General features: G+C 43.3%; 2 protein-coding genes and 1 long non-coding RNA gene across 7 annotated transcripts; 1 reads left to right on the top strand and 2 right to left on the bottom strand.

The window, feature by feature from the left end:
* The first annotated feature begins 10,823 nt into the window (after positions 1–10,823).
* On the top strand, positions 10,824–82,936 carry Cntrl (centriolin). 5 transcript variants are annotated; one of them, XM_051166943.1, is made up of 43 exons: positions 10,824–11,049; positions 12,941–13,071; positions 16,288–16,418; positions 17,693–17,834; positions 19,653–19,839; positions 21,613–21,806; positions 26,875–26,994; positions 28,137–28,362; positions 31,046–31,155; positions 32,545–32,739; positions 36,796–36,949; positions 37,794–38,014; positions 40,353–40,529; positions 43,106–43,240; positions 46,454–46,599; positions 47,180–47,387; positions 47,986–48,165; positions 50,235–50,414; positions 51,517–51,633; positions 51,896–52,040; positions 52,491–52,642; positions 54,655–54,829; positions 56,415–56,731; positions 58,871–59,079; positions 61,314–61,506; positions 64,183–64,313; positions 64,437–64,577; positions 64,692–64,818; positions 64,974–65,138; positions 65,729–65,888; positions 67,717–67,832; positions 67,913–68,130; positions 71,538–71,695; positions 73,095–73,168; positions 74,088–74,276; positions 74,655–74,880; positions 75,399–75,604; positions 76,659–76,799; positions 79,145–79,408; positions 79,579–79,641; positions 80,167–80,373; positions 81,536–81,604; positions 81,913–82,936. In XM_051166943.1, exons 1-42 carry the CDS (start codon positions 10,851–10,853, stop codon positions 81,587–81,589), a joined length of 6,984 nt encoding a protein of 2,327 aa, XP_051022900.1. In that variant the 5' UTR covers positions 10,824–10,850; the 3' UTR covers positions 81,590–81,604; positions 81,913–82,936. The 5 variants fall into 5 exon arrangements, with proteins under 5 accessions (XP_051022900.1, XP_051022896.1, XP_051022897.1 ...); XM_051166939.1 differs by lacking the exons at positions 58,871–59,079; positions 61,314–61,506; positions 64,183–64,313; ... (15 more) ...; positions 81,536–81,604; positions 81,913–82,936 and having other exon boundaries at positions 32,620–32,739; positions 56,415–56,777; XM_051166940.1 differs by lacking the exons at positions 43,106–43,240; positions 58,871–59,079; positions 61,314–61,506; ... (16 more) ...; positions 81,536–81,604; positions 81,913–82,936 and having other exon boundaries at positions 56,415–56,777.
* Positions 82,937–83,800: 864 nt separating this feature from the next.
* On the bottom strand, positions 83,801–105,629 carry Rab14 (RAB14, member RAS oncogene family). Its single transcript, XM_051167054.1, has 8 exons — positions 105,340–105,629; positions 96,191–96,249; positions 95,028–95,081; positions 94,000–94,177; positions 90,897–90,963; positions 87,506–87,593; positions 86,969–86,999; positions 83,801–86,060 (listed from the first exon to the last, which is right to left on the bottom strand). Exons 2-8 carry the CDS (start codon positions 96,240–96,242, stop codon positions 85,883–85,885), a joined length of 648 nt encoding a protein of 215 aa, XP_051023011.1. The 5' UTR covers positions 96,243–96,249; positions 105,340–105,629; the 3' UTR covers positions 83,801–85,882.
* Positions 105,630–117,948: 12,319 nt separating this feature from the next.
* Positions 117,949–118,316, bottom strand: LOC127207544 (uncharacterized). Its single transcript, XR_007832927.1, has 2 exons — positions 118,215–118,316; positions 117,949–118,049 (listed from the first exon to the last, which is right to left on the bottom strand). It is a non-coding gene; the product is annotated as an uncharacterized LOC127207544 (long non-coding RNA).
* Positions 118,317–120,280: the final 1,964 nt, after the last annotated feature.

Raw genomic sequence — 120,280 nt, 5'->3', positions numbered from 1 at the left:
GAGGGGGACCGAGGTTGAGAGGGGACCAGGTGGAAGTGGGACCAGGTAGAGGGGGGACCAGGTGGAGGGGGGCCTGGTAGAGAGGGGACCAAGTGGAGAGGGGACCAGGTGGAGGGGGGACCAAGTGGAGGGAGGACCATGTGGAGAGGGGACCATATGGAGAGGGAACCAGGTGGAAGGGGGACCAGGTGGAGGGGGACCAGGTGGAGGGGGACCAGGTGGAGAGGAGATCACGTGGTGAGGGGACAAGGTGGAGGGGAACCAGGTAGAGAGGGGACCAGGTGGAGAGGGGACCAGGTAGAGAGGGGACCAGGTGGAGGGGGGACCAGGTGGAAGGGAGACCATGTGAAGGGGGACCAGGTGGAGAGGGGACCAGGTAGAGGGGGTACCAAGTGGAGAGAGGACCATGTGAAAGGGGGGCCAGGTGGAGAGGAGACCAGGTGGAGAGGGGACCAGGTGGAGGGGCACCAGATGGAGGGGGGACCAGGTGGAGGGGGACCAGGTGGAGGGGGACCAGGCTGTTCTTCCCCTGCCCTCTCTGTTGGCTCAGTGTTTGACAGTGTCTACATTTTCCTACCAAAGGCCACCATTTATCTCAGACGGTCCCTGTCACAGACACAACTGTCACAGAGTTCTAGTATCAGCTCTCCTCTTTCCTTCTTTGTCCAAGAGATAATTATGCCCCTTGATCTAGTTTCTTGCCTGGGAGTAATTTGTCATCATTTTAATTCCTTAACCTTGACTTCATCTCTGTGGTTTTTTCCTTTACTAAGCCATCTGTGGTAAATTTGAACCATTTAGTATAAATGTCCAGTAAAGCTAAGTCTATAGAGACCAAAAGTAGTAATTACCTAAACCGAGGGCTGAGAATGGAGGGCCAAATACAAATACGCATAAGGAAACCACCTGCAAGTGATGGTTGTTTAATCCAGTAGGTTAACTTTAAAATTATTGAACTTCATAAATGTGCTTTCTAAATGTTGAGAAGGTACTTGGCATGCACTAACACTAACTATTCGGTGTTAGCGGGATAAATATAAAACATCCATTCTTGCCGTGGCCTCTTCAGGTTCTCTCGTGTGAGCACCTTTGTCGTAAGGGCAGAGTGTTCAAACTGTCAGCTCCCCAGTTTACTCTAGCTGTAGGAAGGAGCTTTCACGGGATAAAGACGCTTTGCATACCTCTGTGGAATTGAGTTCTTCAGAGACTGGCTAAGAAGTTACTTTAGACAGGTTGACCTTGAGGTATTGCATTACATATCATTACACTGGGAGTCAGGAAGGCTATAACACCAAGAAGAGCAAATAAGAGTGATTTGGAGAGCCAGGCGTGGTGGCGCATGTTTGTAATCCCAGCACTCGGGAGGCAGAGACAGGCAGATCTCTGTGAGTTCGAGGCCAGCCTGGTCTACAAAGCAAGTCCAGGACAGCCAAGGCTACACACATAGAAACTCTGTCTCGAAAAACAAAACAAACAAACAAGAGTGATTTGGCTCCGCTTGCCCCTACCCTACTGTTGAGTCTGTCTCGCTGCAATTCACAGATAGTCTATAGAATGGTATTTTGAGGCCAAGTAGATATTTTTTCATCAATAATATTTCATGCACTATTATTTATTCCTTTACCCACTGCCCGTTGTTTCTCTGAAGACTTATCTAATTGTATGAGCCAGCCTGTTCCAGAACTTAAGATTCTTCCGTGTCAGCCTCTTGAATGCTGGGATACACCACCATGCATATACCACCATGCCCAAACTCATGCAATGCTTTCACCATTTGCAAATGATCTTTCTCTGAAATAAAAATATTATACTGAGTGCTGAAAAAAAATGACTAATTTGGTCATTTTAATCTATATGTATTTTTTGGGTGGTGGGGGTCTCGAGACATGGTTTCTCTGTGTTGCCTTGGCTGTCCTGGCCTCACTTTGTAGACCAGGCTGGCCTGGAACTCATAGCAATCCACCTGCCTCTGCCTCCCAAGTGCTGGGATCAAAGGCATCACCTGGCTCATTTTATCTACATTAACTAGCTAGCATTCTTTAAAAAAAAAAAAAAAAAAAAGCCTCGGGGCACTTTCTTTTTCCAGCATTTCACATGCTCCACTGATGAAGGCTTTAAATTACAAAGTTACAGGGGTGCCAAGCTGGATGTCTTTGCCAGCGCTGCATAAGCAAACATCTCTTGCCCTCTGCTCTGGTCTTCCGTGTTTGGGGATATGCCCTTTCACTAACATGAGAGAATCACTTTGACCTTAGGGCAGTGAATGGTGAATCCAGCTTTAGGGGAGGGTACAGTTTGGAGACAGCGGAGTTCCAGATGTGCAGGATTGGCTCTGGCTGGACCTGAGCATTTAAGCCCAGCCCCAGCCTTCTTTAGAGTGGAGGCAGATTACAGATATCACAAACTTCAGCTCCACAGAAAGCCTAGGGCTAATCCAGGTACAGGTGGGTTTTGTTTGCTTGTTTGTTGTTTATGACACACTGGACATCAAAGGTCTTCACATTCTGAAACCAAATCCATAGTTGGGTTCACACTGTATTAAAGAGGAAGCCAGCACTGGGGAGGCAGAGACAGGTGGATCTGTGTGAGTTCGAGGCCAGCCTGGTCTGCAGAGCTAGTTCCAGGACAGCCAATGTTTCATAGAGAAACCCTGTCTGAAACAACATCAACAAAGCAAAAGCCCATAAAACCTCCAACACAAATAGATAGACAGATGGATAGATGATAGGTAAAAATACACTTCATGAGCCCAGCATGGTGGCACATGCCTTTAATGCCAGCCCTCGGGAGGCAGAGGCAGGCGGATCCCTGTGAGTTCAGGCCAGCCTGGTCTACAAAGCGAGTCCAGGACAGCCAGGGCTACCCAGAGAAACCCTGTCTCAAAAAACCAAAACCGAACCAAAACAAACAAACAAAACCACTCCATGCATGTATGAAAAATTCAAACAACAGAAAAGTTTCATTTTAAAACATGGCTGTAATTTGGTTAATTTTTAAAGTCACGCTAGGAAGTCACAGAAATGGCAATAGTGGAAGCTGTTATCTCTGCCTGCCACGTTCCTCTGATTCTCTTTTAACGGTGATGGACACAGTGGCTAGTGTGGACTGCAAAAGGAACATCGAGTAACAACTATCTCAATAGCTTTGCTCAGGTTTGGGCAAAATAATCTAAAGAGAACTAAGTCACTGTGCCCTGGCTCCTACTTCAATGCTGGAGACAAGTCACATTCTCTGTCTGCGAATCTTAGGTTCATATAGCTCCCTAAACCCCAAGTGGACAGCAGCTGGAGCCCAAGCAGTCCTGAGGTGCAGCCAAGTCTGGATCGAGAGGTTTCCAAGCAAGACAATTTCTATCTGAAATAGTCGCGTGAGGGATCCGGTGCTTCGCGGCGATGAAGGTCAAGGCCTGCCTTCTTCCATCACTCCAAGTCCGAAATGCTGTGGACACCTCCCTACTGGCCCCTCAGGTTGTTGCGACAGGGAGAGGAGCCGCCTTCAGTGGGAAACGTCTCCTTGTAGACTCGGCGCCCAGAAGGCTGAGCACAGCCCGCCAGCTTCGTACCCGGAAGCCTCGCACCGAGTGGTGAACCCGCCGGGAGGCGGTAAGTGTGGCGGGAAGCGGCTCCGCCCCGCCCACCAGCTCCGTGAGGAGGCGTGGCGAACACAAGCCCCGCCCACACTCAAGCTGGTCCTCTCGGCAACTGGCACAACATAACAAAATGGCTGCGGTGCCGCCGGTCGCCTGAGGAGAAGTATTCCAGCGTCTCCGAAACGCCTCTCCCGCGAGGCTGTTCCTCCCAATGCTGAGGCGGTGAGTGTCCTTCGGCGTCCGGACCGAGCTGGGGAGGCGGGCGGCAATGGCCGGAAGGCTCCGGCCCAGCGTGGGGTGGGCCGGCTCCGGATGGATTCGGGGCGGGGGTGGGGGGGCGTGTGCTTGGAAAGGGGATTGGACGGGAAGGAGTAAGGCCGGGGCCGGCGTGGGCAGGGGAGGGGAGGGGAGGCGTGCATGGCCGGAGGACTGGACGCTGCTGTGTTGCGGAGTTGGGGTGAGGTGCTGTGAAAGACGAGGTTCCCGCTGAGAGGAAGAGGTGCCGGATGTGCTACTGCCTGCGGAATGACCGAGGCGGAGACGGGCTGGCGGCACTGAAGGTAGCACGGGAGGGTGTATCGGCTGAGAGATGTAGGGACCGGTGACTGTGGAAGCTAAATACACTTTATAAACACTTCGCCGGGCACTCAGGAGGCAGAGGCAGGCGGATCTCCGAGTTCGAGGCCAGCCTGGTCTACAAAGCAGCCCAGGGCAGCCAAGGCTAAAAACAGCTTGATTCTACCACTCTGCTTAACTTAACCTTGGCTCTGTGACTCTGGGCATCTTAATTAAAAAAAAAAAAAAGTATATGTGGACGGAGGTGGGGGCCCTACCGTGGTGCTCATGTGGAGGTCAAAGCTTTGCGGAGACAATTCTTTCCTTCCACCTTTACATAGGTTCCAGATATAGAACTTAAGTCATCAAATTAACAGAGAAAATGCCTTTACCCACTGTGGCATCTCAATGGTGCCCTTGGCATTTTTCCTAACTACTTCATTGATGTCGAAGTTAAGGTTTCTATTGCAGTGGTTCTGACCAAAAGCAACTTGTGGAGGAAAAGGTTTATTTGGCTTGCATGTCCCTGGTAGCAGTGCTTTGAGGAAAACCAAGGAAGGAATTGAAACAGACGCAGCAGCAGTGGAGGAATTCTCCATTACTGGCTTGCCCCTCTTGGCTTGCTCAGCCTGCTCTCATATACCACCCAGGACCACTTGCCCCTGGGTGACACAGTCCTTAGTGATCTGGGCCCCCGCCCATCAATTACGAATCAAGAAAATGCCCTACAGACTCGCCTACAGGCCAGTCTCATGGATGCATTTTTCTCAATGAAAATTCCTTCTTCACAGATACGTCTTGGTTTGTATGAAGTTGACCAAAACCAATTAGAACACTTGATCATGTTTCTTCATGTGTAAAAGTAGTGGCTAATCACTTCCGAGTGTTCGCCATGGGTCGGATGCAGTTCTAAGTACTACAGAAGTACAAAGTCATTTAGAATTTAATGAAACTGGAAGCTACATTCACATTTAAAAACTGAGCAAGTAAAGCTGGGCGTGATGGCGCACACCTGTAATCCCAACACTTAGGGAGGCAGAGGCAGGTGGATCTCTGAGTTCGAGCCCAGCCTGGTCTACAGAGTGAATCGAGGACAACCAAAGCTACACAGAAAAACACCTGTCTTGAAAAAACTTTTAAAAATTAATTTGACAGTGTCTTTGGAGTGTTTCTCCTGGCCCTTTCAGCCAAGCCCTCTCTACTCTTACAGCATTTAGTCTGATTGGAGAAACAAACAGGTACTTTCACAAATCCAATTGAGTGAATTTTCATAAGTCACTTGGTGCAGAGTTTATGTAGGTACAGAGACCATTCTGAACATGGAAATCTTACCTTCTTAGCCCGGTGTTTTCTTAGAATCTAACACATTCTACAATTCACAAAAATGGCTCAATAAAGTTGGATAAATAAGCTAATAGAAAGGGGTGGGAAGTTTGGAGTTTGTGTGTCTTTTGTTTTGTTTTGAGACAGGGTTTCTCTCTGTAGCCCTGGCTGTCCTGGAACTTGCTCTGCTGACCAGGCTGGCTTTGCACTCGAGAGATCTGCCTGTCTCTGCCTCCCTCTGAATCCCTCTGGATTCAAACTTTGACCCATTGCAAACAACAACCCAGGATCAAACTTCCTCCCCTGTTTCCCCTCAAGAAATGAGTGGTGCTGGATGTGGTGGGACACACCTGTAATCCCAGCATTTGGGCGGCAGAGGCCGGTGGATCCATGTGAAATCAAGACCAGCCTGGTCTACAAAGCAAGTCCAGGACAGCCAGGGCTGCTCAGAGAAACCCTGTCTCGAAAAACAAAACAGGAAAGAAAAGGAAAAAAATGAGGGCTACTACCCAAGTTAACTTAACTCTAAAGAATATAATGGTAATGGCCAGTATTTACAGACGCTTTACCAAGTGCCAAGTACTGGGATTAACGGCATGTGCCGCCACCACCAAGCAGGTTTGTGTGTCTTAACAGAGCAGTGAGATCGGAGGGAAGAGGTAAGGTTGTAAATACAGGAAGGCATAGTAACCATGGTGTTACATGAATGGCATGCTCTTAATTAGGTTTAACTAACGATGAACAGGCGGTTGGAGCACGTTGCTTAAGTAAGGCAATGCTGTCAGAGTGCTAGAATGGATTAGCATGTGCGACAGGTTGAGTTGAAGAGAGATAAGCAGTGAGGGAAGATGGGATAGATACTGAAATGTTAAGGTAGAGGATTAGAATTGTAGAGAAATGGGGGAAGGGTACTACGGTGTTTAGAAACTGGGACAGAATTTGTTGGGGAAAACGTTACAGTTCAAATGATAGAGAAAAAATTAAAAGCAGAAGTAGGCTGCACAGAATGGGCCATTGGCTTCAATAAGCCAGAGGCTGTGAAATGAAGAGAATCAGGAAGAGTTATTAAAGGGCTAAGGAAAAGGTGTTAATGGCTGTCAGGTCAGGGCAAGTGTCTGGGTTTGTGGGTGGCAAGATGAGCAGTGTTTCACAGCTTAGTCATATGAGGCTAATTGTTTCTCTTGTTCTGTTGAACATCTGCTGGACCTTTAAACATGAGTCTCCAGCTATGAGTATATTTTCTTGTCTTGTTTTGTTCCTTGACAGCTGACTCTGGTCCTACTTTGCCCTCTTTTCTTTTCCATTGTTTCCATTTGTTCATTCTGGATTTACAATTTGACCCATTGCAAACAGCAGCCCAGGGCCAAACTTCCTCCCTTAAGAAATGAGTGGCTACCACCCAAGTTAACTAACTCTAAAGAATATCATAGTAGTGGTCAGTGTTTACAGAGGGTTTACCAAGTGCCAGAAACTGGGATAAACTTGCTATGTGTATTGTCATATTGGAAGAACTGAATGCATAGTTTCGTGTTTTATAGATGAGTTCATTTGCCCAAAGGTCCACAATTGGATAAACCAAGATTTTAATCCTTTTATGGTCCTAAAATCTACAGCTGAATGAGTTTTCTGGGGTCCAGATCATGTCTTTCTTTATGTCCTAGAGGGCCCCATACTGTCTGACACAAAACAAACCATAAGTGAATTTTGCCTTACTTCAATATAGTTAGTTCACCACACACACACACACACACACACACACACACACCCACACACCCACACACACACACCGCCCCTTAATACCTCTAACTTACATATGTCTATACTTTTTCTTTTCTTTTCTCATATGCAACTAACTATACGATTCAGAAAAGCTTTTCCTAACTACTGTTTATACCATCATCCCAAAGCTTTTGCTCTTAATTTAAAAAGTGCGGCTAAAATAACTAGAATAATCAAAACCCTTTTGTGTCTAATATACTATTCTTTCATGGAAAAAGATCTCTTGGTCATACTAATTCAATGCTAAGGTGGACTAGCATTCTCCTTCAAATATGAATGATACACCAAGCTTGAGGAAAACCAAGATGTAAACACTTAGGTAAATTATAGGTCGTCCTTGTTGTGGTTTGAATGAGAATGGCCCCCATAGGCTCATACCTTTTAATACTTGGGCCCCAGCTGGTGGAACTGTTTGGGAAGGATTAGGAGCTATGGCTTTTGGAGGGGAGGAGTCTCAGTAGGAGTGGGCCGGTTAGTTTTTCTTCTGCTTGTGGATGAAGGTATAAGTTCCCAGCTACTGCCAGTACTGTGCCTACCTGCCTGCTCTCAGCTACTGCCTGCCTGCCTGCTGCCATGCTCCCTGCCATGACAGTCACCAGCTTTAACCCTCTGAAGCTGTAAGCCCTTGAAAAGGTCTGCCTTTTTTTATAAGTTGCCTTTTTATAGTGTCTTACCATATCAATAGAAAAGTAACTACACTATTCCTGAATAAAATTAGTTAATGGGTGGCAAACACTGTATGTTATAGTTTTCATAAAGGCAAGAAACTAAAACAAAACACAAAACAAAACAGGAAGGTACAGGTCCAACCTCATATCTTTTTTTCCATCTGTTAGCATTTTTCATGATTATAAAAACAGAATAATGTGTGTCACATCCTACAGATACATAGATATATTTTTATATTTTTATTTTTATTTAAAAAAGCATTATATAGCTTTAGGCTACTCAACTATTTTGTATCCTATATCTTAGTCTTCTCTTCAAAACTTTGATATTATAAACTATCTAGAATTATTCTTGTCAAATCCTAATACTCACCTCACTAAATTATCATGAAGCCCTATGTTACCTGCCCTGGTAAGTGAAACTTAGGCATACTCAATTATAGATTTAGAAAAATATCCAGTGGATTCCAGAAACCTGAATCATTTAAAGATTAGTGATGCCCAACAGCCCAGGCCTTAAGGTCAACAATTAATAAATGGGACCTCATGAGGCTGAGAAGCTTCTGTAAGGCAGGTGACACTGTCAAGAGAACAAAGCGACAGCCTACAGACTGGGAAAAGATCTTCACCAACCCTACATCTGACAAAGGTCTAATATCCAAAATATATAAAGAACTCAAGAAATTAAACACCACCAAACCAAATAACCCAATAGAGAAATGGGGCTCAGAACTAAACAGAGAATTCTCAACAGAGGAATATCAAATGGCTGAGAAACACTTAAAGAAATGCTCGACCTCATTAGTCATCAGAAAAATGCAAATCAAAACGACACTGAGATTCCATCTTACACCCATCAGAATGGCTAAGATCAATAACTCAACTGACACCACATGCTGGCGAGGATGTGGAGAAAGAGGAACACTCCTTCATTGCTGGTGGGAATGCAAACTAGTACAACCACTTTGGAAATCTATCTGGCGCTTTCTCAGAAAAATGGGAATAGGGCTTCTTCAAGACCCAGCTATTCCACTCCTTGGAATATACCCAGAAGATGCACTACCACACAACAGGGACATATACTCTACCATGTTCATAGCTGCCTTATTCATAATAGCCAGAACATGGAAACAGCCTACGTGTCCCTCAGTAGAAGAATTGATAAAAAAAACTGTGGTACATTTACACTATGGAATACTACTCAGCTATTAAAAACAAGGAATTTCCGAAGTTTGTGGACAAATGGATTGAACTAGAAATTATCATGAGTGAGTTCACCCAGAAACAAAAAGAGTTACATGGTATATACTCACTTATATCGAGACACTAGTCCAAGGGGTACGTCCTCATGAAAAATTTTACCTACCAAAAAAGTGGGTCAGAGGGGAGGACATCCTATTGAGACTTTAGGTGTGAGAAGCCTGGGAGAATGAGGAAATAGAAGGATCCAGAGGGTCCTGGAAAACTACAGGCGGGTCTGGGCCCTGGGGTCCTCCTCAAACTATGGCACCAGCCAAGGAAAATATAGGCAGTAAACTTCAAACCCCTACCCAGACTAGCCAATGGACAGGACATTCTCCACCGTTTAAGTGGAGAAGGAGATCTGACTTTCACACAAACTCTGGTGCCCCATGTCCCTTGGATGGGGATGCCTGGTGGCACTCAGAGGAAGGATAATAGGTCATCAAGAAGAGACTCGATGCCCTATGAGCATATACAAGGGGAGGAGGTCCCCGTCAGTCACAGACATAGGGGAGGGGAATGGGGGGGAAGTGGGAGGGAGGGAGGAATGGGAGGATACAAGGGCTGGGCTAACAACTGAGATGTAATTTGAATAAATTAATAATAAAAAAGGAAAGAAAAAAATTAAAAAAATAAAGATTAGTGATGCTTCCAAACCACCAGGTTCTTTGCCTGAGTTGCCATAGTTCCTGTAAAGTCTGCATTTTGAAACACACACTATCTCATAGGGTAACCATCCCAGTGAATGGGGTTTGGGACTACAGTTTCAGAATGGAGACTGTGGCAGTACTTAGGGACCAAAATGGAATCTGCAGGAATAACTTCATTGATTGCAGATCAACATTTGCCTTATTTGAAGATGGTCTGATACCATAGCGCCGCTGTGATTAAGTAAAGCTGGACAGAGACTCAGCATTTGTTTCAAAAGGACATTGTTAAATTGAGCTTTTGGTTTAGTTTGTACAAGAAGGTTGTATTTGACTCTATAGGAGCTCAAGACCGAAAGAAGGCAACCTCAGGCCAAATCCAACTAATGTAAAGATGTGTATGCATCATCCTATCACAGCGCCCTCTTCTGACACCAGCTTATTGTTGGGTTGGAAACTACTTTAACTTAGTGTACTTTATCACTAAACATTTTTTCCTAAAACTTATTGTACGTTTGAGAGCCAAGGGTATGCATTAGGTCGCCCAAGGTTGTATTTAAAGGGAACAAAAAAGAAACTTAGAGGAGCACTGACATTTAGGGGAAGTAAAGGGACGTGAGCCACAGAGGAGGCCATGCAGTAGCCAGAAAGACAAGAGACTCTCAATAGAACATGCTTCTGGGAGGAAGAGTGCTTACAAGTAGCGGTTGTCACATATTCCTGTGTGTGACCCTATATGGAAAGGCTTGTGAGAAGTTCAAGCTGATAAGCCGAGAAATAACAAGTAGCACTCTGAGCTGAGCATGTGTCAGTGACAGACCTGCCAGGGCCTCTTCTCTGTGGAGGGGTGGTCAGCGTTTAGGAGAGCACCTGCTCCATAAGCTTGGAGAAATACAGGCCCAGTCTCCATAGCCTTTGTGTTCACAGCCTTACGATCTTAAAGCTCTAGAGATAATATAACACTCTTAATAGCTGTAGAGACGTAGCCTTGTTAAATATGTTGGAAACTCTTGCAGGTTTTGATGGCCACCTGGTTTTGCTCTTGCAATGAAGAAAGGTTCTGAACACAAGCTCCCGAAAGCAAAGATGCTGCAGTCGTCCCATTTCCCTGGGTCATCATCTCTTACGTCCAATATGCGATCTAGGTCACTTTCACCTTTAATTGGATCTGAGACTCCACCTTTTGGTGCCCCGGCTTTGCTTACAGATGAAAACACCATGCTTTTGGAGTCCCAGCCCCATAAAGGTACTGCTAAAATTGTATCTGGTTTCACACGTAAGTAGAGATGTGAAATACTGAGTGTAGATAAGGGGTCAGATCTAACATCTCTCCTGAACTAACTTGAATTGCTGTCATAATTGGTAGAAATTGGGTAAGAACTGGGAGAGGACTGAGGCTTTGGATGAGGGTGGAGGTGTCTGTGAAGGTTGGGGTGGAGAGTTTCCAGGAGAGGAAGTTGGATTTCTTCTAGAGCATTCTTTCAAGCTCTTTACTAGAAATATTCCTCCCTCATTAGTTGGGGTTTGACATCTCTCCTCACCCTAGTGGGGTGCGTCACGGTAAAAGCTGGATATAAACAGCCAGCCGTGCTTGGGCTCTTCACTCTGCTTATTTCCAACCTGTGAGGAAACCTATTTTTATCTGTGAAAGCATTGACTTCCACTTAGGGAACATATACATGTCCCACCAGCATTTTTAAATTTCTTTTAAAAACAAAAAACAAAAAACTGGCTGCTGCTCTAGTTTCTGTTTCATAAATGCTTTATTCTTTACGATCTTGAAATTCCACCAACCCTGCTGCCGTGAGCACCTGATGGCTTTGCATTAAAACACTTTCAGCCTTGAGTGTATACTCTGTGCTGCCTTGCTGCCCATCGGTCCCTGATTATTTCTGAACTGATTGTTATTCTGGAATGTTGGTTTTGTCAAGAGACTATTTTCTCTTTATAAAATGCAATGTACCTTTAGCAGTCTTTGACAGTACTTTCTACAAAAAGCCGTAAAGGAAGGTGTTTTACCTACTAAGCTGATACCCTCTGTCCATAAAATATGTTACTACACTTTCTATTTCATAAAGCAACAAGTGAAAAAAATTAGAGCTTTGAAACAAATCTCAGTGCTGCATATGGTTGAAAGTGCAAATAGAGGGCTGGAGAGATGGCTCAGTGGTTAAGAGCACTGTCTGCTCTTCCAGAGGTCCTGAGTTCAATTCCCAGCACTGACATGGTGGTTCACAACCATCTATAATGAGAACTGTGGTTCACAACCATCTATACTGGGATCTGATGCCCTCTTCTGGCATGCAGGCATATATGGCAGATAGAATACTCTAATATATAAAATAAATAATTCTTGAAGAAAGAAACGAAGAAAGAAAGTACAAATAGAAACACTGGCCACATAGGCCTGAGGACCTGTGTTTGATCTCCAAGACCCATGGTGGAAGGGCAGGAACTGACTCACAGAAGTTATGTTCTGATCTCCACACACGTACTGTGGTACTAGGGCACCTGCATGCACGTGGATATCTGCACTTGTGGGTGTATACACAGAGAGTACAAGGTTTAAATGTATCTGCTTGAGTTAAAGTTTTGAATTTGTGCTGTATTAATTACAGGGTATTGAGCAAATAATGTAAAATATTTATTTTTATTTATGTGGGTGCTTTGCCTGCATGTATATCTGGGCACTGCTGTGTGCCAGGTGCCCGTGGAGACCAGAAGAGGGCCTTGGGTTCCTTAGCACTCCGATGTTTGTGAGCTGCCGTGTTAGTGCTGGGACCAAACCCAGGACCTCTGCAAGAACAGCCAGTGCTCTTAACCACTGAGCCATCTCTTATGATCAGTTTTTTTTTTTTTTATAAATGTGAACATTAATACTTTTTCTTCTAAGGTTTATACAAACTACATTTTTAAATGCAGAGCATTTCTCACAAAGCCCAAACAGGTAGACTGTAACTGTTTTTATTGTGGTGATGAAGTGATAGAAAGTGACATACTGCGATGCTGTGATTACAGCTAGCCACTGCATCGTGCATATGCATGGATTAAAGTGGATTTATATATAGTGTAAAAATGATTTGTATTTCCTGATAGTCATACCTTCCTACTGATAATGACCTGTGTCTGGATTTCAGGAGCTGATTCATATGTAGGAGTTCGGTATATTACAGAGGCCCTCATCAAGAAACTCACTAAACACGACAATTTGGCCTTGGTAAAATCTCTGAACCTTTCACTTTCTAAAGATGGCGGCAAGAAGTTTAGGGTAGGTTTCCAGTGATTTCAAAACATAAACATAGATTTCAATTTTTTGTCTTAAGCCTATCAGATTTTTTTTAGGAGTGCCCTTATTTTCCTTTAATGATATTTTAAAAAATTTTATTTTTAGGTGTGTGTGTGTGTGTGTGTGTGTGTGTGTGTGTGTGTGTATACACACGTGTATGTCTGCACATGAATGCAGACATTGAAGGCCAGTGTGTGTGTGTGTGTGTGTGTGTGTGTGTGTATACACACGTGTATGTCTGCACATGAATGCAGACATTGAAGGCCAGAGGCACTGGATCTCTTAGCATTGGCGCTATGGGTATTTGTGAACTACTTGACTTGGGTGCTACGAATTGAACTCAGGTCCTCAGCAACAACAGTGCAGGCTCTTAACTGCTGAGCCATCTCTGCAGCACCCATTTAACAAGTGTCACTTTTGGCAACATCAAGTTTTCATTACAGATTTGTAGTCTTTGTATCTAGGAAATGTCTGTTCGCTTCTGGGACTTTTAAACACATTGTGGCAGCATTATGCCAACTTCTCAGCTGAAACAGTTTGTTCATATTGTGTGTTGGGGTATTATTTTGGCTCATTTTATTTTTATTTTGGTTTTAGAGATCTCAGTCCATGGTTGTTTGGCTCTGGTGTTGGGGAGCCTGTGGTGAGGCAGAACACAGCTGCCACCTCCTTCCTGTCAGCCAGAAAAGAGAGGAGAGGCAGGAGCCAGGGTTCCGTGTCCCTCTTGTTTTTAGTGGTCGTCTTGTTACCTTGCTGGCAGAAGAACTTGAACTCTGTTGTTTCCAGTGGAAGTTCTCTATCAGAAGTACATCTCCATATCTATAGGTGCCTGTTACATTACTGACTAGAATTGACCAGCTACGATTCTAGTCCTGATTTGGCCTTTTCACTGTCTTGTAAATAATTGTATTGGGACACAGCCGTGCTAAGTTATCTATAGCTAGTTACACATTATAGTAAGAGAGTGTATACTCACTGAGTTTATTCTCAGTAGCCTAGCAGTTCTACTATTCTGTTATACTTACTCTAGGAACATTAGTTGAACATGTACAGCAATGCTTATTAAACATTATTTAAATAGAAAACTTAGAAATGCCTAAAAGTTTCACTGGAGATTGGCAAAATAAATTATAATGCAGTACACCATGAAATAATGTGACATTAAAAAAAAAGCGATGTAGAATCTTAGATGTTAACATGTCTTAGTGCTCTATTGCCATGATGAGACACCATGACCAAAAGCATCTCTTATAATGAAAGCAATTAACTGGGGACTTGCTTTAAAATTTTCAGATAATCTGTTATCATCAAGGCTGGGAGGGTGGCAGCCAGTAGGCTGCCAGGCAGGCAGGTGTGGTGCTGAGAGCTTTACATCCTGATCCATAGTCAGCAGGCAAGGTATATATGACTTGAAACATCAAAGCACCCCACCCCAGTGACATACCTCCTCCAGAAGGCCACATCTCCGGGTTCTTCCCTGATAACTCAATAATTGGGAGCTAAGCTTGCCCACACATGAGTCTATGGGGGCTCGTCTCGTTCAAACCACCACAACATGGCAGACTTTTTTTTATATATTAGTTTCAGTGAAAACCCAACTTTAAAGTGTTTTATTTAATATCATCTCAAAAAAATTTGAAAGAAACTTTGTCTGGAAATGTAGAGTTTGCTGTAAAATTGTCTAGGACAAAGTGTAGGAAAAGAGAGAATCAAAGACTATGTGTTGTGGAGCCAAACCAGTGCGCAGGTCTAAAGGATCTGTTGTGCTAGAAACCATCGAGAGCCTAATGCTCTAAGTAGACGCCTCAGACAGAAAAGGATGGTTAGAGTGACAGAGAATAGCCAAAAAGGTGAAAGCAGGGGTCTCAGGGTTTGGCCATTTAAAAGCCTTTCCTTCTGTTTCTCAACCCACCAAGTCTATTCTTTCAAGGCTTGTAGGAAGTGGTGTTGTTGGTTTTGGTTTTTGTTTTTTAAAGATTTTTAGAGTGTGCGTGTGTGTGTGTGTTGCCTGTATTGTATGTTTGTCTGTGTACCTTGTGCACTGCCTTGTGCCTCACGAGGCCCGAGGAGGGCACTAGATCTTCGGGAACTAGAGTTACAGATTGTAAGCACCCATGTAGATGTTGGGAATCAAGCAGGAGTCCTCTTCTAGAACAGCAAATGTTTCGTATGTGCTGAGCCATCTCTCCAGGCCCTTGTTTGTGGTTTTGTGTGTAAGAGTCAGCCTGGTATTCTCTGTTCTTGGGGGTACACACAACTGTCCGGCTGACATCGTGTTATTAAGGCCTCTGCTGGATATCCTTCCTCTGTGAGGCCTTCTCTTGTCACCCAGGTGTAGACAGGCACCCTTTCCTCGTCATTCAACAGGTATTTATTTAGCACCCAGTATGTGTGAGCAATAGTGCTTTGCAGTGGACACAACAGGCAGATTCTGTCCTCTTGGAGCCTTGCATACTATCACAAGATGTTTTCCTTATTGTCTTCTTTGAATATTTACTGTTTAAATCTTACTTGATGTTTGTGTATGCCAGTAAAGCCAAGAAACTGCATTTTCTTTATTTGCCACTGTATTTCATGTACCTAGAACAGCCCCTGGTGCATAGTGCATGTTTGATAAATATTTGCTGAATGGATAATGATGGAGAGGCAGTGAGTGGTGTGCAGAAAGAAGCACTGCCTTACCAGGACAGCGGCAGAAATTGGGGAAGGCAAGAAAAGCAAATGTGGACAATTCTTGTGAGTGTGTTCGTGACAGACGAGGGCGATAAGAGGAAAGCTCAATGGAAACACGTTATAGTGCAGCGCGGCTTAGTGAGTGCAGAAGGAGCCTGGACATAGGAAATGCGCTCTGTGATGCAGGCAGCACGTCCTAGGTCACTGCACAGCCTCCCTGCAAACACACCAGCCAGGCAGTGCTCATCTGCTTTAAACTGAGGTGAGGGGACAGTGGAAGGAAGAGGGAGACGCATAGACAAGTTAAAGTTGAGGGAGCAATGCTGGGAGAATTCTTGGCGAATACTTTGAGCTTCTCAGTATATAAGAATTGCTGAGGACCAGGGAGACTGCAGAATGTTACTGCTTGTGGTCAGGAAAGCTGCCGGGGATCCCTGCTCAAAATAGCCTCTAACCCGCATACCCCAGTGTGTTTTATGTCAAGAAGTCTGTTGTATAAAGTATTTACCATTTATTCCCAATTAGTACATTGAAAATTTGGAAAAGTGTGTTAAACTTGAAGTACTAAATCTCAGCTACAATCTAATAGCAAAGATTGAGAAAGTGGACAAGCTGTTACGATTACGTGAACTCAACCTATCGTATAACAAAATCAGGTGAGTAACTGCTCCTTTAGGTAGTGTGCAGGGTCTTCCTTGTCAGAGATAGACTAAGGGTATCTGTGTTAGTGAAAGAGTCCGTTGAGTAGCAGGAGTTTTGATTGTTGTTCATTGTATTCTGGAATTTACTGTTGTCTTTGTTTCAGTATCACATAAGTGTAGGGTAACTTTTTACTTGGCATTATTTAAGCAGATACTTTTTTTGGGTACCAACTTAATTCTATTTTAGTAGCAACTTCGTCTGGATGTTATCTGTGATTCCTTGCCATATTACGGAAAGTAATACTTATGTGAAGAAAATGCTATTTTGATCCTGAAGATTTTCCAAATAATTTGATCCCATATACTTGTCCCTATGTTCTTTGCTCATTGCTACAAGAAATACACTATACATTTCATTTCTAATTCAGATACACATACAAATGTACAACTACTGGGAGAAATAAATTAGTAAAACCCAATGATGACGGAAGCTATGTATAGAAAACTAATGGAGAAAATGAAGCAAGAATCAAATCTTGAAAATCTTTAGGCACCTTTTCCCCAACTTAGACTTCTTAAATGCAATGGTCAACAAATACAAAGAAAACAACCGTGGGCCTGGAAAAGTTCTGATTAACACAAAAATGATTTTTAAAAAACCTGACAAATCAAGTTCATAGTATGAAAACTTTAAAAAAAAGTTGATTTAATGAAAACAATTTCATAATAAAACCAAAGAAAGAGAAGCTCAGGAATATCTTTTGAGTATAGCAAATTGACTAGGGAGGTGGAGTGCCAGCTAGATTGCAGGAAATGTGAAGACTGTGCCATCAGTGAGAGCTTTGTGGATGTGGGCGTCATGGCAGTGCTTGTATTCATAAACATGGTATCATTTTAGAATGTGCCACATTTGCTGCCAGCATAGTTCATCTGTGATGATAACAGTGTAATTATTGTCGACGTTTGGGTAGTACCGTGGCACATAGTGTGGTTGAGTCTTGCTCTCTCAGTGGTATGGCCACGGGCACCCCTCTTCTTTCCTGCGTTATGTATAGCATGGTATACTGAGTGTAGTCAGAGGGGCGGGGCTGCCAGGCATACTCAAAGAGTTGGCAGTTCAGCTCTTTGGGGAAATCTGACTTTGGCTGTATGGTTGTCATTCGGGAAAAGAGTTTATGAATTATAATTATGAAAAGTAGGCTCATGCAGTGAGGTTGTTTACTATAAACCACATTGAAAGAACTTTATCATTTTACTTACCAAGTTTGATTTTGTTCTCTGGTTTCCAGTAAAATTGAAGGGCTTGAAAACATGTGTAACCTGCAAAAGCTAAACCTAGCAGGGAATGAAATCGAGCATATTCCAGTGTGGTTTGCAAAGAAGTTGAAATCTTTGCGAGTTCTCAATCTGAAAGGCAATAAGATATCATCGGTAAGTTATTCAAAGTAGCAAGATTTTTTTTTTAATTTAAATTATTTGGATTGTAAAGTCTTTGACCATGTATATATTTTACATTGAACTTGATCCCTCTTGTGCCCAGTCCCCTCTCTTTCATGCCCCCCCTCCTCCAGTTAGTCCCTTTAGCCTCCCAAGAACTTCAGAGGATGAGATTTCTCTTAACACCCTTGTTCCATTGACCATGTGCCAACTTCAGATGTAGCCTAGGGTTCTTTAGTGTAATTAAACATAGACTGACCTCATTTTGCACGGGTTCAATAGTAACCCTGAATTGCTCTCCTAAGTATTCTCTCTTCCGTCATGTCATTGCACCGTCCTGTACCCCTGCTGCCGTCCTTTGTACTGCTCCTCCCATAAGTAGCTTCCCTTTCCTCTCTTATCCTGAGACTTGGGCGTATCCTCTTCTCTCAAATTTTTCTCTGATTCGTCACTTTTTTTGCCACTCAATTAAACATCACTTTCAAACATGGGTGCTTTCTCCTACAAACTAACTTTACCTTCATTGTTTGGACCTAAGCCTGGACCTAAGCTTTTCTTTACCTGAAACTTGCTCTATACCAGGCTGGTCCTGAACTCAGAGATCTGCTTGCCTCTCTCCTGGGTTTAAAGGTGTGTCTATATTCTAGCCAGATCACACAGACCTAGAAGGTCTTTGGATGTGACCCCTTGTCAGAGCAGCCATGTTCTGAATTTAAATTCCTCTACATAAGGGTAATATATATTTATTTGAGGGAAATATATGCTTGTACCAGATATTTAAAATAGTGTTTCCCAACCTACGTAAGCTTTTAGAATAAACAAAGGAGTTTTCAGAGAACATGGATATCTATACATATTTTTTGTGGTTTTTTTTTTTTTGGTTTTGTTTTTTCTCGAGACAGGGTTTCTCTGTGTAGCCTAGGCTGTCCTGGACTCGCTTTATAGTCCAGGCTGACTTCAAACTCACAAGAGATTCCCCCTGCCTCTGCCTCCCAAGTGCTAGGATTAAAGGGGTGTGCCAATCACACCCAGCTGCATTTTTGTGTTTTAAAACCATTAATTATAACTCTGTTTTCTCAAAATTCATGAAAATCCTCCATAGCTGTTCATTTTATGCCTATTTGATCAATACAAAATAAAACATTATTGTAATTCAGACTGAGATTTCAACCACCAGTTTATTCACTTTCAGGCTCTGAGCTAAGGCAAGTCACATCTCTGAATCTTGAAAATGCATAATACTAGCCAGGTGTGATGGTGCACTCCTTTAATCCCAGCACTCAGGAGGCAGAGGCAGGCAGATTGTTGTGAATTGGAGGCCAGCCTGGTCTGCAAAACCAAGGCTACACAGAGAAACCCTGTCTTGAAAAACCAAAAAAAAAAAAAAAAAAAAAAAAAAAAGAAGAAGAAGAAGAAGAAGAAGAAAAAAAGAACCAAGAAGAAAAAGAAAAGAAAGAAAATTTATAGTACTGTCACCAGTGCTCATATACTCCTTTTTTGTACCTTTCTCACATTCCTAATTTGGGGCAATTAGTTTCATAAATAGGTGTTTTTGTTTTTGTTTTTTCAAGTCGGGCTTTCTCTGTGTAGCCTTGGCTGTCCTAGACTCATTCTGTAGACCAGGCTGGCCTCGAACTCTTAAAGATCCGCCTGCCTCTGCCTCCCAAGTGCTGGGATTAAAGGCGTGCGCCCCCACCTGCTCATAGATACCCTTTTTGACATGTTAAAAGCAATCTTCTTGATTTGTTACTTCCTCTGTTAGTTTATGATTTTAAAGTAAGTTCTTCCAATGTTGCTGTTGTGTCATTTCAGCTCCAGGATGTCAGCAAGTTGAAGCCGCTTCAGGATTTGACTTCTCTAATCCTCAGTGAAAATCCACTTGTGGCCCTTCCTCATTACCTCCAGTTTACCGTTTTCCATCTCCGGTCCCTGGAAAGTTTGGAAGGTCAGCCAGTAACCACTCAGGATAGACAGGAGGCTTTCGAGAGATTCAGTTTAGGTAAGATGATACTTACAAAGCAAGCAAACAAGCAAAACCCACTAAACTTGAACGCAAAAGGGGCTTTTCTGTAGAAGTTCTCTAAAAGGATAGGGTCTGCTCAGAGGATAAAGGCGTTTGTAGCCAGACCTGAGGTCCTGAGTTCAACTCCCAAAAGTCGTCCTATTACCTGTGCACTAATGCCTTCATTCAATAAATAAACAAACACATTTAATTTTAAAAGGTTCATATTATAATACTTAACATTTTAAAAAAAGGATAAATTATAAACCTCTTACTAAAATTTACATGAAAATGACATCATAAATTGATTAGTCAAGCAAGTATCTATTGAGCATATACTGTATACCAAAAGTTCCTTGCCTCAAAAATAATCTCTTGAATGTGTAAATGTGCGTGTAAGGTGTGTACATTGGAAGAATGGTGAGCAGCCAGCCAAGAAAACAGTAAATGATAGCTAACAAGGTCAGAGTGCAGGAAATTGAGAGTTTTAAATGCCCAGGAAAGATTTCAAGGAAGCAAGTGGACACCATGGTGAATGGGCTGGCACATGAATAAGATCAACACAGAGATGGCTTTAGAATGGCTTAGGTCAGGCAGCGATGCTGCACACCTTTAATCCTAGTACACCGGAGGCAGCGGCAAGCGGATCTCTGAGTTCGAGGCCAGTCTGGTCCAGGCTGGCCAGGGCTACACAAAGAAACCCTGTCTCACAACTCCCACCCCCCAAAAAAGTGGGGATTTGGATTGGTGTTCTTGCCTGGAGCAGCTGGAGAGAGACAGGAACGAATGGCAGATTCCAACAGATTAAAGAATGGGGAGGAGATGCTTGCCAAAGACTTGAAGTTCCTATAACAGCGTCAGTCTTCTAATATCTAATAATTGTGGTTTTGAAGTTTAAAGGTGAAGAAAAGATCTAAGATTAAACATTCACCAATGGCTTCAAAGCCAGGAAATGGAAAGAAATGAAGTGCTAAAATTAAACTCAAGTTTATAATAATGAAGTAGCATTCCTAAGACCAGAAGGGAGAGAGAAACCATGCTCCTATTCTTTTGGTTCATGAAAATGAGGACCAAGAGATTAGATTTGGAGAGAGAGAGAGATCATTGACACTTTCTTCATCAAAAAAGAGAGAAAATAATACGTAGGCATCAGTACTTCTGTTGTCTTGGTGGTAGGAAAATGCGGGCACTCCCTTAATGAAATGTGAAGCTCTCAGTTGAGAGAGCCTGGATGGAGCGTGGGAGGTCTGAGGAGACAGGAAGCTATGAAATGACCATTTCAGGGTGCTGAGGAATCAGCCTCTATTCAATCTGTCTTTGAAATTGGTGTCAGTCTACTTCTGACCTATAGCGGTGGCAGTTTCACACCAGTGAGAGGACTCAGTGAGGAAAGCTGCTTTCTGTGCAAGCCTGGTAAGTTGAGTCCCATCCTGGAACCCACAAAAAGGTAGGAGAGAGCCAGCTCTGCAGTTGTTCTATGACCTCTGTGCACACACTATGGCTTCTATGCAAGTGTGTGTATGGGGACACACATATCCACACACATAATAATTAGTAAATATCCCCTCCAATTGCTACTACCTTCTTAGCTCTTAATATAGGTCAGATTCAAATTCAAGGTGGTCATATTTTCCCAAAAACACCATGGCAGATGAGTTTCAAATTGTGTCACACTGTTCTTAGACTTCTGTTGCTGTTGTTCTGAGTATACTTATTGTTTTCCAAGTAGAGAAGATAATGGTAAATTAACTGTTTCATTTTTATTGACAGATGAGGTAGAAAGACTGGAAAAAGACCTGGAAAAGAAGATGGTAGAAACAGAAGAGCTTAAGAACAAACAAAAAAAGTTTCTTGAGGAAATAAAAAATCAAGACAAACTAAACAAGTCATTAAAAGAAGAGGCCATGTTACAAAAACAGAGCTGTGAGGAGCTGGAAATCGACCTCAACACAAAAACGGAATTGGTGAGTCTGTTAACATTGCGTTGGCTGTATTCTGTTAGGGTAGAGAAAATTTTGCTCTTGCATTTAAAAATAATATCCTGAATGTAGCATTGGGAAGATGGGGTAGTAGAAACCCGAACAAAAGGCTTTGCAAGTTGTAGTTGACTGTGATGTGTTGCCCAAAGCCAAGGTGTGAAGTATGGTACCCAGCACGAGGGGACACATGAAGCCTCACACTGCAGGGAGGAGCTGGTCACACTGCTGAGGATATGTTTAAATAGCAGCTCAGATAAGACTGTGTATTGACAAAAATTTAGAGCCTGGCAAAGATACTCAGAATTTAAACATACACTCTGTGTCATGGAGGTTTCTTTTTAATAGAAATGGTAGCAGTGATGTGTAAAGGTAAATGCGCGTGTGTGCACAGAAAGGGGGGGCAGGGAGGGAGGGAGAGAGAGAGAAAGGGAGAGGTAGAGGGAGGGGAGAGAGCGAGTGAGCATGCTATATATTAGCAACATTTCAGATAACTAACTAAATTGGCCATCATTGGACATCCATATGGCCACATAGTTTATAAGTGCTAATAAAATGAGGTAAGTCCGTATGTACATGGAAGGATGCTGGGCACATTTTGCTATGTGAAAAATACTTAGTGTTGAAAACAGTGAATCCAGTGTGATCCTGCATGGTCCAGTTGGGGAAAATGGCAAAACAGCAACAAGAGTTGTTTCTGGGGAGTAAATATCTAGGATATTTCCACAGTGAAATGTCTCTTTCTCTGTAAAGTCTAAATCGTATATAACTTGACTTTATGATTCAAATATGGAGAAAAGCAATAAATTTAAACGAACAGAAAGCATAATTTGAGAAGTTGATTAACTGAAAAGCTACAGAGCTCTTAAGACTGTTTGGAGAGGGGAAGGGGGCCAGTTGTCCAGGCTGGAGGCTGCTCAGGGAGCTGGACCAGCTGCAGCTGTCTCACATGAGAAGAGTTAGATCTATAATCACATAAATCAGGCCTTGAGAGATATAAGACCTAGCAGCTGCAAGCTCAGGAGACACGCTCTCATTTAGTAGTGAATCTGATGGCTGTCTTGAACTACACTGACAATTAGAATATGCCTCTGTCCTGAAACAAGCAGACACTAGCTGCGCGCTTGGTGCTTTTTCAACACAGGCAATATGATTGTAAATTTATACACACAGAGATGTTTGATATATGCACATATGGAGGTCAGAGGACAACTTATAGTTTTCAGTTCTCTCTCGCACCATGTGGACCCCAGGGATTAAACTCAGATCATAAGGTTTGAGGTCAAGTGCCTTTACCCACTGAGCCATCTTGCCAGCCTCATGCTTTCCTTTCATTTGTTATACAATACTTCTTTCTTTCTAACATTCATTCATTCACTCATTTTGGTTTTTCAAGACAGAGTATCTCTGTGTAGCATTGGCTGTCTTGGACTTGCTTTGTAGACCAGGCTGGCCTCGAGCTCACAGAGATCTGCCTGCCTCTGTCTCCTGAGTGCTGGGATTACAGTTGTGTGCTACCACACTTGGCTTACAATGTTACATTTTAGACAAATGTTTTTTAAACTATCAACAGTTTTGCTTTTTTTTCCTCTGTATTTTTTGTTAGTCATACTGTGCTTGTCTACATTTATATTATTTTTATTGTTAACATTTTTAAAACCTTTTTATTTATAAATAACATATACTTAAAATAAATTCAGATCACAAAAATATATGCAGTAGAAATGAAGGCTCATTTTTCTATCTCACTCCCCTAAATATTAATATGTAGCCTTTTTATTTTCCATGCTTCTGTAGAATATATGTAATTAAATATATTATACATTGGAATATTTTGTGAATGTTTTTAAAAGGAACTTTTATACATATACGTATCTATAGACAAGATAGATAGATAGATACTGCATAGTATTTAACATAGTTAACACTTTCCAAGTTTAAGATGTATATATAAATTTTCAGTGTTTTAAAAGTCTGTTGTGTTTTTTTGTTTTTTGTTTTTGTTTTTTTGGTTCCATTAAATGGCTCCTCCATAGTTTAGCCAATTCCTGCAGGTAAATATTTAGCTGGTTTTTGGTATTGGAGATAGTACCACAGAGAAAATATGTGTGTGCATATCTTACACACTCATACAGTATTTCTTTAGCATAAATCACATCAAGTAGAATTACTGTACACATTTCTTTTAAAATTTTGATAAATGGGACCAGCAAGATATCTCTGCAGGTAAAGGCACTTGCTGCCAAGTGGGAGGAGCTGAGTTCAGTCTCTGGAACCCACATGGTGGAAGAAAACAACCAGCTCCTGCAAGTTGTGTACACACACACACACACACACACACACACACACACACACACATGCATACACAGATATTTGTAATGAATTCTGATAAATACCAATATCCACTTCAAAAAGCTTATTACCAACTTATGCTTTCCACAGTGGTGAGTAAAAGGGTCAAACTGGGTTTATTATTGTGAATGTATGGGAGAGAAAAAATGGAATCTTGTTACAGTTTTATTTTTATGTTTTTGTAATTGTGGGTGACTATTATATATGTATTTGTTGATCATTTTGTCTTTCTTTTTTAAATGACCTGTTTCATCATTTTGTCTCATTTTTTGTTATCCCCACATTTCTACTATATACTTTAAAGGGGAATTCTAGGTCTTATTTTGAGAGCTTAACATTTCCCTTTGTCTCTTGCAGACTATGTGATGACAATGTCACCTCCAATTACATAATGATTTGCAGTTTTATTAACTAATTGTGTGTGCATTAAACTAGTTTCTTTATAAAAGAAAAGTCATGTTGAATGAAGTCTTTGGAGAGCTATTTGGACAGTAGCTAACCCGTCTCCACCATCAGCAAACACTAATCCAACTTCCTCTTTGTTGTTATTTTTTGCAAGCCATTTAACTCTTACCGTTCAGTGTTCTTGTTTTTTAAATGGAAATGTTCGCCTGTCCTGCCACCCTCATGGTCCTGTGAGGGCTTAATAAGGCTCTGTACGTGAAAATAACTTGAAGTGATGCAAGCTGAATAGTAAAAGGTGGTAAATTTATACTCATTGATGCCATGTGTTAGGGTAAGAATGACAGCAGTGCTGGTAACTGCTGCGTTCAGTCATCATTAGACAGGTAGATGCTAGGAGCACCAGAGCCTAGCTCTCTCCAGTGTTCTAGGTGACATGTCTGTTTGCTTCTTTCTTCTCTCAGCCCACATCTTGGTTTCTTGCAGGCCTTTTTCTGCTGAGTCTGTATCCTTTTTAAGGTAGCTCCTCCAGGACTGAACTGCACACTGGTTTCTGTGGTGTTGCATGTATTGATATGCTTGCTTACAGTTTTAAGTTTTGAAACTGGTTTGCATCTTTGGGAATGTGCTTGTGTTTGTGTGCTACGTCGTAAATGACTTTGTATACAGGAGAGCAGATGTGAATGTGAGAGGAAGTTAGCATTCTTGTTCCTGTTTGTGATATGTTAGCTGCAGTCACCTCTTGATTATCCACAATCAATACACAGCTAGCCTGCTTCCTTTGACTCCTGGTTTTCGCTGTCATATATGCCTTCTGTCAACAGATATTTCCTGAGGCCTTATTATCTCCTAAGTCTAGAGTTATGGAAAAAACAAAGGTACTTTGAAAACAAAGATTACTATAGAAAGTAATGCAGGCATGTTCTGTGCTTCCAGTCATGTTTGCCTTTGTTTGGGCCCTGTTGTCAGTTTGCTTTGGGGAAAAATCCTGAACATAAGTTGATGCTGTTGATTGTAAATTTTATCTTTGAGACTGAGGGCCTGGAAACATCACTGTGCGCAATGTGCTAGACAGCAGGAGGACATTGAAGGCAACATGGGAGGGACACTGGGGAGTGTTAGACATGAACCTCACGTCACTTGAATTTGAATACTGCCTTTTAGCCAGCTGCTCAGTTGGGCAAGTTGCTTACCCTCTCTGAGTAGCTTTGCTCGCCTCATAGTGGCTCTGTGAAGCCTGTGTAAGGTGGCACATGTGATTTACACAGCAGTGGCTTCCGAGAGAGCCCACCAGGATCAGTGCTACCCAATGCGATGGGTACTCAGGGGGAGACTGCAAGCTAATTCATGCACGAGTTTGATTTCCTGGCCTTGTAAAATGTTCATGCGTTTGCTTCCTTTCTTCTCAGCTTGCATCTTGATATTCATGAAATATTTCTGCATGCTTTTCTATCTGAAATCAATTCTCAAATTGCCAAAGGGGGGAAAAAAAAAAGAAAGAAAAAGTAAAAATCACCTAGTGGCCCTTTGAAATGAACTCAGAGGGTCCGTTTGGTAGTCAGGTCACCTGTGGCAAGGCAGTTCACCAATCGGAGCCTCAATTTCTGCATTTGCAAGTTTAGAAATTAGATTACATTTTCCTTCTAGCACCCAAGTCTCCAAGAGCAGCCACAAAGCTGTAGTTGGGGTAAAGTTACTGTAGTATTAAGAGTTACTAATACTACATATTTGCATCTGATGGAGCTCATTTACTTTACTTTACTTTCTCCTACAAGGACTAACTTCGAGGCAGAGACAGGAAGATCACACTCTACCTGCCTAGGCTGCAGAACAAATTCCTGGCAGACAGTAGCGCCCGCCCCCCACACACACAAATGCACTAACACTCACAGCTAAGATTCATCAACTAAAGCTAGTCTTTCTCCTCTGTAAAATGTCTCGCCATGAATTGAAGCACTCATTAAAAGTAAAGAGTAAGTTCAATACATTACTGCTAGTAATTGGGAAACAAGGAAGCAAATATTACAAAATGGCTGACATTTATTTTCATGTTGAGATGAAGCAACCTAACTTGCTTTTTAAAACCTGACTCGCTATATTCTGAAATGACATAAAAACTTCAAAGGTCTTTTATGTCATCTTTCTGAAATGGTAATTCTGTGTTTCATTTTTTTGTAACATAGGGTTGAGATAGAATATTCTCAGTGTTGTACTATTTGATGTAATGACGGTGAGAACTACTCACGTCATTTGAGGATCATGCTAACTCACTGATCCTTGTTCACCTCATGTTGGCCAATAGCTAAAGCAGAAAACGATGGCACTAACGCGAGCATGTCAGAAGCAGTATGAGCTGGAGCAGGAGCTGGCCTTCTACAAGATTGATGCTAAGTTTGAGCCGTTAAATTATTACCCATCAGAGGTAAGTTTGTATTTTTTTGGTAATCTAAGATTAAAGCAGCACTGGGGGAGGTGGGAGGAAGGAAGACAAATGGCAGAACAGTAAAGAGTTTACCATGAATCTCCGTCTTCTTTGTAAATACATGTGTATTTGTGGGGGGGGAGGGGCGGGCGGGCATGCATGTGGAGGTTAGACAGCTTTCAGAAGTCAGTTTTTTGCTTCCACTGTGTGGTTCCCAGAGATTGAACTCAGGTTGTCAGTCTTGGCTACAGGTGCCTTTGCCACAAGTGCCTCTGAGTCATCTTACCAGTCACACTCCACTTTCCTACTTTAAGGGTATCATCAAAGTAGCCTGTACTTTGTGTGAGTTATTTAGCTCATGGAATTAAGAGTATTCTAAAGAGAGAAAAACTCCAAGGATCCTTGCTTACAGCCACTTCTGTAGTCTAAGGCCGTCATCTCAGCCGTCTGCGGGCTTGCTCTAGATGCAGATCAATGCAATGCAGACTTCAGGCGGAAGTGCTTCAGCACCTCTGAGTGGTGGCCCCTGGCACTTCTGAGTGGTGGCCCCTGGCACTTCTGAGTGGTGGCCCCTGGCACTTCTGAGTGGTGGCCCCTGGCACCTCTGAGTGGTGGCCCCTGGCACCTCTGAGTGGTGGCCCCTGGCACGTGTGTTCACTGCTCTCTAGCATCAGTAACATGTGCCGTTATTAGTAACAACACCGTAGAAACAAGGCGCTTCCCAGTGTTCAAGACCAATGACTCCAGCAGTGCCGTGTGTGGTTTAGTTTCTAAAACTTTAACATTAACGTTAGTAGATTGAGATCTTCCTTACGTCAGTCAGGAAGCAACAAAGTACACCCAGGTTTCTCATGTAAAGACTAAACAAAAGTAATTACAAAGCTGTGGATGGTCTCTAGTCAGTTAACCCCAGCTTTACTTGGGGTAGACGGAAGAATCGGTTTGAGACCATTTTTAGTTCTAATTCCTTTTTCTATATGAAAAAGATGATAAAGAAGAGCATTACCTCTTTTAGCTTCTAGGTATGTAAGATTAATATAACTAAGTATTCCTGTGATCGTTTAGCACTAATACGACGGAAAAATGTCATTTGACTGGAAGTTGCTTCTTAATCCATAATCTATTAATATGCTTGCTTTTAGTATGCTGAAATTGACAAATCCCCAGATGAAAGCCCTTACATTGGCAAATCCAGATACAAGAGAAATATGTTTGCCACCAAGACTTACATTGTCAGCGATGCCCAGGTAGTTGAGATCAAGAGGATGATGCCAGAAGACGGACAGCTTAGACATGAGTGCACGCCCCTGAGAGACCATGCGCCACCGGATGTACAACTAGAAGACACAGAAAAAAAAATAAGTGCAGGTTAAGCAGAGTGATTCTTAAGTTTTTAAAGAATCTAAGACTGGGGATATGTCTCCACAGCAGGACATTTGCCTACCATGTGCAAGGCTCTTGTTTCAGGGCTGAGCACTACAAAAAGTTATGCATGCATGGGTGGGTACGTACATACATACATATATTCATACATACAATAACTGGATATGCAGGTTGATTTTCTTTTATAATTTATAAGTAAACACATATTTTACATGAAAAGTCTAGAGCCTAAGTAGTGAGTGATGAGCCTGCTTTTTTAATGATTCCTTTTGTGTGTGGTTGAGAATCAGGTTTCTGACAGTAATCGATAGCATCTTATTCAGGGAATCAGTCTAATAAGAGAATGTCAATCTCGTCCTGCCTACAGGCACTGAAGCTACTCATGGAGAGGCACAGGTAATAATCAGTGAAGCAAGTAAAGAACCTTTTCGTTACCTGTGAGGACAGAACTTCCACTTACCTGCAGTAGAGCGTGCTCCTCAGCCCTGCACCTGAGGCTGGCCTCTGCAGTCTACTTCATCAGCCGTAGTGTATTGCCCCAGTCTAGTTCAAGCGGTCTTAACCACCCCTGGCAAATCACGTAGAGGAAGAAGTGAAGCAGAGAGGCACTAAAGACGCTCTGCCAGTGTTAGCTCTGAATCCACTTAGTCACTGGCTGTGTGATGCGGAAGAAGGGGCACCCTGACTGAAGCCCACGCACCCTGCCAGCTCCCGTACTCGTGGTCTATGTGGGGACCTGCTGATGAGATTATCAGCACGCCTTGCTTAGCTAGCAGTTACAGAGGAAGCCAAGGTGGAGACTGACGTCATTTTTACCTGTATCGTATGGACAGCTTTGGCAGACGTAAAGATGTGTGTACACTGCCTTGTAGGGGGTCATGAAGTGAGAGCAAGGGAAAAGGCAAACTGAAGTCTGTGCGAGAAACTAACTGATTTGAGGTCCCCTCTGGAGGAGAGCTTATGTTTATCTTTCCTTCTTTCTGTTCCTTCCCTTTTCTCTACTTTCTTTCCTTGATCTTCCTTCCTCAGTGCTGGGACACAGGTCCTTCTACAGGTCCAGCTCTAGCCTTCTCATATCCAACGAGTTTTGTTTCTGTTTGCCACTGTGGTTTTGGTTGTGGTTGTTGTTCCTGAGACAGGGCTCTCTACAGTCCTGCATGCCTCAAACTCACAGAGCTCTGCCCTCTGCCCTCTGCCCTCTGCCCTCTGCCTCTCTGCCCTCTGCCTCTCTGCCCTTCTGCCCTCTGCCTCTCTGCCCTTCTGCCCTCTGCCCTCTGCCCTCTGCCCTTCTATCCCTCTGCCCTCTGCCCTTCTATCCCTCTGCCCTCTGCCCTCTGCCTCTCTGCCCTTCTGCCCTCTGCCCTCTGCCCTTCTATCCCTCTGCCCTCTGTCCTTCTATCCCTCTGCCCTCTGCCCTCTGCCCCTCTGCCTCTCTGCCCTCTGCCCTTCTGTCCCTCTGCCCCTCTGCCCTCTGCCCTCTGCCTCTGCCCTCTGTCTCTCTGCCCCTCTGCCCTCTGCCCCTCTGCCTCTCTGCCCCTCTGCCCATCTGCCCCTCTGCCCCTCTGCCTCTCTGCCCCTCTGCCCTCTGCCCCTCTGCCCCTCTGCCCCTCTGCCCTGCCCTCTGCCCCTCTGCCCTCTGCCTCTCTGCCCCTCTGCCCCTTCTGCCTCTCTGCCCTTCTATCCCTCTCCCCTGCCCTCTGCCCTCTGCCTCTCTGCCCCTCTGCCCCTCTGCCCCTCTGCCCTTCTATCCCTCTGCCCCTCTGCCCTCTGCCTCTCTGCCCCTCTGCCCTCTGCCTCTCTGCCCCTCTGCCCTCTGCCTCTCTGCCCCTCTGCCCTCTGCCCCTGCCCCTGCCTCTGCCCCTCTGCCCCTCTGCCCCTCTGCCCTCTGCCTCTCTGCCCCTCTGCCCTCTGCCCCTCTGCCCTCTGCCCTTCTGCCCCTCTGCCCCTCTGCCCCTCTGCCCCTCTGCCCTCTGCCCCTCTGCCTCTCTGTCTGTCTGTCTGTCTGTCTGTCTGTCTGTCTGCCCCTCTGCCTCTTGCCCCTCTGCCTCTTGCTCCTCTGCCTCTGCATGTAGGATTAAAGGGATGCAACACCATGACAAGCTCCAAATAGTGAACTTTTTGATACTGAGCTTGTCATTAAGTAGTAACCTATAACAAAGGTATGGTAGTGGTGTGATTGTTAGTCCTACTTTGCAATATAGTCCTATTATCATAAAACAGTTCGCAATGGTAAGAGAAATCAAATAGAATTCTTCTCATGTTAAGAATTATACAAAAAATTATAGTTTTGTAGAATAGAGATGACTGGAGATTGAAGCCATCATAAGTAATAAATTTTGTTGTTCTTCAGTGGACCAACTTAACTGGCTGGAGTTCATTATAAAGAAAGAAAGTGTAGTAATGGGCTGGAGAGATGGTTCAGTGGTGAAGAGCACTGCCTGTTTTTCCAGAGGACCAGGGTTCAATTCCTAGCACCACATGGCAGCCTACAATTGTCTGTGATTCCAGTTCCAGGGCATCTGACACCCTCACACAGACATACATTCAGGCAGAACACCAATGTACATATAATAAAAGTAATAATATATTATTTAAAAAGAAAATGTAGTAAAAATTTTAGAAGTCAGTTTTTCTTGTGTATATGTGAGAATTGTTTTTAAATTTGCAGCACAAATTCGACTGTCAGAACTACATCGTGAAATAGAAACAGCAGAACAGAAAATATTACAGGCTACTCAAGAGTTTAAGCAACTGGAAGAAGCTATACAACAAAAAAAGGTATGTGAAAGCATAGTTAATTTTTTTTATTTTATTTTCTACCTGTAAAATTGAAGTAGTGGTGATGCAGGCCTATAATCCCAGCACTCAAGGAGATAGAGGCACGCTCTGTGAGTTCAGGGCCAGCCTGCTCTACAAAGTGAGTCTAGAACAGCCACTGCCACACAGAGAGACCCTGTCTCTAAAAAGAAAAACAAACCAAAATTTTAATGTAGTTAGGATTTTCTTTTTGGACACAGGGTCTCTTACAGCCCAGGATGTCCTAGAAGTTGCCATGTAGCTGAGGATAACCTTGAACTACTTACTACTCCCCCTGCATCCATTTCCCATCATCCTCAGTCCTATACTTTGAAACACATTGTTACATTTGTATAAATCTCTACATTAGCAGATGAAAATAAAGTTTCACTGTGTCAGTCCTCAGAACTCAGCGACAGATTATCTCCATATTTGAACTGTAGTACAATAGTAAAGTGTCTAAAGTTACACGGTCTTGGTTCTATAACCTCCTAATAGGACATTGAGCAAGGTACCTGTTTTTTCCATGATGATATTTTCCTGCGTGTAGAATTGACAATAGTGGTGGTGCATACCATTAATCCCAGCACACAAGAGGCAGAGTCAGGAGGATCTCTGTGAGTCTGAGGCCAGCCTGGTCTACATAGGGAGCTCCAGGCCATCCAAGGATATATAACCGAACTCTTCTCTCAAAAATAAATATAATAAATAAATACAATAATTGCAATATTATCTTTCTACCTTACATGTTTTGAGGATTACAGGGTGTGAAATTAGAATAGTACCTGATATGTAATAAGTGTATTGTCAGCCATTGTTACTGCTGTGATTATGACAACTTCATTTGTACTTGCCACTACATTACTAATTTTCATAAACTTTTGGGAGTTAAGATTTTCTACATATAATTAGCATAAAAGTATAAACTGAATGCAGAGTAGCTAGTTGTCTTAGCTACTCCACAGTGGCTGTGACAAAACACCATGGCCAAGGCAATTCATAAAAGAAGTGTTAATTTGGGGGGTCACAGTTGCAGAATGCATAGCAGCAGGGATGGGCACTGGAGCAGTAGCTGCGAGATCACAAGACAGAGAGAGCTTACTGGGAATGGCTTAGGCTCCTGAGACTTCAGAGCCTGGACACTTTCCCCAACAATGCCAGACCTCTTCATTCTTCCCAAACAAAGACCTGGTATTCACATGCACGAGCCTATAGGAGCCATTCTGATTCAAACCACCATGCTAGACAATCCCACATCTCTTGTTTTAAAGTCTTCTATAACATCGAATATTTTTTAAATTATAGATGCTATTTATATACTGTTGTTTGCTCTCCTTTGTTAACTACATGCTGGGGGTTGGGGAGAATTAGATTTCAGAAGCAGAGAAAGACCTTCTTCTCAAGCAGTTGAGTGGTAGAATACAACTTCTAAACAAATTACGCCAGGAAGCTCTGGATCTAGAAATGCAGATGGAAAAGCAAAGAAAAGGAATTGCTGAAAAGCATGAGGAGATCAACAGCCTGCAGCTAGCCACAGACAGCCTGGATTCCAAAGAGCCAACACATGTAAGTAACAGGACATCTTGGCGTTTTCTATGGCGACGGAATACGACTGTGTATAGATAGTTCATGCCTCACCATTTTATTTATATATATATACACACACACACATTGTTTGTATATGTGTAAACATATATGATTAGATAAAAACATAAGCTTTGTATTCAGAGGAAACATTTATGTCCAAAATGAAGCAGCCTAACCTTGAAAAAGTTGGCTTTCAATAAACAAAGGCCTTATGGTACTGTTTGGGGCCAGTGGTTGAATTCTGTTGTATTATAGAACAAAAGAAACTTGCTTCAAGGTGCCTTGTAGCTCCGCTCTCCTTAAAGGCACAAAGTGCTAAAGCAGGGCAGAGTCAGAAGCCTTTTGTATCTTTTTAATTTTTCACGTAAATATTTCATAAAAGCTGCTTGTGTTTCTGTTGATTTTGTCCTTAAAAATAAAACATTTCTCTATAGAGTTTTTATCCTATGTTGTGCAGTCAGCTGGCTGAATGATAGTCAGACTCTGGTCTCTCTCTGTCAGTCAGTACCCTAGTAAATCTTACTAACATACTGATATTTTAGCCACTATTCTGAAAGAGGTAAAACTATTTCCTTCATAGTTTACTCCAGCAGTTTGAATTGTAAAGTTATACCTTAGGAAAAATTTAAGATCTCTGGACTAACAGGAATCAGAATTTAATGTGATAGGACAGTGTACATGACAAATCCTCTTTCAGCACGTCGGTTTTGTATGTGTGTAAGTATATACATACCTACAAATAGAGGCCAAGTAATTTTGACAAAGATAGCTTTATTGTCATAGGTGTAAAATATTTTCTAAAACAAAGCCTAAGACAGTATTCTTACTGGAAGTATTATTATTTGTGTGTGTGCATGCATATGTAGTGTACATTTGTGTTTGTACACAACATTGTATGTGTGTGGAGGCCAGAGATCACTGTAGTTGTCATCTTCACCTGTTTTCTCTCTTACTCATGTATTAATTAATTAACCAGTTTTTGAAACAGTATCTTTTACTGAATCTGGAGCTAATTAATTTAGCTAGACTGGCCAGCCAGTGAGCTTCAGAGACTGGCCCCTGGGTCATGCCTGTGTGCGGGCCTGTTTACGTTCGTGCTTGGTATCCGAATTCAGCCATCTTCCCAGCCCCAAAAGTCTTAACTATTTTCAAGAATTTTTGTTAGATGAAAACCATGATGTATAACAGTCAGTAGTATCTTACTTTATTATAATTATGCATTAAGTCTTCCATCTGTGAAGGGGTTGCCCTACAGTAGTAAACTGTATCCCCCTAGAAGACAGAACGATGCAGCCTGATGGGCCTGAGTCTGAGTAAAGCCTGAACTGTGTGTTTGCTATAGCCAATAACCATGGCACTCTAGAAATAAAGGGAATTTAACTTTTTGCTGTGCTTTTGTGTAGTGTCACACAGAGGAAAGGGCCAAAGAGACCCATGGGGGTGGGAATTTAAGGGGGTAGTTCAAGAAAAGCTTTTAAGGGTAGCCTTGGCTGTCCTGGAGCTCACAGAGATCCTCCTGCCTCCGCCTCCCGGGTACTGGGATTAAAGGTGTGCACTAGCATCACCTGGCTTTTTTTCGGAGGGGAGGGGTTAGGGTTAAGGGCACTTCAAGACCGGGTCTCTCTGTGTAAGTCTTGAGAGTAGCTAGACTCTATTTACTCAGGTGGGTAAGGTACACCAACCAAGCTTTAGTCCTGCTGCCAGAGTGCAGCTTCTCTGTTCTCATCCTTGGTTTCCTATTTGCCTAGGGTAGAAATGTGACTTAGAGAAACTAAATTACTCTCCTCAGAGGACAAGAGATGGAGCCCTTGCTTAAGCTACTACAACAACCCTCTCCTCACAAAAGAATTTCAAAAATCCAAAACTTAAAAGTGAAAAATAAAATCTTAGCTCTGAACCAAGCCTACTTAGATAAAAACAAACAACAACAAAACCACGTAAACATTTTATTAGGTTTCGAATGGGAAAATGGCATTTAAAAATTGGATCCCACTTAGTTACCGAATTTTCCCAACCAGAGGAACAATTATCACCAGGCAAAGACAATGAAGAACTGTGCTGCTTTCCTAGAGGGAATTAGCCTAGTGATCGTTCAGCCTTTGGGTGTGATTGGCCCTCGGGAGCTTCCTGTGTTTTGATTTAAAGTTGGGGGCAGGGCCTGTGTCAGAGACTGCTGGTGACTGGACCAGCTCAACTGTCACTCACGCTTGACTAGGGACATGGTTTGAGTCACTGGGAAGTTACTTAGGCAGAAGCGCTGGCCAAGATGTGGCTGTCAGAAAGGAAAGAGCAAGTGAATTTGAGTACGAACTTAGAAAGCTTTCCGTCCACTGTTTTCGGCTCTGTTGTAACAGCACAGATTCGGAGTTAAGGTACGGCCTTTCCTCTGTATGTAAAGAAAGGGCTTGGAAGGAGGAGGAGTCAGGTCTGTAAGTTCCTGTTTTTACAGTAACTCTTTTGTGCTCTGCTGCTGCGAAAAACCCCAGGGTCTGCTGTGGCTCCGCGTGTGCCCAGCATTGACATCTTGAACCACATGCTTGCCCTGCATGTAGAAGTTGTAGTGCACGTTGAACGGTGAGTTTTAACCTGTTGGTTAAGAGTACAGTAGCATTTGTGTCCATTCTTGAGCCATCCGTGGTGTGCTATTAGGAAATAACTCTTATCTACAGTAACCAAGTGGCAAAGGAAAGAGTTAGGATGAGTAATTGGGGAGTGGGAGAAAGGTGATTGGAACATCCCATCAAATCTGCCAGTAGTAATAAAAAAAAATTAAAAGTAAAAAAAAAAAAGTGATGGTGACACTGCTATTCATTTGCTCTCAAACTGGGTGCTTGCTTGTATAATCCAACAGGTCTCAGGCTCTAAAACAGTAGCGGCTGTTGCTCAGGCACTAACTGTCCTCCTAATGACTCGCCCTTATTGCTCTATTCTGATCCTGTTGGGGAAGGGTGGAGTGAGTGGAGAGGCAAAATTCCTCTTGGGAATTATTGTGTCTCCAAATGAGCTGTTGCCTAAAGAGACAATCAAGACTTTTGATTGGTCTGAAACCCAGGCTTATGTCTGTGAAATGAAAGGTTAGACTGGATCGTTGCTGCTGTTTCCCAGCACACCTGAGGGAGATAATCCGTTCCTTTCTGTGAGCGGTGGTTTGGTAATGCCATAACTGTCAGGGAGCAGGAACAAGAGGGCGTGCAGATTGGTGAGGGAGGCCTGTTTTCACCCAGACCATGGTAGTTTGAGGGAATGCTCCCAAAGCCCTGCAATTGAGTACTAGCTGGGATACATGGTCCTTGGGCTCCCTCTCGCAGTTTATCTATCTTTTTCAAATGAGATAGGAAATAATGTCACAAGTCTCCATTTTCTACGAGCCTCCGGAAAGCCAGTAAACCTTTTGAAAGTACATTTAAATGTATTTTTCAGTGCCGGGTTTGATAGCTCATGCCTTTAGTCCCAGCACTTCAGAGGCAGAGGCGGGTGGAGCTCTGTGAGTTCAATGACAGGCTGGCCTACAAGGAAGTCCAGGACATCCAGGGCTACATGGAGAAACCCTGTCTCAAAACAAAACTATATATATATTTCAAATTAAAAAGACTTTAGTTATTTCCTATAAAACTCCCAATGAAAAATTTCGTGAGTATAAAAACCCATAAGGAAACTCTCTTAGAGTCCTTGTACACAGATATAAAGCTTATTTATATTTGGGAATATACTTTTGGATTGTCTCTGTAAAATACTGTCTTTCAGTATAACCGGTGTTCTGGAAGCCTTTTTTAAAAGCCTATTTTAGTGGTAATCATATAACACTGACATTTTCTATATGACCTACCAGCTAAATGGCTTACCCTCCCTGATCAGCTGTCTTATCTCAAGTCATCCTGGGGTTCTAACAAGAACCACATACATGAAAATACTACAGGACCGAACTCAGAGCAGATGCAATTGTCACATTTTCTATATTTACAAAATGGTGCTAAGGATTATTATTTTCAAGAGTTTTTAAAACTTGGGTTGTATTGACTTTCCCACGAAATCCAGTCCCATATGAAAGCCCAGACGAGGGGTAAAGAACAACAGCTAGACATTATGAACAAGCAGTACACACAGCTGGAAAGCCGCCTGGATGAGATACTCTCTAGAATTGCTAAAGAGACCGAGGACATCAAAGACCTTGAACAGCAGCTTACCGATGGTGAGAATCTAAGTGTGCTTTACACTTGGGGAGTAGTCTCCGTGTTAGCAGGAGGTACCCAGATGGACAGTCTAGGACTTGGCTGCATACAGTTCAACTCAGTACTAGTATTTGATAGAGAAATCTTGCTGAATTTATCCAAAATGTTTAATAAAACAAAGTATTTTGTATTATTATGGTTTGTTATATTGGTGACCAGTGAATCAGGCTTCAGTAGGCAAGAAGTCAGCATGATCAGGAACAGCTTGGTCGGGGATTGTCTTCTGGGGCATGCAATCCTTTCAGGAGCCCATTGCCCTTAGGAAACTCATTGTCTAGTTAGAGATACTGGGTACAAAGAAGCCTGCGGTCTGTATTTGCAAATATAAATGGGAGCATTCTCAGAAGAGTGGGGGAAGGAGACAGTAAATAGGATGTGGTAATTAGAGCCTAGCTTGGTGTAAAGATGCCATTCTGTGAGTCACCTTAAACTTGTTTCTGTCTTGATAATTAGTTGTTGAGAGAAGTTTTTGTAAGTTTTCATAAAAGTATCCTGCAAAATAACATATATCAGCATATACTATTATATCCTTTTTATTATTTTAATAGAAATTACATTTTTATAGAATTATTCAGGCATCCTGGAAATATTTTTCATAAATATGCTTGTCCTATTTATGTATACTTGCAAAAATATTCCTGTGTTATAAGAAATAAATTATCTATCTTGAAAAATAAGGTATAACAAGAAACCAGTAAGTTATATTCTTTTTACTTTAGTTTCTTATGTATTGGCTAATAACCAACCACTAAAGAGACAGCACCTCTAACATACATACTGCCCCTCTGATTTCATCTTGCATAGGCCAGATAGCAGCGAACGAAGCTCTGAAGAAGGATTTGGAAGGTGTCATCAGTGGACTGCAAGAGTACCTGGGGACCATCAAAGGCCAGGCAGCTCAGGCCCAGAGTGAGTGCAGGAAACTGCAGGATGAGAAAGAGACATTGCTGCAGAGACTGACAGAAGTCAAGCAGGAGAGGGATGAACTTGAAATAGTTGCCATAGATGCAGAAAATATGAGGAAGGTATGATTTGTTTTTCTGCTTGTTTAGTACATGATGTCCAGATTTAGTTAGAAATAGTGCCACTGTAAGTCACAAAAGGATTAGTGGCTATTTAGCGTATGTTTTTAAAGTTGAGAACAGCGACAACTATAACTACTTCTTATTCTATATACTCGTGGAAGCACGATTTTCCCTTTACCTGAAGGATTATTTCTGTTCTGTTCCTGTCCATCAGAAGCCACTCTGAGATGGCTCAGAGGTCGAGAGCACTGTCTGCTCTTCCAGAGGTCCTGAGTTGGGTGCCCGGCAACACATGGAGGCTCACAATCATCTGTAGTGTGATCTGGTGTCCTCTTCTGGCATGCAGGTTTACATGCAGGCAGAACACTGTATACATACATACATACATACGTACATACATACATATGTACATACGTACATCTAAAGAATGTTTTTGAAAGTCACCAAATAGTGGAATAATAAAGTGTATTACTTAAAATGATGTATGAAGTGTTCATGTTGGGTTTATGCAGACGATTACAGGGGTAACCTAGTTTATCTTACTCTCATTACTTGATAACTGATGTCATTTCGCAGCTAACAGACATGAGGTTATAAGTTACACCTTGCATTGTTGCTCATCCTTTGAGGATTTCCCTATGCTATCAGATAAAATCTTACTATGTAGCTCAGACTGGGCCTTGAATTTGTGACTCTCCTGCCTCTCCTGCCTGAATTCCGAGATAATAGGTGCACATTACCACACCAGCAGGAAATGAATGTCAGATTTCATGTTGGTCAATTTGCTGAATTTTAAAAGGTATCTTCATCCCAACTTTGTATTATGAAAATTTTCACATTTGCAGGAATATTGAAAGAAAGTCTGAATATCTCTGAGCCTCCTTAGATGAATAAATATTTTAGTTTGGATCTTATAAATACAAACTTTTTTTGTTCCTGCTCAGAAAGTTTCAAACCTCATCCTTTCATCACTGTTCTTTTAGTCTCCAACATTGCTTCAATGAATGCCATCATCACACCTAGAGAAGCTAACAACACTTCCCTAGGTTCATCCAATAGTTAAGCCGCCTTCAGATTTTTACAACTGTCCCCAAAGTGATGATTTTATAGTTTTGTGTGTGTGTGTGTGTGTGTGTGTGTGTGTGTGTGTGTGTGTGTGTGTGTAGTCTAGGCTGGTATACTTTGGATTTCTTTTCCTTTTGTATTTGACTAATAGTTCCTCTATGTTTCATATAAAATAGTATCTTATTTTAACTTCATTTTCTTCAAATACTGGAGAGATTACACACCTTTCATTTATTCTTCGCAGTTCAGATTTCCTCAGCCTAGTAGATTTCTATTGGGTCACCTTTCTTTTGGTAATGATTTGCAAGAATTCTTTATATTTTGAATGTTAATCCTTTGTTGAATACATATAGTATTTTCATTCCATAAAGAAGTAGTAGTCTTTGAAAAACCAAATAGAAGTTATCCAGGATCTTCCTGTTTATTTAGTGTAGTTTGAGTTAATTCTTTCATATCTAAAAAAAAAAAATAGGTGGAACCAGGTGTGGTGGAACATGCCTTTTAATCCCAGCACTCGGGAGGCAGAGGCTGGTGGATCGCTGAGTTCAAGGTCAGCCTGGTTTATAAAGTGAGTTTAGGACAGCCAGAGCTACATAGAAACAAACAAAGTGGAAATTGTATACTAACGCATGAAGGTGTGCCACCATAGGAGCTGAGCTTTGAAAGTGTTCGCCTTTCTTAGTGGCTAACACTGAGGATGTTGTTAGTCCTCAGTCCAGTTACTGCCATCTTTAGAATGCTAGTCCTTTCTTGTTCTTTTGGTTTAATCAGAAAAATGTGGGCTTCGCAGTCAGAGATGGAAGTCCACAGCCCACCTCCTTTTTCTAACTCCACAGTGCTGTGATCACTGAGGTGGCTCTTCTGTTGCTTACCGATACACTGTAAGTTGCCTTCCAGGCCTACTCTGAAGATATGATGAAACAGAATGTAAAAACACAAAGTCCGGGGAAGAACAGGCCTTGTTACACTTAATTACTCTCTTTTTTGTAATTGTTTCCCACTCCTGTCTCTCTCATATGCTTTAAGACTAGAGTGGCACACAAAATTGGAAAGCAACATGTTGGAACCTTAAATTTTCAGGTGACATTTAGTAGGCAAGTCTGTATTTCAACTTGGATATGCCAGCATGACACCACATCCTGTTGTTTATAAAGTCTGTCTGTGCTGGGCAGTAGCAGTTGGCCAGCATTTGATGCTTGGGTTAGTTATAGCGGCTTGCAGATGCTTATGCAGCACTCAGCATGCTGCATTTAAACATGCTAAACTTTTGCAGGAGCTTGCAGAGCTAGAAAGTGCCCTCCAGGAACAGCATGAGGTAAATGCATCCCTGCAGCAAGCCCAGGGAGATCTCAGCGCCTATGAAGCTGAGCTAGAGACTCAGCTAAAACTAAAAGATGCTGAAACCAGCCAGCTCAAGCAGGAGTTGGAGAAACTCCGCAGGCTTACTCAGGTAAGTAAGAACACATGCCAGGTACTGTGTCATCTGTCCTCTCTTGAGAGAGCATCTCACTATGTAGTGTAGCCCAGGCTGGCCTGGGATTCACGGAAGTTGTCCTGCCTTAGCTTCATAGTGCTGGGTTACAGGCATGAGCCACTGTACCTGGCACAGGCTTAATATTAGATATTTTTAGTATAATGGATACGAATTGATGGAACACATGGAAGTGCATATTTTGAGAGTCTGATGTCCTGAGTTCAGACAGTATCCCTGTATAAAATGTAGGCAGATCCTGTCAGGGCTGCAAGCACCACAGCCTGTTCCTCTATTAGATAGTAGATGGTGAGATGGAGGAGATAATGGGCAGTAAAGCCTTGGTAGTTAGTATTTGCTAAATCCTAGTTGTCTCAGAATACTTTTAAAGAGTGTCTATTTAAGTTGATACTAAATTTTAGTTTGCTATTTCCTTTTATGATTGGTTGAAAGATCTACTGGTTTGTTATACTTGCAAGTCAGAGAAAATACTATCCATCCAATGAGTATTATCCTTTAGGGCTGGAGAAGTGGCTCAGAGGTTAAGAGCTTTGGCTGTTCTTCCAGAGCTCCTGAGTTCACTTCCTAGCAACCAGTTGGTGCCTCACAGCCATCTAAAATGAGATCTGGTACCCTCTTCTGGCCTGCAGGCGAACACTGCAGGTGAATGTTGTGCACATAATACATAAATAAATCTTTAAAAATAAAGAAATAAGTAAATAAATATTGGCCTTTGAGGATCTGTCCTGAGGAGTTGTAGTCCAGCAAGTGAAACAGGTGAGAGAGATAGAAAGGAAGAGATTCTGAAAGGCAGATAGTCGTGGGTAACCACCCGTTAGGCGTCCTGCCTCAGCTGTGGCTTGGGGGTAAGTAGGAGTGAAAGAAACGGGGAGGGGAGAGGGCTGTGACCTTGACAAAGCCTAGGGAGAAGTGAAGTGCTCAGGTATCTTCAGACCTAAGGACAAAAGAAGAGTGAAGAAAGAAGGTAAACATTAAAAGCAGAAAGGTAGAGGGAGGCCAGATATAGCATATTCTTTCTTAGAGTGAGAATACAGTTTGGGGAGCTGAAGAGATGGCTCAGCAGTTAAGATCTTCTAGAGGACCCAGCACCCACATGGTGGCTCACAGCCTTCCGTAACTCCTGTTCCAGGGCATTGGCTGGCCTCCTCTGGCCTCTGCAGGCACCAGGCATGCACGTGGTATACAGACATCGATGCCAGCAAATACAAACACATAAAACATAAGAGCACATGCTGCAGTGTCTGTGTGATTAGGAAAGGAATAAAAAATAGGACTTGTATTGTAATGACTAATGTTGTGTTATTTACTTACCAGAGATCAGTATCTTGCCAAGTATAAGGATTGTATTTTTCAAGAGCACTAAGTTTTATAAAACCCTTGGCAGGATCAGATTAACAGAAAACAGCAGGTGGGGGGAAAACGACATGAGTAAATGTTTGTTTGTTTTAATAACAGTAAATAAAATTTCTAAATTCTATCTCTTTAGAATGAATTCCTTTCCCCCCACCCCCAAGTCTGCCCTACCTAGTTTGAGTGATGTTATCTTTTATACTTGACTTTATTTTTGGTAAGTCTTGACCAAAATGTTATAAGAACCTTAACGTTCACTTGGTATTGGTCACCCGGATTGGGCTTCAGGCCACATAGAAAGTACAGGGTCTGGTCTCTTGGATTGGTGCGCTTTAGTTCAATGAAGCCATTGTGCAGCATGTTAGATGCAGATTCCATAGATACTCTGACCTGTCAAATCTGAGATGGGGCTGGTCATCTGCTGTTTTGTTTTATTTTGTTGTTTCTTCCTTCTTCCCTCTCTCCCTCCTTTGTTCTTTCCTTCTTTTTCTTTCCTTCCTTCTCCCTTTCTTTCCTCTTTTCTTCCCTCCCTACCCTTATTTTCTCTCTTCCTTTGTCTTTTTCTCTCTTTCTTTCTTTTTCTTTGAGACCAGGTCTCATTTTGTAGCCCAGACCAGCCTCTCACTCCTCCCGCCTCAGCCTCCCAAGTGCTGGGATTATAAATAAGTACCACCAGGCCAAGCTTCATCTGCATTTTCAAAAACTATGTGTATGAGCATTGCCTGCATGTATGTCTGTGTATCACATGCATTCTTGGTAAGCTGCAAAAAAACTAATCCCCTGGATCTGAAGTTAGACAGTTGTGAGCCACCATGTGGGAGCGTGGAATTGATGCCAGGACCTCAGGAAGAGCAACCAGTGCTCTTAACCACTGAGCCATCTCTTCAGCTCCCTCATTTTTAATAGGTAAATGAAATTATTTTGATACAGGTATTTGAGGACCACGGGGACTGCCTTGAAGATTCTGATGGGCTATCCAGGCTGAGCTAATTCTGATATGCATTCCTTATTAAATATTAAAGTCCAAGAGATGTGTGGAAAAATGATGTTGGGTTTTTCAAGTTTCAGAGTATAAATTTAGAACTGTTGCAGTGTACTTTACACGTGTATGTATACCTCTGCTGTTTTCCACCATAAACTACCACTGTTTTGCATTTTGATATCTTTGCTTCTTCTGACAATAGCTAGAGCAATCGGCACTTCACACAGAACTGGAGAAAGAAAGACAGTCCCTCAGGGATGCCCTGGGCAAAGCCCAGTCCTCAGAAGAGAAGCAACAGGAGAACAGTGAGCTCCGTGCACAGCTTAAGCAGCTGCAGGTAAAAACCTGTGCTTGTGGCCAGCAGTGGTAACACATCTTTAATCCCAGCACTTGGGAGGCAGAAGCAGGTAGATCTCTGAGTCTGAGGCCAGCTTGAACAGCCAGGCCACACAGAGAAACCCTATCTCGAAAAACCAAACCAAACCAATCAAACAAACAAAAATCTATGCTCGTACGTCTTTACTCAGTCATTTAGCAGCCTGCTCTGACATGTACTAAGCAGCTTGAATTATTAGGTAAAAAAAACCACCATAGCCTCTCTTTCTTTGGAACACTGCTTGCTGAGTACTGGGATTAAAACTGTGTGCCACCCTGCCTGACCTTTTCCCTTTCCTTCCTTCTTTCTTTCTTTCTTTCTTTCTTTCTTTCTTTCAAGATTTCTTAACTATAAACAGTTCTCACAATCTTCTCAGTAAAGATACTATTAAAAATGTTTCAGTTTTTCATCTTTGTCTGGGATCATACAGATCCCTCTGTGTTTGGAGTGTTTCCTGGATTGTTTTTATTTTTAATATGAAAATTTTAAATGATCACAAAAACAGAATAATTCCTTTGATCCACTGCCTGATTTATTCTATTATTAACATTGTCTCAGTTTAATATACCTTTTTCTTTGAAATATTTTAAAGAATAATTCAAATTGGGAGTAGTGGCTTCTGTCTTTAATTCAGCACTCTGAAGACAGAGGCAGGTGAATCTTTGTGATTTCAAGGTCAGCCTGGTCTACATAGTGAGTTCCAGGACTATAGCGCTACATAGAGAGACCCTGTCTCAAAAAAGAAAAGACAAGCCCAATATATTTTCACATAGAAATACTTAATATGCAACTCTTACTGAAAAGAACTAAAATCAAGTCTTCAAGAACCTTACTCTAAGATATAAACAGAAGTTAACTTCCCAAGCCTGGTGCTTACCGTGGTCTGCCTTAGTTAGAACTAGATCCTACTTGGCCTTCCGGCCTGATGTAGATAGAGTACAGCTTATACCACTCTTGTCTTTTTCAAAACTCAGTTCGCCAAAACAAACTCATGGTAGCCCTAGAAGAAGATAGCTGGCTATTGTTTGACAAACTTATCCTGGGAAGACACAACACACACGTCTGCTCACCCCAGATAGGGTTAAGTAGACAGACCAAAGGCCAGATACCACCGAAGTCCAACTTGGTGAACCAATGAATTTTGTTGAGGTTAGTTACAGGAATATGGGTAAGGGGTTACTTAACCGGAGTAGAGATGTCTTAAAGACAGCTGCATCACCAAGGCCCACCCCAGCATAGGTGACCGCTCACAGAAACTGGGGACCTGGAGCACACTGCACAGCGTGCAGGCATCTCTTTCCAGGTGACTCAGTTATTCTAAGCCTCTTTAGGCAGCTGGTGTGATGAAGAGTCGTTTTGCAGCTTAGCTCTGCTCTCTCTGACTAGGGAAGGGCCTAGGGAATCTGTCAGATTCAGGAACTTCCTGCGGCTGTTTTGAATTCTTTACTTTCCTGCTTAAGGAGCTTCCCTGAAGGATGGAGTGTTTCAATCTAGGAGGAAACTATTATCAAAACACTTGCTAAGAGTCAAAGTCATTTGATCAGTCTTTTAGAGACTCAGTGGCTCTCTCTTTTTCCCTACTTCTCTGTGTATCATAGTTGGCACAGCCTGAACCCCCAGTTCTGAGTTGATGTGTTGTTTGAGATCCAACTCTTGCACAGACTTTACATGTACTGTATCTTGCTTCAATTATGAAGACAGCAAGAACCCATTTTCTGGGTCATCGGTGGACTGACTGGCCTTGAGTCAGATCACCTGTGGCCAGGATTAGGCAGTACAGTTGTCCTTTGGTTTATAATGGGGTTATGTCCTGACAAATCTACTGCAAGTTGAAAATAACATGTCTCAAATGCATTTACTATACCTAACCTGAAAATCACACTTCAGCCTCATTATCCTCAATGTGCTTATAATAGTGCAATCTTGAAGCTTGAACTCAGGCCAGCTCAGGTGTGACAACCATGGTTCTGGTAGGCTCTACCCTTCTCTCCCATTCCCTGGCCTTCCAAACCATTAGATTACATTCCTGAAGCTAGCCCCAAGGTCAGTTCCCTTACTAGGGCACTTCCTCTTCCTGGGACTGACTCTCAAGGTCCAGCTATCAAAGTATTAAAATCCAACAATCAGAAGCCTTCTTTGGCTCACCTAATTAACATACCCAATCAAAATATACCACTGCATTGTAGCCCATTCTAGTATAGACCTTCCCTTTTTCTCTTCTTAAAAATTACCCCTGCGGGCTGGAGAGATGGCTCAGAGGTTAAGAATACTAGCTGTTCTTCTAACGGTCTTGAGTTCAATTCCCAGCAACCACATGGAGGCTCACAACCATCTATAATGAGATCTGGTGCCCTCTTCTGGCCTGCTGGCACACATGCACGCAGAATACTGTATAAATCTATCTTTTTAGAAAATTACACCTGCAAGGTCAGAAAGCAGCTGCTTTAACTTTTCTGTGATCTCTCTGTGAAAATAGGTATTTGGATGTGGTTTGTGCCTAATCCAGGGTCTGAAAGGGAACCCCACTGTGCAGAGGTTCTCTTCACATTTAGTATAGTAAGAAAAAGCTACCCTAACACAAAGCTAATTTATAATAAAATATTGAGTCTCTCATGTGATTTACCAGAAACATAACGATATATATAAAAACAAGACAGAATGTAAAGAATACGGCGACCGGGTGCACTGCCGTGTTACTGCTACCCTGAGGGCCCGGCTTGTCCAGGAGCTGGGGCTACTTGCCTCCACACAGTAGGGGAGAGAACTGCAAAGTCTGGTTTCTTCTGAAAGTTGAAAAACTGTAAAGTAGGGGAGGACAGTCTGTTGTCCAGAGAAGGCTGTCTTAGGGTAAGGAGAGGGACAGATGAGACCTAGATGTCACAGGCACTTAAAAGTGTATTTGCCATTTTAGCTCCTCTGTTGTCATTAACAGTGCTACAGTGGATTTGAAGTGGAGCAATCCCGAGGGGATTACAGGCGGTCAAGGAATAACATTCATCATTCAGAACATAGAAACATTTTTCTTCATACCGTGGGAACGTTTTAGCAATTCTTTTCATTTGAAAGATACATCATATGAATTTCATTGTGTGGTCAAGATCTGTTCAAGTATTTGTTAATAATAAATATTTGATGGCAGATAACACCTCCTCTCCGTTTCACTCCTACACACAGGATGACAATGACCTATTAAAGCAGCAGCTGAAGGATTTCCAGAATCACCTCAACCATGTGGTTGATGGTCTGATTCATCCAGAGGAAGTAGCAGCTCGTGTAGACGAGCTGAGGAGAAAGTTGAAACTAGGAGCTGGGGAAATGAGGTAAGGAGAAGCAGGAACGAGTTAGAAGGGGCCTTCCTACCTGAGAGCTAGCCAGCCGTGAGCTCCCTCCTCAGGCTGTGTATGGCTGACTGATGCTTCTGAAAGACTATGATGCAAGATTGCCTAATTCTAATAATAGCGTTAAGGTATTTAAGACTCTCTTTCGAAGGTTCGTTGTGTCAGCAGAGCCATAGTATGCAGCTTTGGCAGGGAATAAGTACAAAACCAGCACACTGCTGAGTTTGCGGACACTTACCCATAGCCTGTGTCTTCAGAGCAGCAGCTGAGAAAAATGCTGCAACTCATACCAGTCCCTTCACATAGTGCATTCTATTCTTTTTTGTTGTTGTTGTTGTTTGTTTTTTGAGACAGGGTCTCTCTGTGTCTTCCTTGGCTGTCCTGGACTCACTTTGTAGACCAGGCTGGCTTCGAACTCACAGCGATGATCCACCTGCCTCTGCTTCCCGAGTGCTGGGATTACAGGCGCCACCACACCCGGCAGTGCTTTCTATTCTTAATGTTAACATGTTTTCATCAAATTAAATGTCAAATGTATACCATCTTGTTTTTTCCCCCTTAGAATCCATAGTCCTTCAGACATCTTAGGGAAAAGTCTTGCTGATCTGCAGAAACAGTTCAGTGAAATCCTTGCACGATCCCAGTGGGAAAAAGAGGAAGCACAAGGCAGAGAGAGGAAGCTCCATGAAGAAATGGCTCTCCAGCAAGAGACACTGGCAAGTGGACAAGAGGAGTTCAAGCAGGCCTGTGAAAGAGCACTTGAAGCCAGAGTAAGAAAGGGCAGAGGCAGCCAGAGGGCAGCCTTGAGCAAATGTTTTCAGCATGGAAAGTCAGCAAACCCATTGTTATTTTCACTCATAATAACTTTAGTGTGACTAAAATCCAGTTCTGAGTATGGTTATTGATGTCAAAGTCAAGCCTGTTTGTAACAGTGGTTTCCTTGTTTCGAATGCAAGTGAGAGATATTTTATAATGAGCAGATAACTAATACCACACTTGCTAAAATGTAGTGTTATGCCAGAGTCTGTTTTGAACCTACTGATGTTCACATTAAGGCAAACATTCAAATCCTGGAGAATAAGATCAAACCATCTTTGGTCGCTGTTTAGTACAAACCTTGTTATGTTCCCTGGTAAGGAAATGATAGCTTCATGACATTCTTATTTTGCTTAAAACATTATACACACACCCACATACACACATATGTATGTGTGTATGTGTTTCCATATGTGTGTGTATGTATATATAAGCACGCAGGAGATGCAGGTGGGAATGTCACATGTTTAAGGCTAGCTTGGGCTGTATACCAACAGCCTGTCTCAAAAAAAAAAAAAAAAAAAAAGAATTCTTAATTTTATTTCCTCACAGATTAAGTTTGATAAAAGGCAGCATAATGCAAGAATCCAGCAATTAGAAAATGAAATTCACTATTTGCAAGAGAACCTAAAAAGTATGGAAGAAATCCAAGGCCTTACAGACCTCCAGCTTCAGGAAGCAGACGAAGAGAAGGAAAGAATTCTGGCTCAACTCCAGGAGTTAGAGAAGAAGGTGGGAAATCTAGAAAAGTAAGGGACCTGCTTGCCAGGTCCTGTCCCTGGTGACAGGATCAGTGGCAGGGAGCACACTCAGCTCTGTGTTGCTGGCACAGTGCTGAACGGGACCTCATACCAGGTACTTGTTGCTCGGTCATGGTCCTGAGTGTGTCTCGATGGAGGGAAACGCGGCTTGGAGAAGGGCGAGCCAGCGCTAGGCCGTTTAGGTGATCCTTAACAAATGATAAGAATGAGATGAGCTCTGCACCTTAGACACTGTGCCCACCTGGGTGTATCCGTGGGAATCACTTTAAAGTCCTCATTTCCCTTTCTAATACCCTGGCTTCTCTTGTAGCGTTTTCACCCCAGTGTCATCTCCTGAGTCACAGTCAGAAACTTCACTCAGCACTTCTGAAACCACAGACTGCCGTGTCTGCCTCTAATCACAGCCTCTTTGTGCGAATAACCCGTTTCCAGCCTCCTCAAGCTCCTGGCTCTTCAGCCTCTAGCTTCTCAGCCTCTGCTTTCCTTCTAGTCCAGCCTAAAATCCACAGCCAATTAAACTGAGTCTCTTCACCCATAAATAGCTTCAAGTTCCTTGTCTTTTTTTTTTTTTCTTCCATTTCACTTTTCCTTCGGGTCTGCATGTCCTGGGGAAAGTGGAGCATCATCCTCCAACACAGTGGCGTCATTACAGCCTCACTGTCACATTTCACATGGCATCAGTCTTCACCAGTAAAGCACCCCACCCCCATCTCGCTGTGTGATGGATGCCTCCTTTCTTTCATCTGCCGTGTCTGTCTCCATCTCAGCAAGCGATGTATCCCATAGCAACCCCTTAGTCTGCAAGTCCTGTTGACTTCACCACGCTTGTCTAACCATAACCCTCCTTCTGGACAGCTGCTCTGGCTACCTAGCCGACTCCCTGATTCTACACTGTTCCACAGAGCAACCAGCTGCCCTTTGTAAAATGGGGAAATGGCTATATTCAGTCCCATCTCCTCTCCTAATCGCCACTGTTAAAGGCCAAACTTGTTAAGCCTGAGACCCTGTGTGATGTGTCCATTTCAGTGCCCTCACAAATGTCAAGGTCTTCACCAACATATATAAGCCTTGTACAGTTATTTTGAAGGTTGTGCCAAGAAATAAGATTGGGGATTGGGAAGTTGCTGGTTTAAATAGTATTTATTTTATGTGTGGGATGTTTGTCTGTGTGTATGTCTATGCACCACATGCATTCCTGGTGCCTCCTGAGGCCACAGAGGCTGTTGGATTCCCAGGAACTGGAGTTACAGATGGTTGTGAGCTGCCAGGTGGGTGCTGGGAATCTAACCCAGGTCATCTGGAGCAGGATCCAATGCCCTTAACTTCTGAGCCATGTTTCTAGCCCAAGAATCTTTGCCTTTGTTTTTGTTTTTAAAAAGATGTATTTATTTTATGTATATGACTTCTCTGCCTGCATGTACACCTGCAGGCCAGAAGAGGGCGTCAGATCACATTATAGATGGCTGTGAGCCACCATGTGGTTGCTGGGAATTGAACTCACGACCTTTGGAAGAGCAGTCAGTGCTTTTAACTGCTGAGCCATCTCTCCAGGGCCCCTAGCCCAAGAATCTTAACTAAGAGAAACAGTATTTTAAAATTTTTATGTGTGTTGGGAGCAGTGCTGACAATCATGAGGATGAGAGTTCTGAGTCTAACAACCCACACAACAAACAGGTGTCTTGCATCCACCTGCAGGAGCTGTGAGGAAAGCGGAAACAAGATGCTAGGCCTTGATGGCTCCAGTCTAGCCAAGAAAACACAGGCCCCAAGAAAAATTCTGTCTCAAAGGACTCAGTGGGAAGTGATAGGGAAGGACATATGATGCCTCTTCTGGCCTCTACATCTACACACATGTGTATACTCACTCACACACACACACACAGTTTTTCTCTCTTTTGAAGTGAATATTCGGTGACTATTTATGAAGCGTCTAGTATGCGTCAGGTGCTGTTCTAGACATGGGCCTATATCCAGGTACAGCCTGGCTCTCTTGGAGCTGGCGTCTCAGTGCATTGCCTCTGAACGATTCTTCTATTGCAGAAGAAGCATGAAGATGCTAAGTCTCAGGAGCAGTTTCTTGGTTTGGATAAAGAACTGAAGAGTCTGAAGAAAGCTGTGGCTGCTTCTGATAAACTAGCTGCAGCTGAGCTCACCATTGCTAAAGACCAGCTCAAGTCCCTGCATGGGACAGTTATGAGAATTAATCAGGAGCGAGCAGAGGTTAGTCCATACAGTTGGTCAGTTGGGACGTCTTCATCACACTGTCTCAAAAATACAGCAGCGTGCCATTACTGATCATTGGCACAAACTTCGGTCATCTTACAAACTGCCGTGACACTGTCTGCTTTTCCTGCAACCCAGTGCTTATATTCCATCACAACCCTCAGGAATTTATTTGGAACCATCAAATGAATATCAAAGGATAGCAGTCTCCTTAGAGCAGTCACTGCGAGTATGTGCTTGGATTCAAGTATGGAAGGCTCACCATTCAGTCCCTCTGAGCCTCAAATTTTGTTTTCCTTTCTATTTTCTTCTTGTTTGTTTGCTTTATTTTTGTATGTGTGTGTATATATACACACACACATACATATACATACATGCATGCATGCATACATACATAGTGTTTTGCTTACATGTACACCTGCAGGACAGAAGAGGACACCAGATCTCATTATAGATGGTTGTGAGCACGGTGTGGTTGCTGGGAATTGAACTCAGGACCTTTGGAAGAACAGCTAGTACTCTCAACCTCTGAGCCTTTTCTCCAGCCCCTGTTTTTGTTTTTTGAGATAGGATCTCTCTATGTAGCCCTGTTGTCCTAGAACTGGCTATGGAGCCCATGTTGGCCTAAAACTTGGCTATGTCGGCCAGGTTGGCCTGCACCTCAGGGGGATCCATTAGCTCTGCCTTTCACGTGCTGGGGTTAAAGGTGTGTGCCACTATGCTCATCTTGAGCCTTAAATGTTTATTTTGTGTATGTACATGAGAATCTTGTACCATGCAGGCTGTTAGTGCTCTGCATGGAGTGTTGGTTATCGTGCTCCTGGGACACAGATTTTAATGAGCTGAGATAGTAGATCCTAGGAGGAAGACACAACAAATGAGAACCCAGAAAGACAGCCATGGGAAAGTAGCATAATGGAGAGGAAGTCCTTATTCCTCATGCTGAACCCTCTGCTTGCCCGGGCTAGGTCAGGCTTCGTGCCACATGTGCAGGAGTAAGCCAGGCTGGTAATAGGGTGGGAGCAGGGGCTCACTCTGAGAGGAAGAGACTGGAGAGGAGGATTCACGACAGCAGCGTCTTGTCCCTTTCTGTCCATAGGAGCTACAGGAGGCAGAGAAGTTGAGCAGAAAGGCCACGCAAGCAGCCAGGGACCTGACCCGAGCTGAGGCGGAGATCGAGCTGCTACAACACCTTCTCAGGGGGAGAGAGGGGCAGGTCAGTGCTGCTGCCTGCAGCTGCCCTCTTGCTAGCTCCTAGGTTGCTAAGGTGATGGCTGAAAGCACACTGAAGTACACTCAGTAGGCAGCACTTCAGCCTCGCCTATGCAGTGCCGTGAAAATGAAAAAGGTGTGATGGCTTCCTCACTGGCAAAATGTACACAAAAACAAGGTTAAATGTGTCTAGGTGTGCTCACTGACAACTTTGTGTCGTCGCTTGGTGAGCTCACTGGCAACTTTGTGTGTGTGGTTTTTAATAGTTCCGAATGGAGATGGAGAATGCAGACCTAGGCTCTAAAGGAGCAAACTCACAGCTGCTAGAGATCGAGGCCCTGAACGAGGCCATGGCGAAGCAAAGGGCTGAAATCACAAGGCTTCGGGATGTGCTGAGCCTCAAAGGGACTGGTAAAGTAATATCGCGCTTTGACTCGGGCTGGTTCTGAAGTTGGAAAACTGAACTGCCTTCTCCTGCCTTTAGAGAAAAGCACTTAGTGAATTCAGGAGGTCAGTGTCATGTCTGATCTAGAGTCACATATCACTGATAAGTTAAACAATCTAAAAAGCAGTTTAAAGTGTGGTGTTTGGGGAATTTGATTATGGAAAGAAAAGGTGAAGACTATAATTTTTAAAAATGTTTATAAATCTGTTTGCTTCTTGTAAATTACCTTATAATCAGTGCACAGCAGGATGTTCTCTTAGTGTTCAGAAAGAATTAATTACCCAGGGGCGAGCTGAGAGTCAGCTTTGGGGACATGGTGGGTTCTGCTGGCGCTCATGGAGTCTTCTTTTCTGTGTTGGGAGAGAAAGCATGCCTGTGAGTGCATGGTAGCCTCATGCAGTGGTTTTCCTCTGCAGATAAAAAAGGAGGCATTGACAGCGTCCTAGAGGAGATTGCTGAGCTCCGGCATGAAGTTTCTGCTCAGAACGAGTACATCAGCAGCATGGCAGATCCCTTCAGAGGACAAGGCTGTTGGTATTTTATGCCACCACCACCATCATCATCAAAAGTAGGAATTCTGCGTTGCTAGTAGTATACTGAATTTTCTTGAAAGTGACAATTTCTCCTTCCCCAAATTTGTTATCGGATGCTGAAAACACTTCTCTGCTGAGACATACAGTTTGCTTCTTCAGTGTTTGTGTTATTTGAGATCTGAAAATAGAGCTATCCCACAGAAAATCATACTTGCCTTTTCATGGCCAGTGCCAGGAAGTAGATAAAAGGATAGGATGACTTAAGCCCACAGAGCTGAAGGACAATGAGTGTAGAATTGTGCAGAGGTATGGGCAGAGTGATGGAGGCCTAGGTTTCATTTCCTTTTTAGAACAGTCCTTGAGTGATTACCAGCCTAGGCTGTATTAGTACACTGTGATGGAGGATATATCCCTGCACTCAGAACTCATGGGCCGCGCCAGAGGCATTAGAGAGCAGTGATATGCGGTGACAACAGATTGGCAGTAAGCAAGCATACAGTGCAGGGCTTTAAGAGGGAGGAGACAGCTTGTGTAAAGAGGAGGGCCGGTGTGGCCACTGCAAGGAACCTTGTAGGGCTAGACAGTTGGCTAGGAGTGTTGAAGCTAGAGCTGAGGGGCAGATTGGGGCTGTGTTGCATAAGTCTGCCGCTGTGATTAAAGCATGACCAAAGCAGCTTAGGAAGAGACCGTTCGCTGGGCTTGAAATTCCAAAGAGCCTGCCATGGTGGGGAAGCGGCCAACAGGGACAGAGAGGTGAACGTGCACATTTTGAACCACAAGCACAAGGCAGAGGGAGAGAGTGCACTGGGAGTCCAAAAGGCTTCAAAGTCTCCTCACACAGCGCCACCAACTAGGGATGGACCAGGTGTTCAGACAGGAGCCTACGGGACCTTCTCATTCACACAGTGGCCATCCATTTTAAAAAGGGCCCATTGTATGTGTCATGGGAAAATGAGACTATGGTTAATAGAATCAAGACTTCAGAAGTGTATTCTAGCCAAGCATGGGGCTGGAGTTACAGCTAGGTGAGCTTTCTGTGCGCTGTCTGAATCGCTCAAGTGAAAGATAGAGAGACCAGAGCTAGATGAGTGGAGCTGGGGAGAAGAGATAATATTAAGGAATGAGCTTGGTAGTGAGGAGGAATGGATCCAAGCAGGACATAGCCAAAGCCAAGGCGAGAGTCGGCTGGGAGCAGCAGCAGGGAGCAGCAGCTCAGACAGTAGGGTCCCAGGGCTCTGACCGTAGTCTCAACCAGAACCTACAAGCAGAATCCTCCTCCCAGAAATCTGAAGGAAACCAACACCCGAGTGTAACCAAGGCTGGAGGCCAGAAACAGAAGCAGGAAACACTGTCCGCCTGCGCCAAGTGTGCACTCGGAAACTGGACTCACAGACTGGGGAACAGGGAGAGCAGAAGCACGTGCTCCCAGGGCAGCAGAGCACTGACCTCTAGGTTCCTGGAAGGTGTTTGCTTTCCTTCACCTTAGCTGCTGGGCCCTTGAGGACAAAGCAGAAGAAGAAAAACCACTAGCGGTGGTGAGTGCAGGTAGAAGGAAGACACTTACAACTGATCACTTACAGAGAATTTGCTTTTATTTCTCTCATTGAAAATTGTGGCATAAAATAACCTCAGTCAGACAGCCAGCTAGCATACCTTTACCACTGCAGTACTGTGAGGGAGGACCCCTATTCCCAGAGAAATGCCAGAACAACAGGGTGGGAAATGGACGCTATTCCCTGAGTTTGTAAAGAGAGCCCTTCCCTTTTCACAGAGCAGTCTGACATGGCTGCAGCCATTGCTTACATCGTCCTCCCTGCTCAGCCACACTGCCATGTTAAACAGATGTCAGTAAGCTGAGCCATATGTGTGGACTGTAGATTATAACTGTGTGATCATTTTTTTTGCTTCTGTCTGTGAGAAATGCGAATCATGATAAGCAAATAACATCCTTTCTCACTTTTCATGTATCTCACCTTGGCTGTACACTTGGACACATCAGCCTTTCCATTGGTTAATAGGCAGTGTTCTCCCCTGTCACTTATCTTAGGTTTCCAGCCATAGTTCCCAGGCCACCAAGGACTCTGGTTTGGGTCTAAAGTATACAGCCTCTACTCCTCTTAGAAAACAGCATCCTGAACATCAAGAAAAGAAGGACAGCAGTGGACCTCTGCCTTCTTCGGGATACTGGGTCTATTCACCCATCAGACATAGGCTGCTTAGAGGTAGGTCACACCATACAAGGAGAGTTGCGTTTCTCTTACCCATTCAATAGCCTTTTACTGTTTGCTTGAAATCCACAGGTGCCGTCCACAACTTTTTACCTTACTCTGAGATCCTGTGTGACCGTGTATCAACTAGTAACCTATCTTCCTATAGGTTTTCTGTCTAAAGCAGTGGTTCTCAACCTGTGGGTCACAGGTACTTTGAGGTACCTGCATATTTATTATTCAGAACTAGCAAAACTACAGCTATGAAGTAGTAATGAAAATAACTTCATGGTTGGGGGTCACCACAACACAGGGACCTATAGTAAAGGTCCCACAGCATTAGGAAGGCTAGGAACCACTGATCTAAAGATACTGGCAGCATGCCATGTTCCTCAGGTCTCTACCTTTACATGTGTTTGTTTGCTTTCAGTGCTGTGGGATGAACACAGGCCTGGCTCATGCTAGATCAGCACTCTGCTGCTGAGTTGCACCCTCACCCCTGACCCTCCACATTTAAACCATGTTTCTGTAGTGTCTGCCTTCCTCTTTTCTTTCCCAAACCAGTTTGTCCTCATGGTTTTGTAAGACTGTCCTCTGTGTGGTGCTTGTCTCACTGTCCTTCCTCCATTCCACCTGAGCATGAGCTTGCTTGTGCTTCTGAGTCCTGGGGTATTGGACCATTTATTTTATCAAGGCTTTACATAGTAGCTCTACAGAAATTGTCAGAGTGAGGCTGGAGAGATGGCTCAGCAGTAAAGAGCACTGACTGACTGCTCTTCCAGAGGTCCTGAGTTCACTTTCCAGCAACTAACTACATGGTGGCTCACAACCATCTATAATGTGATCTGATGCCCTCTTCTGGCCTGCAGGGGTACAAGCAGGCAGAACACTGTATACATAATAATATATACATGTATATACATGTAATAATAATACATAATAATAGGTAAATAAATCTTTTTAAAAAATTGTCAGAGTGTAGTCTTCCAGCCTCTGTGCAATGAGGAAGACTTTGATACATCTAAACTCTGTGGCCATGGTCAATTTATTTTGATGCTCTGAGCCTGTTGATCTGTATGACATAATGCTACACTTTGGTGATCTGTTAATTAAGGAAGTATGTGTTGGGATGGGGAGGTAGCGCATTGTTAGTACAAGTCCTGGCGATACAAAGGCAAACAGACAGGAACTGTTTTCTGGGAGAATACTTGGTGTGTGCTTTCTTTATTGCCAGGTTAGCAAACACAGTGCCTGCCTTTAGGGGAAATAAGTAAGAAGTAAGCCATCAAATTAGAGCGCTACATGTCATGGCAATAATTGATTTTGAGCTCTTGTCTCAAAATCTCATAACGCATCTCTGCTGATATTTTAAGTAGCATGAAGCAGATACTCGTGATTGCTATTACTGATAAATAAATAATTAATGGTGGCGAAACATGAAATGTTGGCTGCAGAAAATGCTGCGTATTGATCTGTTTCTCACAACTACAGTTGACTGTTTTTACGGTTCTGTTTTACATCTGTAGTGTCTTGGTAGAAGTGCTGTTGTTTCTTCCTAAGTCTGTTTACCTAGTACCATACTTTGCTGTTTATTTCTTAGAAGATGCAGACAGTGGAGGAGATAGCCAGGAAGAGAGTAGACTGGATGACCAAGAAGAACCCTTATTTGTGCCTCCTCCTGGATATGTAATGTATACTGTGCTTCCTGATGGTTCTCCTGTACCCCAGGGAATGGCCCTATATGCACCATCGCCTCCTTTGCCCAACAACAGCCAACCTCTGGCTCCTGGCACTGTGGTTTATGGCCCACCTCCTGCTGGGGCTCCCATCATATATGGACCTCCTCCCGCCAACTTTGCTGTTCCCTATATCCATGTGGGTGTGCAGCATTGTAGCATCCCAGAGCACCATAACCTGGTAAGTGGGAAATACAACTCTGTCCTCACTGCTCCCAGGACCTGAGATGTACGCACACATGAGTTGACGGATACATGGGTAGACCCCAGAAGTGAGATTATAGGGATGATATTTAAGAACCAAACATTTACTTATTAATATACGATTTTGAAGACGGTAATAAGTTCTTAAGGCCAAAGCCTGGTTTAGCTGTGTTCTAAAATGCTTTCAGTATTAAAACCAACACATTTTTATATGGTTTTTCTATTGTTAGCTGTATGTTAGTGTTTATGTAAAGCTGTCAGATATATGTGAGCATGCTCTACATGTGCATGTTTGCCTGCATATGCAGATACGTATAAACAACATGCAGTGAGTTTGGGTGTGAATGTTATCTGGGTTAGCTGATGATTATTATGATTTTTCAGTTACTTTTATGTGCACATTTGAATTCTGTTTTCCTATTTAACATTAGAAGTAATTAATACCCAGGACTTTATAATTTTAAGATTTTATTAGTTTTAATTACATGTATATGTGTGTCAAGAGGGTGTGAATATGAATGTGGTACCCTCAGAGGTAGAAGTGGGTGTCAGATCCCCTGGAACTGGAGTTATCAGCTTTTGTGAGAAGCCTGGTGTGGGTTCTGAGAGTCCTCTGAAAGAACTGTTGTGTGACAAAACTTTCTGGGAGACACAGCAAAGACATCTACTCACCTGGGTAGAGAGCCTACAGCAGACTGAAAGTATAGATACCACCAAAGTTCAACATAGTGAACCAATGAGTTTTATTGGGGTTACCTACAGGAATAGGGGTGAGGGCATTACATACAGGAGCAGAGATAACTCACAGACAGCTTCATCACCGAGGCCCACTCCAGCACAGCACACAGAGGCCGGGAACCTAGGGCACACAGCCTACAGGCAGCTCGGCCCTTCCCAGGTGCCTCAGCCGGTCTAAACCTCTTCCACACAGCTTAGCTGGTTTCCACCTCTTCCAGGCAGCTGCTCTGAGCTCCAAAGTCTCTTTGCTGCTCTCTGCTTATTTTGGCAGGAAGGGGCCCTGCGAACCCGGTCAGTTTCAGAGACTTCCTGAAGCTACTCTGAGTTCCTGCTTAAGGAGCGTTCCTATAGGATAGACTGTTTCAATATGGGAGGAAACTGTTAAGTAACAGAACAGTATAACTGAGCTCTCTCTCCAGTCCCTACAAATAATTTTTAAACAGCATTTTAATGTCTATATACCATTTTTTATTTGTAGATGTTATAGGTGACTGTGTGGATTTTTTTTTAAACTATGTTTTATTGTTTTTAAAAGGGTTCAGGGTTTGGTTTTAGATCAGGCTGCACGCCTTCCATCAGTCCAGCATCTCTGACTGTGTGCTTCTTATTCTTTCCTTAGGCTAGGTTCCAAGAAGTGAGTACTTCCTAATCCAGTTGCCTTCTGACTTTTTGGTTCTAACATAATAAACTGCATTCCAAGCTCCTCGTTTGAGCTCTGAGCACTTGGAGCTTTCTTCTTTCCTCCCTCCTCAGTCCACTGAGGGAATAACGAGGCGAGGGCTCCTGGTCCCAGGCCATAGTCCCTCCTAGCAGCTCACACTTGGTCCACCGGGTCCCCGTGCATTCCTATGGCTACTGTGGTAATCACTCACGTTCTCTGTGGCTTTTTGATGTTCAGTTTGTAACAACAGTGCTGTCTGTTAAGCATTTATGGATACTTGTTCAAATTGCTTCTTTTACTCTCCAGAAGTATGTGATTCATACAGCTTCTCAAATGTGCTTTCATTCCCCTCATGCTTTAGCTTCTTATTTCTTGAAACTGGGTCTCATTTATTCTGCAAAATGCAGGCAAAAATACCTCTTCTTCTGGGAACCTATTTAAGCAGTTCTCTGTGTTCAGAGAAGAGGGAGACTTACATGTGTCTCTTCTGATGTGGAACTCTGGAGACAGGGAGGCATGGTGTTTCTAATGCGTAGTGAGGCTGATGGAAGAGTTAGTGAAGCTGCCAGTTCCTTCTATGCCACGCTGAAGTCTCAGAATTCCCACTATTTTTCAGGCCATAGACAACCACTTTAACCAATTAATTTCAACTTTTGCCAACAGCGCGGGAGAGGTGCCCTCTGGGGTCTCTATAATGCATGCACTTTGTCTGTTCAGGAGAAGGAGGTGTCTAGACTGGAAGACATACTGCAGCACTTAAAACTGAGGCCAAGGGAAGACCGGTGGCTGAAAGCATCCAGGCAGCAGTCTGAGGAAGAAGCGGAGGAGCTGCAGCACAACATAGGTGATCTTCTGCAAGAGAAGAAAGAATTAGAACATGAAGTACAAGAATTGCACAGAACCATCCAGAAACATCAACAACGAAAGTAAGCACTCGCAATTGTAGTCTTATAATTCAAAGCATATGATATCAGCTCTGAAGGACACCAGTCAGCGCTGCCTCATAAACCGTCCTGTCATTTTAGAAATGTCCTGGATCAAAACTGCAGAACAGTAAACAGCCACATGTGGGTGGAGCTCTTTAAATGTGGCAGTGAGAACGCAGAGGCAGAATTTAGTTCCAGTCAATTTAGTGCCCACCTGGTAAATACCATTTAGGACAGTGTATATCTAAGGTCTCCTGGTTAATAATTCAGATCAGCTCTTTTGTAGCTGTCTTTGGTGAGCAGCAGGATCACTTTCCTTCCCTCCTACCATAACAAAACATATGACAGGATTTTCAAACCCTCATTCTTCATGGCATCCATTTGGTGTCCTTGTCCTCCTGGCTTTGCATACAAAGAGCTAACTGACCCCTTTCTGTTATTTCTGCTGTTGTAGCTTTTAATTAGTGGCATCCTAGACCACCATAGTAGATACCATACTGTGGCCACCATGTCTAGAATCTTCCTCTCCAGTCTGAGAGAAAAACACTGTGTCTCAGTCTCAGTGCACAAGCAGCCGGAGCTCTGCCTGTCTTTGTTATCCTTCAGCCTTCCACAGTTCTGGCCGGAACCACTTCCTGTGGTCTCCCCGAGCACCACTATCCTCTGCCTCCACACCTCACCATGCGCTTCCTGAAGTGCCTTCCCCAAGCCCTGTCTTATCTGTCTTGCCTTTCAAAACTAAAGTGGTGATGGGAGGCTGGGGAGATGGTTCAGCAGTTTAAAGCACTTGTTGCTTTTGCAGGTTCAATTCCCAACACCCACCTAGTAGCTCATAAACATAGCTCCAGTGCTAGGAGATGTCATACCCTCTTCTGACCTCTAGGGCACCAGGCATTCCATACATACACAGAAGCAAAACATTCATACACATAAAAATTTTTTTTTAAAGTTTAAACAAAGGTCAGGGATCCCTTTTATAGTAAGCCTTTCCCCGCCTCAGGGTTAGCAGCCTTTGATACAGCCCTGCTCGTGCAGTGCTGTGAACAAGCAGAGAGTCACTGAGGGCAATAGCTGGGCCTCCGTCTCTGGGTGCCTGTGCCGAGCATAGGGTCAGTTAGTTCACACAGCCTGCACTGTCTGCTCAGTTATAAAATGCTGTCTTCTCTGGTAGTCCATGAATTGTGCAGTTCCCTAGTTTTTGTGATTTAATCTAGACTAGCCTTGGCCCCAGGGTTGGAGGGAGGCCTGTGAAGCAGGCAGAGTGAATGAGACATGACCACTGCTGTCTAGGAGTGGACAGCTGAGTGACCAAAGCTGGCTGAGGAGAGGAGAGCCGTGCTGAGAAGAATGGGACTTGACGCTTGCAGGGTGAGGGTGGCTCTAGCTTCTTTTCATGTAGATGGACTTGTTAAGGAGAGGACTATGGCAGGGCAGTAAGATACACTTCTCCCATTGTAGCAGTAATAAAATGATCATTCTAGGAAATTTGGGTAATAGTGTTCAGAGAAAAAGACAAAACTCGTCTACTTGCTTTTGTTTAAAGACAGAAGAAAAGCATCAATGTGCTGAGTTTTCATTTTTTCTGGCAGGCAGCCCATTTTCAGATAATTTTGTCATGTTAGCCTTAGGTTACTGAATTTTGTCTCACCATTTTTATCAAATCTTTTATTTTTGGCCTAACCAAAGAAGTAAGTCATACAGCCATGCAGTGTTTGGGGCCGACTGACCTGGGGACTGCCCTTGAGGACGGTTGAAGGGACTACATAGTATTGTATGGTTACTTCCTTTATTTCTTTTCTTCAGAAAAACAATGTGACAATGCTGGCCTGTCCAGGTGCTGACAGGACAGGTCCATCAGGCATTGTTACATAGTGTGCATTTACTGCCAGGAATATCCCATGTTTATAATAAGCACATATTTTGAAGTTCAGTTGAACATAACCAGTTGTAGCTACCTCTCTTAGAAAATTAGTAAATTCCTTAGTTGAGTGGTGGTGGGGCACGCCTGTAATCCCAGCACTCAGGAGACGGAGGCAGGCAGATCACTGAGTTTGAGGCTAGCTTGGTGTACAGAGTGAGTTCTAGGACGGCCAAGACTACACACAGAAATTCTATCTTGAATATAAAAAAAAAAAGAAGAAAGAAAGTAAGTAAAATTTTGAGCATTCTTCCTAGGCTATGAATGTCCATATTGTCTGTGTTTAAAAGTCTCTTGATATTTATGTAATTTTTAGGGACTTCATTGATGGAAATGTTGAGACTCTTATGACTGAACTGGAAATGGAGAAATCTCTCAAACATCATGAGGATATTGTAGATGAGATTGAATGCATAGAGAAGACTCTCCTGAGACGCCGCTCGGAGCTCAGGGAAGCCGACCGACTTCTGGCAGAAGCCGAGAGTGAACTTGAGTGCACTAAGGAGAAGGTGTGTCTGGTGTGGTTCAGGCTGGGGCTCCTGGTGGAGACACGGGCAGCCTGCTGCTGCTGTCCATGTGAGGCTGCAGAGAAAGCAGTGGTGAGAAAGAACAGGCTGTAGTGGATATATCTGAGGCCAGGTCCAAGGCTGCGCTGCCTTCAGTAGCATGCATTAGGTCACTAATACCTAATCCCCGGTTTCCTGCCCTGCTAGTTAGGACTAGACATCTGGGCAAGTCATTTAGGTCCTCAGACTTTGCTCACCTTGTTTGTAAATTCAAGCTAAGAACAAGCAGGCTGTTGAGTGTGACTAGATAGCATGCTTTAAGTTTTTGAAGCTGTTTTTTGCATGTCCTGCTTCCCCATCTGACGTTGGAGGGGATGAGGTTGGTATTTGTTTCAAATTTAGACTCTTCAGTCTGTGTCTTTTTAAATGACCAGTCAGATTGTGTTAGAAGTCTTCCTTATCAAGTTGAAGTAATGATATCTTTCAATTCCTGGGTCATAGATTCCCATTCATTTGAGTACAGCCAAGTTGAAGTTGAAAGAAGGAAAGGTTCTGAGATGTTCTTTGCCGGTAACTTATCTCTGTGGACTGCTGAGTGATAATAGGTTCTTTAGGCAGTGATGCAGAAGAAAGAGAGGGAAGTGAAGCTGGGTGGGCGTGGTGGCGCACGCCTGTAATCCCAGCACTCAGGAGGCAGAGGCAGGTAGATCGCTGTGAGTTCGAGGCCAGCCTGGTCTACAAAGTGAGTCCAGGACAGCCAGGGCTACACAGAGAAACCCTGTCAAAAGAGGAGGGTTGGGAGGGGGAGGGAGAAAGTGACATCCTAAGCCTGTACATTTATAAATGCCATTTTCTTTAGCAGTCCTAGCGGCCCTGTGAAGTGGTGTTGGCTTGGTTTACACACAGGCAGCCCAGAGTCACATAGCTGAAGCTCTGCCTTCCTGAGAGCTCTGAATCCCAAAAAAAAAAAAAAAAAAAAAAGAAAGGCCCTCAGGCACATGAGCCACCTCAGGAAGTGTGTTTACTTTGTTAGTCCATGTTGAGTCTGTTGGAGCTAATAGAAGCCTATGCATTGAGCTGAGTGAATGGTTTCACCTATTAAATTCTGTGGGTATGGCTGTTGCAGAAACACAGCTCTCAACCTCAAAGAGGGCGGGTACAAGACCATGGCCCAGAACATAGATTTAGGTTACCTGATATCACGTGGTCTAATGTACTAATAGTTTCATAAGGTTTTTGTAGTAATGGAACAAAATAATTCATAAACCAAGACATCTTTCAGATGCATTGGTAGAAACATTAGAGAGGCAGGTACAGCCAGGCAGAGAGCCCGCAGCTGTGGGCTTCAGGTGCTGTCCACTAGCATTCTGTTAAGTTAATACAACCCAAAAGGTCTTTGTTTCTGTTTTCTAATCTGTGTTTCAGGGTGCTAGATCAGCTCTCCCTGTTAGTCAGCAGGGTGTTGGGTTCCACACAGAAGCGGGCAAGGAGTAGCTCCTTAGGAGGTTGAAACTAACCCAATATAAATTGTAGTGAGTCTCTGGACCTCCAACATTCCAGCCCCTCCACATCATTAAAGTCCGTCTGACTGTCCAAGCGTTCTTCACAAGATCCTAAGTGAGAACAAGGAGGGTCTCATTTCTTTCCTTATGAGCAGTTGCTGTGTGAAGCAGGTGTCATGGAACAGAGAATGCATATCACTTCTATTTGTTTTAATCCATGGCATTGGCCGTGGGCACATAGAGGAAGGGTGACCGCAGCGCAGACTCTTTCTCCTCCCAGGGACTCAGGGGTGCGCCCCTTCAGCCTGTTAAAGCCGCACACTAGACATGCTCCTCTGTGGTAGGTGATGAGCTCTGCCCATGGCTTTGCTGGGGAGCCAGCAGAAAGCAGCTGTCTGAAGAGATCCAGTGACATGTCTAGCGCGTGGACCTTGCCAGCGGTTGACACGCAGGAGGAAGTTAACAGATTCACACACAGACACGTCTGACTTTGGAGGCTGTTTGTGAGTCAGTGCTCAACCAAGTGCAAACTAAAACCCCTTCCTAGATCTGTTAAGCCTCTGGCTCTAGACCTATCAGGAAACCAAGCTGATTTTTTGAAAGTGATTTTTGCCAAATATAGCACAGGAATATTTCCAAAGACTGCAATGTAAATCAGCATCACAAAATGAAAGTTCGTCCCAGCTGATAACATCTGAAGTAAGACGAATCTGTGCGGATGGAAGCTTGGTAAAATGATTGCCGTTTAGTTGGCTAGGTTTGATATGACGAAATTTTTGAAGTAAAAAGATACCTCATTCTCATCAACGTCACTTGAACTGTTCGGAAGTGCTCTGTCTCAGCTGACACAATGCAGTTCTGGTAGTCCCTCTCACAGTGCTTACCCAGCCCAGAGACTCCCAACACCTGCACGCTGCTCCGGTGTCATCTTAAAGGCTAGACAGCATTCTGTCTTAATACACCAACACTTTTTATTTGTCAAGATTTATCTTATCTCATTACAGTTTTACATAGTATTTATTTGCTTCTGGATAATTCCGTAAGCATTAAATCACAGCAAAGGAATATTTTCACGTTTTCCTGTTTTTAATTTGTTCTGAGGGTTGTACCAATTTATACTGTGAATAATTATAGAGTACTGCAGCCGAATTGTTTTTAATGACAGTTTCTTTTCTAGACAAAGAATGCAGTTGAAAAGTTCACTGATGCCAAGAGAAATTTGTTACAAACCGAATCAGATGCTGAGGCTTTAGAAAAGAGAGCCCAGGAGACTGCACTTAACCTTGTGAAAGCTGAGCAGCAACTAAGGTGGGTGGAGCCGGCTGCCAAGGTGGGGGGAGCTGGGGCTGCTGACAGCTGAGGGGCTCACAGTAGTGAATGGTCCATGCATGCTACGCCTGAAGGGCCAGGCGGATAAATGTTGTGTTGTAGATTACTCCAGGCTGATGCAGAGGACTTGGAGCAGCACAAAATCAAACAAGAAGAAATCTTGAAAGAAATAAACAAAGTTGTAGCAGCCAAAGATGCAGACTTCCAGTGTCTAAACCAGAAGAAGGGAAAACTGACAGAAGAGTAAGTAAGGTCTCTGGGGATGGGGGCGCGGCCGTGAGGGGCAGGGGACAGGGGGCCGTTCTGCAGCAGCCATGGGCTCCCTTAGAGGTTGCTGAAGTACTGTGTGCTCTGTAGGCTTCAGAGTCTGCAGAGAGACATCGAGACGGCGGAGCACAATGAGGGTCACCACCTGCAGGTCCTTAAAGAATCTGAGAGTCTTCTTCAGGCCAAGAAGACTGAGCTAGAAACACTGAGAAGCCAGGTATAGCAGTAGGCACTTGGAAAAGACCATTTTAAAACGTATTTAGGATTGCTGAATACGGTTTATTTGATTGTAGAAAAAGATCGAAAAATACAAGATAAAGTATTAAGAATGTGTGCGTCCTCGAGTCACACTTGCCATCTCTCCCTTTTCAGGTGACAAGCCAGCAGCAGGAGCTGGCTGTCCTAGACACACAGCTGGCGCAAAGAAGGGAGGAGCTGCTTCTCCTCCAGGACAGCCTGGTCCAGGCAAAAGCTGACCTCCAGGAAGCCCTGACACTAGGAGAGACAGAAGTAGCTGAGAAGTGCAGTCACATTAGGGTACGTTTGTCAGCGGGCTTTCTTAGGAGCCCCGGGCACTGCTGAGGTTTATTTTGAAGTGTTCCTGTACTCCCCAAATGGAGATAGAAATGCCCCTCTGTCACACCATGTGGGTTTGTGTGGATGTGTTGGTGTGAGGCAGTCATGTAGTGTCTGGATACACTCTGGGTTCTCCTGCTTCTTGACTTTCTCATGTCTTTCCTGTCCAGAAATGCCCTTATCCCAGGTGCAGGCAGCGTTGCATCCTCCTGGTTTTTTCAACTGTTCTAAGGAGTTTCTTTCTCTTGCATTTAATAGCAGCTGCTTATGTCTGTGCCCCCAGCCTTCTGCCTCTGACAGTCACTGAGGCTGTGAGCAGCCTTTGCACAGCATACATGATACAAACACATTTGCATGAACATAAGTTACTTTTTTTAATTACATGATAGATGTTAGTGCAAAATATAGTGCTGTTCTAGGTGCCAAAGGCAAAAACAGATCTAAATTAAATTACAAATTAGATGTATGAGCTAGAACAAACCCAAACTGACTGGTGTGAAAGGGATTGTGATTCATAATTCACAGAGTCGATGACTTTTGTTTAAACACAGGAAGTAAAATCACTTCTGGAAGAACTGAGTTTTCAGAAAGGAGAACTGAATGTCCACATCAGTGAGAAGAAGAGTCAGCTTGCACTTGTAAAGCAGGAGGTGGAGAAAGAGGAAGGGAATCTTCAGGCAGTTTTACGGCAGCTATCCAAACACAAGACTGGTAAGTGTAAAAAGCAAGCCTCAGAGCGTGAGGCTGGCAGCATGAACACTGCAGGCCGCAGAGAAGCACACGTGACCAAACTCACATCTTCTGAATTGTGAGCTCACTAATGAGCAGATTATAAAAGGCATTTCTTAGTGTTTATTTAAAGCTAATAACCGTGCTGCTGGCTGAGTGGAGCATGCTGATGGAAGGAAGGGCTCTTACAGCTGATGGGAGCACAGCCAAAATTCAAACTTGTAAACCCGAAGGCCCACTGCTGTCCACCCAGAGAGGGCCAGCAAGATTGACAATTGCAAAACTGGAAAGAAAAGGCTTATGTTTAATATTTAATGACATGTAAAAGTAGAGTGAAAATTAGGTGAATGGTGAATATGGGACATAGCTCAGTTATTTATTGATGTTATCATGTTTTATTTTATGTGAGCATAATGTATGTAGACATGGTGCGTGCCTGTGTATGGACCCAGCCCAGAAGAAAACATCCAATGTCCTGTTGGGTCTCTATCTTATTCCCTTGAGACAAGGGCTCTCACTAAGACTGGTCCCAGTGATCCGCTTGCCTCTCCACACCCCACACACATAGAACCCTGCAGTTATACACATCCACCAGTAAGTCCTGGTCATCCTTCTGCCTCTGCACCCCACACATGCACATAGAGCAGTGCAGTTATTGATGCATGCACAGCCACACCTAGCTTTTTGTGTGGGTGCTATGATCCAAATGTAGGTCCTCTTACCTACATAGCAAAATGATTTTACCTCGGTGTCCTGGAAACCTGACTAGGGCAGAGAGAAAATGAGGAAAAAACAAATATGCAGACCAAACCCACAGAAAAGCGAGGATCAGGGGAGCCATGCTTACTCTGCTAGAGGAGCACTAACTATACAACCCGTGTCCTTCCTTTACTACAGACAGCACAGTGTGGGCAGGGGTCCAGTCTCAGTAGGTAGTCTGTAGGCCTAGACAGCAGTCTGAGCTGTGAGCATCTGGGAAGAGAAAGCCGCAGTTGCTGGTTGTGCACACAGTCAGCATTCACACTCGGGCTAGAGAAAGCAAGGCTTTGCTTAGTCAACTTCCTGTCCAGAGCGCCACACTCCACCTGAGGTGTTTAGGTAATTACCCTTGACTATAGATCTGAGGCCAAACCCATGCCAAACAAACTGTATTCCTGAAATAAAACACCCCAACATGCTGTTGTGATAGTCATCTTTTGAATTTTTTATTACATCATTTTGTTTATTTTGTGTGTGGTGTGAGAAACAGTGTGAATATGGAAGTCGGGACAACTTTTGGGGAGTTGGTTCCCTTGTATTGACCTCAGGTCATAATGTCACCACCCCTTCTAGAGATTTCCTATTAGTACATACCATTGGGCTGCTGCTGCTTTTCCAGATTTTTCTAAGACCAAATAACCACAGTTTCAAGTTTTTCTTATATTTTTTTCATATAAGATGGGTTTAGCTTATTGTATGTAGAAGTAAATGCTACTAGAGTTAGAAGGTTATTAATTTTTTAAAGTGTTTCTTTGGCAAATTAATGTTGGATTGTTTTATTTTGTTTTTCAAGACAGTGTTTCTCTGTGTAGCCTTGACTGTCTTAAAACTCACTCTGTAGACAAGGCTGGCCTCGAACTCATATCCACCTGCCTCTGCCTCCCAAGTGCTGGGATTAAAGGCTTGAGTCACCACTGCCCACCACAAATTAGTGCTTTTAATAGTACTTTCAAAAAGATTTTTCTTTTAAAGACAACAAGGAGTTATAGTCAGTTCTGTTTTGTTTCCTGGCTCGATTATTAGCACTGACCCTGCTGTGTCTCTCTGTCAGAACTGAAGAATGTCGCAGACCTACTGCAGCTTGAAAACAGTGAGCTACAAGGTCTGAAGCTACAGCATGACCAAAAGGTGACGGAGCTGGAGAAGACTCAGGTGGACCTGCTGGAGGTAGTGAGGAGAGCCTCTGAGCCTTTGCTGCCACAGTCTTTGTCTTTTAGGATGTCTGAGTCCTCTTTTATCTGACTCAGGAGAAAATGGAGCTGGAGAATTTGCAGCAGAGCGCTCAGCAGCAGAGAAGGGAAATAGAGTGGCAGAAGCAGCTCCTGGAGAGGGGCCGGCGGGACCTGGAGCGAATGAGGGCCGAGAGCCAGGCACTGCAGTCCTGCATTGAATGCTTGAGTAAAGAAAAGGAAGATCTCCAGCAGCAGTGTGAGAGCTGGGAGAAGAAGTCTTCCCACGCCAAAAGGTAAGGACAGTTAGAAACGTGGAGGGTGAACATGAGGACAGAGAACTGTCTGTAGGGTGCATGTCTGTAATCCCAGCACTCAGGACGCTAAGGCAGAAGCATTGCTGTGGATTTGAGGCCACCGTGCCTACATAGCAGGTTCAAGACGCCAGTGCTCTTTAGTAAGAACTTGTCTCAAAATAACAGTAAGAGCCAAGCGTGGTGGTACACATCTTTAAACCCCAGCACTCAGGAGGCAGAGGCAGGTGGATTTCTAAATTCAAGACCAGCCTGGTCTACAGAGCGAGTTCCAAGACAGCCAGGGCTACACAGAGAAACCCTGTCTCAAAAAAGCAACAACAACAAAACAGCAAAAAGAACAATATTGTATAAACTCGATAGTTTTCTGAAACTGTGTGTGTGTGTGTGTGTGTGTGTGTGTGTGTGTGTGTGTGTTTGAGAGAGGGGAAGAGAGATTTTCACTAACTTTTCCTCCCTTAGGAGATTTTTTAACAAGCTGCCTCACCTGGGTTAGACAGGGGGCTCACTCAGTAATGAGCCTTTCAAGCATGAGGACTTGAGTTCAGTCTCTAAGGCTCATGTTGGAAGCAGGGAAAGCCAGGCATGGTGGTTCATACTTGTAATCCAGCAGTCAGGAGACAGAGACAAGGGGATCTCTAGGGCCCACTAGCCAGCCAGCCTTCACGAGCTCTGGGCCAGTGAGAGAGCCTGTCTCCAAGAGAAAAAGGTGAGCAACACTTAAACGCCCAGGTTGTCCTCTGTAAAACACACACACACACACACAATCTTTTACTGGAAATGAATGAAAAGGAACATTTTGTTTATTGCTATAAGAAGACAAATTGTTCTCAGATTGATTTACGTATTCAAAACAGTTGCAGTCAAAATCCCATCACGTTTTTTTTTTTCTTCCTTTTTTTAGAAAGTCGCAAGTTGGTTCTAAAATTTATAAGGAAATGCAAAGGACCTACAACTTATAGAATTCTTTAGACACAGCACCAAAAACAAAAACAAAAAAAAACTTTAGAAAATGAAAAAAAGACTTAAGACTAACAGCACCTGATTTTAAGACTTCATATAAATTATAGTAATCAAAACCTTATGGTGCTAGTATACAGCAGATAGTGGATCCGTGCAGGAGAACAACAGAGCAGTGGTGTGACTCTCCACCTTCTAACGCTGCAGCCCTCCAGTGCAGCTCCTCATGCTGTGCTGACCTGCAGCCACACAGTTATTTTTACTGCTACTTCCTAACTGTCATTTTGCTATTATGAATCATAGTGTAAACGCCTGTGTTTTCTGGCCTGAGGTGACCTGGCCTGACCTGTGAGGGGCTTGTTACATCTGCAAAGCAGTCGTGACCCGTAGGCTGAGAACTGCTAGACTAGAGGGTCCACAAATAAACTTTGATAAATGAAGCAAAGATTTTGAGAAACATTGAAAGCTATCTTTTCAATAGAGAAATTGTCTATTTAGAATTATTGCTAAAAGAATTGAAGATCCAAAATTCATAACACAAACTTTGATCCATATTTCACTGTGGAGGAGCTAGAAAGATGACTGATTCAGCAGTTCCGAGCACACTGGCTGCTGCTCTTTCAGAGGTCCTGCGTTTGATTCTTACCACCCATGTGGCAGCTCACAACCACATGAAACAGTAGGTCCAGGCAATCTGATGCTTCCTCCTGGCCACTGTGAATACCAGGCACACAAGCAGTGCACAGACATACGTGCAGGCTGAACACCCATGCACATAAAATAAGCCAACAGAATGGCTCCGTGGATAAAGGTTCTTGCTTCCAAGCCTGGAACAATCTAAGTTTAATTCCCTGAGCCGCCCACAAAGTAGAGGGAAAATACCAGCTCCTTAAGTTGTCATTTCATCTCCACACATAGATATCCCCTCCCCCACTGGATAAATAAGTGTAAAATAAAATGAGCCATGAACAGAACTGTAAAATTTTAAATAAGCCCTTTGTGACTTTGAGTAACACAAAAATTTTCTTAATTAGGTGCCAAAAGCATGATCTATTAAAAAAACAAACAAACAAAAAACAAAACCAAGAAACAGTAAAGCTCAAGGGTAGAGAGAAGCTCAGTGAGGCCTGAGGTCAGGGACCAGCGCCCACAGAAAACGCTGGGCATTGAGGAGTGGAGATAAGTGGAGCCCATGGGCCCGGCCAGTTTAGTCAACACATGCCTATACGGGTAAAGCACGCCTTACACACATGCACTCACACGTATACACAAAGTTAAACGAGCAAAACAGGACCTTTAAAGGTGACAACATGGTGTAGAGGAAGATCTAAAGCCCTGCAAACCTGATGGTGTAGGACCAACCCTGGGCCCACATGACAAGGCCAGATGCTCTGTTTGCATCTATGACCCAGCACTCTGGAGAGATGGGAGGCAGGGCTAGGAGGAGCACCTGGAAGCACATGGCAGCCAACCTGGAGCTGGCAGGGCCAAAGGGAACCAGCTCCGGGAGGCTGTCTTCTGGCCTGGGCTCAGACAAATGCACATAATAAGAAACAAGTGATCTTATTAGAAGCTGGACATGTCAGCCAGCCATGGTGGCACACACTTTAAATTCTCCACTCCAGAGGCAGAGGCAGGTGGACCTGTGAGTTCCAGGACAGCCTAGTCTACATAGTGAGTTCCAGGACAGCCAAGGATACGTAGAAAGACCCCATCTCAAAAAGCCAAAATTAAATTAAAAATAAAAACTGGACATTTAAAAGATCTCTTTCTCCAAAAGTCACTATTGAAAGTAATGACAAAAGTTAGGAGAAAAATTTTTGCAACCATGTATGTAATACAGGATTTATGTCCACAAAATATGTGGTATAAAGATCCTTCAAAACTAGATAGAAAATAGTCTAGTTTTTTAAATGGGCAAAAGATTTGAACATATATTTCAATAGAAGGCATATAATGGAAAATAAACCCATGAAAAAGCACAAAGCATCATTCCTGAGTATGGAAATCCAAGTTAAAACCACAGTGAGATATAGCCTGCTAGAATGGCTGCACTATGGGCAGACCCTACTCTACAGAGTTGTGTTTTCTGCTCTTTACTTACAGTCTGTGCTCATCACCAGCTTTATTTCATTTTGTTTTTAGAATTTTTTAAAAATGTTTTTAAATGTTACATGTGGTTTTGTAAAACTTAAACTTTAGTGTTTAATCTCCTGTTTGGAAAGCTATAAGATTTTTTTTAAAATGAAAATTTCTTTTAAAATATCTTTTGAAATTTAAATTTCTTTGAAAATGAAAATTTCTTTTAGAATTCAAGCTTTACCCTCACCCCACCTTCCCGCTGACTGTGCCCAGGGAAGGCAGCACTGGCCCTCAGCTCGCCTCTGGTGTGGGGATTTCCCACTTAACAGTCTGCTTTACTCTGGTAGAGTTTTAGCAGCTGCAGAAGAAAGCAACAAAGCGGAGCAGTCACACTTAGGGAAGCTGGAACTTCATGTCAGAAAGCTACAGCAGGAGCTGGAGCACCTGAGCCAAGACAAGCTCGCCCTGCACGGCGACATCTCCACTGTGCAGCAGCAGCTCCAAGGTGAGGGCGGGACTGCAGACGCGGACTCCGTTAAGAGAAGTGATTGCTACCAGACAGGGCTTGGGATTTTGTTCTAAAGTTAGATTGTTGATTGGATTACATCACATTGTGAATGTGAGTATATACTAAGTCTAAACTGTACACTTTAGGACACACGGGTGTAAATTTCATCTTAAACTGTTGAGGGTTTTTTTTGTTTTTTGTTTTCAATCTAATTTCTATTTCTTAGGGGACAGTTAAAATTACTCTTGGACCAGTGAAGTGGTGGTTCAGTAGGAAAAGCACTTGCCACCAAGCCTGACTAACCCCTGAGTTCTTTCCTTCAAGATCACAACAGAAGGAGATAACTGAGGACTGACTCGCAAATGTTGACCTCTGTCCTCCACGCTGATGACTGGCACATGCTCACGTTCACTCACACAAACACACAATAATACTAAAGTGACATCACTCCTCAGGTCATAACTATGACCATGGGGTGGTGTGGGGAGGGGGGCGGGTTGAAGGCAAATAGTAAAAATGTCTTTTATTACCAGATATCTCTAATAATTTATTTGGAAGAAATGGCTAAGTGTTTGTAGCTAATCATGTACTTTTTGAACATTTCTTATGTTCTAGTCATGATGTATGTATGTACTCTCTCTAATCCATATGATAAACATAGATCTGGTGACACACACCTGTAATCTCAGCACTTAGTAGGCAGAGACAGGAGGAACAGAAGTTCAAATCCACCTGGGCTGCATAGTGAGATGCTGTAGCATAAACAAAAACTTTGTAGCATTTTGGACCTAGAAACCAGTATTTTACGCATTTATAGATGCTGATACTGAGGCTTAATTTTCTCTTGGTTTATTCAAGATAACATAGTAATAAAAAAAACAAAAAAACAAAACAGCCGGGCGTGGTGGCACACGCCTTTAATCCCAGCACTCGGGAGGCAGAGGCAGGCGGATCGATGTGAGTTCGAGGCCAGCCTGGTCTACAAAGTGAGTCCGGGACAGTCAAGGCTACACAGAGAAACCCTGTCTCAAAAAACCATTAAAAAAAAAAAAAAAACCATAGTAATAAATAGCAATTCTGTCTATATGCTGGCTTCATGAAAGAGTGTGCCAAGTTTACATTTCTAACTGCACTGTAGAATACACCTGTTTTAAACCATGTAGCTCACCAACATTATTATCTAAATGTTTATAAGATTCTTTAATATAGAAATCTTTAAAAACCCCATGTTGGTTGTACATGTAACTGTCTTTTGGCCTTTCACAAAATAGTATGGTATCATCGTTGATTTAACAGAAATAAATGTAAATTCAGTTCTGATGTACTTCGAGGGTAAATCCATTTAAAAACCTCTATCTATATGTACAAATAACATTTTATGAAAATGTTTTTGTAGATAAACGGGAAGCTATAAACTCCCTACAGGAGGAACTAGATAATACCCAAGACCATTTGAACCTAGCGAAGCAGGTAAGGCTCAAATTCTAATTCCCTTTTTACGACTCGCAGTGCAGTGCATTGGACCGTTACACAGCCCCCCAGAGCCACCTGCATAGCGCAGCCTTCAGATTAGGCTTTGGTCCTTGCATGGTTCTCTGTTTCAGTTCTTCATTCAAGTTCATCCAAAGCTAGGAAGAAGTATTGTGGTAGCTAGACCAGAGTCAAACAGCAGTTCCCAGAAGCCCCTGCAGGGAGGGACACAGGGATATAGAGAGATGGGGATCCATGGCACAGGTGCGTCCTCATGAAACTGCAGAGTAGCTGTCCCTTGGGAGCAGGAGTCTGGTCAGGTATTGACCAGTGCAGCTTGTGGCGTGTGCTTCTGATGACGAAATTTCCTCTAGGGGACTCAGGGTCAGCCTGCAAGAGCAGGGCTACAGTTCAGGTTTCAGAGGGCTTTGAGCAAATTAGATGAAACATCTAAATTCTCTTAAACTTCAGGAATCTGTGTTTCTAAGACAGACAACTTTTAAGACAAAAATCCTTTTAAGATGTCAAGTTCTTAAATTTTTCTGTGCTAACATTTTTTCAAAATTTTTAAAGCTTTTGAGCTTGTCTAAATATTTCAGATAGTAACAAAACAAGCCTCAACTCTTGTGATTAGTCCCTTCACTTCCCCAGCAGTCCTGGGTCATTTGCAGAGCATGGTTTACTCCTGTCTTGGTGACAAGGCAACCGGGGCTTCTGCTGTGGTTTCGCCATCCTTTGCCATCGTACTTGCTGGGCACTAAGAGAAGAAAGGAATTAACTTTGAGCCCAGGGTGCCTGTCTGTGCCTTTGCTGAGAGAATAAAAGATGTGGCACTTTTCAGACTTGATAGGTTTGGACTGACTTTGGTCACCTTAGGAAGTGGCTTTGTGAGGAGTTTCAATTGTGTTTTTGCCTAAAGGACCTGCTGCACACCACCAAGTGCCAGAATGCCCTGCTCAGCGAGCAGGCGCAGCTGCAAAAGGACGTCAGCAAATGGATTGCCAGGTTTGAGAGCTGCCAGAAAGAGACGGAGACAAAAGAACAGCAACTCCAGGAGCTTCAGAACGAGATTAGAGACAGCAAGCTCCAGCTAGACCAGCAGGAAACGGTACTGCACAGAAAGGGGCCGTTTTGTGCTTCGTGAGGGCTCTGTGTCCCCCATCATCCTCCCACCCAAGGTCAAACGGCCCCGTGCGCACCTCTGTGTGACTCTGACTAGTGTAAGTTCTAGACTGTCAGTCATCAGCACTCACAGACCAGAAGATCATAAGATTTCAATGGCCACATGCTAATTAGTGGCTTCCTCTTCTCATGGTAGCCAGGTGGCTCCCTGGCCCCTGCGTCGTCTTTATAAAGGCATTGTCCTCTCTGGGTGTCTGTCCCCGCCCCCTGCAGGCATTTCTTTCCTTTCTTTTGAGGTGGACTCTCTGAAGATCATCTGGAGCACTTGTTCTTTTATGATTGACTCAAGTTATTGCATTTTCAGATGTTTCAAAAACTGCAGAAAGAGAGAGAAAGTGAGGAACAGAAGTTGGAGGCTGGTAAAGTGACACTGAAGCAGCAGCAGGAGCAGCTGGAGAAGGAGCTGGCAGACCACAAGAGCAGGCTGGAGCAGCTGCTCGCAGATGTGTCGGCAGCCGAGGGACGCCTCAGGACCCTGCAGGAAGAGGAGCGGGCCACCGAGAGCCTGGAGAAGACCCTGTCCCAGGCCAGTAAGTATACTGCAGGGATCCGGCCACCCAGGGAGGAGGGAAACCAAAGCGGAAAGGAGGCCAGCCGCCCTGTCAAAGATGGCCGAGGACACGGGGAGGTAGAGGAAGTGTGTCTTTATGGTGAACTTTGCCCCTGAGACTGGCCACTGTGTCTCCTCCTGCCCTTCCGCCTCCTTTAAGAGCATGAGCAGGAGAGTAGGGCGTTGAGGTGAGACATGAGAGACTGGAGGATGAGGGATTCGGGAACTGTACATATGGGACACCTTTGGCCTCAGCCATTCCAGGTCCAGCAGCAGCAGCCAGTGTTTGACTGCATGAGCTGTGCTGGGGTGGGGTTTGTTTTGGAGTCAGTCTGCTCTCTTGGTGAGCCTTTCTTGAGCCTCTGGAGTGGGCCAGGGCACTCAGCACGAGAAGAAAACAACAGGGTGCATAACACACCACTAATAGGCAGCCTGCCCATGAGGAGGTCAGAGCGCTGCCACAGCTGGCCAGTCCTACTAAGTATGCTCACATTCCAGAACAGCAGCTTTCAGAACGGGAGCAGCAGCTGGTGGAAAAGTCAAGTGAGCTGCTGGCCCTGCAGAAAGAGGCTGATGCCATGAGGGCCGACTTCAGCCTACTACGAAACCAGTTCTTAACAGAAAGGAAAAAGGCGGAGAAGCAGGTGGCTGGCCTGAAGGAAGCACTGAAGATCCAGCGGAGCCAGCTGGAGAAAAACCTTCTGGTGAGTATTTACTACCCTGCAGTCTAGAGGAAACAACAGTATGCGTACATTGACTTGACATAGCATTTTACGCAAACACAGCTTCACTGTAGAGAAAATAAATTCTCCATGAGCCCAGACTCGAAACCAATGGCTACTGGTGTAGTCATCATTTATCACATGGTGAGTTTTGCCTGAGACTTGGTCACTAGCCCCAGAGCAGCTCTGGCTGCCGGCAGGGAGGCCATTCTGGAGACAGTGTCAGCACAGTAGAGAGCTGCACCCTCTGCTCAGCACTGTGGGCTCCGGGGTTGGGCTGGAAGGCACCTTTGCAGATCTGCAGTCAGAGCTTGTCTGTGACATTCTGCCCTTTTTAGTCAACACTGACTTTTATCAAGCACACTAAAGCCAGGGTGCCTGGTCTACCCTGCTTTTACCCTTGAGCTAAGGGGGGTTGGGTGACAGTTACATCACTCAGCAGTGAGCACAGTGGATTCCCAGGAGTAGATTTACCCCTGCTCTGTGGAGGGATTAGTGGAACATTGTTGGATGAAAGGAATCGATGCATTTTCCAGAGGATGGTGTGCTGACAGCTAGGACTTAGACGAGATGACCATAAAGATAGAATTTAGATGTCTAAATTTTAAGCTGGGCATGGTAGCGCGCTCCTTTAATGCCAGCACTCAAAACCAGAGGCTGGAGGATCTCTGTGAGTTTGTGGCCAGTCTGATCTTACATAGTGAGTTCCAGGACAGCCATGGCTACATAGTGAAAGCCTGTCTCAAATACATAAAATATAATCCCTCCTACAACCTATGATTGTATTGTTGCCTTTTCATGGATAATTAATGGGCTGAGAGGGGAAGAGTAACTTATCAGAGGTAGTGCTAAAAACCTGGCTTCAAACTCTAGGTTCAAATCCTCCTAGCCACACTACAACTGCCCCTAGAATGCAGACTCACCTCCACTTTATGGCTATAGACACTGAGGTTGTTTACAGCGCTAGTGAGTGTGGAAACCAGTAACTACACCTGCCCCTGTGTGACTCAAAGTCATTCGCTTCCCTCTGTTCTAGGAGCAGAAGCAGGAGAACAGCTGCATGCAGAAGGAGATGGCCACAATTGAACTGGTAGCCCAGGACAACCACGAGCGGGCCAGGCGCCTCATGAAGGAGCTCAGCCAGATGCAGCACGAGTACCTGGCGCTCAAGAAACAGGTGTGCACCCCACAGCTGCAGCTGCCCAGCCTGGGCCGCCACGTGGGCTCCGGACATGCTCGTTCTCAGGGCTCTTAAAGAGGAGTGTGGGCACTGTGAAAAGATCATATAAGAGTACTCTAAGTTAAATTTTTTTTTCAGCCTTAAAATTTAGTCATACAAGCTGGGCGGTGGTGGCTCATGCCTTTAATCCCAGCACTCGGGAGGCAGAGGCAGGCAGATCGTTGTAAGTTCGAGGCCAGCCTGGTTCGAGGCCAGCCTGGTCTACAAAGTTAGTCCAGGACAGCCAAGGCTATACAGAGAAACCTTGTCTCGGGGAAAAAAAAAATTAGACATACACTTAAGGAAAAAGAATTGGTTTAAAAAAAAAAAAAAGGGGGGGGGGTTTCTCTGTGTAGCCTTGGCTGTCCTGAACTCACTTTATAGACCAGGCTGGCCTTGAACGCACAGCAATCCACCTGCCTCTGCCTCCCTGAGTGCTGGGATTAAAAGCATGCGCTACCACCGCCCGGCTCACTTTTTAAAATTATCTTAAACTTAACTAGCTTTTTTTTAAAGTAGTACTTATTGTTATATGTGAGTGCATGTGTGGGTGTGGGTATGCCGTACACACTATGGTGAACATGTGGGAGTCAGTTCCCTTCTTCCTACTGGGTTTTGGGATTCGACGCAAGTTGTCAGACCTAACAAGTATCTTTACCTGCTGAGCCAGCTCAACTTAAAAAAAAAAAAAAATTTATGTGCACTGATGTTTCACCTACATGTATGTCTGTGTGTCAGATCCCCTGGAACTGGAGTACAAACAGTTGTGAGCTGCCATGTGGATGCTGCAAATTGAACCCAGGCCCTCTGGAAGAGCAGCCAGTGCTCTTACCTGCTAAGCCCCTCAAGTAACTTTTTAACCCTGTGCAGGCACAGGTTCCTGAGTGTGCAGGTCCACATGTGTGTGGAAGTTGGAGGACACCGTGAGGGTCGTTCTTGGGGACACCAGCCGTGTGTGTCTGGATGGGCTCTCATTGTCCTGGAGTTTACCTGTTAGACTAGACTGGTTGGCAGTGAGCCCCAAGGAACCTCCTGTCTCCATGTCCCCCAACACTAGGATGTCAAGTGTACCCCTATGCCCAGCATGTTTATGTGAGCTCTGGTCCTCAAGCTTGCAGCTTTTTATGTTGTGTTTGTATGTGTATGTGCATCTGTACACATACATGTAGAGGCCAAAGACCAAACACAGGTGTTATTCCTCAGTTGTCAACGTTGCTTTTTGAGATTACTGTCTTAGAATTTCTGTTGCTAGGCTAAAACACCACGGCCAAAAGCAACTTGGGAAGGAAAAGCTTTACATCAGCTCACACTCCATCACTGAGGGAAGCCAGGACAGGAACTCAAGGCAGGAACTGAAACATGCCGTGGAGACCAGGCAGTGGTGGCACATGCCTTTAATCCCAGCATTCAGAGGCAGGGACAGGTGGATCTCTGTGACTTCAAGACCAGCCTGGTCTACAGAGCAAGTTCCAGGACAGCCAGGGCTACAAAGAGAAACCCTGTCTCCACAAAACAAAAACAGACGCTGTGGGAGGAACACTGCTGACTGGCATGCTTCTCATGGCTTGCTCACACTCCTTTCTTACATAACCCAAGACCACCAGCCCATGAGTGGCATCACCCACAGCATCCTGGGCCCTCACACATCGGTCTTAATCAGGAAAATGCCCGACATACTCACCTATAGGCCAGTCTTATGGAAGCATCTTCTCAATTGAGTCCCTTTTCCCAAATGACTATAGCTTGTGTCAAGTTGACATACAACTAACCAACACAGTCTCTCACTGGAACCTGAGGCTTACCAGTTAGGACAGGCCCCATGTATCAACCTATGTTTACGTCCCCTAGCACTGGGACTACAAACACATGCCACCATAACCAGCTTGCTATGTGAATGCTGGACATCGAACTCCAGTCCTCATGCATGGCAAGCCCTGAGCCATCTCCCCAGATCCTTTTGGTTAGAGTGTTGTATATGAATCTTCATGTAGAGGCCAGGGAAGGGCACTGCACATCTTCCTCTGATTTCTCTTACTGCCTTGAGACAGGGCCTCTCATTGAAACTTCAGCTCACTGGTTAGGCAGGCTAGCCAGTGAGGCCCAAAGATTGACCTGTCTCCACCTGCTCACTACTGGAACTGCAAGCATGACCCACCTCACTCTCCCAGCCTTGTGGATTCTGAGGGTTGCAAAGCAAGCACTTTACTAACTGAGCCAGTCCGGTATTTGTAGATCCTTCATTTTAAGACGTGGCACGCAACTCAATTCTAAGTATTGGTGTCTGACCCCAATGCACTGTTTAGATGGCAAGCCAAAAAGATCTGGAAAGAAGGCAACTGGAAATCAGTGATGCAATGAGGACACTTAAGTCTGAGGTCAAAGATGAAATCAGAACCAGTCTGAAGAATCTCAACCAGTTTCTTCCAGAACTACCAGCAGATCTAGCAGCTGTTTTGGAAAGAAATGAAAACTTAGGAGAGCTGGAAAGCTTGAAAGAGAACTTACCATTCACCACAAGTGAGAGAATTTTTGAAGAAAAATCCAACTTTCCCCAAGTTCACATCATGGTAAAAGTTTGTCCTCTTCTTCCCTGGGTTTCACAGACTGATAGTTGGATTCCCACCTCCCCCAGTAAAGCTAAAAACAGATTTTGGGGTGCCAGGGTAGGAGGGAAAGATGGTTGGCTCCCACTCGTGGCAGTTGGTGACTCATTGGTCTCCTTTTCTCTCTGAAAAAGGATGAACACTGGCGTGGAGAAGCACTCCGTGAGAGACTGCGCCACCGTGAAGATCGACTCAAGGTTGCCGCTTAAAAAAACACAAAAAGCCAGTAGGATATAGTTGGCACTTGGCAGGCACGGGGAAGCACTTCCATGTCCACACACTGCTCAGTCCACTCTACTGCAGCACTCAAGAGGACACTTACAAATCACACTGTTCAAGTTCAGAGCTGCAAATGGCTCTCAGTATTCAAAACCATTTGAATTCTAAGGCCTTGGATATATAGCTTAGTGACACAGCACTTGGTTAGCACGTGCAAGGCACTGGGTCCAGGCCAAAATTCCAATGTGAAGTTGTGTTCTTTAACCACTGTAATGCTGTTCCTTGAGGCAGGGTCTCCCTCGATACCTTAAACTGTCCTCAATTATAGGATAGCCTTGAACTTGGGGCTATCCTGCCTGTTTCCCCAGTATAAGGACTGGATATCCTGCCATGCTCTACCCTCATCTGTGTTTACTAAAATCAGACTGGCTTATCAAATGTGAAGTTGGTAAGTTCAGGTGCATTTCTTCTGTGTAAACCTCACATCCAATAACACTTTCCAGGCTCAGCTTCGGCACTGTATGTCTAAGCAAGCCGAAGTATTAATCAAAGGAAAGCGGCAGACAGAGGGCACCTTACACAGCCTGAGGAGACAAGTCGATGCTTTAGGAGAACTGGTCACTAGTACCTCTGTAGACTCAATGTCATCACCAAGTTTGTCTCATCTGGAATCTTCCCTTATGGAGGACTTGCAACTTGGACAAAGTCAGGTAAGAGGGACACTTTCAAGAATCTAGTGTTACCTGAGACACTTGAAAACTTTGGGTCAGGTGATCCAAGACTTGGGATTGAAGTGCTACTCTCAGCTGTCTTGGGAAAAGACCTCTATTTGTCTGCCATCTCTGGGGAAAGTTTACCTGGTTTACAGGTAGAAAAGAAGGTAAGCGAACTAGAACTGAAGATAGAAGGACCCAGAAAAGATGTACTCTGTTTCCTCAACATCTGTATTTCCTTTCGGGATTGGAGAGATGACTCCACATTCATATGGCTGCTCACAATATCTGTTGGGTTTCAAAGGACCCAACGCCCTTTTCTCCACAAGCACCGGACACCCAAATAGCGCAGGCATATGCAGACAGGCAAACCAGGCATACACATTTTTTTTTTTTAAAGAAAGAATTTAAGACCTGTGAGATCAAGTCTGGCTTTCACTGGGTTTTAAGTGATACTTCTTATTTCTCAGAGACATCTGAATGCAGACGTCTTCACTCCACCTGGGTAAAACTCTGATCTCACATTCTGTGTGGGCTTTTGCTAGGAAGATAAAGTAACCCATGGAACTGGCCAACAGTAACACATTATTGTTAAGACAGAAAATGGCTTCCATTTTCAGGTGCTTACTCTGTGTTATGTACTAAACACAGTTACATACAACATCCCATTTAGAAGGTACAAATTGTCCCTTTATGGAGGGAAGGAACTACATAAAGTGGTAAATAACAGATCAAGATTATAGCAAAGACAAATATATAGAAGCCCACCTACCTTTACCAGAAAGCATTGTGTGCTGAGTGTATTGTAAAGCACAAGGAATATCAAAGGTCAGCTACTTTTATTGGCCTGAGGGGCAAATGACATACCTAAGTCACAAAGCTAATGAGCAGCAGGGCTAAGATTTTAATATGGTTACCTTAACACCAGTGGTAGAGACAAGTAAAGGCCCAAAGTGCATGGCCCTCTAGACTATAAGGCAATGGGCATAGAAAAATACATGTGCTTTGGAGGACTCTATAAGACATTGGAGGCACAGGTGAGTTGTAGGCACTGTTTCAGTCTGGGGCTGTCATCTGGACCACTGTGAAATGAAGCCTAAATTAGACTGGGATTCAGGGCTGGCTTCTGTGACTAATACTGCATTTCCCTTCTTTTCAGAGCTCCTTCCAAGTTCTACAAGGTCCATCAGAAGCAAACAGTTATCACCACTGAGTTTCCTGCTCACAGGTATGTTAGCAACCCTGGATTTAATTGGAAAATCTAGAATTCTGGCAGCTCCAGTTTAAAAAAAAAAAAAAAATCCTTCCCATTTCATCATTTTATAGCAGTTCATCTTAAGGCATTTTGGGGGCTAGAGGTAGAACACTTGCCTGGCACATGTATATCCCCAGATTCAATCTCCAACACTACAAAACAAATCCCAAAGCAGTCCTTAAGTGTGTCACCTTGCCAGGTGCCATGCTACCAACCACATTCTATAAGGCCTTGTCCTTGTAAAGGGTTAATTTATCCATTCTGCTTCTGTCTTGCTGTAGGAAAAGAAGCTCCAGCTGTGTAAACATAGAGGAAATAGCTACTCTCCTACCTCACTGACTTCCTAGTTGGAATGTCAATGTTATTATCAAGATCCTGTGAATGAAGACTGAAATGTACTGCAGTTTGTACCGTTTACAGTGAGGTTTCTGTACTTCACATGAACATGTGGGACTACACGTGTTATCTCTAACCCAGGAAGTAAGGGGCTGTTTTGACTTTTGTCCTCCAATCTTGGAGTATTTTTATAAAGCCAGTGAAATTTTAACCACAGTGAGTCCATAACTGGTATTGTTACCATGAAAAAGAATATACTAAAAGCCCCCCTAGGTTTAGTAAGTTTTTAGATTCTGATCAAAAGTCTATTTTTAATATGAAAATAAAAGGTACAGTCAACTTGGGTCTGTAATCTGACTTTACATTTCACAGGACATCCTTCAGTAAGCCATCAGGTTACCTTTACTCCCAGACAATGACAATCTTCCAGCTGTTTCTTCCCATTTCTTTAACCCGGTCTACTTAGCAACTGAGTGCTTCTTTCTTCAGAAGTATCTATTAAAAACCATTAGACTTAGGTTGCTTTTCCTTAGCCTACTAAAATAGTAATTCTTTGGTGGGAAACGTCAAGACTATACTCTGGAGACCCAGCTCTGATGGTAAGTGTGTGTTACAGTAAACCTTTAAGCACTCTGACAGCTCAACTGACTGATCCATCTCTTTAGAAACAAGCAGCTGTCACAGCTGTGTGGCTCTTAACAATTCTAATGATGGTGTTGACTAGACAGCCTTTTGAGCCACAATCAACATTGTACCATGTCTGCACAGCACAGCCCAACAGCCCCTCACCGTAAGGGTTATATTCTCATAAAGCTATCTGGCTGGAGTTGAACCACTAACATACAGGATATGCATAATTACAAGAGACAAGGGAAGTCACACCACTTACTGCACATTACCTAGAAGGCATGTATGTACCTCCACCATGAGACTTGTCTTTTGTATTCCTATTTTTTCACTTCACATTTTTGCAAATGGGATAATCACAGCCACTGACGCGGTTTGGGAATGGCCTAAAGTATCCTCTCATAGTCCCACATAAATAGTACTGGAAATTATCTGTTCTTTTTTTCTGTTTATGGTGAGGGAACTAAACCATCCATTTTTTTAAAGGCCACGTTTAGAACAGTTCTCAAAACTGAGATGAATAGAGAAGTGTAATGAATGTATGAAACAAAACACCTGATTTCAAGAAACACCTTTCCCTAGCTGAAGATATGAGTCGGTGGTATAATGCCTGCCTAAGTATGCAAAGTCCTGTGTTTGATCCACCTCACACACCAAAAACCTGCCAGTTCCAAAAGGACATCTTTCTAAAGAAAGAAACCTCGTACAGCCTTTACTAGTACCATGTGACACCACCAGCCACCTTCGTCCATCTGTCATTTCATCAAACACTTCATTACTTCAGAAAACCAGCTGAACAGTGCGCTGCTGTACTATGTGGACAAGCACTGGTTATCACCAGAGGGCTCCTCCACAGCAAAAGCACAAGGAGAAGGGCAGAGAAGCAGGTGCCTGCACAAGCTCTTATAGATTAAAAATTAACAGAAATCCACTTTGCCCAGTCTCTGGCACACAGATGCTGCAATGACAATCTGTTCCTCGATCTTTAAACGCCCAAATTTATTATACAGCAGTTACACACACAAATAGGATTTGGCCCCATGTATAGTAAAGAGAACACTACTAGCCACCAATATGCTGGCCTCAAAGATACCACTATACATGGATAACATGCCAGCTCAATTAGTAGTTTATGTGCTACACAGGCCTCACCATACACTAAGCACAATGCTGCAGTAAAAACACAATTCAAATATTAATCTGAAAAAAAGTCTTACAGTTCAAAAATAATGCAACTACGTTCGATTTAATCTAGATACAGGTACTTTATTTACAAATATTTAGATAATAGCATTTTGTTACATCAAATGAAGAATACAGCAATCTGAATAAATCCTTGTGTCACAGAAACAATGAAGACCCACTGTCACTAACTTTGAGAATTGGGTATTGCACCTAGACAAGCCGAAGGTCCTTACCGTGTGATTGCTACCTTATATCCTGATGGGCGATTTGTTATGTAAATATATACATACACCAGCAGGTCATGGTCCCTGGGTAAATCCCTTGTGATGCAACAGTGTAAGCAAATGGATCACTGTAAGTCTTTAACAGAATATACCAATCTACTCCAAGATTCCTTTAAGTTAGACAAGGACAAAAGGGTGAATCTACAAATAAACCGAATCCTATTTTCAGCACATTCCAGTTTTGGCTTTTATTTAACATTGACTATACAAAACTCTGGAACTACAATGTTTATAATCCAGAATGATGTACTTTTACATTAGTGTCTGGTAAAGAGGGATTTAAAATGTGTGTTTTAAACACAGCATTGAGCTGACAGCACTTTAAATAACGTGCTCGGGCTTACCTACGTGCACTTGCAATGACCTCTCGATTCCTAGCCACTTTAAACTCAACTGAGAACCAACCAAGAGAAGTGAAGAACTGAGCAAAGCAGATGCTGTCCAAAGATCCGTTTCTCTTGCAGGAAGGCGTTCTTTCTGTGGCCAGTGCAAAGTAGTAACTTACTTTATGTCAGTGTACACATTTAGAAACACTTTCCCTTTTACAAAACAATTTATGCAAACATGACATAAAATAGCCCCTTATACTATGAACACAGGGGAAAATATTAAATTATTTCACTGTAGTGTTTAAAATGCACAATTTAAAATCCCTTAACAGCAGACCTGTGGTTCTGGCTATCTGGTCCAGAAGCTGACCATTCCAAGATATAGGTATAAAAGCTTAAAATGTGCAATATTAAACCCAGCCTTCTTCCTTTTTCTATACAGTAAGGCAAGAATGCAGCCTATAACACAAAATGTTTACAAAAAGAAAAGCAGGTTAGCACATTGTTGATTACACAAAAACAGTTAAGAAAATCAGCAGGTAAGCCACGGTGCAAAGATGGAATAGAATCCGCTAGTGTTTCTGCTGATGCCAGGAGCTCTTTCCAGCATTATGTCTGTCCCCAAGCACTGCCAGCACCAAGGAGTGGAGCCAGTATTACTTGTTAACTGCAGTTGTGTCTATTTCCTTGTGTGAAATGGAAGAGAGTAACATGGTCACATATAGGTCACACTGTACAAACTGGTATTTTATACTGTTCCAATGCCAGTAATCAATTTATTTTCTTCATTAAAATAATATACACAGAAGGTATTGTTAGTTAGGTTCCTTCAAATTTTATACATATTTACTTTCTGCTAAAGAGAAAAAGACAAAATGGTGTAAAAATAAAGGGAAAAGATAAAGCTATTAAGCACAAGAAAAGATAAATGGGTATTTTTCCCTGTGCAAGGCTAAGACAAGCAAACCTCATCAAGACAAATGCCACCCTACAACAGGGAATGTATCCAACAAAAACAAAAGCAGTTGCAGACCCCTTTCCTCTACCATCAGAAGTCATTTCACAGCAATGAACTTACTGGCTACAACAGACATACTCAAACAGTTTAAAGATGGGAGAAAGGCTGAAGAGATCAAATTTAAACCGTACAGTGAGACAAAGCCTTGCCAAAGGGGAAGGTAAAAATCGAGTCCAGCATCAGTGCTCAGTTTAAATCATATACTGGTGACAAACCTATCACAAGGACAATCAAAGGGGGAAAGTCTAGATTCACCATGCAGGAGAGATTTATTACTCTACTTGCCTTTGATAACCTGATTACATCTAGTTGTTTAGCAGTTTAGTTTTGTTAAACTGTTTTTTACAAGAGTTGTTTTTTCTTTTTTTAATTAAACCCAGTAAGATGTACAGAAGACAGGGAGGCAGTAAAAAGTACTGCGTCCAACAGACAGAGGTGAAAGGTCAAATGAAGGGCCAGAGCAAAGAGGTCACTAGCAGCCACAGCCTTCTCTCTGGGGTTGGGGCTCACTGGTTAGCCGTCCTCCCTGTGGGGCTGAGGGTTTGTGTTGTACACCAGACTCGGCAGCATTCAGATCCAGGCTTCCATCCTGAATGTTCTGATAGATTTTCTTGGCAGCCTCAAGAAAAGCATCTTCTACATTCTCTCCCCTAAGAGACAATCAACAACTTTATTCACAAACCAAAGCTTTCTAGAAAAGAGAAAAGGGCATTTACACTGAACTTCTGCTAACCTGCCACGTCTTCCACTTAGCCACTGTCGTCTAATAAGAGATTACCAGAAGACTGAGCTAAAAGAACAATATGGAGAGGTTTTTGGTGGTGAGCACATAGCACAGTACTGAGCTGTTTCTAAACTCAGTTCGCATGTTTACACTGCAGTGCTATGTTAGCATGTTACATGACGACTGATAGCCACTTCTGAAATGAGAACAGGTTCTCCAAACAAGACTTCTCCAAATATACTGACAGGATTCCAGGCTTTAAACAGCCATGTGTAAACTGTTATTTTTATCACGTGGTGGTATTATAGTCATGCTTAGCCATGTTCACACCTCAGTTCTCTTGGGACTAGCAGCAGAGGTAAATAAAAACAAACAGGTTGGTCTACCCTTGCCTGGCGTGTCACACAACTATGGCTGGGAATGTTGGGATCAATGCCGGAACTCCAAGGATGATCAGGAACAGTTCACTGTGCCTCATTAGCCACGAGTATGTCCTTGACTCATTCTTTAAGGTGATCACAAGTGCTGTGTAAACATGTTGGCCAAGCTCAGGTCCAAGATACCAAACTCAACCTCGGTTGTGAAAGTCAAACACTTGTGAAATGTAAGCACAGATTCACTTATTAACCTGGGTTACCAATGGGTACAATGACGTACAGCCCTTTAAGTAACAGAACTTCACACTCTCTTACAACATGAACAGAAGCTCTGCTTAGCATGAGCACTGCACACAGCACAGCTCACATACATGTCTACAGACACCATCCATTTGCACAGTGCACAGCTCTACTCTGCATGTAACTGAAACATGATTTAAATTTTAGCCATACTTACGTTTTTGCACTTGCTTCAAGGAACAATAAGCCTAAAAATAAAATTCAGACTGTAATTAGGACACTGCAGGCTGTCAAGAGCACTCCAGTCTCATCTGAGTAAGGCTCCCACAGCTGTCAGCGCTACTACAGTGCTTATGCAGGAGCGTGGGTCAGGCAGGGCTGTACTTGTCATCCAGTACCTGCACCACTACTAACATGTACATAGAAACAAACACTATTTCCTCACTGAGATTTCTGAATAGAATTTAAAATAACAACAAAAGACGATATATCAAGTAACTTGCGTGGCTGGGCATGGTGGCGCACTCCTTTAATCCCAGCACTCGGGAAGCAGAGGCAGGCGGATCTTTGTGAGTTTGAGGCCAGCCTGGACTACAAAGCGAGTCCAGGATAGACAAGGCTACACAGAGAGACCCTGTCTCAAAAAAAAAAAAAAAAGAAAGAAAGAAAGAAAGAAAAGAAAAAAAGTAATCTGCATGATCTAAATCACCTTTCCTTTAAAACTCCCATAAGGAGTGTTAAGTCTTAAACCCACCGTTTTCTTCGGCAAACTGTTTGGCTTCTTCATAGGTAACATCTCTTTGTGCTTCCAAATCTGCTTTATTTCCTATGAGAATTATTACCTAATTTGTGAACAAAAGAAAAGACATCTTAGAGCAAAAACAATCATGGAAGCTCTCAAATACAAAAGTCCTGACAGGAAAAAAGCTGGCCCTAAGTACCCTGAACTACAGACCACAAAGGCAACAGTACTAAGAAGGACTCTGGCAACAAATTAGGCCAGGGACTGACAACCTGCTGTCAGGTTTGTGGTCCCCCCACAAGTTTTACTGAATATTATTTTTTTTTAAAAATGATTTATTTAATTATTTATTGTATATGAGCGCTTTATCTGCAGAAGAGGGCATCAGATCACATTATAGATGGTTGTGAGCCACCATGTGGTTGCTGGGAATTGAACTCAGGAGCTCTGAAGAGCAGGCGGCGTTCTAAACCACTGAGCCATCTCTCCAGCCCCGAATATTACTTTTATTGTTGTTACAAATCCCTTAAAATAGAAACACAAGCCATTCATTAGGGGAACATGGCCCACAAGCCAGTTTGTTTATACTGGGTCTAGGCCAAAGAATAAGCAAGCTTAATAAGAATGTCCTAAAATTAAGTAAATTGTACAGTAAATATGAACATTGCCTGGAGAAAGCTTGTGGCTTCCAGAGTTTTAAGATATTCTGGGACCCTGAGGAAGTTTAAAAACCACTAGTTTAATTCCTTCAGGGTAACAGTAATTACCTTCCCTTATATGCAAATAAGACAAAGAGTTAGCAAAGAGGACATTAGAATCCTAAGAGAATGCAAACTGTGACCAGAGCTAACACTGTCCTGACACTATCCCAGCAGAGGCGTAATCAATGTTCGTGTCTGTGGAAGAAGCTGGGAGACGGAGTAAATATGCAGTATGTCCAAATTCTAGGTCAGATACCACACCCGTGTTACCTACTATGGATGGAGTCACCTACACAAGTAAAACTATGTTAAAGACTAAAGGCAGCCTCGGGAAACAAAGGGTTTTTGGTTGTTATTTAAGGCACAAAAGGGGAGATATCAGCCTCTAGTCTACCTTTCTGGCCGTTCCAACCACATACAGATATGTTAGAAATTAATGATTTCAACAAAAAAGTGCTTCCCAACTTTTTTTCCACATAAAATCAGTAGTTGGCTCTTTCTTCCACTTTCAAATATTTGGGTCCAGTGAACAAATCAAGCATTTCCGTGCAAGTTAACTGGTACAACAAAAGATAATTCTTCAAAGAGCAAGATACCACTGAGAAGGGAAAATAGTGTTCATATACAGTCAATAGTCATTTGAACAATAGAACAATGACACTTAAAAAGTCAATTTTAAAAAAATCAAGCCTAGTATAGGACCATTATAAGGCATTCTAATCAAGAAGTACTGCCTTCTAGACTGGAGTGGGGCAGAGCATTCACCTAGTAGGCACGAGGCTCTGGCTTTAATCTGCAGAACTCCACTCTACCACCAGGCTCTTCAAAAACAAGTATTTTCTCTCTCCTACATACACACTGGGAATATCCAATCTTCATGCCTACCCACCTGAGAGGATGTAGTCTGCTAGCAACAGAAATGAGGACACTCTTTTTCCATAGGAACCAAAGGCAGTGTCACAGAAAACACAGTAACTTCAACTGGGCTTCAAGATACATTTTTAAATTTTTAGCAACTTACAGAGTCACTGTATACTCTCAAAACCAGAAAACTGATATTGGTACAATTATAGCCCTTAGATGTCAGATTTTCAAACTTTTGTTTGTGTGGCTGTGTCACAGTTACAGAATGTCACTGCAATCAGGACACAGAACTAGCACATCAACACAGATAAACTTCCATGCTGTTTCGTCACCCACCAGCCCCATCACTGACCAACCCCTGGCAACCAGTAATTAGTTCTCCATCTATCTACAGGGCTATTCATTTTGAAATATGTCGATGGAATCATATAATATGTAGAATTTTAAGACTTTAAGCTCATCAGACTTCTTAAGATTTGTCAGAGCTGAAGCCTTTATCACAGTTCCTTCTGTGTGGCTGAACAGTTCACCACAGTGTGGATGTGTGCACCAGACTGTTTGATATTCCCCTGTCTATGGCAGCTGGACTGCTTTTGGTTTTCAGTTATCACAAATAAAGCTGCTTTGAGTATTCATCCATAAGACTCTATGCACAGCAACAGTGAGTGCAATATGAATGGCAATGAAAGCTCTAGGCTTCACATTAGCACAGCAGGTCTCTTAGCACTCATGTGCATGTTTACTGGACCAGGCCTGCCAGGTGCAGGAGGAACAAAGCTAAATGAGATATAGCCCTGTCCTCACTGTTCTTGAAACACCCTCCATGGTACCCACTGACACCGCTGATGCCTATAAAGCTGGCTTCTCCAGAAAGCTCTTCTCACCCTACGCCCACTGTCAGTGTACCATTCACTGCACTTCTAATTCACCTTTCAGATGGTTGTGTGGCTTCTCTGTAAACCTGAGGCTTTCTCTCTGCAAGGCAATAACCCCTTGAGCACCAAAGACATGTATATCTTTGTGTGCTGTGAAAATTAGCATCGTGACTGTCCTTTAACATCTCAGTATCTTCTTAGTCTGGTTAAGAAGTTAATTACTTAAAGTATGCAACTTTTAGTTGACATTTTATTCAGATAATTACATACTCACATGCAATTGTAAAATAATAAAAATAAATAAGAGCCCTTGTACAGTTTTGTCCAGTTTCTTCCAATGGTAATATTTTACAAACTTAATTCAGATGCTTTTAAAACTATGATTCAGATTATAACAACTCTACTTGAGAGCATCACCTCATTCATAGCTTTTATTTTTTAAGATTTAAAAGAAAAATTCTGTCTGCATGTGTACCTGTACACCAGAAGAGGGCACCAGATCACATTATATATGATTATGAAACACTATGTGGTTGCTGGGAATTGAACTCAAGACCTCTGGAAGAACAGCCAGTTCTTTGAACTTCTGAGCTATCTCTCAAGCCCCAACTTTTATTTTTTTTTTAGACCCAAACATAACAAGTGTAATAAAATAGAAAACCTGGAAGCAGCCAAAACTAAAACTTTTCTTCAATCAGATTAAGAATAAAATAAAGATACCTGGGGCTAGGGATGTAGCTTTGTGCAGATCATCTATCTGTCTACCCATACATGAGACCTGGACCTCTAGCACCAAAGACAATGTGGGTAGACGGATGGATGGATGGGTGGGTGGGTGGGTGGGTGGGTAGGTGGGGGAATAGTCTTATTCATAGTACTCCAAAATGAAATCTCACCAGTACAAGGCGTGCCTGTTTGAGTTAGCTGATTTTAAATCTCTTAAAAAGTGAGGTGTTGACTTACAGTGTTTGGATTGGTGAGATTCCTTGCGTCTGTCAACCAGCTGCTTAAGTGGTTATATGTACTTCTTCTGCAAAAGTTAAAATTAAAATATGTTGATTCTACATACAATTGCCATTTGTACAGAACAAAGAAGAGAGCCAAGTGTGATGTGTAGCACACATGTAATCCCAACAATTCGAAGGCTGGGGTACGACACAAGAATCCTGGGTTGAGGCCATCATGGCCATAAGTGAATCCCTCGTACTATAGTGAGACCTTGCCTCAAAAACAAGCGAATAAACGTGTACACACACGCGCGCGCATGCGCGAATAAACGTGTGTGTACGTACACACACACACACACAGGCTTTAATCAAAAAATCTCAACTATATATATTTCTACTTTGACCAGATAGCTACTCCAAAGAACAGCTATAAATAAAACCAACATAATTCTCAAAAATCTAGCCAAACTTAGTTTTGTTCTTTGAAACAAGGTCTCACTCTGTAGTTCAAGCCATCTTCCCTCTCCTATGTAGCCAACTTTCTCTCAGCCTCCATGTCCTGGATTACAGGTGTGTGCCATCATTCCTGGCCACAAACCCATTATTTTTAAATAGCTCAATGTCCAACTATACTAATGATACCAGAAGTATCTAAAAGCATATACATAAACACACCAATATGCAAGCAAGGAACATAAAAGATTCAGAATCAAGATTTGCAATTTAGAGTAAAAAAACTAACATTCCTTGAATGTATCCAGATTTTCTAATCACAAAATGGAGAAAAATACCAAAATGTCTAGCTAATAATATACTCAAGGAAAAAAATGTTTCCATCTACCTTCAAATTATAATTTTTAGTCAGAAATAAAAGATATATATATATTAAATTAGAATAATTCATTTTTTCCCCCTAAATTCTTTTCCTTTCTTTTCTTGAGATAGTGTTTTCCAGGCTGGCTGCCAATTTGTGATTCTCCCGCCTTTACCTCCTAAATACTAGAATTATAGGCATGTGACACCATGTCCAAATTACTAATCTGGAGTGAGTTAATACACAGATTAAAAAACTATCTCCAAGAAAGGCATTTAAATATGTGCATCTAGAAATTCAAAACCTCAGCTACCAGAAAGAAAGCTTGTATCTTATGACTCTTATTTACTTGGAGGTTAAGTCATCTAGAGATTCAGACTGTGGCATCTTATACTTCATCTGAGTAAGTTTAAAACAATGTCATTTACGCTTGTCCAGATGTCCCTCACAAGACTAATAAATCCACACACAGACAAGATGGGCTCTGAGGTAAGATGGCTCTGCTTTCTACTGCCTGACTTCACGATACATTCACCAGGGTACTAACTGCATCCTGACTGTCTGGCAGAACAACTGACATGATAAATAAGCTTCACTGTCAATTTAGGAGAGTGCCTTGTAACAATTACAGTTAATGCCAAAAACAAAATGTATTATTAAAGCAGGAACTTTTAAGTTGCAAAATATCAAAGATCGATAGAAAAAAAATGGTGGGAAATAGTGTCACTACTCTACAACCAACCTATGACTATGAATTGTCAAAAGTCAGCTTTGAACCTAACACCCAAAGTACTTTTTAAGGTAAATTATGTTGACATACAACGATCATCACAATCCCTTTAAAAATACAATTTACTTTTAGTATCACTACTATCAAATTCTAGAACATTCACAAAACCCCAAAAGACAAATCAAGTGCCCAATAACTACCTATGCCTTTGTTTGTAATCCTTCTGCCTCATGCGTTTGCCTGTTCTAGATAAATACACAGAATTCCATGTGGCCTTTTACACTTACATATAGCATGTATCAGTCATCAGGCCATTGTGTGGATATGCCACCTGATGTGTATCCATTCCTTTAGCTGATGGACATTTCTGCTGTTTCCATATGAAGTGCTTTTGATCACTTGAATACACATAAATTTTACCACAGTATTACTATACTTAAAAGATATGTTTAAAAGCAAAATAAATTGCATTTTAAGCACACATCAAATTTAAATGTACTGGTAATGTACGGGATTTTTAATTACATTAAGTCTTCAGGAATGCAGTAATAATTGCAGATGAGGCAGTTCTTTTCAACAGCCAGGTTTACAGTCTCCCCATAAGACCATATATTGATCATGTTATCTGCCCAATACAGTGAATTAAGATTTGTTTTACTGTTGGCTAAAAACCAACTGAGGTTTTATGTACATAACTATAATCAGTCCCTATCAATACTCTAAAGCAGCATTTTCAAGTGTGTCAAAGTTAACAACGCTACACAACAAAGGCCTCCTTTACTGCGCATGTCTCAGGTTCCCTGACTCTTCAGGCAGCTTTGTCCCAGACAGAACCAATCTGCACCGGTCACCTGGTCTCTATCTCCTCAGGCGGGACTCTCCTTAGGGGTGCTTTTGGCTGATTCTCTGTATCATCATAAAAGCCAAAAATCGCTCAGGTCTAGTAAGTGAAAGTTTGCTACACACTCCAAAGCCAAACCTTTGTATTTCTGTTTTGTGACTTCGTGTCAAATGCTCTGAGTTTCCAGAAATAGCGATGATGTCATGAATTGGATCCTGATGCAGTGTTTTAAGTCACTTCAATTCACAGTAGAAAAAAATGAATTTAAGTAAAATATTATACATATACCACCTAAATGTAAAAAAAAAAAAAAAAAGAGCCTCTTTTTGTATAGCTGAGAACACAAGGTCTGTTTCAGTCTAGACAAAACTATTTCACTTCTTTCTCACTTGGTGGAGTGAAAGGGTGTCATTTTTAACACAGACTGAATACAGCAAGTCCTCAGCCCTGGCTTGCCTTCCTCAAGTGCAAGTTTCATATAAAGAAGCCTCTCTGCAAACAACTAGCACTGCTTCCCAGCCATGTCTGCTCTCCGGTCCCCATTATTTCACAGTCTTTCTTTAACCAACCTTCAGAGAAGATAATCAGCATTTATTTAAGTTTTTTCACAGCTTTAGAGTAGAAATCATAAAACCCAAATAAATTAATTTACAGTCATCCAATTATAAACTACAGAAGGCCTAAATAAATAAAAAAGAAACCATACTGCCCAAAGTAGTGGGACGCCATCTTACCTGGTGATGTCATACACCATGAGTGCACCCGCAGCTCCTCTATAGTAGCTCCGTGTAACAGCTCTGAACCGCTCCTGTCCTGCTGTATCCCAAATCTGCAGTTTGATTTTTTGGCCACTAACTTCAATTATTCTTGTACCAAATTCAACACCAATTGTGTGAGGACAATCAGCCATAACTGTTGGAGAAGAAAAAATATTCAAATTTCAGAAACCTTTTGTGGGAAGCAGCACAAACATGCCATAATCTCAATTAAATTTTGCTTATCAATTTGAAAACTACTAATTATAGGGAATAAATCTTACATACAGAAAAAATTTTTCTTAATACATTTGGGGGTGGGGAGCTGGAGAGACGCCACAGTGGTTAAGAACATTTACTGTCCTTCTAGAGGACCAGTGTGTAGTTCCCTGCACCACCTACATTGAACAACTCACAACTGCCTATAACTTCCAGCTCCAGGGGGATCCAACACCCTCTTCTGGCCTCTGTGGGTACTAACCCACATGCAGCACACATATACATACATACATACTTACTTACATACATACATACATACATACATACACACACACACACACACACACACACACACACACACACACACACACACTTAATCATGGAGCTAGATGTGGTGGCACACACCTTTAATCCCAGCACCTGGGGAAGCCAAGGCAGGTGGATCTCTGAGTTTGAGGCCAGGCTGGGAGGGAGGGAGGGAGAGAGGGACGGAGGGAGGGAGGAAAGGGGGAAAGGGGTAGGAGAGAGGGGAGGGGGTAGGAGAGAGGGAGGGAAGGAAGAAGGAAGAAAGAAGGAAGGAAGGAAGGAAAGAAAGAAAGAAAGAAAAAGAAAGAAAGAAAGAAAGAAAGAAAGAAAGAATCACAACACCTTAAAAAACCCAAGTATAAATATGGAAACAGGTTATAATCAAATGCATCATGTACACTGACAGTAACACTTTTTAAAGTGTAGAGAATGTGACAATAAAGTAACCTATTTATCTTTTACACCTTTCATATTGAACTTACATTTTTTTTCTGTAAATTGATGAAGCAAGCAAGATTTTCCTACTCCCATATCCCCTGTTTAAAAAAAAAAAAAAAAGAAAACGGTCAGGTGGCAATTATTTTCTCAACTTTTACTTATATTCGTATGCAAGGACTGCTGCACTCAGCATATCACACATGTCACAGTTTCTGACACCTGGAGCACTTTCTTCCTTTATAGTGAATCCAAAAGACAAACTGACCAACTGACCACTCCTAACTTTTAGTAGGATAGAATTTGGCTATAAATTATTATTTAGTAAACAGCCAACAAGTTCAACAGGGTTGTGACAGAAAAATTACTGTAATGGGATTTTTTTCTTTAATGTGAACTATTTCCAGGTGGGTACCCCAAGTGCATCTATAGGTCTATGCAAATGAAGTAACCCAAGAGCAAACACAAATAAATAACAAAGTATATTTGGAAGTTTGGCTCACTATGTCTCTTGTTTTACCTCTATATTACAATAAATGCCAACTTACAAAGTTACATAAGCTTGACACCAAAGCAAAAGACATGAGCTTTCTTTTATTTGGTTGGTTTGTTTTGTTTTCCATGCTGGAGATCAACCCAAACCCACAGGCAGGGCAGGCTTGAAAGAAGAGCTCTTCCACTGGTCTACAACCAGCATAGCATCTGGCCTTTCACCTGTTACTTATAACCACTCATGGAAAAGCATGTTAAGACAATGTGAGCAAAGTCTTAACACTTAAGAGGAAACACAACTATGCTATATACATGCACATGTGTATGCTATTCACACACACACACACACAGACCCCTGCCTCTGAGTCAGGGTTGTTCTCTATCAATTTTGTAGTTCAAAGGGACCTGAAAACTTATGACACTGGGATAGTGCAGCACTAACAGGAAATTAATTTCATCCCCAACACTAACAAGTTTACAAGTGACCCTGAAGAACAATCACCATCATTTCATTAGTGCCAAAAAACTAGCTAAATACCCAGGGCCATGACGCAAAAGGCATTATTATTTATCCTCATAAAAAAGCTTTAGTTCTGAAGTCAAAAGACCATGTACTTCGGTAACAGTACGTTTAGCTACTGGTATATAAATGTTTCATGTGTTAACTTTCTTTGGAGGACACACGTTAAATACAAGCATACAAGTTAAATAAACTTACCAATAATAATATACTTAAAGATGTAAGAGTAGTTGTATGGTGCAGTTGCCATGGTGGCACTAAAAACAAAGAAAACTATGTTACTTCAGAAAAAAATTCTCAAATTACCTAAACCAATTACTGCTACTCTTTCAAAAGACAGATACACTGCAAACATCCATTCATAAATGTCTTTTACATATAGCATACATATTAAGAAAGCACAATGACTACACAAATTTTTGTTCTAAGTCAGTAAAATTTCCAAATTGATCACAAATTCCCTCTTCAATGAATGTTACTTTAATATTCTTGTGTGATACACAAAAATATAAAAATTTTTAAAATGTTTCAAAAAGCTCCAAAGTTTTGCTTTAGAAAATATCCAAAACTGCTATTCTGAAAATCTTTCAAAGAAGAAAATCTTTATAAATTTAAGTCAAACATCATTAAATAGTTCCTTCTCTTTGAGGTCCTTTTCCTTATAAGCTGATCAAGTAAGTTATGGTATCAAAAGCAATCACTAATATAAACACGAAATAAATTCATCTTCTAGTTTAAATCAATACTTAGCAAAGAATCTAAAGAAGAAATAAGCATGTAATCCAAATCAAATTGATGTCAAAGTTAAACTGAATCACACAAAATTGTTCCTATAGATTAAAAAAAAAAAAAAAGAACAATTATTATTGAGAATTTCAAATAGCTCAACTTAATACAGTATTTAATTTTTAAAAACATATTGAGTGCATTCTGTGTACCATTCTAGGAGTTGAGAGAAAATGGTATAAAGCTATACTCACACTTAGGAAAATCAAAAACTTACATATTAAGATATTTCCAAAGATCATAGCCTACTCCTTAGTCATCAGGTAGACTTAACCTAAAAAATTCTAATTTCTCTCCTTTGTAACAACAACTTTTAATCTCACGGGCACAATGGCATGACTTGTTAGTCCCAGCTCACATTCAGGAGACTGAAGGATTGTTTTTGAATCCACGATTTTGAGGTCAGCTTGGACAATAAAAAGACCTATGTATCAACAAGAAAAATCTTCCCAAATAATCCACATGCCTTAACGTGTCTAACACCGTGTTAGGTTTTAAAGAAAAACATTCTAATCCTGATAACAACATCTAATGAATTTAATTTTCACCTAAGAAAAGACAAAAATCACACATACCAGAGACTAATTAATTGTTCCAAACGTTTGCTTTCTAGTTTTGTTTGTTGTGTGTTTGTTAAAGATTTATTTATTACTTATACAGTGTTCTGACGACATGTATGCCTGTAGGCCAGAAGAGGGCACCAGATCACATTATAGATGGTCATGAGCCACCATGTGGGTGCTGGGAATTGAACTCAGGACCTTTAGAAGGGCAGCCAGTGCTCTTATCCTCTGAGTCATCTCTCCAGCCTCACTTTCTAGTATTTTAATGAATATTCTGTGATAAGTTTGCTATATTTCAAATAAATTTTCAACAAAATAAAATTGAACCTATAGGAAGAATTTCTGCAATAAGTGAATAATCAAGGAAAAAGAAATCCTTAAATACAGAAAATTCAAGAGCACCTCACAGAATTACATAATCATCTTACTTTGATGTACAAACAATACCCAGCGTAAGTCCATGCCTTGCTCTCAATACCCCCAGCATGTTGTGACAAATTTCTAATCAGTCCTCCACATCACAGAAAACTCCCTTAACCAGTTCTTTGAGGAGGAGTTTTTCTAGTTAGATCAGCTGGGATGCTAAACACTGTAACTCTTACCTCTTTTCTGGATACTACTGGGACTGAAACTTTAAAATGAATTTAGCCTTAAACTAGGGAGTGGAGTGGCACAGCACCTTTAATCCCTGTGGAGGCAGGAAGATCTGCATTCAAGGCCAGCCTCGTCTACAGAAAGAGTTGCAGGACAGCCAGGGCTACACAGAGAAAACCCTGTCTCAAAAAACCAGAAACCAGACAAAAAAACAAAAAATCTTGGCCTAAAAAAAAAACAAAAAACAAAAACAAAAAAAACTTGGCCTCAAGTTTAAACTTGATCTAAATTATTTACCAGATCTTTGAACCAGCTACTGATTTACAAGGGGTGGGAGAAACCCTCAAATGAACTATTTTCAAGATTATTAACTTGTTAACATGTTTTAATTTTTCTGTATGGAAACAGTACATTCTTTTCCTCTAATTAGGTTTTTTTGGGGGGTTGGTTTGGTTTTTTTGAGACAGGATTTCTCTGTGTACCCTTGACTGTTCTGGATTTGCTTTGTGGACCAGGCTGGCCTCGAACACTGTCTCCAGAGTGCTGGGATTAAAGGCGTGTGCCATTGCCCCTGGTTCCTTCTAATTACTAATTCATAAAACACCTTTCCAAAGTAATCATAGTTTCTCGCTGATTAAAATTTTGTGTACATACTTTGCTTCCTTCTATTTTATTATGTTAAATCCCAACACCTGATGGATCTCTGTGATCTACAGAGTCCAGGACAGCCAGAGCTAATTTATGTCATAAATTAAACAAATAAATATAGATGGATGGATAGATGAATAAAGAAACAAGTAAATAAGTAAAATTACAGGGCATGTGGTGTACCTTAGTGTTGAACGCATGTTTAGCATACCAAGGCCCTGGCTTCAAGCCCCAGCATACAACACTTAAGAATTAGGGCCTTTAAACAGTCCTAAAGTAAACAAACTTGAAGAGTTCAAGGAACAATCATGAAATTATAATTCAATTCTAGTTGAGCTAATTTGTGTACATGCTAGTTGTCACAATTAGCATTCTCTAAATGTCAACTGAAATGATGAATTTTCTTAAATAATAAGCATTAATAATATAGTAGTTTTCCAAATAAAATCAAGATTTCAGGATGAACACTGACGCTTTGTTTTTACTTCATCACAATTTTTCTGTTTAATCTTTTACAATTACAAATAAAAAACAAAAACAAATAAGCTAGGTGCAAGCCTGTAATCCCAGCACTCGGGGAGGCAGAAGCAGGTGGATATCTGTGAGTTTGAAGCCAGCCTGGTCTACAAAGCCAGTACAGGACAGCCAAGGCTACACAGAGAAACCCTGTCTCAAAAAAAACAAAACAATAAAAAAAAAACCAAATAAACAAAAAACCCCACCAAATTTATTCATCTCTGTAGACAAAAGCAGAAAACACCTTTCTTATTCAAAAATAAGAAACTGGTAAATTTTAAATAATCCCATAGTTTGTTTATTCAGTCAAAGTTACATGTTTACAGTGGAGTTATATGCAAGAGACTTTTTAAAACTATGCTCACCATTGCGTGAAAAAAAGGCTTTCTCAACCTCACTTCTTGAACATAAAGCATGCCACTGATAAAGTGAACAAAATATTTTTGCCTAGCTTTGGAAAGAGAGAAAAAAATATTCTTCTGTTATTTAAGGGCAAGTTTGTTTTAAAAGCGCAAAGGTCAAAGAAAGGAGGGGAGTAAGGGATGTGAGCAGGAAATGTTGGTTAGTTCATGTTGAAAGCACAAGTCCACTCAACACTGTAATTTCCAGTGATTAAAAAGAACTTTGGCAGGCCAGGCGTAGTGGTTCACACCTCCCAGCACTAGCAGAGGAAGGTGGATCTCTGAGTTCGAGGACAGCTTGATTTACAAAGTGAGGACAGGCAGGGCCAAACAGAGAAAACAGGAGGGGGTCTGGGTGGTTGCCACATTCTATAACTTACGTGATTAAAATGATTACCCCCCCCCCTTTGTTTTGTGAAACAGGGTCTCATTATATCACCCAGGCTTGCCTGGGACTCTCTACATCATCCATTTATAATACTCCTGCCTTTGTCTTTTGAGTCTGTGACTACAGGAAGTGACACCCTTTGTTTCACCTTTTTTTAAAATAAAAATTAGTTGGATAAAGTTGGCTTAAGATCTCCTTCAATGCCTTAAGACTTTTTAAAAGAAAAACAAAGAGATTGCTACACTTACAACAAGCACCATTAAATATACAATGAAAAGTTTGCAAACTTGTAACACAATTGCTAAGATTTCCATTTACAGGCACTTAATAAGTACCAGGCAATACTTCATCTTTACTGCTGTCCTTTAAGATAGCTACCAGGTTCCTCATTTCAGAAATAAGGAAATGATCTCAGGAGGAAAGCAGTATGTCTAGCTCAGGCAGTTTGGACAAGTCTATACTGTATCCAGCACTGTTAACAACAAAAATTTCCTTTTAAAGATCAGCACAACCCTGCCACCTCCAGGTGATGGAAGCATGATGCTTTAAGGCCAACCTTCACTCCTTTGCTTCTAATATAACACTCTGAATAAGAAATATTAAACAGTTACATTGGAAGTGTACATAGATTTAAGAAACTACAACTACAGATAACTAGTAATATTGATTTATTATTATTTATCCACTGTAACAATAAGAAGTAACATTTGAGAATAAATCATACAACGATCTGTGTTATTTTTCCCTATACTAATTATTAATTCCCACAATTCTGTAAGGCTATTATTATTTTCATGCAAAAACTGAAGAGGAGATTTGGAGCCATTCACTGTTTTGGCCAAGGTTCAGTTAGTAAATGGCAGGCCTGGAACCTGAGCTCATGTGCCTCACCTAAGGAGTCATGGCGCTCTCTACTTAACTAACTGTTGAAGATGTGCAAAGGTGGACACATACCTGTCCTTGGGTATCAAAAGAAACCTTCACAAAACGACTCATAAGCACTAATAATTGTTGCACTATGTAATCAAGTGGCCAGTTTTAAAATATTAAGCATCTTTAATGTTGCTTTAACAAAGGATTTTTCAACTTTATCTCAATATGAAACATACCTGTGTTATGGATGTGTGTGTGTATAAGCTTTATTTAAATATGGAATATACCCATGCATAAAACATACAACATCTTCTTTTCACTTAATGGACATATTCCTGAGTCAATATAGCTACTAAACATGTGTTACATGCTAATTGTGCCAAACTAAATCAGATCCCTTCTTGAATAAGATTATATAAATGAGTTTTTTAAAATTTATTTCTTGAGTATCAACATTTTGCCTGCATGAATAGTATGTGCACCACCCGCATGTCTGTGAGCACAGAGTTGTCAAGCAAGGTATCAGATCCTTTTAAAACTAAAGTTATGGATGGTTGTGAGCCACCATGTGGGTGCTAAGAATCAAACCTGGTGCATTTGCAAGAGCAGCGGGTGCTTTTATCCACTGAGCCATCTATCCAGCCCCAAATTACTAGTTCTAAAGATGCTGGTACAGACCTCTGAGTAAAAATAAGCACCCAATAACAATGGGCATTTTCTTAGGCTTTTATTTTAACTCCTATGTGCTTACTTATTATATGTTTATACTTTGTTTGTTCATGTTTATATTATAACTCCTTATGTGTTTGTGTTTGTATGTAGTCTATTCCTCAGATCACTATACAATCCTTACAAAGCTAATTCAAGAGCAAAAGGAAAGTAACCCACTAAAAACTCCTGGTAATCAATCTACAGTCTCAATTTTAGTTTTAGGGTTTAGTGTTAGGTATAGCAAATAAACACTGGAGACATGACTAATTTTGTGATTAAACACCAACAACATGAAAACACCCTGTACCTACTAAGCACAAGCCACTTTAATAGGTTTTAACAGTGATCAAAAAAGGGAGTAACATTGTCTCTGCCTTCATGGATCTCAAGAATGGACATATTATTGCTTAGAGGTCCCCAAAGTGGAATGCCATTCTACTTGTTAGTCAGGTGGACATAAAATTGCCAGTTAATCTCTATTAATCAATCTAATCAAAATGGTGAATTTCTTTTCCATATAGTAGTACAGCCTCGGAAAATCTGTCCGTTTCTTAGACCAACTTTTCACAAGTTTAAGTTACACTTTTGTGTAAATTAATGTAAATGAATTTTTAAAAATACAGGCTTGCTTAACAACGACCAAAGAGGGGGCTGGAGAGATGGCTCAGAGGTTAAGAGCACTGTCTGCTCTTCAAAAGGTCCTGAGTTCAATTCCCAGCAACCACACAGTGGCTCACAACCATCTATAATGAGATCTGATGCCCTTCTTCTGGCTGGCAGTTGTACATGCAGCCAGAGCACTATATACATAACAAATTAATTAATTAATTAATTTTAAAAACCACATATTAAAAAAAAGTCCAAAGAGAAAGAGAAAACCTCTTCCACTTATGATAGTATGCTATGAATAAGAAAGTAATCCCAATTCTTCCCTAAAACCCAAAACCCAGTGAGGCCTGCACTTGAAAGGAGTAATAAGAGTTAAGTGATGAGATGTCTGAGAGACAGATGTGTATGGGAGGAGCAATGTATACACAGAGCAAGACCGCTCACTGCAGACACTCACTGGTGGGCAATGCTCATTATACTGATGCTAAGTATACTGCTTTATTTTACAAACTTTAAAAAGTTTGAAATATCATATCTCTTAATACTAATATTTGTAGTTTGTCTCCTGACACAGCTTTTTAAATACCTATTTGTTTTGTGTGTATGGTGTGCACATGTGAGCATACATGTGGATGTCAGAAAATAACCAACAGGAATCCATTCTCTCCACCCACAAGGTGGGCTCCAGAATTCAACTCATGTTCTCAAGCTAAGCAGCAAGAAAGCTTTACCTGCTGAACCATCTTGCCAGCCCTGCACTAACATTTTTAATGACATAAACATCTCAATAGCTGTAATTTTAATATTTTATCTTAGATGTCTTGCTAAGAGTATGGAAATATAATACCTATAAAAATTGGCTGCAAGAAATTTTCAAGCTCTGCCCTGCTCTGATCTACCCAATGGACAGGACATTCTCCACAGTTATGTGGAGAGTGAGGACTGACTTTGACATGAACTCTGCTGCCCCATATTTTACTACTTCCCCTTGGTGGGGAGGCCTGGTGGCACTCAAAGAAAGAATAAGCAGGCTACCAAGATGAGACTTTATACCCTAGGACCATATAGTGGGGGAGGAGGTCCCCCTCAGTCATAGACCTAGGGGAGAGGAATAGGGTGAAAGCAGGAGGGCGGAATGGGAGGATACAAGTGATGGGATAACAATTGAGTTGTAATCTGAATAAATTAATAAGAAAAAAGAAAAAATTTTCAAGCTCTGTTGCAAAGTTAAAATTTAAAAATATAAAATTTGACATGAAAAATAGAAAGATTTAAAAAAAAATAGCCTTAATTCCAATGAATTTTCAATAGCTATGAGAATCTAAGGTTTTTAAATTTTTACAATAACCCCTCTTACCAAATGCCTAATATAAACTAGTTACTTTATAAACAATCTCTAACTGTAAAAACTCATTTTACAAGCTGGGCCACGCCTTTAATCCAGCACTCCCGAGGCAGAGGCAGGTGGATTGATGCGAGTTCAAGGCCAGCCAGGTCTACAAAGTAAGTCCAGGACAGCCAAGGCTACACAGAGAAACTCTGTCTCGAAAAAACCAAACCAAAACAAATCATTTCACAAATAAGGAACCAGAAGTGATATACTGACGGTTATACACTACTAACTGGGCAGGTAATATTAAGCCCACGGTCTGCTTTCACAGCATTCACTCAACAGATATTAAACCCACTATATGTCTAGCAAACTTACAGGCAACTTCATGTCAAACCTGATACTAAGAGCTTTCCTTCCATTCTATTTAATCCATGAAATAACTCTGAAATGCAGGCATAATTTATAAGGACACTGACACTGCTTCTGGTAGGTTAGCAAACTTGGTTAGGGTCAATTAAGTAACTAGGAAGTGGCAGTACTGTTTGGGGGATGTTACTTGGTCATGCATGAAGGCATGTAGGTTAAGGTTCTTAAGTCTGGTACTGCCACTTCCTAGTTACACAGAATCCCCGAGACAAACTGCTGAAAGGAAAGGAGAAGAGGGAGCTGGACTATTACTGGGTCAAATTTGTCCTTGTTGATCACATTTACATAAACGGTAACTGAAATAACATGCCATGACCAGTAAACTTTCCAAGAGTTTCTAACACGTGCCTGTGCAGCCAGCCACCAACAAAGAACACAGCTTTCTTCACAAATAAAGAAGAAACCCTACCACCACCTCTCCTCCAATGAGCATCTGCTGACATGATAGATTTTGGTCGTATCTGTTATCACCCAGTGCACACTGAGAAAAAACGGAATTGAGTTGCCACTACTCTGAAACCGTCACGTCTTGCATGTCTCAACCCTCGTTGGAAGGTAGCGTAGTACAAACTGACCAGCGAGTGCAGGGAGAAGCCAGTTTGTGTGTGCCATCATTACTCAGCTACATGACAACTTCTGGCCTCAGTCCGTCCCCCACCCTTTATTTAAATGTTAAAAAAAAAAAAAAAAAAAAAAAATGCGGAAAACTCTGAAAAGGCACCAGAAGAAGCAAGGTTATGTGTGAAGACACCTCAACCCGTGCCTGGCACACAGTGTAGTTTTAGCATTCCCAGTCCACCTTCTCTTCTCAAATTCTCGAGATGCCCAAACTTTTCCCTTTCGTTATTTCCAGATGCCCTGTGGGTTGTAAACCGTGCAGGCTGGCCAGGGACTTCACGGGGACTTACAGAAGCTCCCGGAACAGTCCGTGCCCCGTCCCACAGACCCAATCCTCGGCCGAGGCTGCCTACAAGGACACGGGCGAGACGCCGAAACGCTGCCCTGTTTTGTTTTGGTTTTTTGTTTTGTTTTCTTTTTTTGTAAGATGAGGCCCGTGGGGTGGGACTGCCGCGGCTGGGGGGCTCGTGGGTGGCAGGACGGCGCGACACGCGTGGGGGTGGGGGGGGGGGGACACACTGCGGGGGTGGTCTGCAGCTGCGGGCAAAGGCGGCGAGCCCCGGGGCCTGCGGAGGCCGCGGCTGGGTCCCGCAGGCCGGACAGATGAGACGAGGGGAACACACCCTTCCCGCACGCACCTCGGAGCGGGGGCTGCGGGCAGGGGCAGCGCGAGACGGCCGGGGCGGCTCGAGGGACAGCTCGCCCCGCAGAGTCCTGTCTGGCCGGCGCCCTCCCGCCGACCCCCTCGGGCTGGCCGCGGCGGCCTGCGGGGCCTGCCCGGGACGCCGCCCGCCTCCCTCCAGGCTCGCCTCCGCCCCCCTTTGGAAGGGCCCGGGCAGGGAGGCCGGCGCCGGGCGGCCCCTGCGGAAGGCCTTGGTTACCTGGGGGGTTGCTGGTGGCTGGGCAGCTTTCCGGACGGGAGGGGGGACGTCAGGACGAGGAAGCGGAGTGCGGACGCGGCGGGAGAGCGGCCGGGAAACGTCGGCCGAGGCCCCAGCAGGAAGGCGGGCTGGCCCGAGTTTGCACACGCTCCGGCGGCAGTGGCTGGGGTGGCGGCAGTTGCTGGGGTGGCGGCGGCGGCTGCTGGCTCCTGCGGCTCCCTCAGGATCTTCCTCGGGCTGGTCCAAGATGGCGGCGCTCCCTGCACAGGGTTTCCTGTCACCCTCGCAATGGGCCGGACCACAAAAGAAGGGGGGAGGATGCGCGCGCAGCCGGCAGAGCCCGGAAGAGGGTGGCGAAGACCGACCTGACGGCCACGCCCCTTCCTCGGTTCGCCCCTCCGGAGTAGACCCGCCTCCTCCTTGGCCCGCCCCACACAGGCCCACACGCCTGAAGGGGGCGGGGAGAGCTGTCTGCGCAAGCGCGGTCGTGTGTCCGCGTCTCCCGGCGAAGTTACTGCGCAGGTTTGCACGCTGTTTTTTAAGGCTTGGCAGTGTCCAGAATTGTCGCCTTTGGAGACTTTAAGTATTTTTAAGACCCGTAACTGCTTCTCCCTGGGAAGCCTCTGTATACCGGTCTCAGGGACATACACGTATTTACTGCATTTACTCAACATTTACCGACCAGTCGGGGACTAGCGGGAACAAGGCTGGCCAACACCCAGAGACACTTCTCGTACTGTCAGAGGCGAAACGGTGGCTCACATTGGCCAACCCACTTGTATAATCATGTAGTTAGGAGGTGCCGTTTCTGCCTTGTGTTTCAGACTTGTCTAGCCTAACCTTGCTTTACGGACACCTGCAACAGGGAGAGGGAAACATTTTTATTGTTTGGCCACCGCTCCCACCTTCCCAAGAAGTCTTGGTGAAAGCAACAGTTCTACTTTCTTGATCTTAAGTCTTTTTGCCTTGTAGAACCTGGGTGTGGTTTTATTTATTTTGCATTTACGTTTAATTTATATTTTACAATTAACATTGCCACAAGGATGGATATGTTAATAACGTATAGCAAGGCATTTTTCTCAGCGTAGAAGTTGATTTTTTTTTTCCTGACTTTTTTTTTGGAGGAGGGAATTGGGGGGCAGGGCTCAATCCCTGTTAGGGTCCAGAACAGTGCTGAAGAAAAGACCCCAGACTCAAATAGTATGCAGACAACAAAGAGCGTTTATTCTGCAGGATCCAATGTTGGGGTCACCATTCAAACATGATGTCGGACCACTCCCACCCCGAGTTTGTAGGCTCATTTTAAAGGCTTTTACGGGAATTCCTAAGGGGAGGGAGGGGGCTTAGGTAATCATTAGGCTAGAGAGCTGAGGCCGACTGGGTAAACATGGGCAGGGCGACCCTGGCCAGGTCATGAGTACATCACAAGGCAGAAGAGTTCCAGACCGGCGGGATATCTTTCTTAACCAATTATACCAGCAGTAAGAAGCCATCTTTAATTAACCTTATCTTTCTCTGGCCTGGTGGCTAGGCCATTTCTGGTTGGCTGCCCACTCTTGGCAGCATTTCCAGTGACTGCTGAACTGACCTCCGAAGAATGGAGGCCCAGGCCTGCTCTGAACTAACAGAAACTGAAGCTTGTTGCTAGACTTATTTAACCAGGCCTCTCAGTCTCACTATGTAGCTCTGGCTTCCCTGGAACTCACTAGATGGATCAGACTGGCCTTGAACTTGCAGAGATCTGCCAGCCTTTGCATGTGCTGAGATTAAAGGCATGTGCCACCACACCCAGGGTTTCCTCCAATGATTTTGTGTGCCTCTGAAGGTACTGTGGACTATAACCCCTGTGTCTACCATGCCTAATCGATAAAATGGCTCTGTCCAGAATCCCCAAAGAAAAGTTGAAGTTTATAGCATTTAAAGCCTTCCATTGTAGAATGGTTCTGCCGCAGGAAAGAGATCTCGTTGGAAAAATACATAGCAGCTTGCAAATCTGTTGCTTTAAAAAGGACTTTGGCCAGGTGCCCGCCTTTAATAGCAACACTTGAGAGGCAGAGACAGGCAGATCTCTGAGTTTGAAGCCAGCCTGGTCAACAGAGTGAGTTCTGGGACAACCAGGGCTTCACAGAGAAACCCTGTCTAGAAAAACCAAACAAACAAAAAGACATTGATAGAAACCTCATTTTTGCACACATTATTTGATCTCTCAAGTTCTTGGTCTCTTCTCCAAAGGAAGGACGTAATATCTAATTCCCATGGGTCTTTGCTAAAGTTATATGGACAATATATAAAAAATGCCTGGTGTGTTATACATTGGGAACAGTTATTATATGGTATGCATAAGATGCTGCTGACATCTCTTCCAGCCCTGGAGGTCAATGCTTTAATTCATTCTGGTGGTTTAAGTAAGAATGGCCCCCATAGGTTCATATAGGACATATATAAGGCAGAAATCGGTACCAGGGACTGGGGTATCACCGTGACAAGCCAGACCATTCATTCTGTCTGATAGAGGGATATGGAAGACTTTGGGACTTTGGACTAGAAAAGTGGTTGGACATTTTAAGTGGGACTTAATGGGCCATCCTGGCAGGAGAATGGAAGACAGTGCTGAGGGCAGTTTGACCTGTGAGGACCAGCTCAAGAAGTTTCAGAGAAGAATATTAGTAAGTGGCCTAGAGACCATTTTTGTGATATTTTGGTGAAGATTGTGGCCATTTTCTGCCTTTGTCCTAAATATTTGCTGGAGGGAAAATTGAAGAGTTAATGGACTAATGGCCGTGGCAGAGGAGACTTTAAAGATAGCGTAGTACTGAGTGTGCCACCTGGTTACTAGCGGTCACTCTTAAGCAGATCTACAATGGAAAGAAGTAAGACAAGGAGAAACGCAGAGTGTACAGTTTGCGGAGAAAAGGAGCACCAGGAAGGGTAATGGAGCCGAGAGCTAAGTCCAGTGCTCAAGGAGATAAAGTTTGAAAACAAGCCAGATGCCAAATGGAATAAAGGGAATGGTGGCCCCAGGGCAAGAGCCCACCCCGGGCCACCACGTGAAAGGAATTAAAGAAAAGCTTTAGCAGTGAAAAGCCATCAACAACAGAAAGCTGATGTAGACGTGTTGATGCTTGTTTTTAAACTCTATTTTATTTGGGGTATTGATGCCTCTACCTCCCTTCCACCAACCCCTTAACCCTGGGTAGGAGAAAGAATGTTAGTGGGGAGAGGGGGTGCAGACCCCTTTACCTCTCCCAGCTATTTAGGGCCAATGGGGTTCTTTCCGGGCAATACCAGTCTTCATCAACAGCAATCGCAGCATGCAGTCTCCTCTGACCCACCGCGTTGAAGTGATTCTCTCCCTCTCCTCTGCTGTTTATGGTCCTCAGAGTTCTAGGCCACGCCCCTGTCATGAGACAGGCAGGCCCTTACCAGCTGGCAAAGACCATGCCCCCTCCCCCACAAGAAAATTACCAGCTGTGGACAAACTAAAATCTCACACTTGGTATTAAAACAAAAACATATTTATATAACATAACTGTGTTTACAAAGAAACCAAAACTTCCAGCCAGGTGTGGTGGCGCACGCCTGTAATCCCAGCACTCGGGAGGCAGAGGCAGGCAGATTGCTGTGAGTTCGAGCCAGCCTGGTCTACAAAGCAAATCCAAGGGCTGTTACACACAGAAACCCTGTCTTCGAAAAAAGTAAAAAATAAAGAAAAGAAAAGAAAAAGAAAGAAACCAAAACTTCCATTACACAGATGTAACTGAACAAAGGGGCCATGTTCCAGCCCAAGCAAGCAGCAGAACTTGGCAGCTTCAGCCACATGGTTCTGGCTTTAGAGTCAAGGATACAAGAAATAGGTTGTGGAATCTCTCTTTTCAGCTAGGAAAGCCACTGGAGCCAGGCCTGTGTTGGGGTGTCCCAGTGTGGAGGCCCACAGAGGCCATTGTGTGAAGCTCTGAAGTGAAGCCTGGATTGCCTTGCAGACACCAAGACACTTACACGGCAGAGTCGTGGACTACTGCTAAGGAGAGCAGCATACCAGGTGTGGACCAAGCCTGAAAAAGAGAAGTGTGTTGCCGTCAGCAAGCCAGAGGAGTTGGAGGTCTGAAGAGCACTTTGACATCAGACACGGAGATGCAGAACTGGGAGCTTGTCCTGACAATTTTCAGTCTTGCTTTGGTCCATTTTTTTTTTTTCACTCTGCTCCTTTTTCTCCTTTCTGGAATGGTAATGTATATTCTGTGCCATTGTATGTTGGAAGTATGTAACCTGCTTTTTTAATTTTGATTTTACAGGATGTTACAGTTAAGAGATTGACATGAGTCCCATGAGAGACTTTGGAGTTTTTTCTTTTTTCTTTTCCAAGACAAGGTTTCTTTGTGTCAACCTGGCTGTCCCGGACTCACTTTGTAGACCAGGCTGGCCTCAAACTCACAATGATCTGCCTGCCTCTGCCTCCCGAGTGCTGGGATTTAAGGGTTGAGCCGCCACACCTGGCTCGACTTTGGACTTTTTTTTTTTTTTTTTTTTGGTTTTTCGAGACAGGGTTTTCTCTGTGTAGCCTTGGCCATCCTGGACTCACTTTGTAGACCAGGCTGGCTTTGAACTCACAGCGATCCGCCTGCCTCTGCCTCCCGAGTGCTGGGATTAAAGGCGTGCGCCACCACGCCCGGCTCGACTTTGGACTTTTAAACAGTATTGAGACTGTCATAGACTATGGTGACTTTGAAATTGGACTGAATACATTTTTTTGCAGTATGATATGTGGTGGTTTGAATAAGAGCAGCCCCCATGGACTCCTATATTTGAATGCTTAATCACCAGGGAGAGGCACTATCTGAAAGGATTAGAAGGATTAAGAGTTGTGGCCTTGTCGGAATAGATTTGGCCTTGTGGAAGGAGTGTGTCACTGAGAGTGAACTTTGGGGTTTCAAAACCCATGCCAATTCCCCCCCATTCCCACCCCCACCCCCACCCCGGTCTCTCTGATCAGGATGCAGTTCTCAAATACTGCTCCAGCACCTACCTATGTGCCACCATGCTCCTTGCCATGATGATAATGGACTAAACCTCTGAAACTGAAAGGAAGCCCCAATTAAATGGCTCCTTTTATAAGAGCTGCCTTGGTCAAGGTGTCTCTTCACAGCAATAACACAGTGACTGCTGGGGTTGGTCTGGTGCTATGTATGCTGATGCTAATTACTGGTCCCCTAGATCTGGTTGCCAGCCAGACCAGCACAATCTCATGTACACCTGTCTTCATTGTGTAAAGTTTGCTCTACCTAATTTAAAGCTGATTGGTTAATAAAAATGCTGAAGCCTGTGACTTGGCAGAAGAGAGGGAGGCAGAGTTTAGGATCCTGGGCAGGGGGTCAGGAGATCTTGAGGCAGGGGAGGATGGGAGAAGGAACAGAAGATGGAGAAAGAGGACGTGGCCTGATGGAGCAGATTGGGCCCAGAAAGAACAACTTATTGGCAAGTAACTTGGGTTGTGTAGCTGAGAGATAGCTAAATAGCTTAGAGAGTTGATATCTGCCCAGCTCCAGTGCTTTAGGCTTGTAAAATAAATCATAGACTCTCCGTGTCAATTATTTCGGAAGCTAGAGGGGTTAAAGAAAACTGTTGCTGCTGCCAGGTGGTGGTGGCGCACACCTTTAACCCCAGCACTTGGGAGGCAGAGGCAGGTGGATCTCTGGGAGTTCAAGGCCAGCCTGGTCTACAAAGCAAGTCCAGGACAGCAAAGGCTATCATAGAGAAACCCTGTCTCAAAAATCAGAAACAAAAACAAAACCATAAAACTGTTGCTTTGTTAATTAGCTTCTTACAAATGACTAAGACAGTTATACTTTTTTATATACTTAAATATAGCTTTAGTACATATTTTGACTTTTTTTTTTTTTTTTTTTTTGGTTTTTCGAGACAAGGTTTCTCTGTGTAGCCTTGGCCATCCTGGACTCACTTTGTAGACCAGGCTGGCCTCGAACTCACAGCGTTCCGCCTGCCTCTGCCTCCCGAGTGCTGGGATTAAAGGCGTGCGCCACCACGCCCGGCTATTTTGACATTTTTTAAATAAAGAAAGTTTCTAGGCAGTTGTGGAAAACTTACCCAGTATGTACCAGGGTATGAATTCCATCTTGAACATAGCAAAGGATAAAAAGCTTAAGCTTCCTTGATAACTAAGGGAGAAAGCTGAACATCAATTGTCGTTACTTGCCCAGGGACAAATTTATACCTCGCCAGAAAGTTTCTGTTTGTTACCTGAAGGGAAACCGTATGGTGGTCCTGAACAATTATTACATACTAAGAACTATCCAAAAATAATTGTCTCACTCAGCTTCTTTAAACTTTTCTAGCTTTACTTGTATATGTATGAGTTAGCCTGTATGTCTGTGCACTATGTGCCTGCCTGGTATCTACAGAGATCAGAAGGTACCAGACCCCTGGAACAGCTGGAATTACAGATGGTTGTGAGCTTCCCCAGGTCTGCAAGAACAACAAGTGCCCTTAACCTTCGAGCCATCTCTTCAGTCCCATTCTCACATAAGTTCTAAAACAGCTCTATGAAAAGGTGTAATGCCATCTAGGCCTATAGTCATATAGGTAAAAATTGGCAGTGTTGAGACAGGAACTGGCGGAGCATGACTTCAGAGTTCCAACTAACTCTGAGCTCTACGCTGCAGTTCTTCCTCAGTTGCCTGGAGATCTGGACTGTAGCTTACTGGGTGACTTCGAAGTAGCTTTCAACAGAAACACTGTTGCAAGTGCCAGGGGCATGTGCCAAGCAAAGAAATTTAGGACTGTTAAATAGTTATTTCTTGTAACAGACCCTAGAATTTCTAAAGTTAAGGCCCAATGTATAATCAAGGGCTATCTTGCCAAACATCTGTCAGCGCGTCCACTCAACTCTTTTAAAAAGTTGTTTCTTTGTAATGAAAGGTATACACACAGTGTTTATAGGGGCACTGTAATAGCAAAGGACTAAAAACAAAAATAACAGTTACAGCAAATTATAGTGCATCCATATTGTAGAATATTATGCAGCTCTTTAAAAAGGTGACTCGCTTATGTAATGGATACTGGGAAGCATCTTTCCTGGCATGCAAGAACGACTGCTATTGGCCAAACCTGAAAACACAAGTCCTCCAAAAAGTCTATATTTTACATGCAAAGAGCCACCAGCAGCTGGAAACATGGACTTCTAGCAAAGGGTTTAAACATCTATTATTCAAGATGTAGATATTGTTGCCAGAACAATTGTTCCTCGATCCTTACCCCGTGTCATAGATGCTATCCACAGACACATACCATCAGCACTGCCCAGTAGAAAGATGGAAAATGCAGTGGTGAGGGGCTCTCCTTCCATTCTCTCCACAGGGGCGCATATCCCCTTCTGGAGTTAAGGGAGGGGCTCCATGTCATCAACGAAGACTGGGTGTGCCTCTCGCAAGAGTGAACGGGCTACCCCAGGGTATCTGTTCAATCAGCAGACTTAACAGATCCAGTCTGCCCAACTGTCGCTTGCACTAGTGGAGGGAGTCAGCCTAGCAGGGACTAGTGGGATGGGAGCGGAAAGTTTAGAAGGAGAGCAACTTAAACTGCTTGCATCTCTCCTACCCCACTTCCCAGTCCCGCAATGGGATGTGATCAGAGGGCTGAAGTAGAAGCAGTGGAGCCCACTGTCAATTGAACAATACAGCAGATACACGGGAGTCACCCGCTCCCAGGGGAGGCCTCTAGGACTCCCTTGGAACTGAGTCATCGCCACCCACCTGGTCTCGTTTTACTATCATTTATGTATTTTCTTTTGTAAGAAAAAAGTTTGGTTTTGTGGGGTTTTGTGGTGGTTGTTGTTGTTTGGTTTGGTTTGGTTTGGTTTGGTTTTGGTTTTGGTTTTGTTTTGTTTTGTTTTTTGAGACAGGGTTTCTCTGTGTAACCCTGGCTGTCCTGGACTTGCTTTGTAGACCAGGCTGGTCTCAAACTCACAGCGATCCACTTGCCTCTGCCTCCCAAGTGCTGGGATTCAAGGCATGCACCACCACACCGGCTGAAAAATAAAGACTTTATTCTGTATCCCATCTCAAAACATAAACAATTAGTCATTTTCATATCTACTGTTCTTTTTTTTTTTTTTTTTTTTTTTTTTTTTTTTTTGGTTTTTCAAGACAGGGTTTTGGTTTTTCAAGACAGGGTTTCTCTGTGTAGCCTTGGCTGTCCTGGACTCACTCTGTAGACCAGGCGGGCCTTGAACTTACAGAGATCCACCTGCTTCTGCCTCCCGAGTGCTGGGCTTAAAGGCATGCGCCACCACACCCAGCTACTGTTCTTATTAAAATCAAATTAATACAGCTTTTTATCATTCATTTTATATTCTTAATTTTGTTGGCTACTTTTCTTCATATGTTTACAACTTTTGGTTCATAAGGTTATATTGGATTGCAGATGTATTTTTTCTCCCCTCCCCTCTCCCTTCTGCCTCCCTCACTCTCTCTTCTTCTCTCCCAGTCTTTCCCTCCCCACCCCCTTACCCCACTTTTTGTCTGGTAGTATTGGGTTGGCACCAAATCCAGAATCAGATATTTAAATATCACCATCACAATGCCTTAGAAGATACTGAATCCCAGAACTTATACAATTTGTAATCTGAATTGTATGCCATATGTCAGTGCTACTTAATTAAAAACAAATGTATTTTTAAGTGTAGTTGATTAGCTCTTGGGGATACATAGTAAAAATAAGCAAATAGCAAAACAAACAAACAAACAAAACGCTAGTTCAGGTAAAGAAGAAATAAATAGAGTGCTTCAAAATTCAGCAGGGTGGCAAGCAAGTTAAAATCAACTTCGTGGGACCTTTTAGTTTCTAGTCTAACAGAACTGGAAAAGGACTAGCATGTTCAAGCGCTCAAGCGATGCCCAGTATAGCACACGGTCTCCTGCGGCCTGCAGATCAAGATGTAGCGCTCTTAGCTCCCTCTCCAGCAGCATGTCTGCCTGCGTGCCACCATGCTTCCCGCCATGTTGATAACGGACTAAACCGCTGAAACTTTTAGAAGGCTCAGAACTGACCTTGAGAGATGTGGGAGATGGTGTGGGAAGATCTTGGCATTCTCCAGAAGGTCAGCCAAGGGGATCGAGAGAGAAGATGGCAGTCGAGATCAGTACCTTCAGCCATCAAGTCTTAAGCAAGCAGTCACTGAGCCAAGGGGCATGGTCAACAGGCAAAGTGCATCTTAGGTTCCCGTACCTGGTCCCATTCAGTTAGAACCCCTTTCTTCTATGGGTAATTAATTTATAATAAGAAGCTTGTTTGTTTCACAGTACTGAGCCTAAGGCCTTGCACAAGCTGGGCAGAAGCTCTACCACTGATCTGCATTTACAGCCCTTTATTTTTTTACTTTTCTACAATGTCTGACTGGCTTTGAACTTGTGATTCTTCTCCCTTATGAGAGGTTGGGACTAAATGCCTGTGCCATCAAGCCTGGCTCGCTGTAAGAAAGCCGGGTGCGGTGACGCATGCCTTTAATCCTAGCACTCAGGAGGCAGAGGAAGGCAGTTCTCTGTGGGTTCGAGGCCAGCCTGGTCAGCAGAGTGAGCTCAGGACATCCTGACTGCTGCCACACTGCCATAGACACACAGAGGCCTGCCTGTAGCCATGCCATGGGACACCAGCAGAGGCAGTCACCCGGAGCCCCACCAGCAGCATGGCCCATCTGCAGCAGGAGCCACTACAACATACACGTATGTGGTGGACAGATGGGAGAGAAGGGGACGTGGAACAATTTGAGCATTATGAAGAAAGATTGAGCTGGAGAAGAGAGGGAGGAGAGGAGTAGCCTGTTGTGTGTAACCACCCCCACCACCTGAGGCCATGGTGAAGTCCTAGCCCATGTTGCTGCTGAGGGCTGTGTCTGGGTCCGTGGCCATGCAGTGGTAGTAGTTGGTGTTGATGTCCGTGGCTCATATCACCATAAGAGAGCATGGGGATATGCCTGGTCTGACCAGCCATCTGGGACCACACAGATGTCCAAGGCCAGTACAGAACTGGCCCCACCCCCTCATCGGCTGTGGGACTCTGGAGAGCTGGTCCCAACTCTCACCATTGGTAGCATTTGGCAGAGTGGGTCCTGCACCTTGACTGGGCAGCACAGTGGAGCTAACCTTGGTAGCAGGGCCACAGGAGAGCCAGCCACAAGGAGACAAGCATCGGAGAGCTGGCTCTGCCACTCATCTGCCATGAGGTGGAGTGGGTGAGGGAGTGATGCTCTCCTTCACCTTTGCCCTTCACCACTTGATATAGTAGAAAGGCGAGAGAGCTGACCCGAAAGGCATAAGATGGGGAGAGCTAGCTCTGATTCTCACTGGCTGTAGCACTCAGGAGAGCGGGGGCCCTGTGCCTCCCTGGGGCAACACCATGGTGAAGGCATGGGTGAGCCAACCCCGAGGACGTGAGAGTGGGAGAGCTGGCCGAGCCCCTCAACAGCTGTAGTACTTGGCAGAGTGGGTCCTGGTCCCTCAACTGGACAATGAAGCTGACTCTGGAGGAGTGGGTGAGGGTGAGCCGGCCCCCAGGGAATGATAACGGAAGAACTGATCCTGCCTCCTGCTGATGGTGGCACTGGATGGCCTAGCTGGAGCAGTGCTGGAGATCTCGCCGTGCTGGTGCAGATGCAGGAGAGCCAGAAGGCTGACCAGCTCAGCTACCACCTAGTCCCAGATCCAGGGCTTTGAGTTGGCCCATCCCCAAACCTACATCATCTGTGAACTGTGGACCATGTGAAAGGGCCAGTCCTGCTGATCCAAAGCTGCAGGATCTCCATGACACAGGGCAACAACAGGATAACCAGGAGGAGGCTCAGTGAGGAGCCAATATTGATGGTATCACAGAAGCCAGAGACCTTGAACCAGACCAGTACTCATTGCTTTGAACATTTGCAAGTGAAGATGGGTGGACAGAGGGGAATACTGTGGGACACACCGTGACACACTGCAGATTTCTGTGCTTTGTTTTGTTTAACCCGTGCGTGCATGTGTGCGTGTGCGTATGCGTGTGTGTGTTTTATTTTCTTTCTGGGGGGAATTGCAAGGGCAGAGGGCAGATACAAGGGGATGGGAGATGAGTGGGACTCGGGTGCATGATGTGAAACTCACAAAGAACCAATAAAAAGTTTCCTTTTAAGGACTCAATTCAGTTAACAGTCACTAAAGAATGGTGTACTCTAGCAATACAGCTGCATAAAAAGTCAAAAGAGAAATATTCTATCCGTTACAAAACTGCCTCCCATCTCCACACACTTTACACCAACTCTAAAATAAGGTCCGCTATGGCCATCACTTATGACAGTGTGACATCTGAAAGGTGTCCCACAACAAACAAGAAACCCAAAGAAGATTTTAAAAAACTCACTTAAAATGTTTAAGAAAAACCCAAAGACTGCAGCCTTAGTTTTTCTCTGACATTGGATCTGATAGCCATTTCTCTGACCACAGAAGTGGGTGGTTCCAATGCAGAGTCATGTTGAGGATGGGGGGGGGGGGGGGCGGGAACTATGGACACATGTTGGACTAAGAGTTTGTTCACTGTGGCCAAATGAGCCACCTGTGACATTCATATGGAAACACGTCTGCTGAAAGACAGATTCAACTCTTTAATTGCATCCTCCAAAGAGGCACTACTTAGTAACAAGGAACACAGAATACAGCGGTTTGACGTGTTTCTCTATTGCCTTGCACATTTAACTGAGCATTTAAATAAGGATAAGGGATAAGCTCAGTGGCCAAGCACTTTTCCTAGCGTGGGTGAAGTTCTGAGCTCCACCCCTAGAACTGCAAAACAATAGGAGGAGGAAGAGGAGGGGGAAGAGGAGAAGGGGGGGGAGAAGAAGGAGGAGGAGGAGGAGGAAGAGAAGGATAGGGGGAGAAGGAGGGGAGGAGGAATATGGGGAAAGGAGGAGGAGGGGGGAGGAGGAGGGGGAGAGGATGGGAGGGGAAGGAGGAGGAGAAGAAGAAGAGAAAGAAAAGGAAGGAGGAAAATAAGAGGAAGTAGAGGAAGGAGGAGGAAAGACTTTAGAAGCATGAATGGGTGATGTGACACAACCGTTTAAGCCCCTGGCGACGATCCTGATGGGGCAAAGGTGGAGGTAAGCATTGTCAGGAACACAAATCTGTTTGATCTTACCGTTAACCAGTAGTCTCGCTCAGCGATGGAGGAAGAGAGGCTGCTGGCTCTGAGAGGACAGGCAGCCTGCACACCAGCATATTAGAATCAGTTTCCCTGTCCCTGAGTCCTCCGACCCCGACCCAGGGTGCTGATGTGAGTGGGTGCCAGAACACAGAGGGGGCTGTGTTGTAAGATAAGAGCTTTGAGCTTAGAAAAATCACCATCATTATTATTTTATTATTGAAAGTAACACTTAATTTTGCTGAGCCTCCACTGTAACATGGAATTTCAGCTCCACCCCACCCCTGAACTACTATTGTTCAGATAAGTGAGAAAGCAGAATATTCTGACAATATCTGGAACATTCTAAGCATTCAGAAAATCCTCTCCTCTTTATTTGTCCTTAATTGATTTTCTCACATGAGCCAAGCGAGTTCTTTTTTTTTTTGGGGGGGGGGCTTTCTGAGGTGGATCTCTGTGAGTTCAAGGACAGCCTAGTCTACAGAGTGAGTTCCAAGATAGCCAGGGCTGTGCAGAGAGACTCTGTCTTGAAAAACCTAAAGAAAGAAATAAACGAATATTAAAAATAAATGTCCATGTACATGTGTGTCTGTGTGTGAGCATGTATGTAAGTGGAGGTGCAGACAAGGGCCAGAAGAAGGCCCAAAGTGGCTCCTGGCAAACAACCTTGGGTCCTCTAGAAGAGCAGCAAGTGGTTTTACCTCCTGAGACGTCTTGCTAGCACCTTCAAGTGCATATCTAGGCCTCTTCCAGAGCCCTGCACCCCTCCCTCCTCTCTCATGTTGGGAAGCTTCTAGGATCCCATTTGTGTTAGAAGATTTGGGTTCAGAGACTACAACCAAGATGCTTTATTGCCTCTCCGCGCCCCGCCCCCAACCAAAAGCTTCTGTCTGGTGGCTCAGAATATTTACAGAGTCTTCCCAGAAGCTGTACACAGCACTTTCTGCTCACATCCCACAGATGAGTCACCTGATCACAAAGCAGGCAAACTTGCAAGGCAGGCTGGGGACTCCGTCTTCAATCCATGAGACACACCCACATCTGCCACTCTACACTCCTTTGCCTTAGAAGTCACTGAGAGTAAAATAACCTAAGGGAGATGATGCTTGAGCCCCGAGACCATCGCACTGGGTGGGGGTGGAGGTGACGGTGAGACAGTAGTCATGTGCTGGGGTTGGTGGTCAGCAGTAGGGCTTGAAGTCTTTCCCACCAGGGTAATTCCCCATTCCCCTCAAGGCTACCCCTTTGGGGCTCTCGGCAGAACTGTAAGTCAGCAGCTTCTCTTTGTATTGCCCGAGTTCTGAGCTTCTGGAGGAAATGAAACAGAGAGAGACAGGGGCGGGGGTGGGGGGTGGGAGGGAGGTTTGGGGGTGTGGGGTGGGGAGGTGGGAGGTTGAGGGGGGGGGGGGGGATTGGGTTGCTGACCCAGCCTGGTTGAAGAAGAGGATATTCAATCTAGCAGCAGAAACGCACCACCAGAGAACCCCAGCCCTGGGCTGCGAAGACCAAGGCAAGTTCCCCAAATGGCGAACAGGTCCAGGATTGTGCTGAGCACGGCCATGTAGTCTCAGATTTAGCAGACAAATCAGTCCCTCATCTCCCCAAGAGTATATGAAACAGGAGAGGGAACAGGGAGGTCCTCAGGGAGAAAAAAAAAAAAATCCTTCCCAACGGAAACAAGAACTAGAGATGATAAACAGAAAAGGGGCTTAGACATGGCAGACCAAGCAAGTCTGTAAAAGTCCCGGAACTGACAGGTCAGAAGTGCTCCAATATCACACTTGGATTATTTGAGCTCAGCCTTCCCTCTCTGTAGTTCTGAGGCTTTGGAAAAACTCCTTGAGGAACTTCACTTCCTCGGCTGCAAAACGACACAGGAATGGTGTCAAAGGCCTATGGTGGTGACGGGGCTAAAAAGACACAAAGCGCTTAAACCTCCTAGCATGGGAGCTGGCAGGGCGTGGAGGCCTGGCTGTCCCGGAATTCGAGAGAGATCAGAAGGATGTTGAAGAGACATATAAACAGGGCAAGAGGGAAGATGGGAGAGAATGGGAAGAAGATATCTATAGGCTTGTGTGTCTGAAAAGCTGGCTAACATTTGCAACAATCTCAGCAGGATCTTCCATATCCCTTGGCATACACACACGCACACACACACACACACACTCAGAGCCAAGTTTTTTCCCCCCAAGACAGGATTTCTCTGTGTAGCCTTAACTATCCTGGACTCGCTCTGTAGACCAGGCTGGCCTTGAACTCACAGAGACAGTGCTGTTGAACCTGAAGTTACAGTGCTCTGTCTCAGGAGTAGATCTTGCTTTCATAGATGTGTTGGGAAAGGCTGGGTTTTGCTGTGTGACACGTGAAACCATCCCTAATCTCAGTGCTTGTAACAACTACAAACACTTATTTCTTGCCCTCCCCTGCGCCCATAATGTGTCAGTTGCTTCCCAGTGCCATGCCATCTTTCCTCCAGGACACAGGTGGCACACTCTGTGTCTGTTTCTGGAACATTGCCAGACTTCATGGGGGAAAGGCCAGCAAATAAACTGAGATGTCAGTCTTCTCTCTAAAGTAGCACAAGGCACATTGTGGTGGCCTGAAGTTGAGAGAGTTACGTTGTATAATTCTCCTGCAGAAAGATGAACATATATAGACGGCATTCCAGCCAGCCACAATCGACTCCGTCCCCACCCAGTCACAACCAAGAGCCACGAGACAGGTGGTTGCCAAGAGCTGCCCTCTGTATAATGGGCACAACAGTATC

This window comes from Acomys russatus, chromosome 24 (genome assembly GCF_903995435.1).
Source record: "Acomys russatus chromosome 24, mAcoRus1.1, whole genome shotgun sequence".
Classification (NCBI taxonomy): Eukaryota; Metazoa; Chordata; class Mammalia; order Rodentia; family Muridae; genus Acomys; species Acomys russatus.
The sequence above is the reverse complement of the archived record's forward strand: the minus strand, read 5'-3'. Positions and strand labels throughout refer to the sequence as shown.

What these genes read in the sequence shown, in the direction of transcription:
- Cntrl (XM_051166943.1), top strand. Translation starts at nt 10,851, where the DNA reads ATGAAGAAAGGTTCTGAACACAAGCTCCCGAAAGCAAAGATGCTGCAG. An exon ending in TGAACAGCAGCTTACCGATG is followed by an intron (nt 36,950 to 37,793) that starts GTGAGAATCTAA and finishes CATCTTGCATAG; the next exon opens with GCCAGATAGCAGCGAACGAA. An exon ending in CTAGGAGCTGGGGAAATGAG is followed by an intron (nt 46,600 to 47,179) that starts GTAAGGAGAAGC and finishes TTTCCCCCTTAG; the next exon opens with AATCCATAGTCCTTCAGACA.
- Rab14 (XM_051167054.1), bottom strand. Translation starts at nt 96,242, where the DNA reads ATGGCAACTGCACCATACAACTACTCTTACATCTTTAAGTATATTATT. An exon ending in CTTTAAGTATATTATTATTG is followed by an intron (nt 95,082 to 96,190) that starts GTAAGTTTATTT and finishes TTTTTTAAACAG; the next exon opens with GGGATATGGGAGTAGGAAAA. An exon ending in ATGGTGTATGACATCACCAG is followed by an intron (nt 90,964 to 93,999) that starts GTAAGATGGCGT and finishes TAACTTTTGCAG; the next exon opens with AAGAAGTACATATAACCACT.